General features: G+C 44.7%; 2 protein-coding genes and 1 long non-coding RNA gene across 3 annotated transcripts; all 3 read left to right on the top strand.

The window, feature by feature from the left end:
- Positions 1-47336: 47336 nt before the first annotated feature.
- On the top strand, positions 47337-50807 carry LOC122174850 (uncharacterized). Its single transcript, XR_010600273.1, has 3 exons — positions 47337-47429; positions 48680-48728; positions 49999-50807. It is a non-coding gene; the product is annotated as an uncharacterized LOC122174850 (long non-coding RNA).
- Positions 50808-65331: 14524 nt separating this feature from the next.
- Positions 65332-99989, top strand: TH (tyrosine hydroxylase). The gene is made up of 13 exons (XM_005312379.4): positions 65332-65724; positions 73359-73571; positions 79028-79202; positions 80667-80755; positions 82176-82243; positions 85602-85652; positions 87691-87836; positions 89270-89405; positions 89539-89608; positions 91579-91635; positions 93072-93167; positions 93344-93477; positions 97847-99989. The coding sequence occupies exons 1-13, from the start codon at positions 65635-65637 to the stop codon at positions 98004-98006; spliced, it is 1485 nt and encodes a 494-aa protein (XP_005312436.1). The 5' UTR covers positions 65332-65634; the 3' UTR covers positions 98007-99989.
- Positions 99990-111644: 11655 nt separating this feature from the next.
- Positions 111645-115796, top strand: INS (insulin). The gene is made up of 3 exons (XM_005312381.4): positions 111645-112067; positions 113264-113476; positions 115401-115796. Exons 2-3 carry the CDS (start codon positions 113290-113292, stop codon positions 115535-115537), a joined length of 324 nt encoding a protein of 107 aa, XP_005312438.1. The 5' UTR covers positions 111645-112067; positions 113264-113289; the 3' UTR covers positions 115538-115796.
- The last annotated feature ends 28383 nt before the right edge of the window (positions 115797-144179 follow it).

Here is a 144179-nt window from a genome sequence, read left to right as displayed (position 1 = left end):
AGCATGTTGCAGCTTGTGCCACTTCAGCTCGCAGCCTTGTGATTTAGACACTCAGGGATGCAGTTGGCTTATTTCTGGAATGACAAATGAATTTCACTTGTTACAAAACAAAAAGGCACAATTGATACCAGGTTTATGGCCAGGACCACTCACTCGTTTATGGGAAATGTAGGGTGACCAGACAGCAAATGTGAAAAATCGGGACAGGGGGTGGGGGGTAATAGGAGCCTATATAAGAAAAAGACCCAAAAATCGGGACTGTCACTATAAAATCGGGACATCTGGTCACCCTAGGGAAATGCCTCTATTTCTCTGCCTCTGACTCTGCCCCACTGCTCCTGCACTGCAGGAAGTATAGTATCTTTCTCTTTCCTCTGCAGAAGCCCTTATCTGTACAGGACACGGTAGAACCTATTCAGAGAGAAGATGTCTGTTTCAGTCTTTCCTGCCCCTGTGTTTTGCCTATCCTGCTCTGCCTTGTGCTCTTTCCCTTGGTCTCTCACTTCCATCTCTCTATGTCTCTGTATCTCTTTGCTTGTCCCTCTCAGTTATGTCAGTCTGTCTCTCCCCTACCCTCTGTCTCCAATATGTCCCTCCTCCCTGCCTGTTCATTTCAGGTAGCTGTGATATTGAATCCTGTTATGCTAGAGGGCATCCTGCCATGTGGATCTGTGATACTCATTATCATACGCTGCATGGCATTTTAAGAAATGCCTCTTTTTTGGCAAAGGGTCTTTCTCTACCATTACATAAGCCCAGTCAGGTTATGTATTGCCAATGGACGTGAATAATATAGTCTGTTGAACAAGGTGACAGGATGGTGGCGCTGACAAGGTTTGTGGTGTTGATCCTGTGCTAGTGACAGCAAGTAGATGAAATGCCTATAAATAACCACAGACATCAGCTGGCTTTCAGGAACCCTCCCAGTTTGGAGAATTAGGAGGCATATTCCCTCACTGGAATTCAGCCAGAGCATAGAGGAGGGAATCCCCTGCACCAGAAGTCAATCAGAACACCCCATGGGGCCAGCTGTTAGAGGACTCAGAAGAATCGCAGGATATAGAGCTAGCCTGACCTATTGTATGATTCTTTTGTACGATCAGTTAATATGCTAATTAAATATATCTTCTCTGTATTCCGTGTCTTCACAGGGCAACTCGCTGGTCTAGTTAATGGGCCGTGTGACAGTCTACAGCTTGCCTTCAGTGCGCATGGTGTAGAGCAGTTAAGTGATCTGATATTCCAGTTATTTTGAATAACAACATACATTTGCATAATACCTTTCACACTAAACTTGAAAGACAATAGATGGAGAGCAATCACTTTTTCTTGCACACACAATCAGCCATGTTTAGTGGGGAGTGGCAGCCGCTGTGGCACTGCCCTACAGTTGTGGGAGGGGACATCTGGGGCAGGGATAATAGGGCCATTTCTGTCTTTAGTGAAACTTGTCAAGGGCTAAATTACAAAACCAAACAAACCAGACTCTAAATTTGCATATGCATTTTTTCCCTGCATGCTTTGCAGTTACTGTCTTTGAGCTCTCATATTAGGAAGTGAGTCGGGTTGTGCAAAGGATGGAAGTTCTGTCTTACAGAGGATTTAAAGTTTTCAGAATATGTCTTTGAAGTGAAAACCTGAACATTTCAAAATTCTCCACAAAGGAAAATTAAAAAAAAAATAGGTGCCATTCAAAATGTTTCATTTCACTTTGGACTTTTTGTAATTATAATGCAAAAATAACACACTGAAAAGTCATTTCAAAACAAAAAAATCAAAATGTTTTGTGCCAAAAATATCTAAATGGGATATTCTGACAGACTATGGCTCCGTCGAAGTTTCAGGAAGATCTTGGTTCTGGAGATTTCATCTCAAAGGCCCATGCAGGAACTCAGTGTCAACTGCCTTGGAACGATAAAGGGCTGAATCAATCCTGCTGGGATACTGAAGCGGTGGTTACCTGGAATCTAGGTATTTCAAACCTGGCATCATCTCCTCTGCCTAGTAGAATAGCCATAGGACCCTGGGTTCTAATCCTGCCTCAGTCACTGACACTCTTGTGACTTTGGGTATGTCACAGAACTCCCTCGTCCTTTGTTATTGAACACTCATGTGCTCAACTTTGTGCAAGATCCCACAGATGACAAGTCCCTTCTCCCCAGGGCTTGCACTGTAATTAGTTCCTCGGTGCAGGTTCAGTGTCTTCCTTTGTGGCTTATACAGCACCGAGCGCACAAATGGCCAGAGTTGGAATTGTAACAGAACTGCAGTGGGATGTGCTGGCATGAAGTTTTGCCCTCCTCCCTCTCATTGTGACCAACAGTAGTCTGTCCTTGGGCCCTCCTCCCCATCTATCTCCCACTATGCCTTTTCTTCTGCCTCTCCCTCCCAGTCCTACCCTTTCACTGTGACAGGCAGCATGAGGTGCTTCAGTGTGGGTGGAGTGCCAAGACCCATGCTCCTTCGCTAGCCTGCTCCCTGCCTTCAGGAGCCTTTCCTTCTGTGGGTCTCCTTGCACATGTCTGAGGCAGCAGAAAGAGGATCCCCACTAATGGAGGGAACGTAAAGGGAAGGGAGGCACAGATAGCCTCAGAGAGCTGGAAACTGCTGAGGAACTCCCTTGGTCCCAGCAGATTGGATGGTGAGGAGAGTAATAGAAATGGAATGAAATGTAATAGTGCAAAGTGCAGGATAATGCATTCAGGGTCTAACAACAAGAATTTTTGTTATAAGATGGGGACTTACCAGTTGGAAGCAACAGAGGAGGAGAAAGACCTGGATGTATTGGTTGATCACAGGATGACTATGAACCGTTAATGTGATGCCACCGTGAAAAAGGCTAATGGAGTCCTAGGATGCAGCAGGTGAGGAATTTCCAGAAGAGATAGGGAAGTGTTAGTACCATTATACTATAGGTGGTCTTGCCCACATGCTCAGGGTCTAACTGATCGCTATATTTGGCATGAGGAAGGAATTTCCTCCCCAGGTCAGATTGGCAGAGACTTAGGGGTTTTTTCGCCTTCCTCTGCAGCATGGGGTGTGGGTCACTTGCAGGTTTAAACTAGAGTAAATGGTGAATTCTCTGTAACTTGAAGTCTTTAAATCATGATTTGAGGACTGCAGTAACTCAGCCAGAGGTTAGGGGTCTATTACTGGAGTGGGTGGGTGAAGTTCTGTAGCCTGCAATGTGCAGGAGGTCAGACTAGATGATCACAATGGTCCCTTCCGACCTTAGAGTCTATGAGTCTGTGGGAGTCACTTCATAACACCCACCTCCACCTGACTCCACTGAGACAAGTAGGCATGAGACCGGGGGGAAGGTGGAGGGAAGGGAAGTGAAAGTTGCTCAGCAATGTCCCAGACCTCCGTGAGAGGAACTGTTGGGAGGGGGTGTAGAAAAGGAAAAAGGAGACCAGTCCCTTATGGTGAGCTCTGGCAGTCATTCCCCCTTCCGCTTCCATCAGTTATTAATTCATTTAACAATAAATAAGGAACAAGGAAGTTCCTAATCCACTCATCTGAAAATGTGGGGAACAAAAGCAGGAACCTCAGTGAAGTTAGTTCTCCTCGCGAAATAATCTTCTTCCACAGGAAGGACTCTCCTCCTGCTTAACACAGTTGATCTAATAAAGGTGGAGCAGAACTGTACTTGTAATAGGCCCAATTCTACCATCCTTAATCATGTTGACTAGTATCTTACTCATCAAGCAATCCCAGAGTAAGTTACTGCTCAGTGTGAGCAGGGAGGGCCCTAAATTTGGGGATTCTTTGTGGTGGCCTCATAAATTGTCCAGTAAGGGGGTTAGAGTCTCTCAGCAGTCACACTGTATTCGCATTAAGCAGGTTAATGAGTGGAACAATATAGAGAGCTCAGGAGGAGAGAGAGAGACCAGTCATAGGAGAAAGCCTGCCCTCATTGAAGTCAATGGCAAAACTCCCATTGTGATTCCAATGAAGCCAGGATTTCACCCAGACTCTTACCCTGGTACTTATCTTCTCTGATGGGTAGGTACAGCTGAAGTAGTGGCCACTAAGAAAGGAGAGGGGTGAAGGAGAAACGCAGGCAAATGTCCCCTACATTTTAAGATTCTTGCTTAATGAGCACATTCGCTCAGCGCGGCAACTTGTGCCATATCAGTAATCTTATCAGGCTTGGCCTGCCTTTGCCACCTGCAATCAAAGATATCGGGCGGGTCATAAACTAGTTTGTTTTAAGTTCCTCAGCACTAAAGAAGAGAACAAGTTTCAAAGTGAACTTATTGTTTTATTTTTGTCATAAAAAAGGACTAAAACATGACCGGCTCTCTTTATGATTCAGTGATTATGCACGTTTCCTGTTGGGAAGCAGTGGTGCCCTGCTCTCTGCTGCAAAGGCTGAAGCAGTCGGCGCCAGCACTGCTCTGGGCATGTGTCTAGTGACTTCTGAGTCACTGATGCTTCCATGAAGCCTCTTGGGGAGAATTCACCTTGCTTTCATTCACTCGTGAGGAGGTGAAATGGATTTTCATATCTGCACATGGGCTGCAGGGGCTAAGAAGGGTTTCCAAAGAGTCACAGCAGCTGCTAGAAAAAGTAAGCACAAGTTCTACGCAGTAGCACCCACCTTTTCAAGTGTGTTTTATATTCTATATATTGGTTAACTGCCCTCTGCTCTGATTCATAGCAAGGTAGGGCCAGGTTTGGATACTCATACTCAGAGTGAATGTACCTACTCCAAAATGGTTTCGTAGGGTAGCAGACTCTGGCCCGCACTGCACATCTAAAAATTCCAAAGCATAACCATGCCTAGTCACACACTGCTTAAAGCATAGCACACTGTAGTGTGTCTAGGCACCAGGGACCAGATACAAAATACTAAACGGGTACAATTTTCATTATTTAAAAAAACCCAAACAGATGTGAGTCTTGTTTTTTTAAAAAACATACCAACTAAGATATCCTGTATTCTAAAGTAACCTCAGCCAATTTTGTAATACTTTATATAGATACAGAGTTTGTTTCTTAAAGGGGCTTTGAGCTAACCTCTTTTTGGTGGGTTCATTTTTTTTAACAGTGGATGCCTGAAGTGGCTCAGAGGTCTGAAATATTATAAATTGCAGGGAAGATGGATTAGTGGGCAGAGCACATATGACATGATCAGAGCTATATGATACATGCAATTTATCACATGTTTCTGCTATTTAACCCATCCCTATTACCTCCACCTATCCATGTATATGAGTGTATATTTACACACACACACACACACACACACACACACACACATACACACACACACACACACACAGAGTATATATTTTCCAATGGATTTTAAATATGTGCAAAATATATTTTATACAACAAAGCAGCAATTAACAAAATAATATAGATAGTTTCATTACACCTCCCCCAAACCAAATTTTGGCCCAGGTGGCATGAAATCTGTAATCGTACTTCTCAATGTCTAATCTTTCCCATCACACTAAATGCCAAACTATACTTCTTAGGCTTAGTTTGAAGATACTCCTATTTCATTCCTGTTGGGGAAGCTAGCTTTATCAGGGATCACCCTCTTTCAAAGGACTCTCTTTTGCCATTGGAAAGGATAAGAACCTCTCCCCCTTTAAAGGGGATGGAAGCAGGAGATTGTCCCTTCTGTCATCATGACTAAGATCACCCTTTCAGGGAACAAGAACCTGGAGGAATTATTTCTCTCCAAGGAGCTGCCAAACCAAAATCCAGGATCTGGATTGGAACATTGTGATTGGTGACCTATTTCTGTAATGGACTGAACCTAACACTTGCGGGAGTATAGGAGGAGCATGGTCACTGAGACACTCTGTGGAGGTTCAGCATTTCTGGACAAAATAACTCCAAAATAAGATGGTTGAGTTCAGAGCTTCATCCTGCTCCTATCCATCCACTCTAGAGGGGGGTCTAGTATGGGCAGCAGCACTAGCTTGTGTAGATCTCATTCTATGCAGTCACTCTACAGAGCCACAAGAGGAAGGGGCAGCTCCTTGCCTGATTTTCTACACTAGTACAAGACAGAGCCCAGTCTGGCTTTTCACTTTCTATTATACTGACAGCTCTGTTTTGCTCAGGCTCATGGTGTTCTTTATCCTTCCAGTATGCCAGTGAATTCTTTGCTTGCTTTGCAATCAACTTTTACGACGACATGTGTACTCATTTCAGAGCTAAGGATCCCTGCACTTGACTTCAGCTGTCATGCTGTGCTAGGCTGAGAAAGAGATGAGGACTGAAATGTCCCTGCACAAGAGCACACCTCAGCAAGCCTTTTACCACTTGGGATAATACTGCATGAGGGGTTGTAGGGTTTGGATTCTCTCTAGAAGAGGAATGGGCGTCCCTGTGATGGGATCAACACTGTTCATTGTGGGGGGTGGGGAGAAGGAAGGAACTATGAGGAGTTGCATGTACCACTCATGTGTAGGGAGGGGAGAGGAAGGCTGTTGAGTGCACACTCAAATGGTTATTTTAGTTTTACACTCAGGCAAGTAGCTGGACACATAGGGATACTCTACAGATATACCCAGAACAAATGTGCAGAATACAGTACACACACATATATTCATATGCACAGTGTATCTATCTAGCTATGGTACTTACATGCTCTCCATCGCCACACTATCGTGGCACCTCACAATCTTACTTATCCTCACAACGCCCGGGGCAAAAGAGCAGTGCTATAAGCCTCATTTTACAGATGGGGAACAGAGAAACAAAGTTTGTGATGGAGCAAGAACTTGAACCCAGGTCTTCCAAGTTCCAGGCTCGGGACCTCAACTACTGGATCCTGTGTCCTCTTTGTACATGCTGATGTGCTCAGAGTACCGAACATGCATACATGTTCATAGACACGTATGCATACACAGCCAGAGTTTAACACACACTCACACCCATATAACTAACACACACATGCACCAAACAATGAAATGTAAACACAAGTTATGGTCCTGAACCATAACCTCGGATCCAAGTACCTCACACTTTGGAGCTGTGGATAAAAGCTTTGCCTCTCAGGACCATCTGTAACAAGCACTCGTGCATGAAGTTGGAACGTACACAAATATTCATAAGCTCATATACCCACAGCTAACACAAGCACCCACATACAGACAAATGCACACCAACAGCAGCAGCTTCATAGCACCATTTCTGAAGAAAATGAGACACAAAAATGTGAGGCTTTAAGGGTTGTTTTTTTCCCCACTCCCTCGTGGAGCCATAAAGGAGCTGGGTTGCTGCAGGCTTAGCTTATTCAGAATCTGTCACCTCCCCAGCCCTACCCTGCACTTTTAAACAGGACAAACAGGTTATGACATTAAAGTTTCAAAACCTGGGGGGTTCCTAATAGAGGAGAGGTTAATGCAGGGGCACTTTAGGCCTCCAGAGAAGGGGAGTGGATGTTTTCACATTTGATACAGACAGAATTTTTCCAGATCCAGGAAAGCAGCTGGCTCGGAAGGAAGCCTTTTCTCCACCCTCCTCCTCTCCCAAACTTGGAGAAATTTTGTATCTTGGCAGCCACAGGGCTCATTATTCATGGCAACCTGTAGCCAGCTCTGAAGTCTCGTTGCCCCAGGCCATGTTTCTCTGCTACCACAACCTGAATGATTTGGGCTGGGTTTTAATCCAGGTTCAGAATGGATGGCTTTGAGTGAACAAAAATCCTCACATTTGTGCCAGATTTCATACTGAGTGCAACAGAATCCATACAGGCCAGCTTGTCAGTGCCAGGAACCACACCCCCTGCCTCAGAGCACAGTGAAAACCATACATATGAGATCCCAAAGGTCGTGATTTACACTCCTAGCCTGAATGTGCAGTAAGATGAATGCACAGATACACTTTGGTCAGGGCTATGTACCAAATTTCCAGCACCAGCACCATACCATATTAGGATTCACACCTCATGACATTAGTGCCAGGACTCTCCTTCCAACCTAATGGGCACATGCAGGCTGTGCAAACACAATGAAGTGTTGTGTGTGTCTGTGTTGGTGAGAAAGGGGAGAAATCACTGATGCTGAGGCAGAGGTTATGTGGGTGTGGAGGAAGCTGGTCTGCTCTGTGGGGTAGGTAGGAATGTACTCTGTATGATTAACTTCTTCTGTGTGCTACACTTTTACATTTCTAGGAGTCTGCAGTCTGCAGAAGAGTAGCCCTTTTGTTCTTAAGGTAGCTACATCCTATTGCAAGGAGACACACATACACATTGAGAGAGGCCTGTCTTGGAGACTTTACTTTCGTTCTTTCTTGTAATTTTTCCTTACTCTAAAATAAAAATCATTTTAGACTGAAGGCATGAGCACTAAAACCGACACAGAATTTTAAACAAAGAAAGTTTTAAGAGGAAGACAAGCCATGGCAGTATTCAAGAAGCAATATCCTAGTCCCCTCAAACTGTTTCACTGTTCCTGTCCCCAACACTGGGTAGTGGGCATTTCACTGGGCCTGTCCGAAGCACACACTGCACTCTGACAGTCCAAGGCCAGCAGAACAGCCTGGGATGGACCTAAGGATCCGGCTCATGGACATGGAGCAGGCGCAAATGCAATTCAAAATCACTGTCTTCCCTGCTTCTTCTCACGCGTATGCACACCTGCATGTCTCTCACTTACTCTGTTTAGCTATCTCCCAATGAGAATAGCTCTGTCTTCATGAATCAAATTTGATCTCAATGTAGTTCAGGGGCTCTGAACCCAATTGGTTCTGTTATTTGCAGCCAACAATCTTGGGCCTGGCTGGATGAGAGAAACACATGAAGGCGCTCAGTGTCTGAGAACAGGCTGAAGCTGTGAGAGACTGAAAAGTATGAGGAACTTGGAAACTTGACAGCTTGTTTTTCTGGCTCTCCTCAAGAAGTAGAGGCAAGATGCAACTTTATACTACGGAATAATAGAGCTTTAATAGTTACCAGCCCAAACAATCAAGTTGAAGAGGCAAGTGGGGGAAGCCACTTCAGGTGTGTGTTCATGTTTAGTACTTTACATAGCAATACAGAGTGTGTTGAATCCAGTTCAGGCAGGTAAAATAAAGTAAAAGCCATTAAGGGAGTTCTTTGCAATCACTGCTCTACAGTAGGTGAAAAATCATTACCTAAGCATGTCTATATTAGTCTTAACTAGTGTGGCGCAAAACTCAAACTGTTTTCAGTTTGGGTTTGTATAGGACAAATGTAACCTAATGTTGTGCATTGTATTCCACAGCTTCATGTCTGAGCCAGAGGGGGAGTTGACGAATAATGTTCCCTGTTAACTAACTCAATCCTTTAGCTCAAATGATAGCGGTTTGTGCTGATGTTGCCAAGTTCAAACCCAGCTGTCGGCCTACAGTAAGGGATACTCCTAGAGCTAGTCAGAAATGATTTTTTCCCCTTGTGGGAAATTTTGATGAAAGTGGGAAGAAAAAAAAAACCGTTCATGGCAAACTTCAACTATTTGTATTAAAAAAATGATCAAGCCCCCCCAAATGAAGTATTTCTCCTGAAAACAGCAATAATTCCATTCGGAAATGCCACCGCAGTGCCTCATGGTAGTTGTATTTTGTTTAGTTGAAAAACTAATTTTCCATCAAAAAAGAGTTTCAATGGAAATGTTTTTGACTAGCCCTAGCTGCTGTGTAAGCACTCCACATTTTTGATGGTTATCTGACCATGAGCTGTAGCTTTCTAGAGCAGAGGTTCTCAAACGGTGGTCTGCAAGCTCCATTCAGGAGGTCTGCGGATAGTTCCCTCTAAGGTGCGTGCCGGGGCGGCCACACACAAGAGAATGAAGGGCCCCCCACCTAATTAGTGGAGGCGCGCAAGTCATAAACACACTAATTAGGTGCCTGGACCCTGGAGATGATGCACATGTAAGGTGAGGTGGTGACCTTGGAGGGAATAGGGGGTAGATGGGAGGGTGTAGTGGTGGTGTGGGGAATTTGGGACATGCAGTTGTGCAGTGGCCAGAGAAAGAGGCGACTTTCCCCAGCTCCAGGGCAGTGGCTGCCGTGGAGAGTCGGCCCTCCTTCCCAGCCTCAGCTCTGTGGCTGCTGTGGTGGGGGAGAGACCCCCCCCGTCCTTCCCAGCCCCAGCTCGGGGGCTGCCATAGTGGGAGAATGAGGGCACACCCATCGCATTAGAAAGGTAAGACTACTGGTATTAAAATATGAGTTGTGTGGTTTTTTTGTAGAACAAAAAACCTTTAATTATTAAGGTGGTTTTTTTATATAGCGCTTTTATCCAAAGCACTTTACAATAGTTAGCTAACGATACAAACAGCATTTGGAAAGATCATTAAGTGGTCCGCCGAGACCCTCAGCAATGTTCAAGTGATCCGCAGAAAAAAAAGTTTGAGAACCACTGTTCTAAAGGGTCTGTCCGAAGCCCTTCAGGCCCCACTCTGTGCCTACCCCACCAAACCTCAGGAAGCTTCCCCCATCCAAATCCCTCTTAACCCCTGGATATAGGGAGAAAGATTTTCAAACTGAAAATCTAAGAGGCCAGTTGCAGGGGAAGGACGGTTACAAGACAGGGAAAGGATATTGGGGGGTGGGGACCCATGATGTACACAGGGGGAGGGTTTGGCAGCTGGGGGAGTGTACAGAGCAAAGTGTGTTACTCCTCCTACTCTTTGGTCACCCCCTCCTTCGCTCTATGCCCTTCACAGAATGACAGAGTCAGGGCACTTTAAAGACTAATATGGAAGAAAACAGCATTTCCCCCTCTGCATCCCCTGCACTGTTCTCTACCAGCTCTTATAGCCCCTGACAGAACCATCTGCAACTTTTTCATTTTTAGAAATCCATCTCCTCCGTGGGGGCCCTGCCTTAGTTTTTGCTCCTCTGTCTCTATGCTCTGTTGCCCTCCTCCTTTTTCGGGGTGCCCCATTCTTCCCAGATTTCTATGTGTCTGGCTTCCAGCCCAGAACCCAGCCGTGATCCAAACAACCAGGAGACCACTGAATGTGAAACCAGCCAGGAAAGGCCAAAGATTTCTACCTAGCTACTTTACCCAGGCTCCCACAGGGATCAGCTCACTCCTGCTGGGAGGCTTTGCCATGGCTCCTTGTAGTCTCTATTCCCTTTTCAGGGTTGGTATGCTCTCCCTGAATGCATATAAGGGGAACAAGCACTGGGATTCAGGGAACATGGGGTGAAATCCTGGCACCATTGTAGTCAAAGGAACTTTTGCCATTGATGTCAGTGGAATCCGGGAGTCAAATCCTGGTTCTATCCCTGAATCAATGTGCAGTTCTGGGCAAATCATTTTACTTATCTACGCTTTAGTTTTACTGTGTGGCCTGTGGTTCAAATATTAGTTCTTATTGTATTCAGCATCTGTTCAGCCATTCTCATGTCAAAAATCTATCTGCTCCAATTGCTCCCAGGCAACTCGCATAGAGAGGCTAAACTGTCTAGTACAGAATGGGCTCTCCTATGTATTTTAACCATTGATGCTCTACACATAAACCCAGATGACAGCAGCCAGTCATATATACACATGGCACTGGGAACAAAACTCATGACTCTGGGCTGCAAAAACAAGAGGCCTCTCTGTGGTAATCATAACCAGCAACTTTACCTGTTCGGTTAGCAGGTCATAAACACACACTCAGGTCTACATGGCTTTGGGCATGGCATTAACCTTTGTGTGACTCAGTTTCCCTAGCCATATAATACTTCTTCCCTGCCTCACGGCACCAGACAACAAGGACTATACCTCCTGGGTGGTGAGCAGTTTGAGAGTTTCAGAGGAGTCAGGAAAAAAATGTCAGGCAGGCCCAGGAATGGAGGCGAGGTGTTACAATGAGCATGTCTCTGTAGTAGGTTTTATTTGCTTTAGGGCGCAAGGTGTGGACTCATTCTCATGCCAGCTCAGATGCCAGTAAAGGGGCATAAGTCCAAACTTGTACCCAAATGCTAGAATTAAAATGAAAAGTTTCAGCATTGTAAACAGTTGTGCTGCCAAATGGGAAAAAAACCCCAACCCTCTTGCATTTGGAACATTTCATACAAAAGAGACTATCAACTTTATAGGGACCAAAGGGATACAGTGATTGGCAAGCACAGGATTTGTACACACTTGTACATACACAAGACAAAGACTGTGCTCTGAAGGACAGGACTTCCCCAGGCCGATTTTAAATTAAGAGAATAGTTAGCCAATAAGTTGTTTCTCCTGTATTTTATTGCTATTAGTGTTTAAATGAAATCTCTCTAGCTGTTCAGTTGGCTTGATCCAATAGTGTCTGTGATAACTGTGACACCAGTACTGATGTACAATTGATGATGATTTCACAAACTGGGCATTGTGGCATTACTACATCCTGACTCCTCTGAAAACTACTCCCTTGGGGGCGGCGGAGGGGGGGGGGCGGAGTTAGAGATGATAGTCAAATGAGCATACTAAGGATAGCTGAGATAATCGAGACAAAGATAGAGCTATGTAAGTGATTTGAGTGCAATCCAACCCCCCCCATGCCAACCCTGTTCAAATGTGCAACAAACCCATCCGTTTGAGTTCAGGCTTGCCAGGCAGAACTTTGTGATGTTGCATTTGTGGATAGAGTGAAAGTCCAATCCCCCACTACAAGTCACCAAAGAACTATCTGAAGCAGAATAATTCCACCCTCTTAGAGAGGTTTTAGTTAGTAGTTTAGAAAATACCCCCCCCAAATGACACCGAGATTGGAAGGGCCCGTTTATTTATTTACACAAATAAACCAAAGAATAAGTGAAATTAATCCATAGCGTATTATTATGGCAGTTCCTAAAGACCTCAACTACAACCAGAGTCTCATTGTGTTAGGTTCTGTACAAACACAGACTAAGAAACAGTCCCTGCCCTATTGTGCTTACAATGGAAACAGACAAGACAAAGGAAGGATTATTCTTATTCCCATTTTACAGGTGAAGAACAGAGTTACAGAAAGATTATTAAGTGACTTGCCCAAGGTCACACAATCAAGCTGTAGCAGAACTTGCAACTGAAGCATGACCTCATGAATCCCCATCTAGCTCTTTAACCACAAGTCCACCCTTCTTCAAAAGGACGCCCTTGATTGCTAGGGACTGCCTCCCACAAACTACAGAAGGGAAATGGAGGGAAAGTTAGGGGCTTCCCCCTTTTTATAGGTCCCTTCTGTCACAATGAAGTGTTGATGTCATTAATGAAGCAGGCTCCAGCAGGACTCCGCTGTGCTCGCTTAACTCGCCTGAGACTCTCCACGATGCCCACTGTCTGTCTCATCGTCACTTCCCTTTGTTAGAGACAGCAGGGTGGGGGTGTGACATGACTGTTAGGGCCCCTTTGGGGACATCTACACAGCCCATTGAATCAAGCCTCCTAGCCTGGGCTGACAGAAGCTAGGTTTGCCAGAAGCTGGGAATAAGCAACAGGGGATGGATCACTTGATGATTACCTGTTCTGTTCATTCCCTCTGGGGCACCTGGCATTGGCCACTCTTGGAAGACAGGATACTGGGCTAGATGGACATTTGGTCTGACCCAGTAGGGCCATTCTTATGTTCATATGTTCTTATGACAGGCTCAGGCTAGCACTCTAAGGGTATGTCTACACTACGGGATTAATCTGAATTTATATAATTCGAATTTTGGAAACAGATTGTATAAAGTCAAATGTATGCGGCCACACTAAGCACATTAATTCGGTGGTGTGCGTCCACACAGTGAGATAAAGAACGGATGTTGCTTGAATGCCAGCAAACACCAGGACCATACGCTGCCAGGCTTTGTAATGCAATGATACCAGATTACTTGCTGCAAGCATGGCATGGTCAAATGTGCTACCATGGAGGACGGAATAAGGCTGCACTGCCCAGAAACCTTGTGGCAAGGCTTTTGGAGTACCTCCAGGAGAGCTTCATGGAGATGTCCCTGGAGGATTTCTGCTCCATCCCCAGACACGTTAACAGACTTTTCCAGTAGCTGTACTGGCCGCGAATGCATCCCAAGTCCTCAGGGCAAAGTAATCATTAAAAAACGCTTGCTTTTAAAACAAGTTTTATATTTTAAAAGATAAACTCACCTGAGGTCCCTTCCATGGGGTCATGGTCTTGGATATTGGCTTGGGAGGGTTGGGAGGGTACTTCAGTCAGGCTGAGAAAAAGATCCTGGCTGTTGGGGAGAACGGAGTGCTGGGTGCTCTCCGCAAGCTCGTCCTCCTCCTCCTCCTCTTCCCCGTCCGCAGAATCCTCAGGTGTAGCTGATGAGATTATCCCCGCCTTGGAATCCACGGTCAGAGGTGGGGTAGTGGTGGCCCCCCTAGAACTGCAGGCAGCTCGTCGTAGAAGCGGCATGTCTGCGGCTCTGACCCGGAGCGATCGTTTGCCTCCTTTTATTTGATAGGCTTGTCTGAGCTCCTTGACTTTCACGCGGCACTGATCTGAGTTCCTATTGTGGCCTATCTCCATCATGCCCTTGGAGATTTTTTCAAAAGTTTTGGCATTTCGTCTTTTCGAACGAAGTTCTGCTAGCACTGAATCCTCTCCCCATATAGCGATCAGATCCAGTACCTCCCGTACGGTCCATGCTGCTGCTCTTTTTCGATTATCGGCCTGCATGGTTACCTGTGCTGATGAGCTCTCTGTGGTCAACTGTGGTCTCCACGCTGGGCAAACAGGAAATGAAATTCAAATGTTCGCGGGGCTTTTCCTGTCTACCTGGCCAGTGCATCAGAGTTCAGATTGCTGTCCAGAGCGGTCACAATGGTGCACTGTGGGACAGCTCCCGGAGGCCAATACCATCGAATTGCAGCCACACTAACCCTAATTCGAAATGACAATATCAATTTTGGTGCTACTCCGCTCGTCGGGGTGGAGTACAGAAATCGATTTAAAGAGCCCTTTATTTCGAAATAAATGGCTTTGTTGCATGGACGGGTGCAGGGTTAATTCGATTTAACGCTGCTAAATCCGAATTAAAGTCATAGTGTAGACCAGGCCAAGGGTTTCTCTACACACACAGCACTGATGCAACTGCACCACTGCAGGACGTCTGGTGCAGACGCTCTATGTTGACGGGAGAGAGCTTTCCCGTTGGCATAATAAAGCCACTTCCAAGAGGCAGTAGCTATGTCACTGGTTTATTCACACTCCTGAGCGACATACGTTACACCGACATAAGCTATAGTGTAGGCATAGCCTAAAAATAGCTGCATAGACAATGCAGGGAAGTTGTGGCTTGGGCTGGAGCTCGGGTTCTGAAGCCCGCCCCTCTCCCCAAGCTTCGGTGTGAGCCACAACTTCAGACCACTGTCTACACAGCCATTTTTAGGTACTAGTGCGAGTCCCGCTAGCCCAAGTCTTTCGACCTAGGCTGGGCGGCTTGCTTCCCACTGGCTGGACAGAGTCTGAGCCACGCATCAAAGCCTCTGAATGTGATGACTTTTCCATTGTGACATGTCATGACACCAGCACCAAGAAGCCCTGAGCAAGAGAGATAGGATTGGCCTACAAACAGTGAATTCCAAAGCACCAGGCCCCCTCTGCAAAATGGCAGGAGTAGGAATGTCCAGCCAGGCCCCTGATCCAAACGTCTGTAAGTGCTTCCTGAATAAAGCATTGCAGCCAAGCCAAAGCGTCTGTGTGACTAAAGTGTTTGGAGGAGGATGGAGGCGCTGGAGGCACTTGGCCCTTGATCTTGTGCCCTACACTTCTCTGGCACACTCACTCTTCATAATGACAATCTATTTCCACACCGATGTGCGCCCCGCAATTGTCTGAGAGCCTTGTCATCCTGATTCAGCCTCACTGATGTCCTCCAGCGGGGCTCACACTGGAGGCCATCCAGGAAGAGAGAGAGAGAGAGAGTTCCTATGGATTGAAACATTTAGAGGAATAAGTTAGATAAATGTAAGAATGAAGGAGGAGGTCCCTCACTAAATGCTTATCATTCTAGGCTTGGCTACTCAAGATGGTTTCTTAAGCCAGTGGATGGTGCGGAGGGGAGAGAGGGTCTGGTAGGGGTCTCTCCTTTGATGGGCGTCCTTGGTTCACTGTCAATAACTCTGGGCTTTGAAATGTCAAGTGTGCTCTATAGTGAGTTTCCCTAGAACAGAAGGCTCTCTTACTGAGCGAGAAAGAGCTGTCTCCCTGATTCAGGAACAACCACTGTGCCCCCAGGATTGTCTTAGACCACAGCCATAAAAAGAGCAAGTGGAGGGAAAACTGCACCTCTGTTTCGGCTCCTTCCTTCTGCCTTTCTCCCTGAAGGAGAGAGCTGTGCCTTTAGATGAGGCATGTGCCGGCTGAAGGGTCCGCGAGCACATCAGGGTGACAGGGTGACATGGTGACATTTCCCCCTTCTTTTTTTCTTTCCCTGAGTGTCACTTCTTAGCATAGCCAAGGAGTTGCCAAGCTCCAACTCCCCCTGTGGTATTTAAGTGGGCACCAGTCAGGGTAGCTGCCTCTGAGCCCTGAAGGAGACAGTTTCTCAAATGCAGACATTAGGAATGAGTGTGACGGGGAATGCAACACACACACACACACACACATAACCAGCAAACAAATCACATTTTCATTCTGAGTCACTCTGGGAATGTTTTCTTGGATCTACATTTTTTTCTTTCAGTTCTTCTACATTATGAAGCCCTCGAGTACCAAGCTGTCATTTTGCTAATTTAATCTTATTTTCTGTGTATGCTGCACTCTCAGCAAGTATGTGGGCTCTTTCTGAGGACGCTGAGAATTTAACCATTTAGTGGCACTTTGGTGCAAGATTCAGGGATGGACATCGTCACTGAAATCTCCTCTCTGCTTTCTCGGGGGAGGAAGTAAGAGAAGTCCCTGGCCTCCCAATCCCAAACTCTCAGTGCACATATTCAATTCATGTCTCAGTTAGAATCCTTCTTCCTGGTTTCTTTAGGTCTTAAGTGACAAGGCCAGAGATAATTGGATTGGTGGGCTCTGCGAAATAACCCTCCCCAATCTACAGATTATTAAAACCTTCCCATCGCTCTAGGAAAGAATACTGTATGGTACCCTTCTTTCTTATGAGGAACGGATCCTCATTCCTCAGAATATCTGCTTGGGGAGTCAGTGAGAGCTGGGATTCAGTATTGCAGTTTCATCAAGAAATCCCTGAAGGAGAGAGGAGAGTATGTGAATGTTATCAAGGGAAAGAATTGAGACAGTCCCGAGGGAAACCCTATGGATGCTAAGGAGAAAGGAGTGGGATGGCTGGAGAACATACTGTGGACTAAAAAGGGAGTGACTCCTCATTTAGATCAGGTCTATGGAGAAAGAGAAACAAAAACAAGTCATTTTGGATTAAACCTTAGCTGCACTCATGAACTCAGATCCTGGAACTGCATACATGAATTGGATTACAGCAGGTGGAAGAAAAAACTGAAGGAAACTTATAGACTCAGGAAATGTGCCTTTGACTGAGGTAGTTGTTCTCTTTGCCAAGTCGCAGCTACTAGACACTCTGAAAAGGTATAACCATTTAACAAAGCCACCTCTATTTTTTTGGCTGGACTCACTAATTACACAATGTGTACAACGCCTCAGTTGAAAGTCTTGAAGTCCAAAGGTAAATGGTCTACCAGGTGAACTGTGAGTATGTCTCCCTCTCGTCAAACCAGCAGGGGATGGGTATGTTCTTTTCTTCCATGCAGTGCAGCTGGGGCAATCTACACATGCAGTTTTGCTGCAGTGGCACATTTGCAAGTCCTGAAGGAATCCTCCAGAACAGTGATCCAAAGAGAGCATGTGTGATTTCTGTGTGGAGCAAGGGAGGTCAGTGGGTTTCCTGCAGAGCTCAAATGCATGTGGAAGGCAGTCTGTTGGAAGAACGCTGGCGCAGTGCTGTTCGGAGATGATTTGAAAGCTTTCTTGAAAGCACCGTGCAAGACGTGAGCTTCACAGGACCCTTGGAGGAACCGAACAGATCTGAATTTAAATGAAGATCCTTGTTAGTATCATCAGTGCTGGTGTAACAACCCCCCAGAATAGGAAGAATCCAAGAAAAGTGTCTGTAGTGCTGTAGAGAGATGACAGGTATGGATCACTGATAAACAGAAGACAGAAGAGTCACTGTAGCTAGGGATGTGTCAGCAATTCTGTTCTCAACCTCTTTTTCTAAGGATTCACAGAAGTCCTAACATTCCTTCCTTGACTGATTGTTTCACACACAAGATCTCAGTATGAGGCTTTTCTATATATAAAATGTGTGTGTGTGGTTTATGTGTATGTCTGTCTGTCTGTCCACTTTCAGGTGACGAGAGTGCCGCTTTCACCAAACATAAAAGTAATAAGCCAGATCCTCTGCTCTAGGTCTGGCCCTTTATGCTGTTCCAGTGGTGCAAAATGGGCGAGAATGCTACCCTATGTTGCAGCAGAGGATTCTCCTTGTATGGAGGAATCACGTCATGGCACCTGTGAGGCTCATCATGGTGGAGTGAGTGGGGGCATGGCTAGAGTACAATTCCTACCCAGTGTACCAGCCCCCTCGGCGGCTGTTCAAACTAGCACAAGTTAGAGCAGTTCCAAGTCTGCTTTACTTTGCAATGGAGAGTGAATTAGCCCCCAGGATTGGGGAGCACTAAGATGGCTCCAAGTCACCTTCCCCTAGGAACTCTGACATACCTGATGAGTTGGGCTATTATAACGTAGTGAGCAAGAAAACCCATCTAAAACCCATGAAAAATCCTTTAACAAACTCTCTGAGTAAAACGAAGGTTTACACCAGTGTGTAAGCCAGCAGAAAACAGGATATGAATCTATTACAGGTGCCGGAGTGACCTCACAAGCCACAGGATTCCCACCTTTATGTGATGCCGTGTCTAGACTGAAAGACTCTCATTGACTTCAGTGGGCTTTGGATCAGAGCCTAACATAGGTCATCAGGACTATTGTGGCTGAAAGTAATTCCTCTCTACATTTTAACTGGTGGCTCATGTGAAATGAGGTTGGGTCTCAGCCCAGTCTTTAGTGGTCATGTGTCCATGTCACAAAGACTGCCATCACAAACTGGCAATCTTCTTGGCCGTGTCAACACAGAAACAAAGGACTCATTGGCCATTTACCTTTTCTTATGGATTTATAGTGGGCCCATCACTGTGGTATCTTAACATAGCATGGAGAGTGAACTCTTGGTCCTCTGCAAGTCAGGGTTGAATCACTTTGGGGAGGTGCAGAAATTTCCACCTTATGTGCTGCAGCTGCCCTGAAGTTTAATAAAGGAGTTCATCTGCAGCTGACAATCTGGCACTTTTCCTCAACACAAAACTCTTCTGAAGTTTCTGCTTCTTGTTCCTCATCCATCCAAGCCCAAGTGCAAATTCTGAAACATGTACACAGACCCTTACTTTGGCTTCTGCCTTCAGACAGGCTACCTCCAGTACTTTGACTAGCAATAGAGATGTGAGGCGCTCACTCACTGGTCCCATGGAGAGCGCTGAAACGTTTGTTAAGAGCAGAGGGGGTGTGTCTGTTCTGATGATGCTGTGCTGCTGCTAACAGCCAGTCCGGACCTTCTGTTCTCTATTTGTTGGTTGCTAAGCAAACCTTGGCCTCACTGGGAGCCTGGAAGCTGGACAATAGATCAAGGCCCAGTGCTTTGTGTGGCCTGCTAAGGCCTGTCATTTAAGGCAAGCCTCCCATTGATCCCTAAAGGTCACTGAGTTTACCTTCAACTCCTCCTGCTTACAAGAGGCTGAGGGGAGGGGGCTTCAAAAAGGGGTTTCTCCTATTGCCTCCTAGAGTAACGTCACCTTCTTCCTTAGCCAGTCCAACTGCCCATACAGGCCTCATGGAGCAGAGCTCAGTCAGTATAGCTTTCTATAAATAGGGCAATGAAGCATGGATTCTGAGAATTTCTGTATCAGTCCATTAGGAATGCCTCCCTCCACTGCTTCCTTTCCTTCATGCCAAATATACTTAGAGGGGATAGGGTCGCTGTGACTTGAGTCAAAATGAAATAATAATAAAAAAAATAGTACGAGGGAGGCAAGGAAAACCTGTTTTTGTTTTGAACAGAGCTTCTTCGTGCATTTATTATCTTCATTAACTCCCTTTCTCCCTCCTCTGGTGACGAGATTTGTATATTAATCACGTCCCACCTTCTCACACCCCAGCCTCCTATTGAGACTCCAGGGAGTTTATAGCATTCCTTCTTTCAGCTGCATTTCCACTCTGAAAAAGTGCCTGTGAGAAAATGGAACCTTCTTACTCAACAGATCTTGCTTCCAGTGTTTGTCAGAGTCAGAGTTGTTTACTTTAGTGACAAATCATTCTTTATAACATTTTATTCCTCTTCGTCCTTCAGAGACAACACAAGTTAGGTTCTATTCCTTCTCGCACACCAACAAGAACAAAGAGGATAGGTGATTTGTAACTGGGTGCAAAATTTGAGGACAATTGCATTGCCTAGGGCATAAGTGAAGGCAGCACTTGAAGACATTGGGGTAGCAAAAATGCAATGGAGGACTTAATATGGCCTGTTGCTATTGCTGGAGTTGTAAATAACCCATCTTAACCTTCAGATCCTAGGCTGAGTTTGCAGGGCTATTGGATAGATAAATAATCTTGTTACTAATAACGTGGGGTAACTTGTTACTAATAGTAACTTGTTACTAATAACGTTTGATCTGAAATTCATTGTGACTCAGTAAATGTGGGTTCCCATATTATATTCACTCTCCATAGCAGATCCACACTTTAAGTTACAAAGTTCTTAATGTATTTCACTGAACATCTGCCCTCAGTTTAAGGATTCCTGATGTACCTCTATCCTGACCAAAAGGGGGCACTCTGCTGCTAGGGTGAGCATGGATTTCAATCTCTCTAGTCATTCATTCCTCCATTTCATTTTCCCACACTGCTCCAGAACATGACCAGTTTTGAAACATTCTACCTTTGCTCCTACCATCCAGATCATCTGTCCACATGCATCACTCTTCCTCACGCCTTTCATTTTTCTTTTCTTAGTATGTTTGGGTCAATATATTGCTCATGTAAGTAAAAGTCTAACAGCAAGATCCAAGCAAAGTTGGGACAGCTGTCAGCCAAGCTTTCTGCACACAGTTCTTCAAGGTACCTCAATCCTGACAGTCCTGGAGAATTCCAGGCTTGCTTGTCTCGTGAGCAAAAAACCTGCCATTTTTGTGGCATGAATTTGTGAAGTGGGCATATGGGGACTGGGAGGAGACAGCCAAACTCATTCTATTTATGATCTAAATAGAATTTGGATCCAGATATCCAGAGATGAAAAACTGGGGCCTGATTCAAAGCTCGCTGTAGTCAGTGGGAGTCTTTCCTTTGATTTAAATAGACTTTGGATCAAGCTCTTGATGCCTTGCACTGTTTCCCATGCGACATGCATTCTGGCTTTGTGGGACTGAAAACCTCATCTTCCCTCAGACTCCAGTATCCCATTTATTCCTTTGGTTAATCATGATTATTAACACGAATATTTATTTTTACTACAGTAGCACCTAGACACCTCTTTCAAGAAGCAGGGATCCATTGTGTCACCTGATGTATTAAGTCATATGATGACATGGTCTCTGCCCGAGTCTAGAAAAAGAAAAGGTGGTGATTTGTACCTCTCTTCATTTCCAAATGCAGCTTTTTGAGGCTACATGTTTTTGGAGGCCCCCTTTGCAATGTGTTCCACATGTATGACTCCTTTACCCCAGCCCAGAATTCTCACCATGAGTCATGAGTACACTGGGGAATAAAGAAATTATCCCTAGAAACCAAGGATTTCCAAATCTATGTAATTTTAATCTGGCTCTTCTCCAGCTGTCCCCCAGGAAGGTACTAATGGTATTTATGCAGATTGCTGCAGCAGAAGGACTAAGGCAATAGCCATCTTTTGAACCCACCACTCTTCTATTCTGTTCCAAGCAAACCAAAGTGCCACAGCCAATAGTATAATTCACTGACTTCTGCCATGGCTCCCCAAACCCCAGTCAATAAAGCTTGTCAGCAGTACTTGAGTTCTTTGTTCTCCAATGAGTTTTGGTCCAATGTCTGAGAGAAAGAAAAGTGAGTTTGAGGGGAGCATGCAAGGAAGGCACTGGGTCTGCATCATCATCCTCAGAACAGGAGCAGCTGGATGTGGCAGGCATGAAATCCCAGCAAGAACTTCATCATCTAAGCAGATAGGGGAAAGACTGCATTGAAGTGGGAGGGAGGAGGAAGAGGAGGAAAAAGCTAGGAAGCCCGTACCCTGCCTTTCCCTGCACACTCTTGAAGCAGATGCATTGTAATTTCCTCCTATTGTCAGTGACCCGAATGGTTATGGTGTAGTGGGGACCCCTGGCTTCGCCTCCCCAAGGAACGGAACATTTATCAGCCAGAGTCAATGCCGAGCTGTGACCATTTATCACCCCTCCTCGGCATGTGATAATGGAGCTGCATGCTTCCCAGCAGGCCCTTTGGTCTGCATAAAAGACCGTGACACTGTTGCATTCATGGCAAACTTTAAGTAGTTTTTCCCTTCCTTGCTTCCCCTCCCACTCCCAACTCCTTTTACTTTCTTTCCCCTTTGTTCCTTTCTTCAGGGTTTTTGTTGTTGTTGTTGTCTGCTGCTGCTGTGGCTACATTCAACTCCCTGCTTCTTTTCATTCTCCTCAATTGGAAGAATTTCTCTTTGAGAATCTCCCCTCTTTCCCTTTCTCGGGATTTCAGAAGAAAGGAGTTGTGGAAGGCAGAGGACTTGTTTTAAAGGAACTCAAAATTTGGTCTCTGGTTTAGATTTTGTAAAAACAATCCATCATAAACCCAAAGATTTTAGAAATGTGACCACGCCTGAAAATAATGGCAGTCAAAAAAATCCCCGTGGGAGTGGTTGCTTTTTAAGCAAATAAATATTCTCCCTGGAATGTTTGAAACCCAGATTTTGCAGCACTGAAATTATAAATGAAACAAACTGACTTTGCTGATCTTCATAAAGTGAGAGAAATGCAAAGTAAAGAAACATCCTAACAGTGAAAAGCCAATGGGATTTCTATGGTGTTAGTAGTAATGTAGGCTGAAATTCACCGTGGCATTCAGTTCCCAGTTGGTAACATGGGGATATATAGCACTTCCCTACCTTGTAGAAATGTGAAGATAAATACACCAATGAGAGTAAGGTGCTCAGATATTATAGTAATGAGAGCCAAATAGATAGATTTTCAAAACTGCCTACTGGATTTGGACGCCCCGGTTCCCATCCAACACTTCTTGACAGCTTTGAACATCTCAACCACAGACAAACATGTTTGTTTATGACACCATTGAAATGAGTTTGTTTAAGCAGAAAGTTCCCCTCATGCCTCTGCCTGCATCAATGAAAACATGCTCCTTGGGTTTGGATTGATGCATTTCCATGGCATAGACAGTTGTATGTATCTCTGTTTTAGTGGAGGGGAGAGCTTCCAAAAGGTGTGACACTGGCTTCTTACCATCCTATTTAGCCAAAGGAGGGAACAATACAAGAATGTCTGTATACCACATAGACCTTGCAAATGGCTATGCCCTCCCCATGACAAGGCAGTTTGGAATAATGAGATAGATTTGACTATGGGTAAAGGACTATAAGCCTGGACAGTGGAATAGGCAGCTACAGCTTTATCTTCCAGTTAAAGGGCAGGCAGGGGTAGAAGAGAGACAAGAAAGGAGCCCACTCCTAAACTATAGGTTTAACCAAACCATAGGCCAGGAGTCGGCAACCTTGCAGAAGTGGTGTGCTGAGTCTTCATTTATTTAAGGTTTCATGTGCCAGTAATACATTTTAACGTTTTTAGAAGGTCTCTTTCTATAAGTCTATCATATATAACTAAACTATTGTTGTATGTAAAGTAAATAAGGTTTTAAAAATGTTTAAGAAGCTTCATTTAAAATTAATTAAAACGCAAAGCCCCCCAGACCGGTGGCCAAGACCTGGGCAGTGGGAGTGCCACTGCAAATCAACTCACGTGCCGCCTTTGGCACGCATGCCATAGGTTGCCTACCCCTGCCATAGGCCATTCTGTTGTTCCAAGGCAGAATGACCTTGCAGCATCCACTCTCTGAAGGCTGGAAGTGGAGTGCCTGATATTAACAAGGGGGATGATTAGGCTGGCATGTTTAGTAGAGACCCAGGAGAGGTCCCGAGTGGTGATTCTCCACCTGCTAGTGGATCTGGTCATGTGGTGCTTGGATCCAGTGGGAGCAGTGCACAGCCTGCTAGGCAAGAGGGAGCTTGGTCATGATGCAGGACCTTTGTTAGTGAGGAGTAAAGCAGGGAAATGTGATTTCAAGAGGAGTTGGAAGGATCACCAGTGTGTGGGAGAAGGTGACTGTGATGAGATGACAGGTGTGGTGGAAATCACCCCTCTTTCCATGTGCGTCTCTCAAGTATGTGACCATATCACTATTGCACATGATGAGACAGGCTCAGGATGGTCACTTCAGTAGCTGACTTAAATGAAAGTGCACCTTCAGTGTGCAGCCGAAAGCATTAACCTTTGCAGTAGGGGTATGTCTACCCTGGAATAAAAGACCGTGGCAGGGTTGTGTCTGGCCTGGGTCACCTGCCTTGGGCTCACAGGGCTCGGGAGTAAAAATTGTTGTGTAGGTGTTCAGGTTTGCACAGGAGTGCTGGACCCTCTCCACACTTGCAAGGTCCCAGCGCTCAGGCTCCAGCCCAAGTCCAAATGTGTACACAGCAATTTTACAGTCCCACAGCCCAAGCATGAGTCAGCTGACCCAGACCAGCCACACATGTTTAATTGATGTACCCTAGAAGTCCCTGGGTCAAGAGAACTTTGGCATGTTACTGATTGGGCCAGACTAAGAGAGGAGTTTTAGACTGAGGATCTGGGCCCCCTGGTTTAAAGAGGCTTGACACAGTAGTGAGAATGAGGGAAAACGGAGTCCATTGTGAGGGAGGGAAGATGTGTCTGTGGGAGCCAGGGAGAAGAGTCCCTTTCGGGTGGAAACCTGAGAAAGGCAAATCAAAGCATCCAGAAGGTAGCCCACTGGTTTTGCCTCCCCCATTGCCCCTGAGCTTTTGGCAGATCCATTTTGATTTAGTCTTTACCCACCCCTGGGAAGAAGGGAGATAACATGGAAACACCTGTATCATCCTGACTGGTTGGGCCAGCAACCTTTCAGGAGGTGGCTGCCAGCCCTGGGTCTCAGAATGACCGTGCAGATTCCAAGGCGAGACGGCATGTTGGGCGGGGGGGCGGGAGGGAAGGCGTCCTCCTCCACCCTCTGTTTAACACTTGCCCCCTGCTGGGAGACCATCTGCTGACTGTCATGCTGTCACTGCCTCCGACTGGCTCCTCAAAGACAACTAGGGAGAGAGGGAGGGAAGTGAGGCAGCCGCTTTGGGAGACTTTGAGTTATGAAAAGAACATCTTCCCTTTCAGAGCTAATTTAGGGGTCACGGAGTGTGTGGGGGAAGGGAAGTTAAAGACCCTGACAATGTACGTCCCTGATAAATCTCCACCACAAACATGTCTGTCCTGATGGCTCAGAGAAACCTATACACATCGTCTCTCTCTACGGCTTTCTGAGTGAACCCACAGCCAATTCAATGGGGGAGTATTGGCTAAACTTTGTGGCATGTTTGGTTAAATTTAATTCAAATCCAGTTTTTTCCATTGCTCTGGTGTAGACACAATGAGTAGAGTGGCCCTGGGGTACCAGAAGAGCTAGGTAGAACGCTTTCCTTTCCTTGTACTGTCTACACAGGTGTCTTCAGATGAGAAACTGTGGCTACAGAAAGCAGCCCTCAAGGTACACAATATTCTATGCAGTGTTTGTACCATTGTGGTTAAAGACAAAAGGTGATGATCTCATATCTCAATTAAAGAATTATCTTCCAATAATATAAGTTTGTGTGGCAACTACCACAGTGGGCCCCTTGTCATGCTTGGGGTCCCTGAGCCCTACTGTAATACAAACAACAGCAGTAATAATAATAATAATAATAATTCCAATATCCTGGTCCTAATGCTCTCCAAACTTTGGGGGTAATTTAGACCCACACTTCATGACTCAGGCTCATCTCTAATTCGATGGAGTATCATCCTTTTACGGAGGGATGTTCCTTCCCTGTGTATTATTACTAAGCCTTTGTGCATGAAAACAGAATCTTTGTTGCTTAGGAGTTTATCTGCCACTGCTGTTGATTCCTCACCAGTAGTTATATCTCTTCCTACGTTTGTGGTGTCGCAGATTTTGCTGTGGAGAGGATGATGTCACATGTTTATCAGATCTTGTCCTAACAGATAAAGAGGAACTGGTCACAGAACTTAACGTTACTGGTAGCTTAGGTACAGGTGATCATGACTTGTTCACATGTATAATGTACAAGCAGAATAAAGATCAGACCAGTAAAATATATATTTGGTGCTTTAATGGGTCCAATTTCACAAAGCTGAAAATAATTATGAGCCAGATCACCTGGGAGGAAGAATTTAATCAGAAAATGTGAATGATAATTGGGAATAATTTAAGAACACCTTACTGAATGCCCCAACAGCCATTATCCCACAATTGAGGACGAAGGCCATGCTAGTTAAAAAACTAACCAGTTTTAGAGGAGAAGTGAAGGCAGCTATAAAAAATAATATGTATAACTGATGGAAAAAAGGGGAAAGTGATAGTAATGAATATGAATCAGAAGTTAGGAACTGTTGAAAATTGACAGGGGAAGCAAAGGTACACAAGGCCAGCTGAGGAAAGGACCCTAAAAGGAGTTTTTAAAATATATTAGGACCAATGGTATTGGTTCATTAATAGATGGAAATGGTAGAATTTTTGATAATAATGCAGACAAGGCACAAGTGTTCAATATGAGCACCACAACCAGGGCTGGCTCCAGTGTTTTTGCCGCCCCAAGCGGCAAAAAACAAAAGCAAAAAAAAAGCCGCGATCGGTGGCACTTCGGCGGCAGCTCTACTGTGTCGCTTTATTCTTTGACAGCAATTCAGTGGCAGGTCCTCCCCTCCGAGAGGGACTGAGGGATCCGCCGCCGAATTGCTGCCGAAGAGCTAGACGTGCCGCCCCCTTTCTGTTGGCCGCCCCAAGCACCTGCTTGGTGCGCTGGTGCCTGGAGTTGGCCCTGACCACAACACAAGTCCAATGAACATGATGCTCAATAATTGTAACTCCTTAGAAAGTGTGACATTGTGAAGTATCTTTCTAGAATCTAAAAGCATTTCTGCCTCAGTTTCCTTGCTGACAACAGCATTCCACAAGTTAGTAGATAGCTGGCCACAACAAAAAGTCTTAAACCAATTAAATAAACCTTTACACACCTGGATTCTGGGGTTACGATTAGGCTTTTCTTTCCTTACCCACAGTGGTGTCTGCTCCACACCTTCAGGTGGTACAGCTGAAGAGTAATGAATCCATGATGAGATACACAATATACAAGCATGAAATTGGCCTTGTTGGTTAGATGGGTGTAGTCCCATGGAAGTTATTATTCAGCTATCAGAACCTGGCCTGAGGTCATGCTTTTGGTGTTTTAGGACTCATTTCCACTAGACAGCTACCTAAGTTCATATCTCTCCATATTTAACACATTAAACTTTGCTCCCCTTATGCTTTTTAGCAACACTGTTGTTAGCTCCATATTTATTACCCCTTTCTCCCTATTCTTTTCTCCCTATTTGATTTTGCTCTATCTGACCTCTCCTTCCCTGAGATGTTGTATTTTGTTGACATTTTAAGATGGAGGGGGTTTTATTTTACTTTTCATGTGATGTTTTAGGGTTTTTGTTGGGATTACTGAACAGTGCGACAGAGTGGGGCAAGTAATACATTAAATAACTAAGAACTATCATTACTTTGGAAATTATTGTTATCACAGAGGCTGTAAACTCTTTGGAGCAGGCACTCATCCATGGCCAATGGGAGATTATCCAGTAGTACCTCCACCACCATCTCTGGCAGTTTCCAGCCTGAAGCCTGATTGGGAAGGGATCAGGATATCGGCAGCGTCTAGGTAGAGTTGGAGGGAATGCTTAGTGAACTTCCCTATTTGGTCACTCAGGAATGGGAGATGAGGAATCGGGAGGTAGATGGAAAAGTCAGTTGCACAGAGTGACAGTTTCTTAAGTATTGGCTGGAATATGGCATGCTTTAATCATAATAACCGTAGCCCTTCTAAAGCACTTTCTTTCCCTGGTCTCAGAGTGCTCTACAGAGGAAGGTAAGGTGCTCTACAGAGGAAGGTAAGGTGCAACCTGCCCTTACCTACCCATAATGAGCTTCACGGTGCCATAGTCCTTGCCTTTTACGGTGCATTTCCTGACTCTTTCTGTGTGTTTCAGCTTCTGGACAGCAATCTCCTACCCTTCTTCCAAGGGCATTTTTGGTTACTGAAAACTGGGAGAGGATTGGGGCAGAAAGAGGATCTTGATGGAGAGACAGATGTAATAAAGGAAGAGCAGGTTGGGCTTAGCTCTTCTATACTTCAATATTAGTGGGATGTGTTTCCTTGCTCCCTATGCCACTTCTATTACCCCCGACTTTGCTTCCCTCTTGCAGATTTATAATTTTTTCATAAGGTACATTTCTTTGTCCTATTGTGGTCTCTGCAGTGCCTGATAACTTGTTTTAGTTTTTTTTTTAATCTTTATCCCAGATGCATTTCTCTATAATGCTGAGTATTTAGTGGTTAGAGCAGGGAACTGGTAGTCAAGACTCCTGGGTTTCTATTCCTGGCTCACCTACTGGCTCACTGTGGGACGTTGGATAAATCGCTTACCCAGTCTGTGCCTCAGTTTCCCCATCTGTAAACAGGGACATTAACATTTATCTACCTCATAGGAATGTGATGAGTCTTAATTCATGTTGTGAGGCACTTGCAGTTCCTCAGAGGAAAAGAACCGCAAAGGCCAAAGCAACTAGGGCCTGATCCAAAGCCAACTGACTTCAGTGGATCAGGCCCTTAGCTTTTATTATTAAAGCAGATAATGGGGGGAAATTTTTTTTAAATTTTGCTTCAAAATCACATAGAGTTTTTTTTAAGGGCTCTCCTCAGCCTGTCTTCGCTGGCACAGCAAAGGAGAAAGAGCAGGGTCAAAGGAGAATTAAAAAGGTACCAAGTTTGTGGTAGATTCCCATCAGTCTGGGCTTCAGAACAAGCAATTTCAAAGCAGTATTGGCCTGGACAGCCCTGAACTTTTGTTGAGTAAAAACTGTCCTAACAGCTCCATCGTGTGGCAGTTTGTCTTCATTGCCCCTGTGGTTTTGGAAATTTGCTATCCTTGCTTGTGCCATCAGCCAAATTTAGATACCCGGGGTGAAATGCTGGCCCTATGGAAGTCAATAAGAATTTTTCCGTTGACTTTGATGGGACCAAGATTTCACTCAAACTGTCAGTTTTAAAATGTTTAAGTTCAGGGACAAGGCAACATTTGCCAGATTTCTGATGAGCAGCCTAGGCTTTTAAAATCTTGTTCTTTCTCAGTATATCCTGTAACATCTACATTATTTTCATTTCTAACTTTTCCAACGTAGCTATTCTGAGATGCTGGGCTCTTTGGCCCAGATCTTCCATGGTATTTAGAAACTGAACCCCTATGGCATCTAAATACCTTTGAGGATCTGGGCCTTTGTTTCCTATAGAGATGGCCCCAGGCTGCAAAATTCAGATCTGAGTCTGGATCCGAATGATTCTGAAGTGTTTAGATGTTTGGTCTGGTCTGGGTTGGATCTAAGAAGTGGTTAAACAAGACAGGGGCTCTTATCACACGAGCATGGAGGAGATCTCTGTGTACTTTTAGAAGCACCAGGCAAAGAGGAATGGGGCTTTTCCTTGATCTAAAGTCCCTTGCACATATTGCTGCCAATTTCAAAGCAGGTACTTCAGTGACATTTTTGTGGGTTGTGAGCGCAGCTCACAGTTTTTTCTGTTTCAGCCCGACTTCTCCTATCTAGTCACAATAAATAAATGCCAACCCTTTAGTCAGAGGACCTTAAGGTTCTTTCACATCACTGCAAGGTAGGTCAGCATTACAGAGAGAGAAATTGAGGTATGGAGCAGTGACATGATTTCCCCAGGGTCCCGCTGCAAGTCAGTGGCAAAGCTAGGAATGGAACCCAGGAGTCCCGACTCCCAGTCCTGCGTGGTAGCCACAGCAGCGTCCTTCCCCTATTTGCCCCTGTGGCATTTCTTTCCCTCTTATTCTCTCTCTCTCAGAATCTCCGGGCATAATCTCTAGTAGCTGGAGGAAGAGCTGAAGGGGATCCCTTGCTCACTGCCTGCATCCCTGCTCGTCATGAGTGACACTTCAGCTGCCATGAGCTAGAGAGGAACCGCAGAGGCAAGTATGTGACTCACTCCACCCCAGAGCACTGCAAAGCATGAAAGGGCTGAGCACAAACCTCACAGAGACCTGTGCTTTCATATCTGCCCAGCAAGTGAGGGCTGCTAAGGGGTAAAGAAACGGGGAGTGGGTCACCCTCCTCCCCCGGGCTGGTATAAGCAACAGCTCCCCCTCCTCCTAGATTTTCATAGATCCAAAGGCCAGAAGGGACCATTGTAATCATCTGGGCTGACCTCCTGTATCGCACAGGCCATAGAACTTCTCCAAAATAATTCCTAGAGCAGATCTTTGAGAAAAACATCCAATCTGGATTTACAAATGGTCAGTGATGAAGAATCCCCTGGTTAATTACTCTCCCCAGTAGGGTGAGAGCTCCCCCTGCTGCTTAACTACTAGAACTGCTGAGCCAGGAACATTGCAAATACGGCTGTTTGGGCACCCTCCCAGCAGGGCAGATGAGCTGAGACAGACGCTTCACAGTAACACGGGCTTTCACACAAGCCCAGCAAGTTAAAGGTGCTGAGCCAGTGACCTCACAGCAGCCTCTACCTTGACATCATCCCAGCTAAGGCAAAACCACAGACCTCAGAGATATACCTGCCTTCATATCGCAACTACACGCTCAAGGGCTGAGTTGGTGACACTTACAATGGCCTCATTCTTGCTCTCAGCCCAGCCAATTGCAGCAGCTGAGCCAGTCACCCTCAGAGTGGTTTGAGCCTTGACATCAGCCTAGCATAATACAGCTGCTGAGCCAACAACCTCACAGAGACCTGAGTCTTCACATCTGGCTTGCAAACTAGAGATGCTGAGCCAGTGAGCTCACAGAGACCCATGCCTTAACATTGGTCCAGGAAGCAAGAGGTTCAGTCAGTAACCTCAGAGAGTTCTTTACCCTGACCTCAGACTAGCAAGGCAGAGGTACCGAGCTCACAGCAAGCTGAGTCTCTACATCAGACCAGCAAAATGCAGTCGCTTGGCTAGTACCCGCACAGTGGCCTGTGAGTGAACATCAGTGAGCAACCTGGCGTTGCTGACCAGGTGTTAAAGTGTGTGGGAATGAAGTTCATCTTCCTCTCTGTCTCCTGAGATTGGGGGAGCTCCCTAGGACTCCACTTCCTCCTGCCTTATCACAGGCTGGTGACCTGAAGAGACACCACGCAGGAGAATATAGATTCATAGACTGCAAGGTCAAGGAGACCATAATGATCATGTAGCCTGACCTACTGCATAACAGAGACACTAAAATGTCACCCAGTTATGCCTGCATCATGCCTACCACTTCTGGCTGAGCTACAGCATCTGTTTTAGAAAGACACCCAGTCTTGATTTAAAGAGTTCAAGTGATGGAGAAACCACCCCATCCCTCCGTAAACTGTTTCAATTGTTAATTGCAGTCAATATTAATCATTTGTGCCTTATTTCTAGACTGAATTTGTCTAGCTTCATCTTTCCGACATTGAATTATTCCTTTGTCTGATTAATTAAATAACCATTGACTATCAGAAATCTTTTCCCCATGCAGGGGCTTGTAGACAGTGATCTAGTCACCTAGTAACCATTTATTGGCCAAGCTAAATAGAATGAGCTTTTAAAATCTCTCCCTAAAAGCAAATTTGCCAGTCCCTCAATAATTCTTGTAGCTCTTTTCTGAACCCTTTCCAATTTGACATCATTTTTGAAGTGTGGACACCAGAACCGGACACAATTTTCCAGTAATGGTCTCATTAATGCTGTATACAGTGGTAATAACCATCACCACCCCCAACACACACACACTGCTACTAGATAGTTCCCTGTTTATACATCCAAGAATTGCCTTTGTTGTCTTAAGGTATGTCTACACTGAAATGTAAGCCCAGGGTTAGTGGACTCAAGTCAGCTGACCCATGTTAGGGAACCCTGGGCTTGAGCGTCTACATTGTATTTTAACCCTAGGTTAAGAATTTTCTAACCCGTGCTCGAATCTAGGGCTCTGGTGTTCACACTGCAGTGTGCAGACCCTAGTCAAAATAACCATATCCCAGAGTCCATAATGCCCTCCGCCTCCCTGAAATGTGGCCACTCTAGCCCTAAGACCATGGTGTTCCATGGAAAAACTTCACTGCCTGCCCAGCATGTTACCAGGAAGCAGCTCGCTTTGCGAAAGGCTTGATGGGTTCTCTCTCCATTGCACACTCAGGAGGCTCTCTGATAGTATGCTTGCAGATGGGTGATCGGAACAGAATGGGTTAACGCTGATCTGAGCTGCTGCCATTTGCAAAAGGAGGGTGGTTTCCGTTTTCAATAGTATAGATAGCAGATTGTTGGGCTAGAGAGGACTAAGGAATTTGTCCTATGGAATTATGGGATACTTCTGGATGACTCCTGGGACCTGAATCAAGTGGGGCTGCGGCTATACTGCAAAGCAGTAGGACTCAGACCCTGGGTCCAGGCTTGACTTGTACTCGGACCCTCCAGCCCTCCTGGGACCCTGTGTCCAAGCCCTGAGTTACCACAATTGCAATGTAGATGCAAGGGCAGTTAGTCTTGATCCCAGGCTCAAGAATGGGCTAACATTGCAGTGTAGACATACCCTTAGCTACCACATTGCACTAACAGCTCATATTCAATTGGTTATCCACCATGACTACTAAGAACCTTTTGGTGTCATTACCTTCCTATACACTGCCTCCAATCTTGTAAGTTTGACCTACATTCTTTGTTCCTAGATGTAGGACCTTACATTTAGCTGTATTAAAAACACATGTTCTAGTGAGCACAGCTTAACATACAATCCAGATCACTTTGTAGAACTGACCTGTCCTTATAATTATTTATCACCACATCCATTTTTGTGTCGTCTGCAAGCTTCCCCAGCAATGATTTTTAGAATTTTTTCCAAACCATTGATAAAGATATTCAATAGCACTGGGCCAAGCACCTATGGGACCTCACTAAAAATGATGATTCTCCATTTTTCCAGATCTACCTGTTAGCCAGTTTTTAATCAATTTAATATGTGCTACACTGATTTTATATACTGCTATTTTTAATCACTGTTGTGTGATCCTAAGTCAAATGGCTTACAAAAGTCTAAATATATTCTGTCAACAGTCACTATCTATCTATCATACTTATATGGCTCCCATCACTGTAGTATTGGAAAAACCTCACGGTCTTTAATAGATTTATCCTCGCAACACCTTGGTGAGGTAGGGAAGTGCTAGTACCCCCATTTCACAGATAGGAAACGGAGGGACAGAAATTTAAGCATTTTGCCCAAGGTACCCTAGTCAACCAAACTTGTAATCTCATCAGAAAAACAATATCAAATGTGTTTGACAAGACCTATTTTGCATAGATACATGTTGACTGGCATTAATCAAGTTACCATCCTTTAATTCTTTACTGATCCTGTATCAGCTTTTCGGTGATTTTGCTTGGCATCAGTGTCAGGCTAAGCAGCCTATATTTACCCAAGTCATCTTGTTTACCCTTTTAAAATATTGGCACTACATCAGCTTTTTACCAGGTTTATGGACTTTCCCAGTGTCCCAAGATTTGTTAAATATCAACTTCAGTGGCTCAGACAATGCCTCAGCTAATTCTTTTAAAACTCTTGCTCCAAATTATGAAGTGGGGGTATCAAGAAGAGCTATTGTCTGACTGGGTAGCAGCATAAACACCTGATGGGAGAGAAGAAGAATTGTCCATGCTGGGATTCTCCTATCTACAATCTTCTACCAGAAAAAAGGATAAGCCGGAAGAGCCATTCACCTTAGTTTCTCCCTTCACTTCTGTAGACAAAGAAGACTTTAGCACTGGCTTCCTCTTTCCTAGCCAGAATCCTGGGGAAATGGAATGGGTCTTCCAGTTTCCATTCCATTCTCAGCACTCCATAGTGGAGTTTATGGGTGTGGATTGGGCAAAAGAGATATTCACCTACACAGCACCATCTTCTGTGCATATGCACATGTGTGCACACACACATAGAGTGGTTTAGCTGTCTATAGGGCTGCTTATGGACATGAGCTCCTTTCAAGTCCATGTAGTCCCTTGTCCCTGTTCTCTTCGCCATGCCTTGTCCCATTACACAAAATGATGAGATGTCATTTCACCATATGATATGCATTTGTTCTCCCATCCTGTAACTAGTCTACTACTCCTGAAGCAGCTGGATATTTTCTATTGGTTTGAAAAGATGAAGATCATGTTGTTCCTGGGCAGGTTTCAGAGTCCCCGATGGTTCAAAGTGGGGTGATAGCTCTGAGCTTGTGCTCTGTGACAACAGCAGCAATACCGTATTTTTCCTGTAGAGAAATCTCATCCTTCTATTGCTTCTAGGCTGGACAGATTCCAGAAGCCTCCTATGTCGTTACAAAGTACTACCAAAAATCCATACTTCTTCAATGCCATGTGTGCATCACCCACCAAATAGCTAATATGAAATACAGACCACTTGAGAAACAAATCAATAGACCAGCCTGATTTTTGATTGCAGATGCATTGTACAGTGAAGCACTGTCTAAAAGCTCAATTACACTTCCTTCCCCGCTCCTCGCCTCCTGACAATTTCACCAGTTAAGCTCTCTTCAGCATTTCTATGTGGACTGATACCTAATAAAAGACTATAAAGTACCATAGCGTCCCTGGTTCCCTTTGGAAGGTCATTCTTCACTAGGTTCTATTCAGGATAGTTAAAGAGACACTGCCCTAAAATAATAGGTTTTGCAAAAGAAAAAATAGCGATGGTTTTATTGTATATAATAGGAACAGAAAGAATTTCATGGCCTTTTATAAAGAGTTTCTAATTAAAACAGCAGTTGGGGCTTTAGCTCTTCTGAAAATCAGCCACAAGATTTTCAAAACTTGGGTGCTGCAATTGAAACACCTAGTTTAGAGGCCTGATTTTCAAAAATGCTGAGTCAATTATATAGATGCCTAAATATGGACTCCGGAGCCTAATTTTGGGCACCCTATTTTGAATATATAGTCCTAAGGCTTTGGGAGAGAATTCATTGTTTCCAAACATTGCAACTTGTGAGGCAGAAAGTGACACTAACTATAAACCCAAAGGGAAACTGTCTAGTCTAGTTTCACCGTCCAACCGGAGGACAATGCAAAACAAAAAGTAAACATCCAGCATAAATAGTGAAAATCTGGATGAGTTGTTTTCAGTTTTATTCCTCGGAGGACCAGATTTTTAAAAGTGCTCAGCACCCACAATTAGGAGGCCATTCATAATACATTTAAAGAATTCTTTTGTTATTAGAATTTTACCTTTTGAGTGTCTATTTTAAGAAACAGTCAGATTGCAGTTCACGATTTACACATTTTGTTTTACAGTAACTTATTCGTTTTTATCACTAGAAATTGACTCAGGTTCCATTGGTGCTTTCCGTTCTACTGGCATTCCATTTCTAATCATGAATGAAGGCATTGCAGTACATACTATAGTGAGTCCCATGCTATACAGCAGCCTTTACGCTGCCCTAATTTACGCTGGGACTGGCCCAGACCAGCCTCTGGGATCAGGTAGCTGTAATCTGTCCCTTGATCCCCCTCTCCTTCTAAGCCAAGCAGAGTTTGGATGCAGGTGAGAAGGTACTCCCTTATGTCTATTCTATGCCACAGAAGTTAGCATTACTCCCATCCATCTGTTGTCCAATTTGCTGTCACTGGCTGCTTTTAACCCCTAGTACTTATTTTCCAATTTTTTGGTTCAGACAAACAGAGAGAGAGTTTATTTTCTACCCAATCTTTGCCTCCCCAGCCACTGCCTCTCTCCCACCTCCCCCCAGCCTTCCACCATGCTGCAAACAATCACTGGTTTGTTAAAGGGCATGAGTGCAGAAGGCAGCAGGTATTTGAGCTGGTGTGCTGCTTCGTACACACACATACACAATAGGAAAGGTCAGAAGTGCAGAAAATACCATGCCCCAGAGGGACAGATTATAGAGAAAAGGAGAGCGAGAGAGAAGGCTAGAAGGACAGGAACACTGATGAAACAGCCTCTGTCGCTGCACTGGGGGCTGTGTCGGCTGCATTGAACAATACTGATAAGAGGTGATCTGATGGGGAGGGGGCATCAGAGGCACTGCAACAGCCCTGCTATGCCTTAGGGAGGAGGGGGAGGTGAATGGGCACATTTAGACTGTGAGCTGTTGCCCACCACTCTCTGTGACATATTCCAGGGCTGCAGGTGGACGAGATGGAAATGGATAGGGAGAGGCAGGTACTCACTAGCAGAGTTTACAGAGAGCCGCCTGGGGCCAGACAGCAGCCAAATGAAATGGAAAAAGAGAACGTGTTGTCATTAGCAGACAAGGGACAGGATGCCTCGCTGGGCTCAGACTCGGCATCCAGCCTCAGTCAATGTGCTGAATTTCCTGTAAATTTGACGAGGGAACAAGATGACCTTAAAATGGCTACAGCCTCCCCAGCCCCCGCCCCCCCCACCTCTCTCCATTAAGCAAATTATCATTTACTGAAAAGAAAGGGACTGGAGCCAAGCCCCTGTTGCTTCAGGAAGCCATTTCTTTCTTTAGAAACTATCCTGATGTCAATGACTAGTGAAAGAGGTGGCAAACTGAGCCCCTGGTGTGTCTGAACCCACTGAGGAGGAGCCAAACCAGAGGAAGCTAGTATAGCCCAGCAGAAACTGGTATGATCATATGCTGAACATTTGCACACAACCTCATTCTGGTGATTCAAGGAGGCGGAGCTTGGCTTGTAGGGTGGAGCTTATGAAAATGTCACTATTGTTTTCTTCCTCCAATTCAAGTCCCGGTTGAGAGTTAGTTTCAGGTGGTGGGGTAGAGTTAAGATTTCTGAAGGAATGGGAGAGTTGTTGTAAGGATGGTTACCTTTAGGATGAGAGATCTGAAATAACAACATTCTCAAAAGACCTCAGACCTTATGAGCAATGAAATTCTGGAGAGTGGAGTTAATAGCATTGTATGGGTTTCCCTTGCTCACTGATGTATGCCTGTAGCGGGGTGGAGACCTGCTCCAGCCCTAATAGGGTTGGAACCAGCCCTGGGAGAGGGTTGGCAGGCTATGGAAGAAAGTCCTGGGCTGATTGGGGAACCAGCCGCAGCTGGGCCATACCCCAATCAGGGCCCAGCTGGCCCTATAAAGGCTGGGCGCCAGGAGCAAGGACTCGGTCTCTCTCTGTTTGTAGAGGGAGATGGGCCTGCCTGCAGGGAGCTAGAGACAGGGTACCTGAGTGGAGCAGGGCTGGGGAAAGGCAGAGGAGCCGGGGAGCTCCAGCCTGGAAAGCTCCAGGCTGCGGCCTAGCATTGGGCTAAAAGGTACTGGGGGTTGCAGAGGGCAACCCAGGGGTAGGCAAAGGCAGCAGGTCCAAACCCAACCTTGCCAATGATGAGTGGCTTTTACACTGAAGTCTGCCCCAGGGCGTGGGGGCTAGTTGGTGACTGGCAGTAGCCCACGACTGAGGCAAGGTGGGGATAGAGGGTTGTGGGTTCCCCTAGGTAGGGAGACCCTGAGAGAAAGAGGGGTTACTGCCAGGGGGCAGCACCCCAGAGAACAGGGCACCGGCGTCCAGGGAGGGACACGGGGGCCAAGCGGTAGCGGGACACTGGCCTGCAGAGGGCGCTCCAACGGCTGGAGAGCTAATTCCCGGAGACGACCAGCAGGAGGAGCCGCAGGGATGAGTCCCACACTGCTACAATGCCTGATTGGATTCTTTTAAATTGGGCAGCAATCTTTGATACCGTAGACCACATGGTTCTATGGACTTGACTGTGGACCCTGGTACTTTAAATCTAATTTATGCCTGGTTGAAGGCATGGCAGTTTTCTGATTAGCTACAGGAGCCTATTAGAAGGCATGCTGGCCCTTTAAGGAAGGTTTCAGGTCCAGTACTGCCTGTTCCTGGTTTTTCACCAAGAACAGAGGCCTCCCGGGGCTAGTAGTTCCCAGAGCACATGAGAACTGTAAGCCTTGCAGTGATGCATGCAGGGAAAGGGGGCAGGGACAAAATCATCCTCCTTTGGTTAGTGTGGGGAAAGATTTTGAGGGAGCAAGAGCTGTTTGTTCATCTCTCTAGTGAGGATAAGAGATTGGGGAAGGAGTTGGGCTATGGCAGTCTCTATAGAGAGTTTGGAACGACCAGTGGGGCAAGCCTGAGGGGGAAGCTTGGATGTCAAGGGGTTTCTTGTTCAGAAACTATTCTGTGTGAGACTTATTAAACAAAACTCATCGAGGGGCTAGTGGGAGACTCTGCCTGTTTTGTTTGCATGGAGCCAGACTCCTAAAGGGGAAACAATTCTTTGGAAAAGGATGGGGCAGTAGCACTTGCATATGGGGCCATAAGATTCTTTTTACCATTGCTATTGTCAGGGGCCCCAGGTATTATAATAAATAAATATTAGCACTAACAGTAATACTGAGCACTTATGTAGCTTTCCAGCCTTAGATTTCAAGGCTCATTACAATGATGGATAAATATAATTACCCACATTTTACAGACCCTTGAATGAGAGACCTGCACCAGGTCACACAGTAAGTCAGCGATAGACTTAGCACCTGACTCCCAACCTCATACTCCTTCCTTTATACCAGTGGTTCTCAAATTTTTGATCGCGCCCCTCATCTGTGGGTCTGTAGTAGTTTACAACACCCTCCCCCCACCATACAAGTACATATATCGATATATACAGCGACAGTGCTTCACTGGAATCAGTTTCACCTTCGTTGTTTTTTCCCCCTGGTGCACGAATGAGCCGATGATCCATTGTAATAAGAGTAAAAACAAAACTGTGATTGTGGTCAATGCTTCCAATTAAATGTAAGTTTTTTATTTCCTAAAGCTTCTCTCGCTCCCCCGTCCCGCCCGAATAGATTCTGTGCCCCCCGCCCCCTCCAGTTTGAAACCTCTGCTCTATACCATAGCTTCATCCAAGCCAGGGCCGGCTCTGGCTAGGGCGGCAAAAAAGCCACCCGCCGCCTCCCCCCCCAGAGCGGCAGGGGAGGGCGCCGAGCAATCCCCCACCGGCCGGAGCGCCGGGGGGAGGGTGGCAAGCCCGCTGCGGCTCTGCTCTCCCCGGCGGCCAGAGCGCCGGGAGCAGGGCGGAGAGCCCGACTGGGGCTCTCCGCTCTCCCCGGCGGCCAGAGCGCCGGGAGCAGGGCGGAGAGCCCGGCTGGGGCTCTCCTCTCTCCCTGGCGGCCAGGGTGCCGGGGGGAAGGCGGAGAGCCCCCGGCGGCCAGAGCGCTGGGAGGAGGGCGGAGAGCCCAGCCGGGGCTCTCCACTCTCCCCGGCGGCCAGAGCACCGGGGAGAGGGCGGCGAGCCCGGCTGGGGCTCTCCGCTCTCCCCGGCGGCCAGAGCGCCGGGAGCAGGGCAGAGAGCCCGGCTGGGGCTCTCCGCTCTCCCCGGCGGCCAGAGCGCCGGGAGCAGGGCGGAGAGCCTGCCGTGGCTCTCCGCTCTCCCCTGCGGCCAGAGTGCTGGGGGGAGGGCGGAGAGCCCCCGGCGGCAGGAGCTCCGCGGGGAGGGCATCAGGAGCTCCGCGGGGAGGGCGGCGAGCCCAGTCGCGGCCCCGCTCTCGGACCGGAGCGCCCCGCCGCGCCGCCCCCCTCCAGGCGCCGCCCCAAGCACATGCTTGGTGGGTTGGTGCCTGGAGCCGGCCCTGATCCTGGAGCTTGGATTGCTTAGTTTTTCTTCTATTCCCCACCAGGTTGTGTCTGGCCTTCTCTAGATATGGACATTTCCTGCAGAGGATTGTCAAGTGTTTCATGTCACAGAAATAAATACCTGCGTGGCAGAAGCAAGAAGGGGAAATTACAGAGCTCAGTGAGAGCCCATTTGTGGAGAGCCATAATTGCTGATCCATTAACAGCACTAGTGACTAACGGCAATTAAAAAAAGGAGAGAGAAGTTGTGTTATCGGCAATAGCAACAACATGGTCTTTGTTTAAAGATTCAGTACACAAAAAAGTGCATCAACAGGCTACTGACTGTGGTCAGGGTTGTGTGTGTGTGTGTGTGTGAGACATTTTCAAGATGATCCTTTAAAAAAACTAGAACTGTTGTTATTAATATTACTGTAATTCACCTTTTAGAATTCATACCACTTTGCACTTAGAATGAACATTGGAAGGAGGATAAAAACTAAAGCCTGGTTTCAGAAAATAAGTTAAGGATTCTTTTTATAGAGAGATGGGCAAAGCCAGCTGGCTAAGACCTGGTTCACAATATGACTGGATGGGGAGGGTTGGCTGATGGGGAGCTACGCCAAACTCTGACTCTGGACTGGTGGGCCCATCTGGTGATAACCCATTCTAGATTCTGAATGTAGGCTAGGGATTGACAGCAAACTGGCCTTGGGATTACATGGACAGTTCATGATGAAGGGCTGGATTTTGACTCTGGCATTGGGGGGCAGGTGATGTGGACTGGATTCTGGCTGTGCATGTACAAGATAGCTGGAGGTGGCCTGGTCTGGATTCTACTTTAGACTGGTAAAGTGGCTCTGAATTCCAGTCCTAGAGATCATTCTTCATTCTCAGCCATGCCAAACTCAAGCCCAGTAGAGCCCTGAGAATGAGGAGGAGGCAAAGGGCATTCCAAGCCAGCTCTCTACCTCCCCGATCCTAAGGCTGGTCATGGGCTGAACTGTCCCTTGGCACAAGTTAGAGCAGCTACAGGACTATTATAATTTATGCCAGCTATAATAGTCCCTTAGGGACTATTCTGCTGGCCCAGAATTTCTGGCGTAGAATGTGTTTCTGCTGCATACCTTGCTGTTCCTGGCCTGTCCCTTTCATTGAAGTGATGGGGAGTGGATAGCGTAAAGGTGCGTGCAGTGCCATTCTTATGGACACAGAAGATATCTAACAGGAAACAAACTAGAGAGAGACAGGAAGACAGACTGAGTCTAGGGATTCTCTCAGCAAGAGTCTGACTCACGTTTCATTTGTTATGGAATTGATGCAGTAGTGAAAGAATAGAATTTAATGGAAACCTGAGGCCCCTTGCTTCTTCGAGAGTGCAGGGGGAGTCCCCAGCTACTCTATCAAGGGCAGCTTTAAGAGCAGTGCAATGGGGGACTTAGTTTGGGCTCAGGATCTGGCCCTAGTGTTTTACACAAAAGCTCAAGTTTTTTCCAGTGGGGGGTTAGAACTTCCAATGTTAATAGAGGATGGTGACTAGATTTTTATTTTTCCATTGCTCACTTTAGGATAGTCTATTTTGTGCGCCATGGTGATGGGAATGTGTGCTTACGAGAGCAAGATAACTAACTGAACACTGTTGCCTAATGTAAGCACAATCTATTGATCAGGGAGAAGGTATCGCAAATAGAATATTCTTATTCTCTACAGTATATTTTATTCTCTCCCTATTTTCCTTAGAAGGCGCAATGATCTCCTATAGCCACTGCTTGAATCTCTAATGATATGTAGTGTGGAACATGGGCTCACCTTACAGGAGCTGCGATTTTGGCCACATGATCATGGAGAAATGAGGAAGTAGTAAGAAAGGCAAGCTCTAAAGGGAAAGCCCACTTTTAATTATATGCTTGTACCACTCTCGTTTGACTGTATTTTTGATGCCTCCTAGATTCAACAACGAGTGGTTCTCTAAATAGCAATGGTAGATTATATCGCACTTACACCAGGACAGTTTACGCTCCCAGCCTTTGCCTCTGGTAAGATGTGTTATGAATCAATAATACTCTTTCTTTTTCCTTTTTTTAACGGACCAAACTCTGAATAGTGTTTCGTGTTTTGTTCTCAGCCGCTCATGTTTCTGGGTTTTGCACTGCAGAAGGAGAGCATAGATGCTGAGTTGGAAAAAGCAAGATCTGCAAGAGGGGTCCCATGGTTTCAGAACACAGGAGTCAGCGGCGTGAGTGGGAGCAGGAGAGTCACTATTTCATTGCATAGACAGGAAAAATCCAGTCTTAGATTGTGTATGTGACTGCAGCCCATGTATCCTGGAACATTTCCGGGGCTTGCCTCTTTGGCCCTCCATGCTCCCCCGAATTGTACTTTTATGACTGTAACAAGATGGGGAACATGGCAAGAGTAATGAGAAGGGAGGCAGGGCTACACCAGCTGGTGCTTGTTAATCTGAGGCGACCTTCGCTGCTGGCCTCATTGGCCCTTTCCTTTTATGCCTCGGTTATAATGCAGTCCAAATAACACTGATTCTGATCAAACAGGGGCTTAATTGAGACCTTCTCCACTCATTGCCCAGGCTGAAAGGAGGGACTGCGTCACGGGTGGCAGGGAACAACAGGCAGCTGTCTCTGCATTTGCCCTGAGCTGCTTATCTGCAGAGCAGCAAGAGCTTCTCCATTTAGGGCAGTGTTTGCTTTGCCCAACTGTGGAAGTGTGATAGGGGCTGTGATGAGACACATGTTCCCCTCCAGCCCCTTACGTCAGAGCTGTGTGCGTGTGCACTTGACTCTGCACAGACAGAACCTGGTCTGCGTGCCATGTAAGATGGGGGCTCTAAGAATCATCTCATTCTTGCTGCCTGAGCATGGGTTTTCTTAAAGTCAGCAAAGCAACGTGTACCATAAAAACAAATGCCAACGTGTCTTGTGTGCATGTAGGCTCCCTTGTTAGCCGGGACCTTGCTGTCTAGCGATTCTTGTATGTGCCCTAGCGTGGAATGGCATCAGCCTGACAGAAGAGCAATCTGAAAGAAAGAAAGAAAGAAAGAAAATTCCACCTCTGAAACATCAGGCCAGCACAGAAACCCATCTGTGAATGCCACCCCAAACCAGATCTAATCAGTCTTTTCTCTGCTTCTAGGGGGGTTGGCTTCCAGGGAGTTGCACCACTGTAATGGAGAGGAGAACCCAGGAGGTTCTGCTGTGCCTTGTCTGTTGCACAACACACAATGCCCTTTTCACAGAGGTAGTACACAGCTGGCACTCATCGACAAACCCCTGCATTCCTCCCCCCATCTCTTTCTTTGCACATGCACACACACATACAGACATACTTAGCCTGTCCCTTCTTGTGTCTCATCATAGATAGGAACCCCCCCTTCTTGCATCCTAATCCCTTCATTTCCTTTGAAAAACCAAGAGGAATGATTGGATTTCACTTGGTAATTTGCAAAAAAACAAGCGCCAGGCACGGATGCTGATATTGTTGATGGTGCTGCAATTACACCACGTTCCTGTCAGGAACGCCCCACTCATCACCCCTGCGAGGTTATTTCTCAGCCAATTTCAGGAATAAATGGCTCCCATTCTCTCCCTAATGGAAGACCACTTGAAGGGATGATTTGGTAGGCAGAGAAGGAGGCAACTTAGTGGGTGTCCTAATGACAGGTTATCAGGCACAACAATCCCTCTCACATTACTAAGCATTAGTGAAAAAACTACGCAAAGAAGTGCTAATTCTCCAGCATTTCAAAGGGACCAGCATGCTCTGGGGTAACAACCCTTTCGGAGCATGCACTGGACAGGTGTAAAGATAATTTGGGAAGAGGTGAGCCTAGAATTTGTGCTGATTATTATTGTTTGTATTGCAGTAGCACTTTGGAGACATCATCCTGGACTTGAACCCCACTGTGCTAGGTGCTGTACAAACACAGAACAAAAAGACAGACTTTTTCCCAAAGAGCTTCCAATGTAAGCTCTTCTGCCTCAAGAACATTCTTATTAACATGTATATTGCAGTGGGGCCTACTAGTTGCAACCAGATTGGCCGGCATTGTGCTAAGAAATGTGCAAACACATAATAAAGGACAATCCTTGCCCGCAAAAGCTGACATCTGCTGGCAATAATTTTAATTAAGTTAAACTATGAGGTTATAAAGAAGGTGAAAAATGAAAAAAAAAAAGCAACCCATGTCTTCCAAAATATGACAGATCTTGAAAATCTTAAGCTATAGGCAAAGCAGCTGGCTAATGCAAGAACCAAACCTTAGTCCCAAACTTGATATTGGGCCCATCACTAGATCTTTATGGTTCATAAAAGTCTGGCTAACTGTTGGGTGCTTATTTGAACCAAACCAACAAGGTCTGAGATTTCCCAAAAGTGACTGGTGATTTTAGATGTCCAACTTCAGACCCTCAAACGGGTCTGATTTTCAGAAAGAATTAAGCACTCACCTTCTGAGAAGCAGACTCCTACAGTGTGTCTAACATTGAGCATCCAGAAATTCAGGCACCCAAAAATCACTGGTAGGGCTGTCCAGAAAACGAGATTAATGTTTGGTGAAAAATGTGAAGGTTTAGACATTTATTTTCTTTGTGCTTTGGAAGAAAAACTAGACCTTTCAAAACATTTATTGAAAAAAACAAGAAAGAGAGATCCCAGAATAAACTATTTCCAGTGGGAAGGGTGTTCACTTGGGATGTGGAAGACACAAATTCAAATCCCTGCTCTGTCTGATTCAGAGCAGAAACTTTCACCTGGGTCTCCTACATCCCAGGCAAGTGCCCTAATCACTTAGCTATTCTGGGGTAGGCCTCTCTCTGCCTGACCAGAAATTCCATCCTGGACCCAAGGAAATCTTTTCAATGAAGCAGCATTTTTTAATGAAAAACCACTTCATTGAAAATTTCCTGACCAATTTTAATCACTAGTCACTTAAGGTGGAGGTGGTTATGTGAGAAACTGACAATGTCAGACTTTTCTTCTGTTTCTCTATCTCTGGATAGATTGCCTACGACTGGAATCCAGAGCCAATTTACCAGTCTAAAGTAGAATCTCCCCTCAACACCTTCTTGTGGGAGACCTGGAACTGGCTGGTCCTTGAGGTAGGGAAAACATTAACTAATCAGACCTGCCTTGCTCAGAGTGGGGGAGGAAGTGAAGGGCATCTGCTGCCCCTCCCCCAGGGTGCTTTAGCCTATTTTTATTTCCCCATCTGTTCTTGCTTGCATGTCTCAAGTTGAGTCAACTTGCCCCTTTACTCAGAGGATCACAGGGAGATTGACAGTGCCACTTCCAACACTGAGCCCAGGAAGGACAGAACTGCCTTGTTGCCTCTAGCAAATGATCAGCTCTTTTATGTTTATTGTAAAGATAGTGGTTTAGGATGATAAAAAGCAAAGCCACTGATAGCATTTAAGCTCTAGAAAAGTTTCATAGGGGGAAAAAAAGAGTGGGAGTGGTTAGACAGGGGAGGGTCCCCACCAAAGGAATCGTGGTCATTAGAAGCTGCTCCTGCCTAGTGAAGGGAATAGAGGACCCCAGGGGCTGTTCCTTAGCTGCTCCACCCTTTTCCCCTAATCTCACTCAGGCAGTCATAATTTTGAGGTGTTTGGTGTCAGGGCGACAGTGACATTTGCCAGGTTTTTAGAGCAATGTAAAAGAACATATTAAAGCTTTGGTTAGTCTATGTATCTCCCTAATCCTGATCCACTTCTGACTCTCGCAAGGATTAAAAACCATCCTGAGCTTTCTTTCTCTTCAGGGAGGTCCTATGCTTCATCCCCATGACACAAAATCCATTTTTATTATCGAGTGGAGTGCCCCAGACTGAATGGGCCAGGTCCTCAGCTATTAGAAATCACTCAGCTCTGGTGAAAACAATGGAGCTATGTCAGTTTACACTAGAGAGATGCATGTCTCATTACAGCTTCACCGAGCATTGGGGGAGGATTCTGCAAGAAAATATACAGGGTCTCAGGGAAAGGATCCCTAGTTTTTACTTTGGGAGCCCATCCCATCCCCCTCATACCAGATGAGTGACTTGGGAAGTCAGAGTTTGGGCAGGGGGCCTGAAATCAGCTGCATCTGCAACAGCAAAATACATCATAGGAAAGTGTTAAACTAAGCTTCCGCCATTCTATTATCGAAAAGAAAAGAATCAAAAAGGAGATAATCCTTGTTTAAATATCACAAGCGGCAGCTGAGTCAGTGGGAGCCTTAGGCTGGAAATGTCAGGGAGGAATTTAGATTTTCGGAGCAGTTGCTAGCCTGCAATTATCATAAGTCACTTATGACGACCCCTTGACCTTCATTGCCCCCACCTGCACATCCATAGCAGTGGGAAGAGGAAGTGGAGACAAAACACATGGCCCTAGCAGTGGCTGATAAGGCAAATTGAACAGGATCCCAGTTTAGGTACAAGACAATTCCCTTCAGGCTACTGCAAGGTTGGTGCGTGTGTGTGTGTGTGCGCGCGTGTGAGACGGACAGCGAAAAAGATGGGGGAGGGAGGAAGCACAAAGAAGGCAGGAGAATAGGGGAAGAAGAGAGAGAAATGGAGGCAGGGAAGGAGACAAAGGAAGAAAGTGGGAAAGAGATGGCAGATGAGGGAGATCATGGGCTAACTCCAGATAAAGGAGGGATGGACTAGCGGAGGCTGCTTCCAGCATCCGATTGCTTTTAGAGTTATTTTAAAGGTGGGGGTTGAGGGAAAGGAAGAGAGTTTCAACAAAGCCAATTTTTCTTCTGCATCATCTCTTTCTCTGGTACTCCTAATGTCCTTCTCTGACAACAGAGACACTCTCAGATTGCAATTTAGCATGGTACTGTGTTAAGTAGGTGGGAGCATCTCTACTAACTCCTCTTGCTGGAGGTTGGGGTGTCAAAAATCTCAAGACTGCCCATTCCTGTTAAACATACCCATGGAGGGCTGGGGTTGATTGTCACCAAATCAAACTCCCAAGGCCAGCTCTCAGCAAGATGAGAAGACATTGCTAGGCACTGTGAGGAAGGTATTTATTTACTACCTGGGCTCTTTTCACTCCTGGGCATAGCCAGCTGGTACACAGCTGAATGAATCATTTAAGGGTAATGGTCTTCTTGTGTTAAGACCTCTGAGATGGCTCCTGCTTGGTGGTTTTGTAGCAATGGGGCACACATACTGGATCAAACTACATTGCCTAGTCACTTTGAAATAGCCCCAAAGTGCAGTCACCCCAAAAACTTCCTATAAGGCACCATGGAGAATTCAGGAAGCTGATAACTGAAAACAAAGTCCCACTTCAATGGCCACCCAAATCATCCTTTGTTTTATTTTTATTTGTCTGCATGTTTGGTAATATTGCTTGGGGAGGGTCTCTCTTATTAAAGAGGTACCTTTCTTTTGGCGTTGAGCGATAATGGGTCTCAATCTTGATCTTGCTTCCACTTGTTTTACGCAGGGGAATCTGTTAATTTCAGTGGAGTTACTCCTATTTTGCATCAGTGTGGATGAGACCAGAATTGGATCCCATTTTTACCTAAGGCTCCCAGGTAGGTTTTGGGGACAGCTGAAATTGAAAGGGGAGGGAGGAACATGAAATCATAGTGAGTTCTGGAGAATGTTTTGTACAAACGCACCTTCGTCCTTCCAAAAGACCCTGATGGCTGAGCCATCACACATACCACAAGGCAGGAAGTATTTCAAAATATAGGTTGTAGGTGTCTCTCTGCATTCTGTAGCTGCATTACATGTGGCGATGTTCCTAGTTCTACAGCTTCCTTGGACCTACTGGTATATCCATTCTGTTTCTACACTGACTCATTACTAGATTGGACAAAGTACTGTAGAGTCATAGATTTTGAGGCCCAAAAGAGCCATTAGATCATCTAGTCTGACCCCCTGTATGACACACAGCATAGAATTTTTTCCAGTTATTCCCATATTGAGCCCAGTAACTTATGTTATATCTCCCAGAAAGGCATTCAGTCTTTAGTTGAAGACTTCAAGAAATAGGGATCCCACCACTTGCGTTGGTGGCTTGTTCCAAAGGTTAATCAACCTCACTATTAAACATTTGTGTCTTATTTCTAATCTGAATTTATCTGGCTTTAACTACTAGCCATTGGTTCTTGTTAATGCCTTTCTCTGTTCGTGTAGGGAGCACTCCTGTAACAGCAAAGGTTATAGAACATATACCCTAATAAGAATCAGATTCACCATTGTGTTACTCCAATTTTACATTGATATAAGTCCACTGAAATCAACCATCATACACCAGTATAAAACTGCAGTAATGCAATGGTGAACAATGCCCAAGTCTTTTTGGTCCTTAACGCCCAGGAACTTGGATCAGCAAATCACTTTTAATATATCCCAAAGGCACAAAAAATGGGCCCAAAGTTTGGATTAAAAATGAACTATCCCTAACCCTGAGTGGGTTGAATGAGGCTTGTCACTGGTAGACAGATGTCCCTCTTTTTACAGATAAAGAGGAACACAATAATGTTTTCTCATGCTCTTTCCCTTTTATTTAACTCATGAAAATAACTCATGATTCAGCTGGTGTGAATCAATGTAGCTTGCATGGACTTCATTGTGAAATACCGTTGGCAAATTCTGATTCAGAATTAGTTGAGTCTACATAATAAATCTCATCCATTCAATGCTGTATGTAAACCATCTTTCTATTACCATATAAACAAACATCTGTATGAAGTCAATATGGTGCTATTTCCATATGATCTGGGACTCCTAGCGTAGCCTTTGATCCTAAAATTATATCAGACCTTTTGTTTGACAGATGGATCATTTTCATTCTCTGACGCCTGAGGAGAGACCTATCAAAGCGGGTAAGAGTGGGTTATTTTCTGTGCACTCAGAAGTAGTACTGAGCTGCATTTTACTGTCATCTGCTCCTATTGTCTTCTTGGCTGACATGGAGCTGCCATTCAAAAAAAATGAGAAAAAGGGGTGGAAGGATTGAGGGGGAGGGAACATATATATTTAACAGAAATTACATGTTACTGACAAGGAAGAGCATTCAGCAAACACTGACAAAAACACTGCCAGTGATGGAAACCCATGGCTTTTTCCGTGGTTGCCACTTTCCATTTGCATCTGCAGTCAGATCCCAAAATGAGTTGCTGGGAAGCTCTGAGGGAAAGGGCATCTATAAATGAAGGGGTGAAATCCTGGCCCCCTTGAAGTGCATGGGATTTTGGCATCAACTTCGATGGGGCAAGGATTTCACCCGAAATCGTTTGCTGTAAATAGTGAACGGTGAAAGGGAGATGGAAACGGGTTTGTGAGCTTTGTTACTGGCTTTCCACTCCCCCTTCTGCTGCTGGCACAAATTATATAAATTATTTCCTGCTATAGAAGGCTCGGAAACAGTGGCCAAGGGTAAAAATTTCAGAAGTGCCCAAATGATTTAGGTGCCTGCACTAGGTGACTTATGCACTAAATACAAGAGCCTAAGTCTCATTGAAAGACAATGATTTTCAGAGGGTGAGGGCTCAGCACTTTCTGAAAATCAGGCCACTCTAAGGTGTCACATGCTGGGTTCCCAAACTCACTAGTCCTTTTTGGAAATCTTAGCCACTGCTTTGTATCAAAAATTACTCATTTTCTCCAGACACAAATGCATAGTCCATGTAGTGTAAGGTTTGCCACATCTGGTGGATCCTGAGGGGTTCCTGTGCAGAGGGAAATTCCCTGCTTTCTTTAAATGTACTGTTCATTGCACCATCCATTCTTGCACTTTTTGCCTACCCTGAAGAAAAGTGTTGGAAACTCAGTCTACTCTAGTTTCAGCCCAGAGCTGATTTCACATTTAGCGCATAAAGAATTACTTTCACCCTTTTTGAAAGTCCACTGCAGCACATTCAGTTTATGCCTGGTAGCAGGTAAGAACCTCTCAACTTTTCCTTTTTATCTATAGGCGGAGCCAGAGAGCTTAATATGCTAATGAATCTGGCAGCATTTAGGAACACACACTCAAATTTCAACTATAGATGGGGCCAGAGAGCATCTGTTCCCTGCAAACCTCCTAGTTCTGAGGCTTACAGCTAGAATAGGTACAAAATAAAGTGAAATGTGATTTTTTTTGCTTGCACACAGTATTAGGGAACAGTCTGCTGCGAGTGCCACAGGAGAAAGAGCGGAGATGCATTTGCAAAGCACTGTGAGGATGCACTACTTTTGAGTTTGTCTCCCTTTCATGACCAAGAGGATTTGCCCCTCGGTAGAAGCCTTGTGGGAGAAGAATCCAGCCAAATACTAAAGTGCTTATGTTGCTTTCTTCATTTACAAAGCTCTGGAGAGACATTAACCAATTATTCCTTACAACAGCACTAAGAAGTAAGAAGCCATGAAAACTATTAACCTAATCTGCAGAGGGGGGATATTAAGGCAGAGGGTTATATGACTTGCCCAAGGCCCCATAGTGAGGCAGTTGAGAAAGGCAGCCCCATGTTTGCTCCACTTGTTCATGTAGCTGCTCTGTAGATGTAATCAGCCCTGGACAATTGATTTCTTTTTTATTTCAGATTGCTTCTGATGTTTTGCCCTCTCAGCTTTTGGTATAAGGATAACCGTGTAACTGTTTTTACAGATGAGAGATAGTATTGCCAACTCCAAACGTTTAAAAATCCTGAGTCAAGCTACCCAAATTCATCAGTTGGGCTTAAAAATCATGAGATTTACAAATAAAATAAAATAATAATAGTAATTTGGGCTCTTCTTATTTGCCTTCTGGTTTCCTTTTGGCTATACTTGGATCACATTTTCAGGCTTTGCTCCACAGCCATTAGAGCTAGAAACTTGAAAGCTGAGGTTTTCATGCAATCACCTACAAAGAGTCCTGTGGCACATTATAGACTAACAGATGTATTGGAGCATAAGCTTTTGTGGGTGAATACCCACTTCGTCAGATGCAATCAACTGACTCCAGGAGCTGGAGCTTGCAGTAAAACATTAGCTATCATGAGACTCATCTTAGAATCATAGAGGAGCTGATCTCTATAAGGGGAATTAAGAGGTGCATAGGCCTTGTGCTGACTCTACACTGGGTTGAATTTTACTCTGTCTGAAATACCTGCTGTCCTACACAGGTGACAAATCAGAATCAACTAAGAATTTGGTGTTTATAGATGTGCGTTTTTTGTTAATGGCTCCTATGTGGTGGACTATCACAGGACACTGGAAGGCATCAGAGAGGATTGATGGAAATATGGGCAAACTTATGAACTCTCCAGAGATCTCACAGCATTTTGATGTCATCAGGGAGCAAAACTATCTCCTCTACTATTTAGTTATTTAATTATTTTTTTTGCTGTATCAGTGCTCTTACAAGCGGCATTTTGGGGAAATATCTACATTTGCTGTGTGGGGGTGAGAACGTGACCAATTAGCTTTACAATTCTGAAAGGTTCCAAGGGAAGGTACGCTTTATTTTGCCTCCTGCCAGCTGCCTGTCTGTTCGCTGCCCATATTTCCAAAGACCAAATGACACTTAAGTGCTTCCCCATTGATCCAAGAGGAAAGCGTTGTTTTGGATTCTGCAGTGACGGTAGAATCATCAATATGATGTTTCTGAATTCTCGCTCAGATGCTCCTTGGCCATTTCCTGGCTCTTGTTAATGTTAATTGCTGCAGCATTTCTCCCTCTGAGGCAGAAAGTGAGAGATTGTTGGGTTTTTTCTGAGACATCAAGACTGAGTTCTAAGCTACGGGGTCATGTGAAAACACTGATTTTGCATGTGTTCTTGGGGGGAAAAGTTCACCCTTTTGCTCAGAGCCATGTTATTATCCTCCCAACAGTTGACTGGTGTGAAATTTTCACAAAATGGCAATTGCCCATTGAACCATGTGTGGTTTCAATATTTGGCTTGTTTCATTGCAAAAACTAAGCTTTATGAGAACAAAATTTTGAATTTTAATACCATCAAGAGCTGTGCTTGAAAACAGGATCATACATGAGTAAAACCAGGCCCATTTTCATTCCAAAATGTCCCATCTTTGAGAAGGGGAAAATTTGTAGAAATTTATCATAAAATTGAATCAGTTTCACAAATTGTAAAACCTCAAATTATGAGGTTTTCAGATACTGGTCTACACTACAGGGTTATGTCAAATTTAGCCGCGCTAGGTCAATTTAAAAATGACTGCGTCCACACAACCAACCCCGTTCCGTCGACCTAAAGGGCTCTTAAAATCGACTTCTGTACTCCTTCCTGGCGAAGGGAGTAGCGCTAAAATCGACATTGCTGGGTCGAATTTGGGGTAGTGTGGACGCAAATCAACGGTATTGGCCTCAAGGAGCTATCCCAGAGTGCTCCATTGTGATCACTCTGGACAGCACTTTGAACTCCAATGCACTAGCCAGGTACACAGGAAAAGCCCCGGGAACTTTTTTATTTCATTTCCTATTTGGTCAGCGTGGCAAATTCAGCAGCACAAGGGACCATGCAGTCCCCCCAGAATCATAGAGCGTAGAATGCTCCCCCTATCATCTCCATCCCTGAGGTTATTGCAGATTAGAAAGTGAAAAAAGTTGGGACGAATGGAGGAGGCCCAAAGCAGCATTTAAAAGGTGGTGAAAGAAGGTCAGATAGCCAGTAGCACGGAAGGAGGATAAAGAGTACATGGGAGCATTACAAAGCCAAGAAGTATGCAAAAAGACCCTTTCTTTCTCCCTTCTGTGTACTACACATCTAGCATGTGGCCAACATCCTTGCCTCTCTGGCAGTATATGAATTGTGAATCTGTTTCCCTGCCAGAGCCTTGTACGTTTAATGAGTTCCCAGTCTTTGAACACAGTATGATCCATTGACAGCAAAGCTCTAGGGCCAAATTCCACCTCCCCACCTCTGAGCATGGTAAGATCTGCCCATCAGCATCCTAGTGACCTAGTGCACAGGAGAGCAGCTCTCCATGTTGGATTCACACACCATGCCAACTGCCTGTCAAAACCAACTTGTCCAGGGTACAGTGGTTTGGCCTCAGAGGAGCCTCAGAAGTTAGAAAAGCTTTGCTTCTAACAAAACCACCCTGAGCACAAGGGGACAAATGCTAAAAGTCATGGTTTGCTAAATAATAGGTGGCAGTAAAGTCAATGTAGATGTGGATTTTAATTATATTCTTTTCCTGTTCCTCCAGTCCCAGGGAGGTTGCCAATGACGCTGAGCTGTGAGGTATCATTATGTGCTATTAAACTCTTTTGTGGCATTCAGTGAAGTTGAATGGAGCTGTGAATGGAAAAAGCACGATTTGATAGAGCTGGCTAAACTCTGTTGTAATTGCTTAAAGTGGCAGACTATAATTATTCAAGACTATGGAAGGAGGGGGGAGAGAGAGAACCACATGGGGAACTGAACTCCAAACATGGTCATCAGTAGAACACTGTATTGTGCACTGTTGGTCATATGAGATTTCATCCCATTGAATGATCAGTAGGTACTGGTCACTTTCACAGTAGTATATATCAGCTCTTTAAAGCATATAGGGCTAGTTCCTTGGATCTCGTTGGGCTGCACGCAACGTAGGAGCTGAGGCTGGGGGAAAGGTGGTGCCAAGAGCTTAAATGAGTGCTGCTGTGTTCCCAGTGCTCTGCCTCTCCCATGACAAGGGCACTCAAGGTTGCCAAGAGAATTTTTATTAGGAGAATGTGACACACCGTATCTCAAAGTAGCATCATTCATATATAGGTGTGCTATTTCATACAAAGTATGCCATGGAAGATATCATATGAAAGGTCATGATCTCCTGAAATTCATTATTCTGTCAAAATATGTATATCGTTAGTGTGTATGAAGTTATGACATGTTGCTGTATTGTTACTGAAATACGTTATCAGTTTGGGAGTCGTCCACTGCTAGTTCTCCAGTGACAACAAAGGAGGTGATCCACACCCAGGCAGGTGTTAAACAACCATTAATCAGCAGGGGTATTGTAAATAAGAGGTTTATAGTTCTGTAAGAGAGTTGCGCAAGCACCACAATGGGGATTACCCAACTCAGGGACTCAGCAAAGCCCACCAGGACATGTCTGGGATAGTATGTTCCATTTTTCAGGTACATGGACTGAGGGTATAAAATAAGAGACAGTGGCATCATGTGATTATCTTTCTCCTCGCTAACCTATGGTGGAAGCAACAAGAACAATGGGAAGACAGACTTGAACTGAGGAGACTGGTCCCAGGCTTAAAGGGAAAGCCTATGTATTGAGGACTGTAACCTACCTGCAACATCCAGTGAGGTGAGAAAAACTGCTTGATCTAAATACTGCCTAGTTTAATAAGGTTTAGGATTAAGACTGCATGCTTACCTTTTATTTTCTTTGGTAACCATCTCTGACCTTTTGTGCCTTTCACTTATAATAATATAAAATCCCTCTTTCTGTAGTTAATAAATCTGTTTTATATTTTACCTAAAACAGTGTGTTTTGGTTAAAGTGCTCAGTTTACAAAGGCTAGTGTGGGTCCTCTCCACATTGAGGGAGGGGTGGACTGGGTAATGAACTTACACTGGTCAGGCTTCTGATCAGGACAAGACGGTACAGTTCTGGGGTACAAGGCTGGGGGCTTGGGAGATTTGCTGGGGACTTTTTCTGGGTGCTTCATGAGTGGTGCAGGGAGCTTTCATGCAATTTAGCTGGCTGTGGGGCTCCATGTGCTGTTGTACTGAGTGATTCAGTGCTTGGAGAGGTTTGCTGCTTGTCACTAGCAACCAGTTCCAGGTTGTACCCCAGGATGAGGGTGTCTGATTTATTTTTGACTTCCAAGAATGGCAAACATCCTGCCTGAATCCTTTTGGGGAATGGGACTTTGTGATATTTGAGCGGGAAGCAGAGCTTTGGTTTACATGTGGGCTCCTAACACAATGCCAACTGCTTTATTAGAGGACAGACGACAACATTTTCCTAGGAGGGACAGCTTTCCCAACTCCCATGCTCTCCAGGCTTCTCTACACATATAAGCAGGTTCCCACTGTTCAGCATATTAACACTAATAGACTCAGCAACATGTCATCCTAATGATGCATCAAGGAAGGCCAAATCCAGTCCCCTTCAGGTGGACACACCTTTTCCAAAAAGAAAAACAGAATGATCTGTGGCTTGCTCTGATGCCACAGCAACTCCCAAAGAGGCGGAGGGGCGCCAGTGAAACTCCAGTGTAGGGACTATGCCACAGAACTAGAGGGACAGTGTGGTCTAAGGGATATGGCACTGGATTGGGACTCAGGTGACCTGATTCTATTCCCAGCTCTGCCACTGATCCGCTGTGTGATCTTGGGCAAATCACTTCACCTCTGTTTCCCCTGTGTCTATGTTCTCTATTTAGACTGCATGCTCTTTTTGGCAAGGACTGTTTCTCCCTCATGTGTATGCAAAGAACCTAGCAAAATTTGGCTCTGATATCAGTTGGGGCCTCGAGGTGCTACTGTAATACAAATAATTAAAAACACCACCACTGCAAAGGAATAGTCAGTCAGAGGTGCTGGTCTCAAGCAGAGGACACACAGCCTCTTCAACGGATGGTTTAAATGGCTTCTGTTGGAATGGAAGTATTTCCCCCCTCCCCTTTTTTTTCTTGCTTTGGTGTCTTGAGAGCATTTGTTTTTCAGTGAAGGGGCCATGTAATCCCACATTCAGTCTGTGGTATAGTGAGGAGGAATGTACCAGTTACTAATAGTTTGGATATTCTACAGTCATGTTTAGACCAGTTGGTGAATGGTAACACCAACAAAAGTGCACTCCCTACCATCCCGCTTCTGAAATATCAAATGAGTTCTGCCTTTGAGGTCAATTCCTGAGTCTTTACGTTATGCGTCTGGCCCCACTGAGCCAGCACGCCCTTTCGGGCACTGACAGGAGGTGCTCTTTCACAGGGGCTCTGATTCAGCTAGGAGCCTGGGTGGTTAGTGATGAGCAACCTAATGGTGCTACCAGTAGCTATAGGAGAATGTGATGCATTTGAGACCTGATCCAAAGCCCACTGAAGTCAGTCGGAATCTCTCCATCCACTTCAATTAACAGTGGCTTAGGCCGCTGGTGCTTTAGTAGTACCTTGGGCCTTTGCACGTGCTGCCTAAGGCCATGGGCATAAAAGTTCTTCCGCTACTGGGTGGGGTTTCTAAGAAGGCTTGATGGGCTGTAGAAGAAGTAATATAGCTATGCTGTTATATACATGATTTGGGGGGCATTAAGAGATACCAAGTAAAACACTAACTGCTTGCATGACTCTCAGGGCACTGCCCAGAAGGTAAGCTCTTTGGATAGGTGTGATGCTGGAGACTTAGGCCAATTCTAGGCCTATGTATCAGCTGAAAGCATCAGGCAAAACGCTGGTGGAATGTTATTAAAATTAAGTTGTTAAAATTGAAGTAAAGTAAAATATGTAGTGTTTGGACTTTCCTAAATGCTGATGATCTGATAACTGTAATATGCATATGTTAATCTCTGTATTTCTCATGTGAAGAGTAACATCTGTGCATGCGTTTTACATAACTCTCACACGGCTGGGACACACCGCACGAGAACAAGAGCCATTAATCATTGCAGAGTTTCACCCATAGAAACGACTATACCTCTTAGGGGAAGAATGGTCAATTGATACCCATTAAAAAGCAACATGTTCTCAATACACTAGGTAGAAACCAGTGTACAGGACAACAGAGAAGAGGAAACTCCCACCCAGGGATGAGTCATTCAGGATGACTTCACTGAAGAATTACCTCATGGACTCCTCCCCATCACCTTGTTCATCTGTAAGCCTAGGTTCCGAATAGGCACATGGCAGGGTTTTCAGATAAAAGCTGCCTAGGAGAAGGAAATCAGATTCTTTTTACCAGACTGGATCTTAAGAGGGAAAGACTTTGTGTGCCAGATAAAGGACCCCTAGCTTCCACAGCTGGGATAAGCCTCAGAAGCTGAACCTATGAGATTGTTACTTTGAACAGAAGTTTTATAAGATAATAACCTAAGTTTGGCTTGGTCTGTCTGACTGTTTAGTATTCTTAGCATTGTGCAAATATCTCTTGCTTCATTTTCATTTAATTAATAAAGCCTAAATAAGTTTATTACAGGATCAGACTGAGCATTGCCTTATTGGATAAAGGAGGGAAATCTAACGAAGAACTGACCCGTGACATGTTTCTAGTCCTTTGGGAACAGAGGAAATTGGATTTTCTGCTATATTACAGTGAAAGGGGCCTAATATCACAGGGGTCCACTTACTTAGAGCCAAGAGGGACTGGGGTTTCCAAGGGGACTGTTTAAATTCTATATGAAGGCTGGCAAAAAGTCTACAGAGTTAACAACCAGTGTGGTTAGCTAGTGTGTTTGAAGAGTCAAAGTCACAGCTGGCACTGGGCTATCTTCCTTGTTATTGAACAGTCTGCCCTGAAGTGGAACCCACAGTCTTCAGATACCAAGTGGCATGTCAGTAGGGACTGCCTTTTTGTACTATGTTTGTACAGCGCCTAGCACAATGGGATCCTGCTCCATGGTTGGGGCTCCCAGGTGCTATGGCAATACAAATAAATACATACTAATATCCTTGCTCAGCTAGGGCCCGATCCAAAGTCAATGGGTGTCTTTCCATCGACCATCATGTGCTTTAGATTAGGGCCATAAAGTATTAGGAGTGTGGTCTTTTCAGCTGAGTGCCCCCTGGGCAGTTTAGACAAGCATACACTAGACAAGCAGATTTGTCCCTGCATCCAGGATACTTAATAAGGGCATTTATTACAAACATTTATTTAAGATGTATGAACAACCAAATTAATCCACCCAAAATGCCTGAAGTAACAGACACTTTCCTGCTATTTCTTCTGTATCATCAGCACTAGGATCCAACAGCAGGTGAAATGAACATCCAAAAGACAGACCAACAGTGTTGTGTATGATAATGCCATTTCCTTAATCTCTCTCAGCTCTGGCTTACCCTTTAGTAAGGCACAGTCAGAGTTGCTTTCCCTTTTTCGGACCAGTTCAGATAAGCTGCCTCCAAGGGTGTTAGCAGTTTCCACTTCTGCTTCAGGAATAAGATCCAATAAATCCCTTTATACACATGCACCATCCCTGTATGAACATGATGCCTATACACACGGAGAGAAATCTGTGGCCTGAACATCAGAAACATAGCGCTAGAGAACGAGCGCTCTTGCTTCATCTTGAATCCCTTTCAAATGCTTTCTAAAGAAGTGCTCTTCTTTCTTCCCGAACAGGTTCATTATTTAGTCAAATAGTGGTGGAAACCGCAGGCAGGCATGGTTCTGGTGGGGCCAATGTTTAGCTAGGCACACACACAAAAATTACATTTGACATTAGCACTAATTGTACACCCAATGGAATAGATGATTAACTGAGACACAGAGACACCAAGGGATGGAAATGTCAGAGCCGTAGGCGGTCTCCTAGCAGGTGGGGGTTGGTTTTCATTAGTGCACTTCTTGTTTGAATGGGCTGTCCCGCTCCTCTCTGAACTGGAGAGGGGTCTGACCCACCCTGAGAGAATGGATGGTAGAAGAAGCTGATCTTGTGATTAAGAAACTCACCTGAGGCTTGGGAGCTCCAGCTTCAATTCCCAGCTCTTCGTGTGACTTTGGTAAGTCGCTGAATGTCTCTGTGCCTCAGTTTCCCATGTCTGATAATGGGGTAGTGATTCTTTTGTCTGTCTTGTCCATTTATATTGTAAGCTGTTTGGTTCAGGGACTGATGCTCACTGTATGCTTGTGCAGCACCTAGCACCAGGGGGCCTTGGTCTCAGCTGCAGCTTCTAGGCAGTACTGTAATGCAAATAATAAATGCTAGATGAAGCCATACTTAGACTCCTGCTCATCTCTAGTCCAAACTTGAACTAAGGTTGAGGCATCAGTAATAACTGCTTAAGAAGCACAATTTGGGAAGCAGGGGAGCTGGACTGATGGGCCATAGCGACTGTGCAACCCACCACTATGGCGGGAAGCCCAACTGGGGAATTCAGCTCCATGAGGCAGGGGCTGGGTGTGCTGCAGAAAGCGTGCACCAGATCTTGCCAGGAAGCTATAACTTGTGTTGCAGTGCAGCCATGACCCACTCCTCCTGGCAGATGCACTGAACAGTACTAACTGTCTCCAAAAGGAGCTGCACCCAACCCTCCTTGTCCAGAAGGAGACTCACTCATGGTGAAATCTTCATCAACTTTCCCCTCCTACAAGCTGTGTCTCCAGCTCTTCCCATGGCATTACTAAGAAGATGATGAGGTACCAAAAGGCAGCACCACCCCAATACATTTTTATTGCATGGAGGCACAAATAAGAGGGTTTCAGCTGAATGCCAGAGGAAAGGTGGGTGTTAAAGAACTTGCCATTTTGTCTCCATCCCCAAGTAGCACGTCCCTGAAACGTCTCTCTCTCCCAGGCAGCTGCCTGTATGCATTGCCTTTAGAAACACCCATTCAGCACTAGAAGGAGTGGAAGACTCCTGGGGAGTGGTGGCAGAGACTTTTAGAAAGGATATAGTTAAAAAAAAAAAAGGCCAAATTGTGGTCAATTGAAAAGGGGATAGAAGAAACAAAGGAGAAAGGAAGAGGTGAGTCACTTCAGTTTGAGGGACTGGCCTCTCCTGGACAGAAATTTTAAATTCCATCTCCATGAGCATTCAGACCTGGAAATCTTTTTATTGACTATGGGAGAAATCCTGATCTATATTGAAGTTGATGGGAATTTTGCCACTGATTTCAATGGGTCCCAGATTTTACCCTAGTTTCACTCTATTTCTCCCAGCAGATGCCTCTAAGGAAATCCTAGATAACTTTTTCACAAAATGAATAATTAGTCTGTGGAACTCATTGCCACAAGATAACATGGAGGTTAAGAGCTTAGAGTTCAAAAAAGGATTGTTTTTTTCATATGGCTAAGAATATCATCCTGTGATGGGGAATGTATTCCATACTGTCATGAAACAGATAACTAGAACTACTGAGCTCAGGGTACCTGGCCTCAGCTGGTGGGTGGGCCAGCCACAATTATTGATCAATCCAAGCTGTGGGTTAATATAAAGAAAGGAACTTGACAGTAGTGAAGGATCTGTAGGGAAAGAGACAGGAACTCTGCAGTCACCCTCTGGGACCAGAAAGAGCCCGAGGAGGGTTGTGGGGTGTTTAAGGTTATACTGTTAGCTTGGGATTTTGTTGGAGATTCCAGGGGAAAGCCTTATGAATCTTGGCCCTGATAGAAGGGTGAGCCTAGAGAGGTTGTGAGGGAGAAGGCCAGAGTAAGGTGAAGGTAGGAAGAAGCAAGTAGTTTGAAGTAGCAGACCTTGGCTGCTGGTTATAGGATCTCTGGGCTGGAACCCAGTATAGTAGGACAGCCCAGATCCTGTCACTGGGAAAGGTGGTTTGAAGGCTCTAAGAAGCAGACATGGATGACAGAGAGCCCTGAGAAATGGGAGTGAGGACCCCAAAGCCCAGAGTTGGGGGTGAAGATCTGCTACAAGGTCTTGGACTTTGTTTGTTGGACTTTTCTGGTAACCTGAAAGGAGTGGACTTAAATTGTGATCTGGCCAGAGGGCCAAGTTATGGGTCTGCAGGGTCGGAGCAATGGTCAGCAGGGGGTACCAACTGGGGAGAGAGCTGCTATGCCACAGCTGGCCACATGGAAGCGCTCTAGCAGTGAGTGACCTCCTTTATGCATCCCCATAGCAGGAAGGATTGGACTTTGAAAGGGATAGTGGAACAAGTAGGAAGAATGGATGAACTTCAGTGAAGTCTTTGTTTGCACGTGGATGCAAGTGATCAAGAATGAGGCAAAAGGAATACAGAAAATATAACCCAACAGGTTCATTTGATCAGTACAATATTCTTGAAAGCTTTTCTGGTGGGGTCATCTGGTTTTAAAGCCAGTACTTTTCAGAGCATTCTTTATATATAATCTTTGATTGCTTTACATTTGTCTGCTAGAGAGACATTTAAATGACACTTTGTGCTCCCAGTTAATTTATTAAAAGCAAAGTACTTTGCCAATATCCTCTGTCCACTTGAACTGGTAGTTTAAAAATATACCGTCAACTGGAGTTGGTTTTGGTGGCTGGTTTATGCCCACCATCCCCTACTAAAAGCTACTCCAAGAAAAGCTCTGCTTTTCCAAGTGTGTGGTAGTGCTAAGTTGCCAACATGAAAGTGGGTTAAGTCTTCCTTATTTAAAGGCAGATATTAGACTTGTGTGGGGGATGGAAATCCCCTTTTCCACAAAGAATTTGGGTTTTTTCAAAATTTGGCTTCATTCCAAATCTGAGTGAAACCCTAAAATTACAAAATTCTCCATATGCAGGAGAGTTTTTAAAAGGATGTTTGGTTCATTCACAGTAGTACACATTGTAATGTATAATATAATGCAGAATAAAAATATCTAAATTGAAAGATGTTTCCAAACAAAAAAACTGAAATATTTCATTCCAAAAATGAAACTGGATGTTTTGACATTGTCAAGTCTTCCCGCCCCACCATTTCTTCCTAAATGAAATTCCAGCAAAATGAATCCAATTTCATGAAACATTTCAATTTTGACCGAACTGCATATTCTGTCAGAATATGGTTCAAAGTTTCTCCAGTCAGCTCTAATTACAGATACCTCTCCAGTTCTCAATCTAACTATGGCTTCCTTAGTTAAACTTCTCTAGAAATAAGAGTCATACCATGGTATCATTATAAGAATGCATACGATAAGTTGGTCAGAAAAAGAATCTCAGAATTGTTACAGCTGAAAGAGACATATAGTCCATTCTCTTGTGCTGTCATTTAGCAGTATCCTAATACATCTAGACCATATCCCGTATTGGTTCAACAAATTATAACGTGAAGGATTCAAGTGACTTTTGATTCCATCACCTCTTTAAAAAGTTGATTCCATTCAATGGCTGTTCTTACCACAGGTCCTCATGGGTTATATTAAGATAATTGATCTCAATTCTCCGACTTTCTTTTAACTTACAATTCACCATCACAAAGTTCTACTGCACCAAGCTGGTAAGTTCAGGAAGCATTTATAGAAGGGAGTGTTAATTCCTCCTTAGGGGCTGCTCATATTCAGTTCTCTGACCGGTGTTGATGGAATCGTTTCTTAATACTGACAATGTACCTCGATATTTCCCTGTAATTGAATCTGTCCAGACAACTCAGAGGCACCATTCCTATCCTAGAGATTCTTTTTAGACATAATCAATAAGGATTGACTTCAATGGAAGTTGCACTGGGCCCTAAATGAATAATTTCAACAAAATGTTTCTTCCCCTTAGCTTGTGATAAATCCATGGGGCGGGTGGGTATGCGCACACTCTTAGAAAAAAGGGTGAAGGACTGTAGGAATCTCCCTTCATTTTTCAAGTTAAATGTTTTCTTGGTCAGAACTTTAACCAAAGTGGGGGTCAAGCAAATTTATATTCAGTGCAAATGCTGGAAAAGTTTATACTTAGACAATAACTCAAATACTGAGCTCAACCCGCAGGACTGCGCATCCTGTGTTCAGTGCTTGATCCAGTGAGGAAAGAAACGAGCAAAGGTATCTCTAAGCCGCCTGACAGACACTGCTCCCCTTCCTCCTCAAACCCCAGTCCAGCTGCTCACCAGGGGTCACTTCAGCCATTGGCACAAACTAAATCAGCCTCGGGGATACTCTAATTTGTTTCTCACTCCCAGTAGCCCCAAAGTGCCATTCCAGCAGCCAAAGGTCACCAGAGCTCAGGAGCACTTTGGCCACACACCACTCCCTGCTTCTTTTTCCAAAATATTTTATGGCGTCTATAGCGTATATCTCAGTCTGCTCTCCCCTTCATACACTGCCTAGAACTATCAATGGGAGTAGCACATAGGCACTGAGCGGGACAGCGGACTGCTTTGGTTCTATGATAAACACAATCGGACTTCAGGAAGGTGATGTAGGAAGGTTCAGAGTGCTGTCCTGCACTTCAGTTTGGTAAGTGAGACTATTTTTCATCTCACATTTCAAGCAGCCAGCATTTAGCAGAGGGAGAACAGTAGGTTTGAGAGGCACAGAGGGGATTAGGGATGAAATTAAAGGCATGGAAAGAACTCGGTGTTCAAAACGTGAGAGAAGGGGCACGTGAAAATCAGGGAGGCAGAGGTGGCAGAGAGCTGAGGAGAGCTGGGATAGCAGACTCCCTGGCTGGTACTTTGCACATTGCTTCAGTTTTTTTTACCTCTAAAGAATGGCTGTTTTGAGGCAGCCCCTTCTATTGCCACTCTCCTGCAGCAGGCCATGGCATAACCATACGTCTTCCTCAGTTTCCCTTTTCTCCACACATTCAAAGGAATATTGTCTTTCTAAAAGGCAAATTCAAACCCTTTTATTCATATAAAGTGCCCCAGTCCACAGATCCCTCATAGTAAAACCAGTTCCTCTCAAAACCGCTTAAGTAAAACAAGGGTTACCACGCAGCAGCTCTCCAATCCCATACAAAAGGTCACTATTCCCAGGTCACCCACTCAAGAGTCATTAACTAGTCTACCCTAGTTCCTTTGTCCTGAGCCAAGGCCCCACTCTCCAGGCCTCCTACCTGAGAGTTCCAAGACCCACTTGTCTCCCACAAGTCTTTTCCCATATCCCCAAGTCAGGTCTGCTGAAAGAGGGTCTCCTCAGAGTGTTTCATTGCCCCAGGACTTCTCACCTTTGATTCCTATCCCTGCTCAGAAGAACCTCCCTCCAGGACCAACCCCTGGTTCTCAGGTTCTTCCTACAGCACTCCACTCAGGTCTCTCTGCAGTGTTACGCTCCCCAGGCTTCCTTGCTGTGAGTCCTACCTCTGCTCCCTGGGACCTCCCTCTAGGATCAACTGCTTGCTTCTGGGGCCAGCTTACAGTGACCATACTGGTTCTTTCACTCTACCCTGGGACCACTTCACAAGCCTTCCTGCAGGGTTCCTCAGCTCTAGCTTCATACTCATCATCATCAGCTCATGGTTATTGCTCTCCTCCTGGTTTCCTAGTACTCTTTCCCCTCAGACAACTAGCTGTCTCTGTCTCCTCTACACCCAGGCAGCTGTCATCTATCCCTTCCTCACTTCTCTGGCCCAGGTGTGTTTATTTAAACCCAATTGAGAGGCAGCTATTGAGTCACAGGTGCACTGGACCCTGCTCCCCCATAAAGGGGCCAATTCACCCTCTAACAATGGTATTTGCATGTGTTTAGTGCTGGCAGGTGAAATCCAAAATGACCAAATTCAGCTGAAATGTATTTGTATTCAGTATTGTGACAGATCCTCAGCTGGTGTAAATTGGTATAACTGATGTCAAGGAAGCTAAGCTGCCGTACACCCGCCGATGTGCTGGTCAAAAATATCTTTGTGCACTGATACAGTTTTGTCATGCTGTTTGTACTTTCCAATTTAACTATGGTAGATGACAAACAACAAAACTGTAACAGTCAAGAGACATCAAGCACTTTACAAACGGGGCTTATTAAGTCTAGATCTCAGTGAGGGAGTACCCACAACACAGCAAACACCAGTGCCATTGAAACCAGCTTGGTAGTTTAGTAGAGAGGCTAAGGACCGGATAGGCCATCAAGACTAGACTATCATCTCTCCACTGAAGACGATCCCTCCCAGCCAGAGTTGGGAGCCCGTTAGGGAGATAACATGAGTCTTACATTGCTGTGGCCCATGTAATTAACAAGAGAGGGTTTCTGGGACACATCCTCAGCTAATGCAAATTGACATAACGCCATTGACTTCAATGGTGCTATGACCATTCACACTAGCTGGCCCTCAATCTTAAGGCTTGCAAGCCAGCACACAACATTAACACCATTTTTTAAAATGATCAGAAGTTGTTTCCAATAAGTCTTGCCCAAGAGAAAAAGGCAGTTGTAGCAGCACCAAATCCCTGAGGCAGCCCCTCAGCTGGCGTGAATCATCATAGCTCCATGGATCTTCAAGTCATTGGGTTTGGACTAATTACAGCAAACGGAGCAAAACCCTGAATCCTTCTCATATTGTTCCAATTAGATTTCTTAATTTAAAATCTTCCCACTTTCCTCCCAAGGATTCTAGTCTTATTTATGCTGATTTTATGCCAGTCTGACCCCTTTGGGCCAGATCTTCAGCTGGTATTAATCAGTGCTGAAGTCAAGAGAGCGGTGCCTATTTACTGCATCTGGAGATCTGACCCTTTTGACTTCAGCAGAATTATTCCTGATTTACACCAGCGGGGGTGGATGTGAGCTCAGAATCAGGTCCAAAGTGGGCATGCCACATCCTATTTCATTTCTATTATTCATTATTATTTTGTTGTCTACATTATTGTACGGCTGCAGACTAAAAAGGATAGAATGGTCTGTCTCTCTCTCTCCCTTGGTTTTATTCTTTTATAGCATTAAAGCACTTCAGCTCAGCGTAGCCCAAACTGGAGAAGAAAGTGGGGGAGAATAAAACACACAGGACCAAGGCGTGAACTCCATTGCAAGGAGGGAGAGAAAGAGAAACAGAGAGCGAAAGCTTTTGGGTGCAGGAGGAGATGGGCTGATGGCTAGTTTGCAGAGGCAGGGTGTCTGCAATCTTTGTAGCAATTAGATTTAATGGGACAGAAGCGTTTTTCTCCTCCACATCCCCTCCTCCTCCTCTTCTCTCCCCCTCAGGCTAAAGGGAGGGAGGTGGGTAAGGGGAGGGGGGGATGTGAAAGGGTCTTTGACGTCAGACCTGCCCTATAAAAGCCTGGCAAGGAGAGGCAAAGCTGAGAGCAGAGCCAGTACGACAGCAAGGATGCCAACCCCCAACTCCTCCACTTCTTCAGCCAAAGGCTTCCGCAGGGCGGTGTCAGAGCTGGACTCCAAGCAAGCCGAGGCTATCATGGTAAGAACCCTCCCACCCCACCACCACCCCCAGTAATCTCCAGAACGGCTAACGCTGCACAAGGGACTGCAACTATAGCTAGATGGACTAACAATGATAACTTTATTTCTAAAGCATCACTGCACCCTGGTATCTAGGCACTCAGGGTTGGCAAATCATAAATAAAATCCAGCCTAAATAATTCATGCACACAAACTAATATACAATAAATATAAATATTAGAAAACAAATAATCCTAACTAATAATATAATAAAACCGCCCTCTTAAACTGGAATAACTAATAGAGCGAAAACAAGACTAACAAGGAATCCCCAGGGTAAAAATGCACTTTGAAAATCTAAACACTCTCTAGGTTTTATTAATTTCACGGCACTAAGCCAAAGAGCATTCTTCTTTGCCAACTGAATGAAAACGCATGTCTGTCTTTTTTCCAGTGAAGCTACAAGGTGGTGGGAATTCAGGCAAACTTGCTAACTGTTACTATGTAATTATTGCAGGGTCTGCTTCCACCCACAGAGATTTAGGACCCTGCATGCAATATAACTATAAATGAGGGGAAAATAATACTTCATGCTGAGTCTTAAACTACCTTTAAAATTTGAATCCAGGTGAGTTTCAGATACACTGATTCAGTTGGCCTGGCACTAGGGACATGCAGGGCGTTTTAGTTAAAAACAGTTTTGTCATCTAGCGCCAACTGATGTCTCTAGGTGACATTATAGCCAATGAAACAATAAGGCATGCAGCATCTTGTAAGATCAAACCTTTAATGCATAGTCTGTCCCTTTTTGTGGTAGTCTCCCTCTGTGCTAGATGGCTGACTGTTACAGTGGGCAATCAACTGTATGGAACAACTTCCAAATGCCCCACAGTTAGGGCACTATAGAATCTCAAGTGATAGCTTTGATTAGCACCTGCATTTGGCAAACTCAATTTAGTGCCTTCTATGGTTTGTCCCTAATACCAGTAGGTAGGAGATTGTAAAGGGTTTTTTTAAATGGATCTTACTGGGTGCAAAGAGAATGTATTGAAAATCTGGATTTCAGATAAGTTTAGAGTTTGTCTATACCGTAGAGTATATATGTGTTTTAATATCCCTTGGCTTTTCCTAGCAGTGACTGTACCATCTTTTCCATAGCCGAGTCACATGAGAGCTTCCCCACATAAACTTCACCCCCCAAATTAAAGCTCCCCTCTTTCCTACCACTTTCCAGAACCACAGATATTAGACATGGATAGAAAAGACATTTCTAGAATCACCGATATTTGACATGGAAAGAAAAGAAAGAGAGATGAGGTCATCTATCCAATACAAAATTGTTGTTTAATATTGTGTGTAAAACTGGATTTGACTTCTGATATGTTATTTGCAGGGGATGGAGCTTTCCATTCTCTGCTCTCAGTATTTTGCTGACCCACTCTTGCCTCCGCTCTATGCAATGCTATGTATTTTGTAAAATCAACTACTGTGCAAACAACAAAAAAGTTTCCTAGACACTGTAGCATGCTAGGAAAGAAAGGAAGGAGAGTTAGGAAATGAAGAGGTAAGCATGATTTCTGTAATACACAATCATAGAAAACCATGGGAGTTTCCACATCTCACTTTGGCATTTTCCAACTGGCACATAGGGAACTACAAGGTAGTTAACTCTTAGAACCCTTTTAGAAGAGATGCAACTTGTACCAGCAAAAGAGTGCTTTGGCTGGCGTAGTAGTGAACTCTTAGAACACTGGCACTTTCCAGATTGCCAGTCAAATGAATGCTTAGAAGAACACCCCTCTGTCTATGGTAACAGCAGGAGCTGACAATGAAGGGGCGTTTATTTGGTGCTATAATACAATTCATGTGGGTATTTAGTCTTTAAATGACAAACGTGACATTGAATGGTCTTGTTTATCAGGTGTATTAGTGATAGCAATACTGTCTCCTTCATGCACCCTGGGAAGGGAGCATAGAAAAGCTCACAATGAAATTGTGTTAGATTGTCTCCTTTTGTCCCTTTTAGTGACTCTCTCCCTCCGCCCAAATGGCTAATTTAAAAATTGAGCCGGACTGCTGAGGGGAGCACTTTAAGTACTGTTTTACCAAAGTTGCTGCTCCTGGATTATGATAGACCCCCTCCCCCCCACACACACCTTTTTCACTCCACTTTCAGCACTGAAAAGCTTATATCATACTTCAAGTTATTTCAAAACACTGTTGCCTTTGAAGGGAAGGGGACTTGGAAAAGCTCAGAACGAAATTGTTAAGCTTTAATAACAGATGGCAAATCTGAAATGCACATTTAAGACTCTGTCTTTTCTTTTTTAGTTTATCCTTTTTACTGCACCTTTAGCAGAAGGTTTCCACATTCACATTATTCATTAATCAGATTTATATCAACTGAGGCTCTGCCCCTGCATTTTTGCTATTTATTGAGTGGGCCCAGATTTTTAAAGCTATTTCGATGTTGCTGTGCTTAGCATCGCAACATCTAACTGATTTAGGAATCTAAATCCCTTTTGAAAAAGAGATTTAGGCACTTAAGAGTCTAAATCTCAGAGGCAACTGATGGATTTAGACTCCTATGTGCCTAAATCCCTTTTGAAAGTGAGATTTAGATTCCTGAATCATTTAGGTGTTGTGATGCTGACCACAGCAACATCTATATAGTTTTAAAAATCTGGACCTGTATATCTGGGACAAGCTGTCATCTTGTTTCAGTGTTTTAACATCCTGTCAGTGATCTGTTCCCTGTCCCACATACGCACTCTGTTCTAAAGGAGCTGTTGCATTTCCTTTATTATGATGATGATCATGCAACAGGACCCTACTGTGCTTGGCGCTGTACAAAAACAGAACGAAAAGAGAGTGCTTGTCTCAAAACATTGAGGATCTAAGCCTTGTCTACACTAAAAAGGGTTTGACGATATAACTGTACCGTCAAACTCTCTTACAGGAGATGCAGCTTATACCAGCAAAAAAGTGCTTTTGCTAGTATCGTTTATATCAGTTCCTGAACAAAATAAGCTATACTGGCAAAAGGAAATAATGACACAATAAAGATCAGTATGCTAGGCTATAGTAAATGTTCTTAACAAGTAAAATCCTCTCTGTTTCCTAGATTCTTGAAAATTATAAGCAGGGAGAAAGCTAAGTTGCTGTGGTTACTCAAACTCAGAAGGCCATACTCTGGCATCTTTACTCACACCAAGTTGCCACAATTTCAAAGGGGTTGTTGGAGGAGTAAAGTACCACAAAATGTCAATCATGGATTCACAATCTAGTCCAGAATAAGCAACCTGATGCTTAACAGAACAAAAGTAATGTTTTTACTGTAGTAAGAATTCTAAAATACATGAGATGAACTAATCTGCAAGCTGATTCAAAACACACCTTTCAACAATGACTTCTAAAAAAACCAAGCATTACTGGGAGAACAGTCAGTGTGGAAAGAGGAATCAATTTTGTTTGTGTGTATCTAATTTGCAGTTGGTAATGAAAACCCTCTGCAACTGTATTGAGTTACAACTTAACCTCTTTGGGAGTAAATAACATTCTAAAAAATAGCAAAAAGGAGGGTAAAGAGTGAGAGAGAGAGAGAGACCAGTGTGATGGAAAGCTAGCAAACAGACGGACTAGAGTAAGCCATGGAGATAAGCAGGCAAATATTACCTCCCCCAGACCCTTCCAAACAAAATCTAGTATCTTGTTAACTTACCCAGACATACTAGGTGAACGTTCAGGTGACTGCCTGCCAGCTGCTAGGATGATTCTACAGTTCTTTCTAGTAGACAGATGTAGAGGAGGAAGGGAAACAAAACGGATTCCCTTTCGATCCAGTGCAGTTTGCTGCACACCCGTGAAGCCAGCCTTAATCATGCAGAGGAGGAGGTGTCATGTAGTAAGTTTTAGCAAAGCTGCAGTGTCAATGTCTGATTATGTTGGGGACTGAACGCCAGCATAACTCACCGAATGGAAGCAACTTGTGTCAAGTGGATGTTTATCAATGATCTGATCTGCTTATTCTAGTCTGATTTTCATACAACACATGATCATGCTTTCAGAGCCCTTTCCAGTTATCCATTAGACTCTGATTTATATCTGTCTCGTGTGTGGTTCTTTCCTTCTTTCTCTTTTTCTCTACTCAGCCAAAGCTATAGTTTGTTGAACTTCAGGGCACAGGGCAAGATGCAGCTTTTTGTTAAAGCATTGCTTGACTTGGACCATTGAGGAGGTGATTTGTTACAGATGGCGGGTGTTGCACAGGGGTGTTTGTTCCATCTATCGTGGGAAATTTAAATTAATTTGATTAACTTTAAACACTTCTGATGGGATTTAAACTGGTGCTTAACTGCTTCCAAAATGGGGATGCTTTCTTCAATTGAGACGTAATATATTTGTTAGATGAGTTTTCTGTTTGGACATGAACACATACCCAGTCCTTCATACCCATTGTGGACCTGATCATGCAGATAACCTGTGATGATTTGTTCAAATGTGTGTGTTTTATACTGCAAGGAACAAACGTGTGACAAGCTTCAAATATCATCATATAAGGGAATCTATAATAAAAAGTACTGGGGGTAGGTGCATGGGTTGATGTATAAAAATATGCGGCACAGAAAACTATATAAGTGCTTGTGTTTAAAATATCAGAGGGGTAATTGTGTTAGTCTGGATCTGTAAAAAGCAACAAAGAGTCCTGTGGCACCTTCTAGACTAACAGACATATTGGAGCATAAGCTTTCGTGGGTGAATACTCACTTCATCAGATGAATGTGTTTAAAATGTGAGAGGAAAGCTTTGAGACTGGCTGCATAAAAGATGCATGCATGATTTTAAAAGAAAATACACCTGGGTAAGTGGAGGAAATTAAAAATACAAAAAAAGGCTAAGTGGTAGAGCTGGTTTAAATTTTGCAAAATTTTTTTTTTTTTAATTTTCCCCCAAAACCTTTTGGGAGAGTTATGGACATTTTTGAAATATTTTCAATGGAAACTAACTGAAAAATGTAGCCATCTGGGTTTTAGTCTCTTGGTGTTAGTCTTCTTTGTGTTTCTTCATAAGTCGTGTCTTCTTTTTGTCATGCTCAGTTGTCATCATTCATCATCAGGTTTGGGGGAGTGGTTAGGATGAGTTATATGGTAGGATTCTTTTGACAGTTTAAAGGGTTTTTTTTATTTTGAAACCTTCCGATTGTGATGTAGAAAATGTTCAATTTTTTGAAGGAAAAAACACAAATTATCAACGAGAGAGAAAATTTCTCTATTATGAAAATAAATGGAAGGTAAATGCTTTCAAATTTGTTAAGAACTCTTTTTTCAACAGGTGAGTGAGGTTTGCACCTAGCTCTACTAATTAAATGAAGGCACTTGAGTAGGTGGGGAGAAAAAGGAAGTGAGAGATTTTATAAAGCTTTAAAACCAGACTTTAGTGTATTACCACCCACCTAAGGAAGCTCACATATACCCATCTGTAGGGGAGCAAAATATTCAGTGACTGTTTATTGTATGCAGGATTAATCTTTACTAGTCCTCCTGTTGGCATATTCAACACATCTGGAGAACTATGGGGGGGGGGGGCAAACCTCAAAAAGTTCAGAGATTTTTCAATACAAGAGGAAAGAAGGGCTTGTGTTTGAGGTCCTGAATTGGGATTCAGAAGAACTGGCTTCAGTTCCTGCTCTGTGACAGATTTCCTGTGCAAACTTGGGCAAGCTACTTAAGCTCGCTGTGCTTCAGTTCCGGATCTCTAAAATGGGGATAATATTTCACTTCTCCCAATCTTTGTCTGCCTTGTCCATCTAGATTGGAAGCTTTTTTAGGGTAGGGACTTTCTTACTGTGCTTGTAAAATGGCTAGCTAAATTGGGTCCTGAGCTGAGTTGGAGCCTCTAGGTGCTACAGTCATACAAATAAAAGTTTCCATTTGGAAAAACACCCAAACATTTGGGTTATTGTCACCATCTTATCCGAACTAGACAAACCTGTTATGCCTGCAAACATGGGCTGGGAACAGGTTTTCTCAGGAGCTCACAATGCTTCCTGTTTCCAGCCTGGCCAGAATAGCTGAAATAACTTTTCTTCTTCTACTCTTCCCTGCAATCAGGGAGCTCAGAAATAAAGAGCATTTCAAATGTGGGGTGAAGATTCAGTTTGGTTTTATTTTATTGCTTAGCCTATTTGTACTCTGTTGCTAAGTCTTGCCCTGGGAAGGAGGTATATTACCAGCAGTGTGCTGAGGCCAGGCTGACTAGTCGTGGCTGGGATGGATTTACAGCTTTTCTGGTCAGACCAAACAAAATATCATGAATGTATGATCCCATAATGAGCAGTAGACACAAGCAGGGCCGGCTCCAGGCACCAGCCTGGCAAGCAGGTGCTTGGGGTGGCCACTCCGGAAAGGGGCGGCAGGTCCAGCTATTAGGTGGCAATTCGGCGGACGGTCCCTCACTCCTGCTCGGAGCGAAGGACCTCCCGCCGAATTGCCGCAGCAGATCGCGATCGCGGCTTTTTTTTTTTTTTTTTTTTTTTTGGCTGCGTGGGGCGGCCAAAACCCTGGAGCCGGCCCTGGACACAAGCCTGGTAGGAGTTTACAGATGGACCATCTCGCTCTCTTATAATCCAATTAGGGCCATTTCAGATGGATTTTAAACTATTATCTCTGATAAGAGTGGTGTTTAAAAAAAAAAAAAAAGACAACCAAGGGAGCCTATAAAAGATGCTATTTGCAGGCCAAAAAACTACACAGACATACCCCTGCCTCAGTGTTTGGGAATGCGCATAAGACACACACACAAAAAACAGATCAATTTCTCTACTGGTGTAAATGGATCTAGCCCAATTACATCAACAGAGAATGGAGCCCAAGATCTGTTTTTGGTGGCAGTGAATAAGAGGATCATAAGTAAAAAGTGGCTGGGTTGGCATATTCGCTCTGCACTGGAACCTACCACAGCATGAGAGGACTAACCCAGTAAGGCATTGGGAACCTGTGATTCCCATTGAAAGCAATGTGAGTTGAAGGTAGGCACTTGCGAGATCCGGACTCCTGCCTCCTGTAGAGGCCAGGGTTTAAATCAGTGTGTCTCAAAGCTCTAGAAGAAGCTTCTTTATCATGAAACAACATACGAAAACAATAGAATCCATAGTGCCCATAGCAAAAATCCAGGCTTAACCTTAGTAATACAAGAAATACCCTCTTTTGGTTAGCTACGGTAGGGAGTCTAAACTGGGGAATCTGAACTGCAAAGGTGACGTGCCTCAATCTGCATCCAGAAGAAAAGGAGTGTCTCACTAGGGGCTTGATTCAGTCAATGGGCGACTTTCCATTGACATCAATGGGCAAGAGATCAGGCCCTACTTACAAAAATGTCTATGACTGCTCTGCCACCTGAATTATTTGGATCACGTTTTGCAGTGGAACTGTTCCAGTACCTGACTACACTTACTGCCAAATTCAGAACCTTGAAAAGAACGTGGACCCAGACTGAGGTTTGCAGAGCCAGATTGCTCTAGTTGTCTCCAATAAGAGCTGCTCTCTGCTAGTCCTTCAAGGAATGTTACAATGGGGATCAGGTGGTGGGAGTCCCATTGTTCCTCGGTTGTCTTAAGGAAAAGATTGCTGCTTTTTAACTCTGCTCTCCTTCCAGTCTCCACGGTTCATCGGTAGACGGCAGAGCCTCATCGAAGACGCCAGGAAGGAGAGAGAAGCTGCTGCAGCAGCAGCAGCTGCCACTGATGCTGCAGAGTCCACAGAAACAATTGTTTTTGAGGAGAAGGATGGGAAGGCCATGTTGAACCTTTTCTTCATGCTTAAGGGAGCGAAGACTTCATCGCTATCCCATGCACTTAAAGTGTTTGAGGTGAGCGGCTAACCTCCTGTACTGCACTCAATGAAAACTGCATTTGATGTGGGTGGAAGGTCTGTTACTGTAGCATGGGGGAACACTGCCAACTCACCAAAATTCAATTGGATAAGGGTCTAGTTTAAAGCCTCCCTAGTATGACTTATTGATTTAATTCTTCAGGGCTTAACTGGATGAATTCAAATATTGATGGTTACATTAACTTAGTAGTACACTCTATTCATTTACTGGTGTCTCTATCACACTCTTTCCCAGGGAGACTAATACGAATGAGACAGACCCTTTGCCTGACAATGCTGTGGTTGTAATTCCAGGCTCTGGAATTGCCTTTGATTGAACATTGCCCAGAGTGAGCCCGTACCCAGCACAACTAAACAAAGAGGATTTGTATTCACCTCTGATTCTCATGGTGCCCTCTAATGACCTGCACTCTGCACTGTTGTCCACCTTTATGGCAATCCCTGAAACACTTCAGAGACTGCAGAGTTTGGACAGATTGCAGATGAACCATGCAGCTCCCTCACATAGTCACCCCCTCACTCAAAGCTCTGCCCATCTCTGAATCATATCCCCACTGAACTTCAGCCAAAGTGACTGGACCAGTTTCAGCATAGTGCCCATTAATGTCAATGATACCTACTTACCCCAGGGATGAGTTTGGTCCATAAACTTTCAAAAGTTGCATTGATTTCCTTCATTACTGCATCCTGAATATGCCCGTGACAAGAAGCAGTTCTTACCACTGTATACAATTGCATAGGGAGATGATAAATAATTGGGCTTTCCCAGTCAAAAGTAGCATTATCTATGATATTGGTACCATGGATGGAAGCTCACCTAGGAAAGTGCTGCTTATTTAGCCAGTCATCAAAGATAATGACTTGAATTTATATAGTACTTTTCATGCAGAAATTTTCAAAAGCAGATTACAAATCATGAGCCTGAGTCTCTTCATTTATATTGGTTTAATTCCATCGTCTTCTGTGTTGTGAATGAGAGGAGAATTCGGTCGTATGTGCATGTATGTGTGTGCGTAACACCTTAGTCCCCAGTGAAATGCAGCCACTTCTGGGGGTGAAACCTGACCACCATTAACAATACACAGCAACACTGCAAAACAGCTGAAGACAGGTAGAAAAGAAAAAATATTCAGTTGAATTTGTGTGTATGTGTGAGGGGGGAGTTTAGTTAGTAATTACCCAAACTGAAATTTGATCAGGACACCTCCTCTAATCTTATGGAAAGCCACTTGGGATCTTTAAGGACCGCAAGTGGCCTTGTATCTCTTGTGAAAGGATGGGTGGAAGTAGGATAGAAATGTACCAATTTACAATATTTAACACTGTGTTCCTGTAGCATATTGCCTTTGCAGTGGGATCTGTGGACCAGAAGTGCTCCATAAGGCAAGCATTTGAGAGCCCTGCTGGTCTTGGTCACAGTTGCTGTCTCTTTCCAGGAAGTTTGCGGCTGTCAGAAAAGACTCAGAAGCGCATCAACAACAGATTTCAAATGCAATTTACTACTTCTCTGGTGTGAGATGCAAAATGATTCTCATCCCATGAATTTTACAGGGTCCTGCACTTAGTAGATGTGGGTGATATTTCTTTTATACTCTGTGTGTGTGTGTGTGTGTGTGTGTGTGTGTATGTATAAAATATATTCCAAGGCAGCAGAGAACAATTTAAAAAGTCAAGCAAGAACTCAGGGTGGCTTTTATTCAAATGGCACCTGATTCCTCTTGGGGCAATTTACTCACTGCATGAGGAGCTCTCTCAGCGGAAGCGCTCTCTCAGCTTGACACAGAGAAGTTTTTTTTTTTTTTTAAAAAGCCACAAGCGTGTCAAGTTATAACAGGGGAAGATTCATTTCTCAGATCCCTCTGGCAATGCAGGTACAAGATATGAAAACAGATGGGTGTAATGACATTTGCCTCATCATGAAACAGGCTGCAGGGAGGCTGGTTTCACTCTGCTGTATGCGTTGCATGCAGCCAACACATAGGTAATGCAATCAGACCTGTCAGATTAATGCTAAGGTATTGATTATTGGGGGACAATGTAATAGAGAGGTGGGTAGGTACATTTAAAAACATGGTCCTAAATTGAATTTATCCAGACATTGCCTCTGTTCCTTCTTCTCATTCTGCCTCTGATTAACTAAAAATCACACCCTTTCCTCTACTGAAGAACTCAGAGATTCAGAAAAGACTGGGTCATCACCCAGAGAAATGGGTTTGCAAGGGCCAGATTTCCCTGTACCAGGGAAAATATCCAGGAAGCAGTCAGAACCCTCCTGTGGATGCAAAGAGCCAATCCCCCTTCTCCACTCTTTATCTCTGAGTGAATTAAGTGCTGGTGAAAGATGCCAAATCGATATCCCTGAAGACCAAGCAGTGCTCAGGTACAGCATGGGCAGCTGCAGAGCAAGCTTGCCATAGCATCCCTCTATCCTTTCCCTTTGCCCTAGCTGGAGGGACCACCTGTAGGACTGATATAATTTCAGTAGTCATTCCCCACTGAGATGCCAGTTGTGGAAGTGAGCTTGATGACATCAACGTCTGTCCCCAGGACTGAGGCCACCAAACTCATTTCACATAGGTCATTCAACAGCAATCAGATTTACTCTCAGTTGACTCAATCCTGTGACCTAGAGGTGAAATCTTGCTCATGGCACCAGCCTCCCCATCTGCTTCCAGATTTTGTTATGGAGTGGGACATAGGCATATCTATTTCTCCCTCCTTTTTCCTTCTGTCTAATCAGAGACTGGTTTAGCTGGTCCAACTTGGTCTTTTTTGTGCCACTGCTGTAAGCTTGTGATCAGAAAGGCAGCTAAAAGCAATGCCTTGGACAGCCGATGTTGGTATAAGTTTCCCAGGTCTTGAAGTGGCTAATAAGACCATGTGCTGTGCTTGTGGTTTTTTTTTTTTTTTAAACTCAGAGAGGACACAAGTAAGATTAAACACCAGAGATAGAAGCTGCATTTTCTATCTTTGCTGTTCTTTTTTCTCCCCCCCTTTTACTTGCGTTCATTTTGTTTTGTCTGAAAGGAAGCAGGATCAGACTTTGACAACCGAAGCAATAACAGCTAGAACCCAACCAACTTCTGCTCTTTTCCTCAGAAGGACAGATACTGCCACCTATAATAGCATCTAAACGACTGTCACAGAAGGCTTTTTCCCCCCTTCTAAAGACTCCCTACTTCTAAAGGGAAATGGAACAATGAATGTTAGACTAAAAGCTTTACTTAACACTTAAAATTTCTGATGGTTTATCTCTCTCTTTCTTTTCTGTATCTTTAATAAAATGTTTTTTAAAATTAATAAAGTGTTTGTCATGATGAGGTCTCTGTATACCAAACTGTTTTAAACTGTTTAATGTTGGAGAGTTCCAGGGTCATGTTAACACCTTTAACTCTTTGGGCTCCTTTATTCCATCTAAATCAATCATTTCAGCTCATGTGCTAAAATGAAGCCTGTTTTCCTATAGCCAAATGCCTGGGGAATAAGCAAAAAATGTGATAGCTTGAGTTAAAAGTCTAGCTTGCACCTGCATGCAGTTAGTCTGGAGACAGCAGAGAAAATGGGCCACTCGAGTGCTGCTAGTGAGAAACAGACTAATTTATAAGCTAGTTAAACTCTATTAAGATGTCTGACTTTTGGGGTCTCTCTTTCATGTTTAATAAAAGAATTAGAATGATGGGACAGATCCGCACCTAGTGTAACTCATCTTAGTTCCATTTAGCTTCAGTGGAGTTATGCCAGTTTATACCTGTTGTTGGGGATCTCGTAGAGGGTGCTTTGGGATTCTCCAATACACTAAAAGATGTTCCCAGCAGCACACCTAGCTCTGTCACTGAGATTGGAGGGTAGGGCATGAGGCCAAGTTCCAATTCTTCTCAAGAAGCAAGATGTTCCAATGGCAGCGTGAACACTGGCTGATCTCCCATGATGCCGCTGCCTTCCCTTTGTTGGGTAATAAAGATAACAGGAGACAAAGGAGGAACCTTTCCAGTTATTTATGCTTTCATAAGTGTCTAGTAATTAATTCCAAATGGAGCTGAAGGAAGTTACTTATTAGTTCTACCATGTATCAGGAGTCAAGGTATTGGAAGGGAAGCTAAACCAATCACAATGCTCTCTGAGCCAGCCCAATGGCCAAGCAGTATCACAACCTGTTAACATGCTGGAGATTAGAGTGAGAATATTGCTTCCAGGCTAAGAGGGGATGGGAAGACAGTGGAAGTAGCATGCAGACCTGCTGGTTCATATGGCTGGTAAGAAAGGACAGAGGTGGTGGATCTTAATATTACTTTTTAGAGATGCCGATAGCTTTTTTGACAAGAGTCTGTGAAGGAATTTCCTTGACTGAGAAATAGTAGCTGTGGTATAAGATCCTTAAGGAATTCAGAGGAGATGGATGTAATGCATGAAAAACTGTCTGTGTGTTGGAAAGAGAGAGGAACTCTGCGTGTTTGATCCTGTAGCTCCTTCAGAGAGAAAAGACGACTCATAAATGATGTATAGCATTGACAGTTTCTTCACTGTCTTTATTTCAGCACCTTGGCCAGTGCACAGGACTGACACTGCCTGGTAGATGAAAGCTAGCTCCTCACTTCTCGTTTTGCTTCCTTTGGGGTAATAGTGGCTGAAATCCACACCCATAATAGGCATTTGAGAGATATTAAGTGTATTGGTGGAATGTCACTTCCTTGTGTGTACTGCAGCTGTTCAACATAAGTGATAAGGTTCTGCAGCTACAACAAATTGCAGCCATTTGTTTGCACACTCTGAGCTGAGAGCTGGTGCCTCATCACTTCGATAACAATTAGAACAGTTTGAGGAGGGCAATATTCCATGTACAGAAAAGGCCGCCATTTAGAAATTACTTTTTACCTGAGTCAGAGTGAAAAGCCAAAATAGAGAAAAAGTTAATTTAAAAAATTCTGAAAATTTCAAATAGGAAATGATCATTTTTGACATTTTAAATTGAAGCAAAAATTTTTCAAATCACCATTTCAAAATGAGACATTTTGTTTCAAAATAATGTCTCATTTTGATTTTCCCAATTGAAGAATTGAAAAATATGTCACCATGGTTCACATTTTCTTGCGCAAAATTTTGACATTACAAAATGTGGTTTAATCTTGCAGAAAATGTCCATTATGATTTAGTGGCATTTTGTAATGGGAAAATGTTTCAGTCATAGAATTTCAACCTACTCACGTTACAGTATACGAAAGGGAAGGAATTAACAGGAAAGTGTCCTGTTCTGATTTCAGGCGTTCCTAGCTTAGCATCAGAAATACCCATGCTCCTACCCTGCAGACATCCTGGAAAGAGTTTGTGTTTCTGGACTTTCTCCACTTTAATTTCACTTGTTGGAAAGTTTGCAATGCAATGTTATCAGAGCCTGTATTTTTATATTATATCTTTCCCCTCTTCCACCCTCTAAAGACATTCGAAGCTAAAATTCACCACCTGGAGACAAGGCCCAGCAGGAAACCTCGGGCAGGAACCACTGAGCTGGAATATTTTGTACGGTGTGAAGTCCATAGCTCCGATGTCAGCACTCTCATGAGCTCCATCAGAAGGGTGTCAGAAGATGTGAGGAGCACTAAGGAAGACAAGTGTAAGGAACTTGCAGCTGTTTTTTTTTTCCCCAAGTCTAACATGAAGATTGAACTTTAGAAACTGTGGCACAGGGATTTCAGCACTCACATGCCAGGAATCTGAATAGACTAGACTAGACTAGACTAGAATACTCCTCCCAGTAAGCTCCTCAGATCCCATCTTTTCTCTCTCACCTTCTCCCCTTTCAAGAGGTGTCGGATTCCTTCTTCCAGGTCCAAATAGCAACAGGATTAGAAATGTAATGCCCAATACCTAGTACTGTACAGCTTCCACCCTGCTTATTCTAGCCAGTTGTCTGTTTTGCATTGACCTTTCTACCCATGTGTCAGTAACCCCACGTGTGTTTGGAGGGTGCTCTTTCTACACCAGTGAGATACTAGTGACCAATTGCTTGTCTCTACGGATTAATAAAATGAATCCTTTCTAGTTGAGCCAGAATTCTACTTTGATACATCACTAAGGTCAGAGGATTTCTCTCTTCCTCCCACTTTAATTCCTGGAGCAGCCATTAGGTGGGTGGTAAGGGTAAGGTAGCCCTGGAGGTTCATCAGAAAAAGTCAATAAGAGCTTTAATTTTTTCCTGGTGAGATGCCAGCACTCCAAGAATTGGCAAGTGATTTAAACATGATATAAAAGCTGAGGCAATATTTGGGCTAGATAGGGAACAACTCTGGCTAAACGTGCCCAACAGATAAAAACAGAAAGGAGAGCAGAAGATGGGGATGATGGGAAAGTGATCAGTCATGGGGGCTTTCCTTACTATACCTGGCATCAGAAGATCATGTGCCTGGGGTCCTGGGTATCACTCTGCTAATCTGGGGCCATTATTATCTCCCTGCATTCCTTGTAATTCTGTCCCTTCAGTGTTAGCTGATCAGTGCTGCATCATCTCTCTCTGACCTAGGGATGCAGGTGAATAGCCTGGTCCAAGTCATTGGATGATGGTTCTCTATGTACATACAAGCCTGGGAAGGCTGGTAAAATGGATTTGTTCCCTTACTACCTAATCCTTGATGTACTTAAGCTTCATCAACAGAAGCAGTGAGAGGTGTGTGGGGGTCATGCAGGATCCTAGGTGTCTTACAGTGACCATGTATTATTTTACCCTGGGGAGGGTGAAACTGCTATGAGTGAAAGACATTTTTTTTCCTAGTGGTTTCCTAGTATCAGAAAATGTCATTGTGCTGGGAGTTTGAAAGGGAAGTCATGTTTGCTCATGTGATGGAGGTCACTTTATTATGTCTGGCTGTGGGATAGGTGTACCATAGGAAGGGATCATAGGCAGTCATGGAGCATAGCCATTGAAGCACAGTGGTATCATGTGCAATTAAATCATTTGGAATTGAGGTGGTCATGTGTTTATGCATGTGCCACATCAGGTCATGTGTGTGCTATGACCTTATCTCCTCCACTTGACATGTTAGTTCAATATTCATGTCTATGGTCTTATTTCTCTTTACAGTTTACTGGTTTCCAAGAAAAATCTCTGAACTGGACAAGTGTCACCACTTGGTCACCAAGTTTGACCCAGACTTGGATTTGGATCATCCGGTGAGTTGGTGTGTTCAGACATATCCTCACTTTCCAGTCACGTGTCTTCCAACAGAAACAGAGAAATGGAAAGCACCGGTGATTGGAACTGGTTGGGAATTTTTTGACAAAATGTTTTTCCATCAGAAAATGTTGATTCTGCAAAACCATAACTGTTTTCAGGAAAGGGTCCATTTGGACTAATTTTTCATTTAAAAAAATGTTAAAATACAAAAAGATCAAAATCAAAAGGAACTGTTTTGATAGACTTGAACCAAAACTTTCGTGGGATAGTCAGTTCATGAATATTTTTGAGATTCTGACTTTTCATCCAAATTGGGAAAGGAAAGCTTTTTAAAATGTCAAACATTTTCCTAGGATGGGAAAACCATTTCTGGCCTAGCTCTACCTGTAATCCCACTTTGTCTATCGCCCTGTAGCCAGTACAGGTTTAGCTCCTGCAGGATACTGTATTCCTCGGTGCTTTGTCTAGTCTAGTTTGATCAAGAGATGGGGCTTCTACTACATTCCTAAGGAGATTATTCCTCAGTCCAAAAGATCTCACTTCTGAGGAAATTTTCATGGCTATCCAGCCTAAATTTTAACTGGTTCTGTTTCAGAATTGGTTTCCCAGAGACGGAGTAGAGACAGGGCCTTCTCTAACTTTTTTGCCACCCCAAGCAAAAAAAAAAAGAGTGCTGCCCTCCATAATGCCGCCATAACACACCCCCTCAGCACCGCGCTGCCACACCCCCTGCACGGAGCGCCCGTACCGCCGAACCCCCCCAGCGCCGCGCCGCCAACCCTCCCCGCGGAGTGCTGCACCGCCGAACATGCCAGCCCCCCCGCAGAGCACCGCCGAAGCCCCCTGCCGAAGCCCCCAGCCTCCCGCGGAGCGCCGCCGAACATCGCCCCCCCCGGTGGAGCGCCGCGCCGCCAAACCCTCCCGCCGCCACACACACCTCCCGCAGAGCGCCGCCGAACCTCCGAGCGCCGCTGAACCTCCCAGCCCCCGCCCCCCCCCAAAAAACAAAAACCCTGAGCGCCCCCCAGTGGCCGCCCCAAGCACGTGCTTGGTCGGCTGGTGCCTGGAGCCAGCCCTGAGTAGAGATGTCTTGTGTTTGGCTTGATGGACCTGGCTTCTCAGAAAATGAATAGACAGGACATACACTGGATTGGGGCAGGGCCCAATTCCTTCACCTAGAAGGAGAATAGAAAGCTCTCACTTTGAGATGGGGAATGGAGTTACCTATGGGTATGAAAGGAGGGACCTCTGTTGTAATGAGGGGCAGTTGCTAACTGTTAATGTGTGGGTGTGTACATCTCTCCCACCATAGGGCCTATATTAAGTGTGTGTGTGGTGGTGCGGGAAATGAGAGAACTTTCCTGTATGAAATGTTAACGAATTTAAACACTTGTTCTCTGTTCCCTTTTGTCACAGGGATTCTCTGACCAAGCATACCGGCAGCGAAGGAAAATGATAGCAGAAATTGCCTTCCACTATAAGCAGTAAGACACTTTCCAAATGTATGTGCAGGAGCAATTTCATAGCACAGTGCCACCTGCTGGGAACTCATTATGCTACTTCCATAAATCTGTCGTCTATCAACTTTTCTTCTCTGTTCATTATTTTGCCCTTCCATTCTCCCTTTCCAATTTCTTTTCTCAGGTCCTCTGCTCCCTGCACTCATTTCAGCTTCCTCCCATGTTTAAAAATCTGCATGTTCATTAATTCTTAGATGTTAAGGCCAGAACAGACTTGCTGCATAATACAGGCCATAGAACTTCATGCAGTAATTTCTGCACCGAGCCCATAACATTAGTCTGAGCTAGAGCATCTCTTTTAGAAAGATAACCAGTCTTGTTTTAAAGACTTCAAGTAATGGAGAAACCACCCCATCCCTAGGTAAATTGATCCAATGGTTAATTACTCTCACTGTTAAAAATGTGTATTTAAAGCTAGACAAATTCAATCTAGAAATAAGCTTTCAACCACTAGATCTTGTTACACCTTTTTCTGCTAGATTAAAGAACCATCTACTATCAGAACTCCCTTCCCCATAAAGGTACTTGTAAACTGCGAACAGATCACCTCTAAACTCTCTCTTGGATAAGATAAATAGATTGAGCTTCTTAATTAGTTCGTTATAAGGTATGTTTTCCAGACCTCAAATCACTCTTGTAGTTCTTTTCTAAACCTTTTCCAATTTTTCAACATTCTTTTTGAAATATGAATACCAGGATTAGACACAGTTTTCCAGTAATGGTCTCACTAATGCTGGATACAGATGTAATACCACCTTCTCTGTCTCTACTTAATATTCCTCTGCTTATGCATCCAAGGAATGCATTCCCTTTCCCACCCCACCCCGCCCACTTAGTTATAGTATTACACTTGGAGCTCATCTTACCAAGCAATCCAGATTGGTCTTTAGAACTGACTTGACCACATCATTATTTTTTAATCACTCCTCCAATTTTTGTGTCAGCTACAAATTTTATCAACAATAATTTTGTATTTTCTTCAAATTATTGACAAAGATATTGAATACCATGGGGCAAAGAACAGATCCCTTGGGAATCCCACTTCCCCTAACAAGATGATGATTCCCCATTTACAATTACTTTTAGATCCATCGGTTAACCATTTAGCTTTAATAATTGCTGTTTAACATCCTCCCTAGTTACTGATGGAATAGAAAGTATTTCATTATCTCTGTAAGGCATGAATGCATCATCTTGCTTCTTTCCAAATACAAAGCAAAGTTATTTATGGAATACTTCTACCTTTTCTACATCATAATTGACAATTTTATCATCCTTCTCTATCACCAGGTCTATCCCAATGTTAGGATTTTGTTTGTTTTAGTATATTTAAGGACAATTAGAAGTAAATATTTACCTCTACTGGCCATACATTTTTCATTGATACCTTGAGCTTCCCTTATCAATCATCTGCATTTCCTAACTATCCATTTGTATTCATTGCTATCAACTTTTCCATTGTCCGTGTGTGTGTGTGTGTGTGTGTGTGTGTGTGTGTGTGTGTGTGTGTGTATATATATATATAAAAATAAAAGAAAAGTAGCCATATATACATATCTACATACATATATATATGGCTACTTTTCTTTTTCCTTTTTACCAAGGTGTTTTTTGTAATAAAAAAGACTTCTTGTGGAATTGTGGGTTTGTTGGGGTCATTGAATAAAGCATTATTAAACATATGTCAATGATCACTCACATTTTGATATTTAAATTTTTCCTTCCCTCCCACTCAGTTTTACTCAATTGTCAGCTTTGGGGAACTGTCAGTCTTAAAGCACCAAGTGTGTGTGTGTGTGTGTGTGTGTGTGTGTGTGTGTTTGTCTGTCTGTCTATGTATATAATTCTTGTGATTTATCACTTAGAACATTGATCCATAATCATTCCTGTTCCTGTCCTTCTGAGTTGTCAGTAACTCTAAAGTAGGCAATAGTATCTTTAATGTAGTGTGTCACCCCCTTCCCTTCTTGCTAAGCCTACCCTATGAGCTACGGTTGTGATTCCCAGCTCACATACACATACTCACACTAGCTTGATGAACATTAGCATGAGTATAAATAGCAATGTAGCTGTGGGAACATAGGCAGTGACAGTGGAGGCACACCCTAGCTATGCCAAGATCAAACCCACCTGAGCCCTGTGGGCATGTACTCAGCACAGCTTAGCCATGCTGCCATTGTCCATATTACCACAGCTACAATAGTATTTATACTCTAGCTCTCATGGAGCTAGTGTGAGTATGTGTCTACAAGCTGGGAATCACACCCCTAGCTCAAAGTGTAGACATATACCCTATCAAGGAAATATAGGCTATCCAGTGATTTTAACATTCTAGTCATGTGACTCCTCCCACCAGGTTTCAGTAATACCAGTCATCACTTTTTTTCTATAAAATGAGCATTCTAATTCCTCCTGTTTATTTCCCAGCTTTCTAGCATTGGTGTACAGGCAATAGAAGAATTGCTTCTCCTTACGGCCCTTGATGCCTTGATTCTTTACCTTCAAGCTACGTTGAGTCTCAGTTACATGTTTTGAGCATATGTGCAGGGTTTGACTGTTTAGCACTCACCCCAGTAGCTGCTAGTTTAAAGCCCTCCTAACCCTATGTTCAGTTCTAAGCTCTATGTCTCCAGTTAGACCCATGCTAGCCCCATCTTCATATACTAGCTGTCTCTCTAATTAGCCTTATGACCAGAGCTGGGCAACTAATAGCGTTTTCAGTTTTCGCTGGCAACTGTGAAAAATTAAAGAAAAAAATAATTTCTGGTGGGGACAAAAATGAAGGTTTTTTTTTGACCGGTTCAGTGAATCAAAATATTTGTAAAATGTTGTTTTGTTGGGCGCACCATAAAACCTTTTGTTTTGATTTTGAGCATTTTTAATATATTACAAAAATGATAAATAAAATGAAAGGAACCTTTGAAACAAAGTTTTCATTTTTCTAGATTTTTTTTTTAAGCTTTCATTTTGACCCAAACAACTGAACAATCTTGACAGAAATTCACTAAAAGTTTTGGTGTCACTGAATCTGCATTTTTGGCCGAAAAGAAGTTTTGATCAAAAAATTTGGCCCAACTCTATTTATGACCCATATGTTTCCTACTAGACCTGTGCTAACCCTGTGCCCCATATGCTAGCCATGTGTTAGGTTTAAAGTTGTCTGATCCATATTATACTGTGCAGATATGGTGCATCGTAAACGTAGTGCTCTTTTCTTAAAGGATGGGGGAGCTTTCTTAAGGTTGGGGCCCCAGAGTGTATAGCATGTTGTTACTGTGTTTTCCCATCTCCTATCGTCCCTAACCCCATATTTGCCTTGCAGCGGGGAGCCAATCCCTAGAGTGGAGTACAGGGCAGATGAGATAGCTACATGGTGAGTGTTGATTTAATGCAAAATCCTTTCTGACTCCATTCAGCTGAATTAGGAACCATGAAAGAAATAAAATATTTTGTCCCATTGACCAGCTATGGGGGAGTGTGCCTTGGGCAAATACAGAAATCAGAAAACAGTAGCGGGTTTATACTGGGGCCAATACTGGAAGTTGAGAACTGAATGGTTGTGGTGAAGTGTCTTAAAAAATGTATCATGAAGGTGTGGATGTTGCCTAATTGCCTCTCTGTAAAGAGTTCTGACTGTTTGCAAGGGTTTCCTTGGGGACTAAGTTTCAGAGTGGTAGCTGCGTTAGTCTGTATCCTCAAAAAGAATGAGGAGTACTTGTGGCACCTTAGAGACTAAAATTTGTTAGTCTCTAAGGTGCCACAAGTACTCCTCGTTCTTTTTGGGAGCTAAGGGAATTCTAAGGGTATGTCTACACCCAGCCGCTAATTCGGCGGCTGGCAATCGAAGTTCTGGGTTCGACTTATCGCGTCTTATCGCGATAAGTCGAACCAGGAAGTGCTCGCCGTCAACTGCGGTACTCCAGCTAGACGAGAGGAGTACCGCGGAGTCGACGGGGGAGCCTGCCTGCCGCGTGTGGACCGAGGTAAGTTCGAACTAAGGTACTTCGAACTTCAGCTACGTTATTCACGTAGCTGAAGTTGCGTACCTTAATTCGATTTGGGGGTTTAGTGTAGACCAAGCCTAAGTGGGAGGGTCCAGGAGACCCATCCCTAAAGAACAAGCACGTCAGATGATGCTAATATTCGTAACTCCGAGAAAGAGATGCAGCATGTGAGGAAATCTGACCCTGTACTGCCATTCTACTTGCTAACTGCTCAGCCACCTATAAGGTCTAAGGCAGATCCAAGACTCTTTGGTACCATAAATCAATTTCTGCTGCTCCTCCTCGCTTAGGGTGACCAGATGTCCTGATTTTATAGGGACAGTCCCAATTTTTGGGTCTTTTTCTTATATAGGCTCCTATTACCCCCCCACCCCCGTCCCGATTTTTCACACTTGCTGTCTGGTCACCCTATAAGGGCTGTACCTAAAGTCCATTACAGTTCCACTTCTTATGGTCTCCAGAGGCTCCTCTTAGGGTACGTCTAAACTGTTTTAAAACCCACAGCAGCGAGCCTCCGAGCCTAGGGACAGGGTCGGGCTTCAGAGCCTGAGCCATGATGTGAGCCCCATGAGCCTGAGTGTGTAGACCTGGGCTCTGAGACTCACACCTGCAGGTCTCTGTTTGCCATGTAGACTTACCTTTGGTGGGTAGGACCACTAATGAGAAGATGACTTATCAGGGGAGCTGCTGAGGTGTATTTCTGGATTATCCATCTGCTGTCTTTCTTAATTTATCTCTCACTAGTGTGACTTTTTTAACAGATAAAGCCACTGGGACTGGATTTTTATTCCCAGTTAGAATGAACTCTCTTGATGCACCTTGACCTTGAGTCTTCACTACGGGGAGGAGGAATCGATTTAAGATATGCAAATTCAGCTACGCGAATAGCGTAGCTGAATTCGACGTATCGGAGCCGACTTACCCCGCTGTGAGGATGGCGGCAAAATCGACCTCCGCGGCTCTCCGTCGACAGCGCTTACTCCTACCTCTGCTGGTGGAGTAAGCGCGTCGATTCAGGGATTGATTGTCGTGTCCCGACGAGACGCGATAATTCGATCCCCGAGAAATCGATTTCTACCCGCCGATTCAGGCGGGTAGTGTAGACCTAGCCTTAGTTATCTCCAGATACACGAATTGTCCCTGTGAAGGTGGCCTCTGAATTCTCCACTCTCACAGTCAGCAAGAAGCACTTGGGTGGAGAGTGTGTGTATGCACATGTGCTCGAGCATGTATGTGTAAACAGATCGAAAATCAATGGTTTAAAAAATAAAATAAAATAAAAAAAACAGGGAGAGGAATTCCAGCAGGATGCGTACTGGGTGTTGTCTGTCCTGATAAGAGGCACAACAAAGGCCGGCAGGGCTAGATCCTGAATTCACACCCTCTCTCCTATCTGTCACTCTGAAGGAGGGAGGTTTACACCACACTGAAGAGTCTGTACCCGACTCATGCCTGCAAAGAGCACCTGGAGGCCTTTCACCTGCTAGAGAGATTCTGCGGCTACAGCGAGAACAACATTCCTCAACTGGAGGATGTCTCCTGCTTCCTGAAAGGTGGGTGTGGGCACATTCCAGGGCCAGGAGTGGGATTACTGGGTCGTGGGTATCAGCATGTAGACATGTGAATCCGTGAAATGGCTGGGGTGCATTGCAAGGCAGAATGTGAATCTGCAGGAGGGAACTGGAGGTTAGGGTAAAGAAGTGCTTGCTATGGAGGCAGACAGCATGAACTGTATTGTAAGGTAGTACAAACAAGGGAGAGGTCTAGTGTGCTCCAGGAGGGAAGTGGGCAGGGGGGAGGGGCGCATGCAACAGTGTGTACTCCTCTGGGGAGTCAGAGTGACTATAGAGAAAGGGAGGGAGCCAGCGAGCATTCTGGGCCCAGTCTGAGAATTCAGGGTGGTGGCAGAAGTCAGTGCATTGAAGCATGGGCTTCCAGGTCGGAAGTGCAAAGAAGGATTGGGGGGGGGGGGGCAGTCTAGAGTGGAAATGTGTGTTCCAAGCACAGGAGTGAGAATCAACTCCAGGAATGTAGGGGCTAGTGTGGAGGGTGTGTCGGAGAGCCCAAGCACTGAAATATTCGTGTATGGACCCCATTGTACCTAGTGGTGAATTTCAGCATTTGCCCAGTCACCATGTCCTCTTGGCTTGCAGGGAATTTATTGTCTATTGCAAGTAGAGATGCTAGGTCTGCCAAGGTAAAACTGAAGACATTCACTTACAGTACTATAGCTTTTGCTGTAAGTGCTGATAATACTATCATGACTAATGAACACCCCACCCTGAGACTCGGCTCAAAGGACTTTCACTATATAAGTAGGGCCCTACCAAATTCATGGTCAATTTCACCGTCATAGGATTTTAAAAATAGTAAATTTCATGATTTCAGTTATTTAAATCTGAAATTTCATGGCATTGTAATTGTAGGGGTTCTGACCCAAAAAAGAGTGTTGTGTGTGGAGGGGGGTCACAAGATTATTAGGGGGTGGGGGTACTGTTACCCTTACTTCTGCACTGCTGCAGGAGGTGGCACTGCCTTCAGAGCTGGGCAGCTGGAGAGTAGCAGCTGTTGGCCGGGAGCACAGCTCTGAAGGCAGAGCTGCCACCAGCAGCAGCGTAGAAGTAAGGATGGCATGGTATGGTATTGCCACCCTTACTTCTGCGCTGCTGCCTTCAGAGCTGGGTGCCCAGCCAACAGTCGCTGCTCTCCAGCCACCCAGCTCTGAAGGCAGCGCAGAAGTAAGGGTGGCAATACCGCAACCCCCCTCAAATAACCTTGTGATCCCACCCTGCAACTCCCTTTTGGGTTGGGACCCCCAGTTTGAGATATGCTGGTCTCCCCCATGAAATCTGTATAATATAGGGTAAAAGCACAAGAAAGACCAGATTTCATGGTGGGAGACCAGATTTCACAGTCTGTGACGTGTTTTTCATGGCCATGAATTTGGTAGGGCCCTATAAATAAGTGGTTGTTTGGATTATTTCAGAGAGAACTGGGTTCCAGCTCAGACCTGTGGCTGGCCTGCTGTCTGCACGTGACTTCCTATCCAGCTTGGCCTTCAGGGTATTCCAGTGCACGCAGTACATCCGCCATGCATCCTCACCCATGCACTCCCCAGAGCCGTGAGTATGGCCGGGTACAATGCAGAATCCTCTCTGTCCTCACACTGCTCCTGACACAGTGTAAAACCAGGAAATGGAATTAAACCCTCTAGCAGTGACTAATCCATCCTTCCTCTTTTCTTTCCAATGGAAGGGACTGTTGTCACGAACTTCTGGGGCACGTACCAATGCTGGCCGACAGGACGTTCGCACAGTTCTCCCAGGTAATTAGGGCAGATTGGTCCTTGCACTGAAAGCCCAGCAATGGGTCCTGATGCTCAGAAGCCATTTTAGGGAATGGTGTGAGAACTCAAATTCCAATCCCAATTTATCCCACCAGGGATTACTTAGGGATCTGCATTGTTATGTTGACTATAGGGGAGCGACTTCACTTCCAATTTTCCCCAGCAGTATGGTTGGGAATGGCATGGAAATAGTAGCTGTGTGGGAGCTTACTCCTAGCACTGCCCTAGCAGGAGTTATTGTAGGGCAGGGGTAGGCAACCTATGGCATGCATGCTGAAAGCGGCACGTGAGCTGATTTTCAGTGGCACTCACACTGCCCAGGTCCTGGCCACCGGTCCAGGGGGCTCTGCATTTTAATTTAAATTTTAAATGAAGCTTCCTAAATATTTAAAAAACCTTATTTAATCTACATTCAACAATAGTTTAGTTATATATTATAGACTTATAGAAAGAGACCTTCCCGGCACGCCAAACCTTAAATTAGAGTGAATAAATGAAGACTCGGCACAGCACTTCTGAAAGGTTGCTGACCCCTGTTGTACGGCATGCTATAGGATCATGGACTAGAGCGGAACAGAGTATCAACCACAGCAAATAATTTATCCAATGGATTTAGGCCTTTCCTTCCTCCCTCCCCCCAAATTATCCACAGATCAAACTTTGCATTTTATGAACGTAGTCATTCTTAGTAACTGTTCCTCAAATACATGGTGTGTATGTATTTCAGACCACAGGTTGTTTGTGCCCTCTCTACTTCGAGCTGTGCTTTTTACTCTTTGTTCATTTCTGATGGGTGACTGCCCACCTACATCATTAGTAGTACACCTCTACCCCGATAGAACGCTGTCCTCGGGAGCCAAAAAATCTTACCGCGGATTATAGGTGAAACCGCGTTATATCGAACTTGCTTTGATCCACCAGAGTGCGCAGCCCCGCCCCCTCGGAGCGCTGCCTTATCATGTTATATCCGAATTCATGTTATATCGGGGTAGAGGTATAGTAGTATTTTTATTACTATTGACATGACTGTTGTCATGGACCAGGACCCTGTTGTGCTCATTGCTATGCAAAACACAGAACACGAGAATGTCCCTGCCCCAAAGAGGTTACAGTCTAAATATGTTAACAGAAGGATACAGACAGCTGGGGGAGTACAAGGAAACGAGACAGTATTGGTCAGCATGATAGGCTGTGTTCTCAGTGCACCAGTAGCCAAACTGTTTTCAAGTTTCTGGTAGGCATCATGGAAAAGGAAAATTCTAAAGAGGGATTTCAAGGAAAATAATGAGGCAGCTTTATGGATGTTTATGGGGAGCTCTTCCCGAGCAGGAGGGTAAGCTTAGAAGAAAGCATGAAGGTCCTTGTTTGAAAATATAACAGACCAGTGACACAGGCTGACATTTGCTGATTGGAGGCAGAAATTGACATCTTGATACTGAATGAGAGATGATAGGGAGGTGGAGATAGGCCATCAAGGGCCTTAAATGTGAGGTGTGGTATTATTTCTTTGTTTATAGACTGAATGGACAAGACAGAGAGAGAGGAAGTAGTATCCCTCTTTTACAGATAGGGGACCGAGGACCAAAAGATTAAGTGACTTGCCCAAGGAGTCTGTGGCAAACTAAGCAATAGAACCAGATCTCCTGAATCCCAGCCTGGTGATTTAACCACAAGATCATCCTTCTTCCTCCTGCACTCTCAGCCTCCGTGGCACAAGGTGTTAGAGGAAATGATACCGAAGCAGCTGCTACACACCAAGCTCAGAATTAGCGTAGTGCCCCCTGGCTGCTGGTTTCTGGGATGCTAACTAGGGGGTGGTGTGAGAAGTCCATAAAATGAGTGACATCTGAGCAGGCTAGAAGCCAAACCCATTAGCAAAACTGACTGGATTGAAATGGCTCTGGGTGCAACCCGTGTTTATGCGTTAACCTTCTTCTTTCTCTTCCTAGGATATTGGACTGGCATCGTTGGGAGCTACTGAGGAAGAGATTGAGAAACTTGCAACGGTAAGTTTTCCTTTACTCTGAAGGGATCCCTGTTACCCTAGCAGAACTGGTGAGCTCCTTCTCCTCCTTGGGTATTAGTGGCTGAGATGATTCAGGAGGATGTGGTTTAGTTAGGAAATGGGGCAGTTTTTCCTGAGTTACATACATACAGGTTCAGTAGAGGCATTAAGATCAGTCACTAATGTCCTGTCTCCAAATAAAACAGGAGTACTTGTGGCACCTTAGAGACTAACAAATTTATTAGAGCATAAGCTTTCGTGGATGCATCCGAAGAAGTGGGCTGTAGTCCACGAAAGCTTATGCTCTAATAAATTTGTTAGTCTCTAAGGTGCCACAAGTATTCCTGTTCTTTTTGCAGATACAGACTAACACAGCTGCTACTCTGAAACCTGTTTCCAAATGTCTTCATTGTCTCTCCCCTCACGTTCTCTCTGTCCAATCAGCAGATGTGTCACTGGGGAGCCTCTGTTGGCTTGTTTCCCACACAGCATGCTGCATTACACCACTGGAGCATGTGAGTGGAGAACACAGAGTTCTGGTTCCCTTCTTAGGTGGCCTTCTCCAGAGCGTCACATACCACCAATGAAACACAGGGCCTCATCATGGGGCTCTGCAGCATTGAAGTGCATGCTGGGAACACAGTCTACCTCACTCACAGGGATAGAGGTCAATTACAAAAGACTAAGGTTGAGCAGAGCTCACCCGGCCACACATTAAGTTTCATGGACAATGGCGCTCACAGTTCTTTATCATCTGGCATCACGCTGTCAAAGATGTGGGATTTACTGCATAGTCTTGAATGGAATCTTTGGAGCTGGATTAAGTTATATCCCTTTCCTTTAAGTCTGCCTAACCAAGTTCAGCTTCAAGGCCCATTCACAAAGGTATTTTGTTGACACTGAATACTCAGTGATATAACCAGATTATTTAGTACATTATCCAGAGAAATGTGTGAACCACACTGGGACTAGCTGGCCTTGAGCACCTGCAACACAAGCAAATGCTTCGAGCCCCATGCTATTGGGGACCCCAATAAAACTACTAACTTGCTGTCTGTCTCACTCCTTCCAGCAGTGAAACCAGACAGCACCATGCTCCCAGATCTTCCAAAGGGGGGAGGGAGGGAAGAGGCAGCTCATCACCAGCTACGAAGGAGGGATTTATTCTCGAAGGTTTCAATTAGTCAATGCAAGTCAGATATGACAGTGATGGGCACAGTATAGGCAGACAGGCTAGAGAGATGCAAGTTGTTCCAAAGCGTATGAGTGATCTGATCTGGGTTTGTGGCCAGTGACCTCTCTGGTTCCTTTCAAGCCCATCTAACAGCCCCGGGAAGGCTGTTCTCTGATCTGAACGGTCTGCGGGGAGGTGAAAGGAAAATGAAGAGGAGAAGGAGGAGGAGTGACTCCTTGCTTGTTTTTCTCTTCCCTTCGCAGCTTTATTGGTTTACAGTGGAGTTTGGGCTCTGCAAACAGAATGGAATAATCAAAGCTTATGGAGCTGGGCTCCTATCCTCCTATGGGGAGCTAATAGTAAGTCTCGACCTACCTTGTTCTTCTCTGCTCAGACACATTGCGCCAAAGGGCCCCTTTCCCCTCTGCACACCTTCAGTCTCTTTAGCGAATCCACTTTCCACATTTCTCTCTCTCATGCACACAAACTTCCTTCCCCTCCTTTAAGTATTGGCTTTTATGCGTACTTTCCTCAGCACTCCTTGTCGGACGAGCCGGAGGTCCGGAACTTTGACCCAGATGCTGCCGCTGTTCAGCCCTACCAGGATCAGAACTATCAGCCAGTGTATTTTGTATCCGAAAGCTTCAATGATGCCAAAGACAAACTCAGGTAGGATCCAGAATGGAAGTGCCACCAGGGCAACTAAATACATACAGTTAATTATACCATGGCCTGCCTTCCTCCTTGCATCATTCAAAACAATACTTGGTACCGTATATACTCTATCATAAGCCGGTTCATTTATAAGCCAAGATGGATAAGTAAAAATGGAAAATGTTTATGACCCATTCATAAGCCGACCCTATAATTCAGAGGTCGGCAAACTTTTGGCCATCAGGATAAGTCGCTGACGGGCCGAGATGGTTTGTTTACCTTGAGCATCCGCGGGCACGGAGATAAACCTAAGTAAATAAAGTGTCCCGGCAGCCAACTGCTTACCCTGATGGGCCGAGACAGCAACTGGTGGGGAAATTTTTGGGGGGGGGGAGAGAAGCTGGAGGTCAGGGGAGTAACCCCTGTGACCACCCCCCACATGACCCCACCCCTAGCCCGGGACCCCCACACTCTCCCCATCCCATACCTTCCCACCTTATCTGGGGCGGGCCAGGGGAGGATGTCTCTGGCCTGGCTGGAGCTGCTCCGGCAGGCTGGGCAGTGCGGCCACAGCCTGCTCCGGCGGGCCAGACCGGGCAGTGCGTCCGCAGCATGTTCCGGTGGGCCAGGTGACGTGGCCACAGCCTGCTCTGGTGGGCAGGGCTGAGTGGCGTGGCCGCAGCGTGCTCCGGCAGGCGGGGCTGAGTGGCGTGGCCACAGCATGCTCTGGCGGGCAGGGCTGGGCGGCGCAGCTGCAGCATGCTCCGGCGGGCGGGCGGGGCCGGGGCCGCAGCCTGCCAGCCCCGGAGCTGCAGCTGCTTTGGAGACTGGAGAAGTGGAGAAACTCTGGCCTCGCCTCTTCCCTTCTGTCTCTGCTGGCTGTGCTGCCTCTCCTTGCCCCCTTTGTTGGGGGGAGGGGCTGTGTCCCACCTCTCCCTGTCTATACCCGTTCATAAGCTGACCCCCTTTTCTGGTGCTTCCCTTTTTTACTAAAAAAATTCGGCTTATGGACGAGTATATACGGCACTTTAGCTGAAAGTCCCCATTTATGACCTCAAAGCACATTAGAAACCATAATTAATTAGGCCTCACAAGGCCCTACAGGATTAGCCTCAGTTTTAGGTAGGAAAACTAAGGCACAATGAGGTTAAAGCAACTCTGCAAAGCTCACACAACAGGGCCAAGATCAACCCCCAGGAATTCTCACTCCTAAACCTCTGCTCTAAGCACTAGGCCACAGTGCCCACCCGTCCAACCCTTAATCATTCATAGGCGTTAGACCTGTCAATTGCAGTGAGCTGGAGGGCAGACTGAATGAGCTCAAGGAATGGATACTTCTATCTCTACTACTGGACTCCTATCAGAAGGGTCACAGAGTGGAGCCCCAGCTCCACACTTAGTGGTGACATGGCACATCTGCCAGACATGCCATTATTGCAGAGTATGGCAGAGACCAGACTCATGGCTGGTTGGGGATCCCAAGGTCTGTGGCCCAATTTTCCCCTTGATCTCCAGGCTCATGTCCCCTGTCCCTACCACACTGTTGGCCGGCAGCTCTAACATACAACTGTGTGAGTAGTGAGCATTCATGATGGGCAGGAGAATATGGCTGCAGGACTTGTTGTTTACTTTATACCTTTCTCTGTAGGGGACTGCTCTGATTAGTCTATTGGACCATGCAAAAAACAGTGCCCAGGAGAACACACTTATACTCAATCATTTTACTCTCTAGTGTCAGGGGGAAATAATGTATGCTTCCTTTAGCCATTAGCAAAGAAAAGGTGGTTTTTTTAATATCACACAATGTACAGGCCCAGGGCATCTTGACGGTGGAATGCTCCATTTTCAATAATGTGCTAAGAACCTGCAATGTTTAAACCAGAATATTTAGGGAACCCCTGAATATGTTAAAATTCACTAGCATCACTTCCAGGCCTTTGGGACTCGGTTACCAAGATGTAAGCACTCTCAGGCTGCCCTCCTTAAGAAATGAGGCTTCTTTTCTTACTGACAGATAATTAATTAGCCATCTGCAGTTTTGAGAAACCCACTGTGCTGCATGTGTGGACAGAGGATTGCTTAGAATGTCTCTCACTGATGGAAGATACCCCAAGGCCTGATCCTATTTAAAGGCCATTTAGGAATTACACAAGAGTTGAACATGAGGTTACTTCACTAGTATTATTATTAGCTTAGCATCTAGGAGCCTCACTTGTGGTGCTCAGGGATCGCTCAAGCTCAGGTCCACAAAGGTTTTTAGGAGCCTAAGCGTCAGGTTTGCAAGAAATTTGCTTTATTGTGTGCCGGTTCCAACTAGCCTTGCATAACAAGAGCTTCACAGTGCCCCGTCCATACTGTCTGGGAAGCTCAGCCCTGAAATGCACTCCCCAGCACCACACCAGTTATGGAGTAGGACCCCATTGTGGTAGGTGCTGAACTAAAAGTTAGTTCCTGCCCCCAGGAGCTTACAATCTGGCACTTATTTAGTTATCCATGAAGCTACCTACATAGGGGATGTTGTGTTCCTATGCACCAAGAGAAGCAAGATCTCCAAGGAGTTCTGAGATATGGATCCTCAAAGGGCCCACATTTCTAATTATTAATGTTTTCCCCCAGGATTCTCCACATCCCAATTTGCAGCAGACCACTGCAGTTCCAATAAGTCCACCATTGTCAGTAATGTAAACTCTTTCAGTGCCCTGTCAGAGCTTCTTTTATCTTTTGAGCCACCATTCAAAGAGCTATTCATTCTAATCCGAGTAACAATGAAAAATAGTCATCAATAGACAGTAACGGGGTAGCTGTGTTAGTCTGTATCCACAAAAACAACAAGGAGTCCGGTGGCACCTTAAAGACTAACAGATTTATTTGGGCATAAGCTTTCATGGGTAAAAAACCCACTTCTTCACTCCATGCATCTGAAGAAGTAGGTTTTTTATCCACGAAATCTTATGCCCAAATAAATCTGTTAGTCTTTAAGGTGTCACTGGACTCCTTGTGGTTTTAGTGATAAATAGAGGCATAGTTAAGAGAGAAAGGAAGGCAATACATCTGGCCAGAAAACAAGAACTCCATTTCATGAAAAATTTCAACAAATGGTTGCATTCCACGTTGGAACAAAACTAGAACTTTGAGAAAAAATATTTTTGTGAAAAGAAAAAAAAAACCCAAGAGAGACCATCCATGCCAGTGTAACCAATAGCTTAGTGATTATGGCAGTCACTGGGAGGGTGAGACACCCAGGTTCAAGTCACTGTTCTGATTCAGGCAGATATTTCTTGTTGGAAAATACGGATTTGTAGAAAAATTTTCAACCAGGTCTGGAAGATCGTACATTTCCCTATTTTAACTGTAAGTGAATGGCATTTTAAAGACCACAAGGGGGTGCCAGAACATAAGGAAAGACAAATATTACTTGATAACTATAAAGACTATCAGTAAAGGATGCAGGTGAACCAGGTATTACAGCAAGGTGAAATGTGCAGGATATTGTTTAACACTGTTGGTTATTCTAGTTCTCTTATGCTTTGGGTGATCATCATCCTACTCAGTCATTCCCCTGTCCACCTCTATCCACGTGAACCTGCTGTTAGCTGTTTACTAGTATCAATTATTGCCATCAGAAATAATGACTTATGTAACTGGGGTTCATCAAAAATACTCTCTTTAGTAGAACAAACTTGTTCCCCCATCTTTGTAAGCTTTTTTTGGTTTTCAAATATGGATGTCTAATGTCAGGATCCTAAGTCCATATTTATTCAGTAGTGGAAAATCATGTCACTTACTTAGGTGCTTAATATTGTCATAGGAACCTAATGTCAGACACCCAGTTCTGACAATCTTGGCCTTTGTTTTTTAACTTATCCTGTGATCTTTATCCCAAATGGCTATGGTCCTGATTTTTGAGAGGTGCTGAGTGTTTACACCTACAACTGAAGTCAATGGGTTAATGCTGAGTCAGGTGCAGGGTTACTAATTGAGAGTGAAGTACTGACTTGAGTTAGGACACTGTACAGAGAAGCCATGCAAACTTCCCCTTTGTCCGCAGAGCTCTGAGAACAAAGCCTCTCCGCCCCCATGGTCCACAAATGGTCCACAGGAACAAATTCATCCCAGGTGTGACTCCAATACATGGAAATACACTAGGGATATATCGAGACTACATCTCTGCCACTGTCATTGGGGATAAACTTGATGTTGGGACAAGCGCAGATTTTTATTTTTTTTTTAAGTTGATAAAATGTTAAAATGGAAAGTGAGTGAAAGCAGAGAGAGCGTTTTGAAGATATTTCATGGCAGCATACGCGCACCCCCCCCCCATTGTTTTCAACCCACTCACAGCCCCTTTCTACTCATTACATTTGCTTCTACCCTCTCCCTACAGAAGCTATGCTGCACGCATCAAGCGACCCTTCTCGGTGAAATACGATCCGTACACCCACAGCATTGAGCTTCTGGACAACTCGCAGAAGATCCACCACTCTCTGGAGAATGTGAGGGACGAGCTTCACTCCTTAATTGATGCGCTGAATGTTATCAGTTAATATGAAAACCATGTTCCTTCTCTCCCCTCTGCCACCGGGTGCTTCCTCCTTCCACCATCACAGAGATGACCCCTGCTCTGGTACTTTGCCACTGTGCTTTCAGCCAGGTCCTGGGCAATAGCTTCAACCCATTCTCTCTTAGGGTTTGTATTGCTGCCCACCACCATTGTATCTCCACAGTCATTTAAAGATGGATGTTTGTATTTTGAGATGATCCAGTTTGAATGGAAGATGGACGGGTTAAGGGCCTGATCCAAAGCCTACTGAAGTCACTGGGAGTCTTCTTATTGCCTACCATGGGCTTTGGGTCAGTCCCCAATATAGTGTCACACTACAGTCATTATACGTGAGCTGTGGGTCATAGACTCAAGTGCAATTAATGGAATTAAGAACACAAGAAGTCAAGAGTCCATTACAAATACTGGACACAAAGGATTTTTCATTTAAGATCCCACAGGAAATATTTCATTTAATTAAAAAAAAAAATCCCAATAGCAGCTTCATGAAGAAGCAACCACCCTGTATTAAATCCCCTTTGAGGGCAAAAAGGCTTCTAAGTGAATCCTACCAGCTCTAGGTCCTAGTTTGAGCTGAACTCCTAACCCAAATTAAACTTCTGAAACGGGGCTGGGCTCTCTGGGCTGGAGTAAACTCCAAAAGCTAAAACAAGCCCCTGAGCTAAACTTCCAGGCTGGAACAAACATTTGAGCCACACCAAACTTCCAAGTTGGAATGAGCTTTTGAGTGCTGTCAGACTCCCGGGTAGAAGTGAACTCCCGAGCTATATTAACCACAACCATCACCCACAACTGGAGCAGCTTTCTGACTAGACTGAACTCCCAATGTGGAGTGACCTTCTTGGGCTAGTAGCTAGTTTTATAAATCCTTAGCCCCACCCCTAATGGAATCTGGCCAATCAGCCCTCTCTATTTTACCAAAAATGGAGTCTCACAGCTAGTAGCAAACAGCCTTTTCTAGCTCCAAGGAAAACTGCACCAACATGTTAGCCCAAGCTATAAATACTTAAAATATATTTTCCCTAGGATAAAGACAATTAGGAGGAGGGCAGGAGAAACCAACCCTTCAGTGGAGCTCTGTTTTCCTACCTCCCATTGGGACTCATTAAGGAGTTTTAATGCAAACACCACACATCACTCATTTAACCCATTCTCAGATGTACTCTGAGGGGGCCTCCATGCTCTGCCTCCTCAGTTACAGAGAGATAATAACCCAAAAGGCTACGCTAGTCTGCATTCTGCCATTCTACCAGTGAGGGTGCTCATTCCGAAAGGGAGGATTTTAATTATTTTACATTGTTCAAATACAAGAAACTAAATATGTATAGTTACTGGGGCTCCATTGTCCCATTTCTCTCCCCTCCCAGCAAGCAAGCAGGCTGGGTAAAGAGAACATCGAGGGGTCGAAGGTGCCTTAGCAGGAGTGTCTTATGCTTTGATTCAGCAAAGCACTTAAGCACGTGCTTAACATTAAGCACGTAGGTGATCCCATCAGTGGTAATCTTTGTATTGACTTCAGTTGTGTTGGATAACACCCATCATGAGATTGCTCAGGTGCTTAAAGTGAAGCATGTTCCTACGTGCTCTGTGGGGCCAGACCTGGAAGCTACAGTGCCATTTCCCCAGGCCTCATGACATGTGGAGTCAGTTTGTATAAAAATGACCTGGAGAATGAACGAGCAACTGGTCACTGTTTTAACTCTCCTTTAAATGAAGCATGCTGGGAGGAGGAGTTCTGGGGCCGGGAGGAGGAGGAAGATACAAAGCCTTCATCTGATTCAGCCTTTAGTTTATTCACTGATATTTGTGTATACTAATGCCTTGATGAATGGTTCTCTCACTGTTGTTGCTGCTGCTGTGGATGGATCTGTCTGTCTGTGTAAAGAAAAACAATTTATTTTTCAGTTCAAAGTCATGCTGCTGCTCACATATTATTAATAATAAAGATTATATTTCTGGTCTAGCATCCTGGGTTTGGTTTCTGTGTCTTTTCTCATTTCCAAACTGAGACCAGGCCCCATATCTGCAGGCAGGACACAAACATAACAAGGATCTGAGAAGGCAAAAGATCTCCGACTTGTCCCTTATACACAGGGTTTTTGCCGCACCAAGCGGCGAAACCCCCCCCCCAAAGCCTGCGATCACGATCGGCGGCAGCTCCACCGCGCCGCTTTCTTCTTCGGGGGCAAATCCTTCCCTCGGAGAGGGACACAGACCCTCCGCCGAATTGCTGCCGAAGAGCCCGACGTGCCGCCCCTTCCCCTTGGCCGCCCCAAGCACCGGTTTGCTCAGCTGGTGCCTGGAGCCGGCCCTGCTTATACAGAACATTGATTTAGTGAGCCATTGTATCCTAGGGAACAGGCTTATTTGTTGCCTTCACAAGGTGTTATTAATTGCACAGTTACTCATATTGCATTAGTGGAGATGTCTTTTTTCTTAGTAGTAAACACCAAACAGAAGCTTGCTTCAGCCTTGCCTTCACTATCCTTTTCCCCTTCTTAAATTCCCCACTATTACTACCACAAGTTCAGCCCTAGTGGTGTTAGTAACGGTAGGAGTGCTAGCTTAGCCACTGTGTCTCTTTGTCCATCTCTAGGGGCTAAACCACATGGAGTATGTCTATACAGCCAATGGCAGCAAGCCTCCCAATCCGGGTCAGCAGACTTGGGCTTGTGCTACCACTCTAAAAAATAGCTGTATAGACAGACAGCATTTTGAAGTTGCAGCTTACCCTGGAGCTCGGGCTTTGAAGCCCACTCCACTTCCAGAGCTAGCCCAAGCCACAACTTCAAAATGCCATCTACACAGCTATTTTTAGAACACTAGCATGAGCCCAGGAGAGGTTTGTGAGTCTATTACTGTCTCAGCACTAATGGGGTTGGTATTCTGGCTCAAACATTGGTGGCTTCTACTTTTAGATCCAGAAGTCCAGGGTTCAATCCTCACAGATGACTTAGGGATTATCTAGGGATGACCATGAACAGCCTAGGGACGTCATTACAAGTGCACTTGTATAGGAACCAACAAATGTTACAGATAATAACACAAAGTGATTTTGATGGGGATGCTGCTGCAGTTTTACTCTCTATGTCTAGACCTGCTCTGAGCAGAGATACAGACAAGCCGGTGGTTAACACAGCAACAGCTATCTACAGCACTGTGTACTTTAGTGCGCTCACCAGAGGAGCCACACCAACGGTAGTATAAGTGGGAAATTATATATAGAGAAAAGAGGCATGTACCTTGTTGAATCAGTTTGTTGAGTATGACAAACTTTGGATCAGACTCAAATCACTGCACAAATCAGTGCAGTTATATGTTTCGGGTTTTTATTAAAGAGGATTTTGTCCTGAAAATATCTAAAGTATTTCCTAGGAAATACTTGTTTTTAGCAAACAAAAAATGGTCCAAGTACTATTTTTTCTTAATAATTGTGTATTATTCTTCAATGACAGCTTTAGAAAAAATGGTGACAGCTGGCTTTGCTGTTTCACAATGGCAGTCTGAACTGAAGCTCTGCCTAATGTGTGTCACACTGTTGGTGTGGGTATGTTTGTGTTTTCACATAAGCACCTGTGAATTGATTTGGATAAAATAAGAACAGACCTGAACCATCACCCAAAATTCGAATCAAGCGCAAATCAACCTCTTTTGGGGGAGGGGGGAAGTGGGGGGGAAGGGAAGGGGAGAGAGGCAAAAAAAAATGTTCTGTACTTTTCTTTATTAGTTTTCAATAGTCCAGCTCCTTTGCAGCTGCACATTATTATGTTTGGGACTGAAAGCAAAAGTCCTATAGAAAAGCTGGTCTTGTGCTATTTCAGGCTTGGCCAAAAGCAGGAAGTATCAAATATCTCATGAAAATGCCTGATTGAGAGATTTTGAGCCCCATTTTGCTGACTAACTAGGTTTGGCGAGATCACATAAGGATTCATGGTTAAAAATATATAAACACTGACTACAAAACAGAAGTCATACTGATATGGCGTTGTTGAGTTCTCAACATACAACTTCCATTACAAACTAAGCAAACACATTACAATTATTACACTGCCGGTTTCGTAGACTTAGATTAATAAAATGAGCGGTTGGGGGCCGAATGTTCAAACCTGCACACCCTTTTTATATATGCCTGCCTTGCATAGATACAAATCAGGATTTGTGCATGACCACGTCAATATGTGCACACAAATCCTGGCTTACATATACTCATTGGGTATTGTACATGCACAAGTCATGTTTGTGCTCCACTGTGAATGGAGGAGTTTTGCATGGGCAGCTTTCAAAACCTAACTAGAGATGGATCCATCTCCCCCCACCATCCAAAAAAACAAACCCTGGCACTGAACAACCCAGAATTTTGAAGAGCTTGGATCCAGATCTAAATTCCCAGTGTCAAACCCTGGATCTAACCCTAACCCAACCTCCAAACCTTTAGAGGTTTGCCCCGCATTGACAAAGAGAGAGATGTGTACATACATTACTATATAACACACTAAAGATTCAGCCAGAGGGATGCTGGCAGTGCTAATTAGGAATGAAACACAGGTGCTTTTTGAGATGTGAGCCAAAGGGATGGCAGATTGGTGACTCAGAGTTAAGCAGGAACCATCTTAATTGGTCTTGTTGGAGAAACAATGACGTAAGATCCATTTTTATCCTTGCTGTTAAACGCTCTTACCCTTTTATTATTTACGGTGATTTACTATGTCTACACACTTGGTAACTGAGCAATGAAATGATTTCAAAAATAATCTTATGGCCTGGGAAGTATTAGATATCCTGCTCTGATGATCTGATGTAACAAACAATAACCCGAGAGAGAGAAAAATAGTGAGAAAGGCGAGTTGTTCATTCTTATTCCACTGAGGTCAGCCCTAAATAACTTCTGCCTCCCTTTGGGGGCACAGACAAGATAACAAGGACAACAATGTCAAAGCAAAGTACCGGGCCCCTCGATTTATAGCTAAGGCCAAACCACTAACGAACAGATTGGAGCTTTCTTTCTAAACATTGATAAGAACTGAGAGGAGGTAACTTTGAACTAATAGGAGCAGATCCTAGGTTGGAGCAAGTCGGGAGAGCCCCCACTGGTAGTGATAACCCAATGCCTCGCGTCACTTCCACACCACAGTGCGAGCAAGAGGGATTCTGAAGCACCAGATGCAGGCTGCACAGCTGACAGCCCCTGTGAGAGGGACAGCAGAGAACCAGCTCTCCACTAATTAGCTCCCCTAAGAACCTAGAGATTCATGTGCCTGTCTCCAACCAAACCACTCTCCAGCCTATCACTGGCTTAGTTTCTGTGGACCCTGTAATACTAAGGGTGCTTATCAGTGGGATTTACACCTCGTTGTCTAGGTACCCAATAAACCAGTAGCCAAAATCTACCCACCAGTTACTGCTGTGCCTCTAAGCCTTAAGTGCTCAAAACAATCCACTTATCCAGTGATTATTATTGGTATCTAACCCCCAAGGGATTTGATAGATTTCCAGAATAATTGGGAATGTCTTAAAGACCCGGGTCTCTCTCTCTCTGGGTGTACACACATGAGAGAATTAACTCTTCTGTAACCTCATAGTGCTTCACAGGGCCAGGGGCTATTCAAGAGTTAAGTGTAACTGATGATAAAGAAAGTTATGGATAAAATAAACTAATTCCAGGCACAAGCCTCAAAACAGCAGCCACCCCTCCCTGGCTCAATTTCCCAATCTGTAAAATGGGAATAAATAATGTCCCTGACCCTTCTTTGTAAAGTGCTTTGAGATCTGCTGATGAAAAATGAACAGAACTAGGTTTTATTAAGAAATCCAGTCGGCACAATGGCCTTTAAAGTCATGCTGAAGGGCAAACTGACTTATTTTCAATAAGAAATACTACATTTGACCTTAAGCTTAACTTAAACTACAAGCCTCCTAGATGATCCAATCTTCCATCACAAACAACACAATCTTCTACTTTATTACTTTAGAAAGAAGCACATGTGGAGAAGCTTAACCAAAGAGGGAAGTGTGGATGGAAAGTAGAATCATCTGAGCTCCCAGGGATGTGAAAAGGGATGAAGGAATTGGGCCAATTGTTTCCTCCCTGCTACAATGTCACCATTGGATGAAGGAATCGTAGTAAGAGCTGGAGTCAAAAAGCCATGTGCTGTGTATAGCAACTACTTTATTGAACCTTCTGCCTTATGAACAATGCAATGTATTCTTAGGTACCAGTATATGGTACTCCTTATGTTCATTAGCTACCTATTGATATACACAGATATATCTCCTTTCTCTAGCAATCTTGTAACAGATCAGATCTGATGGTAGAATCGGATACAAAACCCAGGGGAAAGTCTAGTTGACTGTACTGAGTTTTGAATCAGGCTCTCGATTTTATACTATGGCACCATTGCTGTGGATGGCACCCTACAAACAAAGAACAAGACAAAGTTCCCTACCCGGAGGAGCTTGGAAAGTTGTGAAATCCAACCCGGTAGCAACATTGCTCCTCTGGCCTCATAGCTGGAGGGAAGATCAGGTCAGCCCATAAGAGGTGTGCCTGGCTGACAGCCTGGATTAGTTTCTAGAAACAAGCTGGATTGCTTTTATCCCAGATAGTGGAGTGAAGTCCTTGTTAGCTTGCACAATGTCCCTTTGGACGCAATGCTCTCTCTCATTGTACAGTTCCAGATAAGCCTTTATAGCTCGCCACCACTGCTCTTCAGCTCTCTGCCTCCATATCTCCCACACAGACAGAGATTCCCTGCCACACCTGCAGGCTGAAGCTACATCCCTCTTCGGATACCACGGGCCTTTAATCCTGGATTTACATCTCCTTCTTGCTCTCAATTCACCCTGCGTTTCCACAGCAGATCCCTCATTTCCTGATCTGTTTGTTATTGTGTGTAATGCAGTAGCACACTGCGGCCCCATTGTATGACGTGCTGAGGATTTAATATGAGCTATAGGGAGCTAATCAAACTCATGGTGAGAAACAGCCCTGGAGCTTCCAGTCTAATGGAACACAGGATTGGAGGGGATAAAGGTGAAACAACTTCCCCTCTGTCTTGTGTGACCTTGGGAACAGACCTCCTGACTCCTAGGCCAGTGCCCTACCCTCTAGACTACATTACATCCTCATCTCCTCTTTTGATTATGCTGAGCATAAGGATTTAGTATGAGAGAGCAGCACATGCAGAATGACACAGAATATGGGTGCTGGGTGGCACTGTGAATTGATGGACTGGCCTTTCGTTGTTGGACTCCCGGAAGCTCTATTTTCCCACCACAGATACAAAGCAGCTGCCACTGACAGCAAGGGGATTTACTTGCATACTGCAGCTAGAGAAACAGACCCCTGGCTTCAGATCCAGATTAGATCTCGGTTATGAGTTGGCTTGTTATTTCCTTTGCTAAGTGGATATCATAAAAGCTGCTACACAACACTTCTGATCTTTATGAACATCTTGAGAGGCCCTGTTGCTGCTGGCTCAGTAAGAAGATGCAGTGGCAGAAAGGTCTGGGGAAAGTTCAAAAACAGTGCTCGCATGCATTATGCCTAGCTCAGCTACTATGGGTTTCATAGGCAATGAATTCGTCCACAATTGAAAAGAAAAAAGATGACAACAATAACAGATGATCCCTAGAGAGAATGAGTCCATGGTCTTTGCCCCATTTCCAATAAGAAAGGTGTCCATATTACAGAAACCATAATCACAGCTGACAGAGCAACTGACTAATCAGCCTGCCAAGGACTGAACTTCTGTACCTGTTTAATGGAGAAAGGGCTTCCGTTTTTACTGCTGATCCATATCCTTCACAATCACTGACCCATCTGCTCTCAGTTTGGATTTCTCAGTGGTTTGAGCAGAGGCCTGCTAAACCCAGGGTTGTGAGTTCAATCCTTGAGGGGACCACTTAGGGATCTGGGGCAAAATCAGTACTTGGTCCTGCTAGTGAAGGCAGGGGGCTGGACTCGATAACCTTTCAAGGTCCCTTCCAGTTCTAGGAGATAGGATATCTCCATTTAAAACAAAAAACAGTTGGACATGGTTAAACAGCAGCGTGATAAGATCAGGCTGGTGAGAGAGCTGGCAGTGGCATGGGGACAGGGCAGCCCAAACAGTGAACACAATACAAGTGAAGCAGCTAAAGCAATGGGTGTGACTTGTGGTACCGATTGGTTTACTCACTGAGAACTTGTTCATCCCTGAATCTGACCTTTGGTTTCAGTAGAACTTGCACAAACTTGTAATCGTTAACCAGTTCCCCCATAATAGTCCTGTTATTTTTCAGGACAGCGTTCGAAAATGCTAGACATCTACTGTAGTAAAGGATTTATTGTACTGGCAACAGACTGTAAAACCTGATTACACGACACTGAGGATTGCCTAAGCCAAGCTCCCATTGATATAAGCACTTAGGGTTGGGGGAGGCACAAGTCTTGCTGGAAGATATCAGCTCTGGACGTGACTTGAAACTATGTCACACAGGGCAGAAGTCATGAGCAGTTCAACAACCCTTCTCAACCCCCCACAGCATGTTCTTCTGTCCAAATGACCAGAGGATGGGGCGGTGCAGGGGGTTTGAACACACTGTTCAAATCTGGCCTAAAAATCAAAGAAATGTTTATGACATTGGCCCGTTTCCATCTAATTAAGTGATGATCCAGGGGTAGGTTCACCCCACAATGAAACTGACTGAGCTGGTCGAGATTTTTCAGACATCTTTCATTGAAAGATGGCCTTCTTTCAAACTCTCAACTTTTTGCAAAAATTTGTCTTCACTGACACTGTCCTTCTTGCACAAATTTTTTCAGAATATTTTTATCAACATTTTATTGAAATTTATATCAGAATCATTGTTGATATTTTTCATTCACTGAAAGCCCATGTTTGAAATGCAATAGAATTGATAATGATTTTTTGGGCAAAAAAAATCATAGAAAGTTTTCGCATGAAGTGGAAAATGGGTCTATTTTGAACTCCAAAACAACTTCAAAATTTTGAATTTTCCCCCAAATCATTTCCCCCCCATCTGTAAAAACAGAGCTGCCATGGGGAGGGGGCGCCTCAGGGCGGAGGAGGGGCGGGGAGCTGCCGCAGGGCTGGGCGGGTGGGTGCAAGGTGGAAGTTTCGCCAAGGGCGTAAAACTTCCTTGCACCGTCCCTGAGTAAGATATGATCCAAGTTGTGGTTTTGGAAATACATAGGGGGTTTCTGCTGATGTCTGGTAGCTTTCCTGCATCTGAGCTGGTTGCACTTGAACCTATAACTCCTTCCGGGATTTCCCTATGATGTTCCTTCAGTCTCTCTTTTGCTCATTCTTACCCACCTCTTGCATTCAGACTTTTCTGGGAAGGATCAGGATGCTGAAAGGGTCCTGCTTATCAAAGCTCATTTTAAAACCTCCAGAGTTTGCCATATGTGTGAGGATGGAGGCTTTAAACAAAGAGATCCGGGTCTCTTCTCTGCAGCAATCCGTCACAGGCACCCAGAGAGTTTACAGTCTGGCTTGCCTACCGTGATGCTTTTGATGCTTAATAGCTGTCACTAGTGATTAAACTGACAAAGAGCAGGGTTGAGAGCAGACAGCCTTGCACGGTGCCTCTGCTCAAGGCACACTGTTCTAAGGTGTGGAAAAGACAAGGGGATAGGAGATATAAACAAAAATCTAAGCAAATATTTAATGGCATAGCGGAGACTCATTCCCAATCATACAAGAACAAGGGAGCACTAAGACAACAGATAAACAGGAAACACTTTTCTAAAATGGCACCTCTTGTCATTAACCTATGGAACTCATTGCTATAGGATATTATTGAGGCAATCAGTTTAGTGAACTATTGTTCTTCAAGAGCCTAAGATGTGCAGTATATTGATAGGGTACACCTAACCACATTGCAGGAGGGGGAACTATAAACATCTAACTTGTAACAGGACTTGCGCTCCTAAGTCATTTATATATTTTTGCCAATGCCACCCATAATGTCAGAAGCTTAACAGGCTGTGGGATTCATTACTTTGGATCAGTATATTGGGGGAGATAGCCAAAGACACAGAGATGTGGTAGGCACCCAGTTTCTATTTGTGGTTTTGAAAATCTCCTGAACATTGGATTTACTCTAGGAAGCAGGTAATACCCTATCATAGCCCAGTGGAAAGCAGGCCTGATTAAGTGAATTTACTCTACTCAGATCTTCCTGGCACCCAAGCCCCTATGCCTGAATATGCTGCCAAGTCACTCAGTAGTGCATCAAAAGGCTTTTGGGGGGACCGTGGGAGGGGGTTGATGGGGATAATGTTACATATTGTGCAGAGATGCTATTAACTTGTTTGAATGTCATGGCAGCATGAGAAAGAGAGAGAGAGAGAGTATCTATAGCAGAGGACATGACTGATAACCTTGTCTTAGATCTATGTGGGTAAATAAATCCCCTCTCCATCCATGTATCAGAGGGTTGCCACTTTTCACAAGACTTTCTGCTCCCAGAGTCATTTAGCAAACACATGATACTGTATTCCCTAAAAACATGAAAATGCCAAACAGGAGTTATTACTACAGAGCACTGATAGCAGAGGAAGAGATGATCCCTTACCTAAGGACTTTAGGCCATTAATTTAGGTAATTTAGACTGATTCAGCTCTCATCATTTTTTACATTGGTCTGACTCCACTCATTTCAAAGGAATTTTGATTTATACAGGTGTAAGAAGACAATCAGGCCCTTAATTTCGAGATTAAACAGGTGAGAGAATTAAGAGATATAAGGTCCTGAATTTCAGAGATGCTGAGCGTCTGTAACTCCAGTGAATAGTGTAACAGGGTACCAGAAGATGGTCCAATCAAAGGAGTCCAGATTTTTTAAATGCATTTCTTTTACTGTGGGTCTTTGCAGAAAAAGTGTGTTTTGAAGAGGGTGGCACAAGTGGATTGGCGGCAGCAGGCACGGGAGCAGGAGGAAGTGAGCTCAGATGATGTACAGTAGCTGGAGCCATATTGTGAGGGTGAGGCAAGAAGCTGCAACCTGCTGTGGTAGGCTACAGCAGTGTTTGAAAGTTGAGCTTACTTTCAGGAAAATGAAACTAATGCCCCCTGCCCCTTTGCTGGTTAGTCCTTTTGACCTCACATACTTTGTGTAATGATGGTGTGGATCTACATAGTATGATGCTTTCTTTCCTTTCTTTGATGAGCAGTGAAATAATTAAATGTGTTGACATTTAAAGTATCATCATTGGCATCTGGTTAGCACCCATTGACATGAACAGAGCATCTCACACCTCAGAGCTATTGTTTCAGGCTCTCTGCAAACTCAGGTGCAAACATCTCTATAGCGGTTCAACTCACTTCATGTTCTGAAGGTTTTCTTCTCAACCATACCAGCTAGAGACTGGAGAACAACAGGGAGTTCCACCCACGCCCAACACTTTGGGAAACAATGGGCAAGAGCAAATCAATAAAGTGGTCAGTGACAAGGCGTGTGTTGTGATCAGATAATTAGAAAGAAGGGTGATTGTAGCAGCATAATTCTGTATCGAGTGGAGGGGAGTAAGATGAGTTTCAGGAAGGCCAGAAGAAGAGGAAGCTACTGAAGACAAAAGTAAGATCAGGGCCCGTGCTACCATTAAGGCAAACTAGGCGGTTGCCTAGAGCGCCAAGATTTGGGGGCGCCAAAAAGTGGTGCTCCCAATTTTTTTTTTACGGCATTCCTACGCCCCCTCCCCGAACGCGTGGTCGCCGCTCCACTTCTCCTGCCTCCCAGGCTTGCAGCGCCTATCAGCTGTTTGGTGCTGCAAGCCTGGGAGGGAAGGAGAATTAGAGCGGGGGCGGAGTGCTCGGGGAGGAGGCGGAGCAGAGGTGAGCGGGGGTGGGGAGCTGCCGCACGGCTCCCCGGGGAGCTGCCATGGGGGTGCCTCAGGGCGGGGGGGGAGCTGCCGCAGGGGTCCCCACCCCAGCTCACCTCTGCTACGCTCCCTCCCCGAGCACGCCGTTGCTGCTCCACTTCTCCCACCTCCCAGGTTTGCGGTGCCAATCAGCTGTTTGGCACTGCAAGCCTGGGAGGGGAGGAGAATTAGAGTGGGGGCAGCGTGCTTGGGGAGGAGGCGGAGCAGAGGTGAGCGGGGGTGGGAGCTGCCGCACAGCTCCCCAGAGGTGGGAGCTGCTGCGGGGAGGGGGCGCCTCAGGGCGGAGGGGGGGCGGGGAGCTGCCGCAGGGCTGGGGGGGTGGGTGCAAGGTGGAAGTTTCTCCAAGGGCGCGAAACTTCCTTGCACCGTCCCTGAGTAAGATATGATCCAAGTTGTGGTTTTGGAAATACATAGGGGGGTTCTGCTGATGTCTGGTAACTTTCCTGCATCTGAGCTGGTTGCACTTGAACCTATAACTCCTTCTGGGATTTCCCTATGATGTTCCTTCAGTCTCTCTTTTGCTCATTCTCACCCACCCTGTATTCTACCATGAACCAAACAACTACTCCTCATGCTTTTTATCTTCCATAATTCCCTTTATTGCTGTGCGATAGAGACATAAAGGTAATAAACCTCTTAAGAGGAGCGGAGATGTCCACCGGTTTTATTTTCCCTATTGATTTTGTATCATTTGGATACCAGTACGGAAGTACAGAATAATAATAATAAAAAAAAAACCCACGCCCTGTCTGCAGTGTGTAGTTTTATATAGCACCTTTTTATGCTACAAGTGCTTTCCAGAGTAACGTAGCATCTGGACAGGCAAATGTAGCAGCCATTATGCATTCAATATGAACTCCTAAGAAACCTAGAATGACAGCAACCTCCTGACTCCCATATATTCTGAGGAGAGAGAAACATAAATTCTGCACTTAGCTCCCTACGTTCTGGAGCATTCTAGTAGAAATTCTGTATCATCTTATGGTGAATTCGTTTTATTTTTGTTTTTATGACTATGAATAATGTAGTCAATACAATAGCCCCTCCATTATTCATTCTGATATTAAATTCTATTTATTTTAATTTCTCCTCACATTATAATATGCTAAATGTTATCATTAGGATTCAGAATTAACAAGCTAATAATATAAATGGGGTAGCTCCCACCTCTCCAAGCTATTCCTTCAGGTTTTCTGCAGACAACAGTGCATTGGTTTACATTTGGGTCACAGTTTTAAGTTTTCCATTGGAACCCTGAAGGCAAGAAACCTGATTCGTTAAAAAAAAAAAAAAAAAAAAAAAAGGAGGTTCATAGATTCCAAGGCCAGAAAAGACCATTGGGATAATCTGGTTTGACCTCCTGTAGAACACAGGCCATAGAATTTCCCCAAAATAATTCCTAGAGCATCTTTCAGAAAAACATCCAATCTTGATTTAAAAATTGCCAGCAATGGAGTAGAATTCTACAGAAAATCACATGGCAGCAGAAATTTTCATCAGAAATGTTTTCCGGGTCCAAGATCCAATTTCTGGTATTTTATATATACATGTGTGTGAGTGAGTGAGAGACAGATATCCTTCCCTCTAATGAAGTGTTTTCTTTCCTCTTTAACACCTAGCTCTAGCACAGTCTCATCAACAGCTTGGCCTATCGTCAGTTACTCAGTGGGCTGAAATTAACCTAACATATTAACATGTTTGCTTTTGTCTAATTTTACACTTCAGAAACAGCTGTTGAGACTGGCAGCCACTTGGCCCCCTCAATCCCGGCAGTGCCTATTGCCCAGCATTAGTGTAATCGTTAGAGCTTTAATAGCAGCATTATCTCCTGCTAAAAGGGTCACCACAACTCCAGGCAGAGCTTCTGCAAAGCGAAAACAGGCTACAGGTGAAATGAGATGGAAACTGCAAACTGTTGCTTCTATCTTAACCCTCCTAAAGACGTGTTGACACTGTGCAGAGAGGACTTAATGTGCCTAGGCAGCAAAAATTTTGGCCAGGGCATCGCTGAGAAGGTGGAGCTCTGATTAATTTCTATGTTGTTCGGACAAATGCAAAAGGATATAAATACAGTGAAAGGAGGATAGGGAAGTCACTATAAAGCAACTCTTGCCTCTCCAAGCAGACCTCATTTCTTCTCCTGCTGCCACCTAGTTAGGTAAGTCCATTTTCCTCTCTATCACCATCATCTCAGCCTCTAACTGTGTTTTTTTCCCAAGCCCTTTTCTTAGGAGAATGTAGTGCCAGTGAAAGGTGTTGGCTTGTGATGTTCATAGCACAGGTGGGCAAGTGGGAAGAGGTGACCGCGGAGGCTCAACAGTGAAAGTCCATCTTGAGTGTTTTCCCCACAAAATATTCATTGCCAGGGGCAACCTGCTAGAAGGGGGAGAAACCCACATCTAAATGCAGGCTGAAATAATAATAATAAAAAAACCCAGCTCCTTATAATTGGGCGTTGTGGACTGCCTCCTTATCCAGGCCCTGGCTGAAATGCGTTGGTAGGATGGGTAGGGAAGCTGGCACCGCTATGGCACATGTTGTACCTGTTCTATGGATAAGCAGAAGCTGCCTGATCAGGTCTGTTTCACCCATTTGTGTGCACCTAGGGATTAACATGGCAGAAGACTGCAGCATTCCGTTCAAAAGACTATGCCCCAGATCCTGGTGTGTGCAGTAGCCATCCCCTAACTAGCACCACATGACTAACATAACTAGCCATAGAAGGGTCATCCTGCTGTAGGAGGGTCCTCTGCTGCTGCAGAGGTGCTGTTGTGGCTCCTACAGTACAAGCCCTCTCCCCACCAGCGCTGGTGTAGGGAATATGACTGGGGTTTCCATATGCCCCACTGAGCCCTGACTGCTTTGCTGCCCCAGGATTTAGGGAGATCATAGGCTATCTTCGCATTCTTCCCCGAGGCTCCAAGCTGTGGCTGATGTGCAGGAGTTAAGAGCAGTTCTCTGTTATTTCATACTCAGGCACTTAGGGTCCAGTCAAGTTCTTTGGGGGAAGAGGCCAGGGGGCGATAAATTAGATATGAGCCATTTTCTACTTGACTGGGTTCCATTCGTACTGGGTACGAGCTGTTTTTTAAAATGTATTATTATTAATGTAATATCACATGGGAGGCACCAAAGTTTCCCTGTGGCTGGGATTCATAAAGCACCCTCTCACCCATGCTTCTGTGGGATTGTTAGAGGGGCCCTTCCATCACCTTGCGTTGACTCTCTTGCCAAAAGAATTAAAGGCTTTAAGATGCACGACGACTAAGTCTCATATTAAACGCTCTCCTACCCACCCTCCCTGTCTCTAGCTCATTCTCCCCCTCACTCTTTGCCTCATTTTCCCCCTCCTAGCTTTCCTAGGTCTCGCCCTTCTCGTCATGGCTCTCTGGATCCGATCACTGCCTCTCCTGGCCCTCCTTGCTCTTTCTGGCCCCCCTATCAGCCATGCTGCTGCCAACCAGCACCTCTGCGGCTCACACCTAGTGGAGGCCCTCTATCTGGTGTGTGGAGAACGGGGCTTCTTCTACTCTCCCAAAGCCCGACGGGACCTCGAGCAGCCCCTAGGTAAGTCAGTTCTTTCCAGCAGTCCCACTTGCCTCCCCTGCAGCTCACATCAGCTTCTTTCCCTTTGCAAACCACTTCTCTTTATGCAGGAACTCGCAGGCTATGTATACATGTGTATGAAGCATGTTGCTGAATCATAGTGAGAAGATGCTTCTCCATCACAGGGTGGCTGGTGAGGAAAGGGGAAGTCTGTATTGCAAGTGTTGGCAGGGAGAAAACTAGGGCACAGCATGTCTTAATAGTTCCATCTGTCCGTCAGGGCACACTGTTGAAATGTTAGCAGCCCTCTTCTCTTCAATGGAGCAAAAATGTATGAAGCAAAGAAATGATGCTAATTATTATTATTATTAATGTGTATTGTTGTAGAGCCTAGCGATCCTAGGCCTGGATCTGGACCCCATTGTACAAATACTGGAAAATCAAATTTCAAATGAAGCTTTTAAAAAAAAAAAAAAAAAAAAAACGCAAAGGCTGGCTGGGTGGTCCTGCAGTAAAGCAACATGCTGTAGGAATTATCACTGAAGGCTCACACTTGTCTCCTCCCTTGGAAAGCAGGGGCTGGGAACAGTGCCATTCCCAGCTCCTGATGGGCTCATAAAGTGCTTCATGCTGCCAAATGGCTGACATGAAAGTGGTATTGACAGGCACCACGGCTCTTCTCAGCCAGTTGGCTGAGCACAAACCATCTGAAGGAAGGACAAGGCTTGTCTACATGGTAGCCCAAGATTTCAGGTGCATTCCAAGGGGAAGAGAGGCTCCTCCATTCAAAAATGTCATGGTGTCGAAATCAGGAGCTCACTTGGGTGCCAGTGGCCCTGTAGCATCTGCCTGACTGAGGTGCAGAGTGAATGGGCTTGTTTCCAAGCTATTCTGTTTGACAGTAAAAGGACTGGCTGGAAAATTTGAATTGAACAGGAAGCCCCTTTGTGCTAGGAGATTTCCAAACATAAAACAGAGAGCCCCAGAGAACTACTAAACAAAGACAAACAAAGAGCCAGGAGAAAGTGATGCAATAATGGAAACGGTCACAATTTTTCCATGTAAACTTTTGTAGTTGTACAATTGCTTTTTTTTTCTTCCAAGCAAAAATTTTCATTTCATTTGAAGTTTTCCACGTTTTTCATTGAAAAGCCAAATATTTCTATTGAAAAAATTTCAGTTAATCAAAAATTTGGAATTTTTTTTGTAAAAGTCCTCCATTTCCCCCAAAAAACTTTTCACCAAACATAAATATGTACCATGTTCCAGTCATCCCTAGGCTACATGCAGCCAGTGAAGACGAAAAGGCTATTCAAGATTCAAGAGGCAACACATCCAACCTCACAACTAACATTTGCCCACAATCCCTTGGGCAGTGTAGTTGTTTGCTCAGGCTCACAAGATGAGGACCTTCTGAGATATTTGCAATTCCAGCCTAACTCATCTCTATGTAACAGAGCAGCACATTTTTACAATAGTCTATTACCAGCCAGGCACCTCATTTAGCTCAGAAGATCTTTCTCCATCTCTACAAGTCCCCCACAATAATTCCACACCCTCTTCCTTTTAGTATTGCCAATACCCATCAGGCATGGCCCCTCTAATGAATTACAGAACCTGGTTGGAACATGAAATACAGGTAGCATGACCAGATTGCAAGTGTGAAAAATCAGAACACTTTTTTTTTCTTTCCGGGGAGCAGGGTATAGTTGTGTATATAAGACAAAGCCCCTAATATTGGGAGAGTCCTGAGAATATCGGGACATCTGATCACCTTAAATACAGGGTCTCTAATAAAGGGAAAATAAATTCAGTTTCCCCCTATTTTCCAATCAGCTCTATACAGGAAATGCTGATCACTATAAAGAGGTACCCCAGCTGAGATAAAACAGTCAAAGGTAATTCTATATATAATTCCACAAGGTTTTCTTCTTTTTCCTGGTAGTGAATGGCCATCTGCAGAATTCAGTGGAAGAACTGCCATTCCAACAACAGGAATACCAGCAAGACAAGAGGGGAATCGTTGAGCAATGCTGCCATAACACCTGCTCCCTGTACCAGCTGGAAAACTACTGCAATTAGAGGAGACAAATATGGAGGGGAGTGTGTGTCTGTGTGTGTGAGAGAGAAAGGCACTTTTGGTATTGCACCTTTAAAGCAATTGAATAAAAATGCTGTGAATCTACTCAAGGAGCTATGTAATTCATTATATGTTTGCCTCTGGAGCCTACTCTAGGTTTGTTTCAGGAATCCAGAGTCTGAAAAGTCCTTTGCAGTCTGATAGGTCTGTATCAAAGGGATCAGAAAGGAGTGGAGTCACCCATCATGTAATAATGCCTTTACCCAACTCAGAAGACTTCTTGGGAATCTAAAAAGCCCTAAAAGCAGAGAACGCAATGCTGAACTGGGCATGTCAGGGTTAGTAGTAGAAAACTACCATCAGTGACTTAGCGATGGGTGGTAAAAGGGGGTTTAAGATGAAGCATGTCTTGCCAGCAGCTTATTCTCATACCATCTCCATCAACACTTGATACTGACCAACTTTCTGTAGGTCCATGGTCCAAATATAGAAGGACTGCTGGGAATATGGAACTCAGATAGCAGAAGATAGCAGGGCTCAGGCTGCTATAAGCAAAGAGTGGAGTCATCTCTTAACTATAACTGGTTAAATTAATCATTATGAACAATTGATTAAGTGAATCCAGCCCTCTTCCTGTATGCAAATTGCCCACAAGTAGCTCATGGATATTAAAAATGTGTTTGTTTTTCAACAGCCTTTAACCAATAGTTGATATAAAGCTAATTTCAGTGAAAGGAGTTTCCCCAAGCCATTTGTAGTGAATACTCAGTGTTCAAAATGTGCTGTTTGAGCTGTGCTCCATGTGGAACATGGAATTGTTTCTGTTCCTTGCTGGGATTTCCCTGACCCTTATAACATACTGCCCCTTCCACTCAAAATAAGTTGTTGCCTCACAACATGAATTTCATTTCTTGATTAATCTGATCTCAGCTGCAGCCCTGAAAGGCACCTACACCAAACTGCCTCAGTTCAATAAAACAAACAAGGTTACCGAGATTCAAATGCTGTATGAGTGGGAGACCATTTTCATCTTATTTTTGCACTCAGGGTGTTTAACTTTATTGTTTCTTTTTATGGGGTGACACTGCATTCCCCCCTCTGCTCTGCACTAAACATCCAGCTCTTATCCAGAGAAACAAGTGGGTGAGGTAATTTCTTTTATTGGATCAACTTCTGTTGGTGAGAAAGACACGCTTTGTAAAGGACATTTAAGTCCACTCAGTGAAAAGCAAGCACCTCAAGGTGGCTGCATCCATTTTATTCCTTCCTGTATCTTCACTGAACTGTTTGTTCATTTGTTTGCAGGAAAAGAAACCCAATTCTTTCCTTTCAGAGACAAATTTTGATAATTTCACTTGGAGCTCAGTAGATGAGGGAGGCTACTGAGACATATTAGGACAGGTCTTCACTATGGGGGGGGTGTCGATTTAAGATACGCAAATTCAGCTACGCAAATAGCGTAGCTGAATTCGATGTATTGGGGCCGACTTACCCCGCTGTGAGGACAGCGGCAAAATTTACCTCCGCGGCTCCCCGTCGACGGCACTTACTCCCACCTCCGCTGGTGGAGTAAGAGCGTCAATTCGGGGATTGATTGTCACGTCCCGACGAGACGCAATAATTCGATCCCCGAGAGATCGATTTCTACCTGCCGATTCAGGGGGGTAGTGTAGACCTAGCCCTTCCCTGAAACAAAACAATCAATGGTCAATTTTAAATTGCTGATAAGCAGCTGTTTTATAGAGCATCCTCACTGGTCTGCAGGCTCACAAGCATAACTTGCACTACTTGGGTTCTACCTGTACATGCCTCCCAGAGATTCAGATGCCCCATTCCTCACCCTGTCCCCAAGTCCTCTTCATAGAACCTGGCCCAAAAGATGTCAGAACTGCTGTCTCCCAGCAAGGGATCACAGTAGCCCATGTTCCTAGAGTACAGCTCCTAGTTCCACCACAATCTCCTAGTTTGCCAGATTCCACCACAATCTGGCAAAAGTGGTGACAAGTTCAAGGACTGGAATAGTGTGGGCTTGTGTGGGTCACCTTGGCAGAAGTGCAGGTGGGAAGCACACCTGCACAAAATGGAAAATCAAACAGCATGAGACTTTCCGTCCAGTTGACCTCTTCCTAGCTAGGTACTTATACGGTCCCTATCATTGTCATATCTGACCGCCTCAGACATTGATTCATTTATCCTCACCATACCCTGGGAGGTAAAGCAATGTTGTTATCCCCATTCTACTGATGGGGAACTGAGCCACAAAGGATTCAAGCCCAGTTCTAGTGAAAATCCCTTCACAGGGACAGGATTTCACCCAAAGAAATTCAATGATTTGCCTAAGGTTATGCAGGATGGGGGGTTAATCCAGTGCCTTAACCACAGGACCACTCTTGTCTCAGCATCTCACTCCTACAGCTGCCACCATCCTGGGCTAGAAACAAATCTCTTTGGCCTCTATTCTATAGAGCTGTGGTGCCTGTGGTTGTGCTTGGGAGACTCAGGCCACAAGCCCCAGGCTGGGGAGATCTGACGAGATCTTTGCATGGCTGTTCCACTGAAAGCAGCAATTAGCTCCAAGCCAGGTTGAGTATCATTTCATTTGTTTGTAGGGAAGACTCTGGAGAAGCACTTATCATAGCTATGCTAATGCCGAGTGAGCTCACCAGGATTCAGATTATTGCAATAAAAATACCAAGAGCAATTACTAATGATAAGGCTGTTATTTAATTAAATTCAGGCATTTAGCTTAAGTTCCAGCAATCGCACACTTTCCATCATGCCAGAAGAGCAGCGCTAAACGGAGCCACAGAGACAGAAGAGGGATTCTGATGCTGACTCCACTCGCAAATGTGGAAGGCCAAACAGCCCAAAGGAGGAAAACTTCATGAACAGAGAGCCTTGTGAGGCAGATGTTCCTCTCCTCAGTGACTGGATTTAGAGGTGCCAGAGTAGTTCTTTCCTTAGAGAGAAACACAAATTGGGGTCCCCTTAGAAACAGCTGAGGAAGAGGCCTGCTTAAGTGAGTCTTGTCCAAGGTCAGTCAATTGTGACCCGGAGCACAACACAGTGTCACTTTTCACCATGAACCTGTAGGATCTGTTGTGCTTTAGAGGGAAGAGCTCAAGTAGTGCACACTTGCTGCAGAAAGCGGCATTGGTAATTCAGCAGGTGGCACTCTTCCTTTGAAATCGGAACCGAGCCAGTGCCCTCATGTGTCACTCTGCTGCTGAATGTACCGTCTCTTGTACGAAGCATAAAGCTGTGCAGTTGGCCATTCACTCTCCTTAGCACAGGCAAAGTCAGACAATGTTGCCAGATTTGCAGCAATAGATTCCCTGGGATCATGGGGCCCACTAATACAGGTAGATTATACCATTATTTACTGCTCTTGCTCCAGTGCTGCTTCGTGAGATGGAGCTTGGGGGTGGGGTGGGGGATGTCTCAAGCCCCCACAGGGAAGCAGGATGTCTCCCCATTTATCTTGGCCCACAAGCATGGAGTACAATGCAGATTCTTTTTCTTCCTTCTCAGCAAGAATCCTCCATCCCCCTAACTCCTCCTGGCCAAGAACATACACCACTTCTTTGGCCAGAACCCACCTCACTGTGGGGCTGAAATCCTACCTCCTTACTCCTTCCTCACCCATAGCTGGCATGAGCTCAGTTCTGGGTGGGTGGGGAAAGTTACTCACTGCTTCATGGGCTTTGCAGGTGAAAGCCTCATCAAAGGGCTTTGCAGGGAGACCCAGATTTACCTACACCAGCCTGGATGCTGTGGATGAGAACGCTCAACCTGGGTGCTCACCCAATAAAAGCACCTTCCCCACTTGGTCCTCTTCACAGAGCATGACCCAAAAGATACCAGAATTCCTCCCTCCTCCTCCCAGAAGAGATTCCCAACCCCCACGTTCTTGTGCTTGCACGTGGGCACCAAGAAAAGGTTTTCTCACCTGCTTCCACTGCCCTCTTTCCTCCTCCCTCCCCTTTCCCTTAGACAGTCTGCTTGCATATAGAGGAGGAGAGGGGATGGGAAAGGCAGCTCCTAGTCAAAATCAGCAACTTTCAGGCACCTGGGATTACATTCCTGTGTATTTAAAGCACTCAAATACCCCAGCAATGAGTGAGATATCAATGCCTGGAGAGAAGGCAGTTTTACAATTTTTGTTACATGCTGTCAGAGATTAACAGTGACTGCCCAGAAAAAAACAATCAAGGCAACTGCACACATTTAAATCCCTGAACATTCCTGGGGTGCTATATATCTCATGCAGGCCCCCTAGACGGGCATTAGGGTCAGAGGGGAAGCTTCGTATATTGCATCATTGCCATTGTACAGGTGCTTATCAAAATTAGAGGAGAAGTGTCTTCATTATCATTAACTCTTTGTATGACAGTAGCACGTAGAAGCCCCAGCTGAGGTCAGGACCCCACTGTGCTAGGTGGTGTCCAGATACGTGTCAAGAGTGTCTCTGCCCAAAAGAGTGCAGTGTCTAATCAGACAGAGGAAGTTATCATCCTTGTTTTACAGAGGGGGAAACTGAAGCACCAGCAGATTAAGTGATTAGTTCAGGGGAGCAGAGGAAGTGTGGGTCAGAGCCAGGAACTGAACACGTATTGCTCAAGTTCTGGTTCGGCACCTTAACCACAAGACCACCCTTCTTCTCTGGTGTGTCTCTTCTGCTTGGTAGCAGTGGACACCCCCCACTAGAGCAAGGGCTTAACCTCATTCCCCCTCCTCTCAATGAACAACATCTACTGAACATCCTACTGAACTGTAGCTACATCTGTCTGCCTCAGACTATGAAAGGCCTGGCTCTCCCACCTCTCCTAGGGAGAGAAAAAAAAGTTGGTATTGTGAAGAGTCTCATGCACTGAGAAACTGTATTTTTAAAGGTGACCCACAACTGGGAAAAATAAATCAGTGACCTTTCATTCTTCTTTGTGCTATATTAAAAAGGCCTGAGGTTTTTGGTATATTCTTATTTTTTCTTAAATGAGGAATTCTTGATCTTATTCATCACCGATGATAGGTACTCTGGTTTTACTGATGTAACTACATTGAGGTAAGTGCAGTTACATCCCATGTTGATTGAAGCCCATCAACGCTTGCCTTCCCTGTTTTTGCTAGAGGACTAATGAACTCAGATTTTCTCCTGACTGTTTATTAGGAGTGTCACTTGATAAGCTCTTAGACAATTTGACTAAAATATAACTTCCTGTCTCCCTTGCTCAAGTTTCAGTCTCCTTGCTTCTGCCCGGGTTTGGAAGTTAGCTTTCAGCCCAGATGCCCCCCTTCTGTCAATTGCTTGTGCTGTGGCTCCTCTCTTTCTCTCCCTGAGGCAGGGTACTTCCTCTTTGTGACTCAGCTCTCCAGTCAGATCACTAGATCATGACCCACTTCTGAGGTTACAAAGTCCCACTAGACAAGTTGTCCATATGCCTTCTCAGGCGGTCCTCTGTTCCAGCGCCAGGTACCACTTTACCAGGAGATGGTAGGGGAACCACTCCTCCCTGTTCCAGCCCAGCAACCCTACAACTAGCCATCTAGATTTGCTTAGCATCAGTCCTCATTGCTGTTTCCCTAGGCAACTCCCCCAGCTCTTTGCCTTTCTGTGAGTTTGCTACCAGAGCTTTCTCCACTCCCCGTAGCTACTTCACCCCTCTAGGTCTCTTGTAAAACACTCTAGTCCAGAGCAGGATCCCACTGCTCTCTCCCCCATATCTCCTTCTTATCCCTAGCCAACTCCCCTTTCTTCTGTAGAGTGACTACCAACCTCCTACCTGCAGCCCCTTCCTGGCTTTATACTCCTATATGCCAGCTCCTTCCCCAGTTGGGTTTCATCTGCCATTAGGCCCTATCAAGCCCTGGTTCCCCTCCAGGTACATCACATAATGTTAATTGGCCCCTCCTGGCCCAGATGAATCCACTCAGGGCTTCTATGGGTTGAACACCCTATTGCACAGCTCTTGTAATGTCTTAGTACCCCTAGATCTCCAGTCCTCCATGGAATTCTCCGGCACAAACTGGGCAGCTCAGACCTGATATTTCTAATGGAGAAAAAAATCCCAAGCAGAAACAACATTTTCAAGCCTTCTTCAGACCTTATAAAACAGTGAAGAGGGTGACACAAGTGCAATTTTTTTCCTTTGTAGGTCACCTCTATGTTGTTATGGCAAACTCCAGTCTGTCTGGAGGAGCTGAACTGAACAGCTGATTCCCCAGGCTGCAAAGTGAGCAAAGATGGAGATCTTGCTTGGCATCAGATCTACACCCAACCTTGTTATCTTAATCTCAGGCAACTGGAGAGTTCCTGAGGCATAACAGGTGCTTCCCCTATTAGGGAGAGAGTGTTTCTCCCTCCCTCTCAATACTAACATAAACAAGAGTGTGTCAGCAGGATAAGACATGGGAGAGCCATCACTGAGAAAGCTCATCCTGCTTGATTCTTAGGGAGAATTAATAACATAGCTTTGCAAACCTGCCCAGAGTCTGAGATGGGGGTGGGGATGGAGAATGCAGAGCTAGCATTTCTGGTAACCAGAGGGATGAGAGAGCGGGCAAGGACCGAAGTCTATTCTCTCTGGTTCAGCTCGTATAACATCAATAACGTTCAGTCACTTCTAACAGTGTCTGAACATTGTCCAGGCTGAAATTGCCTAGTGAGGCCTATTCATTCCATTGCTTCCAATTCTGCTGTATGGAAGGCACAGCTGGAGGATAGGGAAAAAGGGCAAGTTAGCTACCTTTCTTGCCTAACCTTTTTCTGAAAGTGATGTAAGCAATTGCTCAGAACAAGTCATAAGTGCCCTTAGTTGTCTACAAACTACTTGACTGGTTTTTTTAGGAATGGGATCTATGAGTCACACATATTGTAACCTTTCCCAGTAACTATACTTTCCTCTGCTGCTTGTGGAGAGTGAGGGGGTAGGAAGGAGGGAAGGGTATATTTTACATTTGAAATGGTATTTGCTAAAAATTCGCCATTGGAATGAAGGACACCACATTGGGGAAGTGGGGAAGGAAAGGGAGAGGGGGACAAAGGGGAAATGAAAGAAGAAAGTAAACTACACAGGAAAACTTAAAGGCAAGCCGTCATTTTGAAGAATCACAGGCATCTCATCAGACCTTGCCTACGAGTCAAAACTAAGCCATCAACATAAAGAAAGACGTCACTAGGGTTAGCCATACCATGACACTCCTGAATTTGTTAATCTCCCAGATAGACCTGAACTGAGCTTTAGTTTCACAGAAGAGTCGGAATATTTCCCTATTCTGATCAACCAAACATGGACTCTATCTCCACCATATTAATAAAATCAGAGCTGGGGCTCATATTTCTGAGAACTTTTAATTAAGACACCAATGTTTTGTATTAATGTAAACAACTGGCAGCTTTTTCAGGCTAGATGTCTACACAGAACTAAAACTCCTATCCCATCATGCGACAAATCTTGTGTAAATCCTGAGATGGATTTATTGAGGGACTTGAGTTATTCCAAAATCCTGCTCAGGGTTGTGAAGAGAAAATTCCCAGCACTTTACGTTCATTCAGGTCTGAAATTGATTGCTGACATGGAAATGGTAGGTAAAATCAGAGGAAGAACAAGATTATCTCATGTCACATACCCTAGCTCTTCCATGCTAGCTTGATCTCAGAAGGATGTAAGGGGTGGGGGAAAACATGCAAAAGGAAGTTGTGTTCTTTAATATTTTATCATGTAGATAGGAGAAGAAGGAAACTTGAAACAATTGCTCAAGGGGAATGATTGTTTCCCTCCTCTGATAATAAAAAATGGACTCCTTTCCTTCTCTCTCCAGAAATAGTTTTTTCTAAGGTGACAAAGAAAATACAAAATGATAAGCGTCAAACATCAATATACAAGGAACCCAAAAGAGATGCAGCTATTACTCTTGGAGTAACCAGGGAGTGATGGTGAGACTTGATTTTCAGAGCTCAGTGACTAGATATATTCAAATGAATTATATGGGTTATTTTTCCTGGGAATGCTCCCAATGGTCCATCAAATATTTATTTTGCACAACTCAAGAATTAAGGTTAGTAGTTGCTGACATGAAAATCTCACTGAACTAGTTAAAACAGTTACAATTTGTAATTCGCCTGTAGTAACAGTTGTGGGACTCCATTTATTTTACAAGGCTTTCCAACTTCAAGACTGAATCATAGAATATTAGGGTTGGAAGAGACCTCAGGAGGTCATCTAGTCCAATCCCCTGCTCAAAGCAGGACCAGGAATGTCACTATGGCTCAGCTAGTAGTCAACCAACAGTCCTTATTCCATTTTACCAGGAGCTAATCTGAACTGTTGTGTTCGGACATAGTGGATGGGTTTTCTGTTACATCCCAGGGAAATCACCTCCATGTGCTAGAACCTATGGAGGTCTAAAAAGCCTCTGAATTGTAGAAACTCTGATTACTTCTGGATTCTACAATTCAAAACTCCACAAACTTTCAAAGCAGGGTGTGACAAAGTGCTAGGTATGAAACCCTGAGTCAGCACTCTGTTCTCTTCAGAAGCTCCAGTCAGGCATAGCAGATGGGAGCTGATGAGGCAGAGTTGTGCCTAATTTGTGGGTGGGACAGGGCAGAAAGGCTAATGAAGCCATTAGCCAGAGCCCACAAATAGGCACAGGAAGGAAGTGAAAAAGGGAAAAGCAGGCAATGAGAGAGAGAGAGTGATTGATTGCTCTCCCCAGCTTGTAAAGGTGCTAGATATGCTGTCAAAGTGGTGGGACTCAATTATAAATAAACTGCGCAGGGCATTGAACCAGTACAGGGGTCTTTGTGTGGTTTGTTGACCGAGACAGAAGCAGGATGGAGGAGGCCCTGTTACACACGGATTTGGACGATGCTTCATTTCCGCTTCCTAAGTGATGTGGCAAAGTGAAGACCAAAGTGGGACAGGGTGGCGGTTTCTTTTTCAGGTGTTTTGACGGCTTTCTTGAAAAGGAAGCAACACACTAGAAATGAATCTTTGTAACTAACAAATCTTAATAAATGGATCTATTTTAGATGCCTGAGAATGTATTATTAAAATTATTTGTCTTACAATAGCACCTAGTAGCCCTGGTCATGGACCCCATTGTGCAGGACGCTGTTTGAACTGAATATAAGTGTGAGCAAAGCACCTAACACAGATATACTGTGCTCATTAGAATTTCAGTTCCTATTTATACTCTATGCAGCGTCCAAATAAAATCGCCACTGCATCAACCTCAAAACCCCTTTCTAAAGAGCAGAAGCTTTAGTTCTGTTCTCCTTGCTGCCTGCATTATCTGCCATAACTTGCTGTTTCAATGACAGAGCATTACCATCAAGGACAAAAACAACGTGGAGATAGGCTAAGAATTGTGCGGATGGGGGAGAAAAAGTTCCTTTTACTGAGCCAATTGTCAGATGTTGAGGAATGCGGCTTCCCTTTGGCTAGGACAAATTCCACTATGGACAGGGTTAACTTGAGAGAAACTATGGTCAAATGAATCAAGCATAGAACTGGGAGCCAGGAATGCCTGAGTCCTTATCCCAAGTCTGTCGTTGATTCCCCATGTGGCCTTGAGCAAATCAGTTCATTTCTATGTGCCTCTGTTTCCCCCATCTGTAATAAGGGGCTAACATTCTTCCTTAGCTCACAGGGGTTTTTAAGAGCCGTAATTAGCTACCATATTTACAGTGCTATGAGTGCACATCAATAAGAGATCACTGTATCCAGATTCTAGACAGATACAGCTTTAAATAGAATTATTATTATAATTAATTGGACTGTGGAAGTGCCTAGAGGTCCCAGCCCCTTTGTGCTAGGTGCTACACAATTAATTTGCAGAAGTTATGTCAATGCAGTTCCATTTTCAGTGATGGTCTGGTCATGGGAAAGCAGATAAGAATGTTTTCACCCCGAGGGTCTCCTTCAGCCATGGTAATGTTGATTCCCCTCCCCCCCCCCCCCGAAGATGTTTTTGGGAATCACTTTTAGAAGCAAATTTTCAAAACTTGGCACCTAAGTTGCACTTTTAAAATGTATGCTGGCACCCATTTTGTGTGTATATTCCATATTTGTCTGCTCTGACTGGCATTTCCAAGTGCATGATGAGTAATTGCAGGTGCGTGTGTGTCTATTTGTGCCTGCAGTTACCAGCTTTGCTGGTGCGAATGCTTGTTTGCCTACAGTTCTGTGTGAACTGGGGATTCTGTCCACATACACATTTTTGTGGATGCTGTTTAGAAGCCACTAATAGGTCCTCAACTGGTGTATGTTTGAGCAGCAGCACTGAAGTCAATGCCATGCCAGTATATGCCAGCTGAAGAGACGGCTCCTAGTTTGAAATATTTGGCCCTTGATGCTTTTCAAGCCCAGCTACAGTGTAGCATGCAAGACAGCTCTAGATACACATCAGGGAGGTGGACAAGTAACAACCTGAACTCACACATGCCTAGGACAGACAGTGCCCCGGTTTGTAGCTCAGGCAAGATTTACTTATGGAATCCCCTTCAAAGTTCGGCAGGCCCACTGCACTCACATAGGAACAGGACAACTCCCCAGCTCTTATACTCCAATGAAGAGCTGTGAACACTTGTTGTGGATTCCTGAAGGGTAAGTGACTCAGGGTGACAAAATGTGATATCCCATCTACCCCATCATTGTGCTTTGCATCATGATCTTTGCAGGGCGGGGAATATATCCAGAGCAATTTATTCTGACTCAGCACTCCTCGTGAAGTGATTCTGTGGTGGTGGTGAGGCCTCGTGCCTGACTAAAATATCTTGGCTCTGCTATTCTTGCAACAAACATACAAAGGTCTCATGCCAGCAGTGGAGGGCAATTGGAAGAGAATGCAAATAAAGACTTAAGTTCATTCAGATTGTTTGAATAGAGAACTGAAAACTAAGCTGCAGAGCGGATTGCGAAACAATTCTTTTGGGCCATGGTGTTGTTAACATTGCCTAGAAAGAGAGGGATAAAAGTTATCCTCTGTCTCTGTTTGTGAACGTTTACCAAAAAGGACTTGGTCTAGTTACCAGGAAACAGGGTTGAATCACTCTGAAATAAATGATGCACGTATAATTGTGAATCAGAATTACCTCTTTGGAACCAAGGGAGGCGAACCAGCTGCTGGGTGGGTGGCTGAAGTTGTCAATGCAGACAGAGAGTGACAAATGATGCCAACCATGTGACCAGACAGCTCAAGAATGGTATCTGGCTTTATCTAAAAAGGAAGAGAAGCTTCCCAAGTTGCTGAAGCTAATCTCACTGTATTATTTCCCTTTCCTGGAAGGCATGGACAGAGGAATATTATCCATGGCCCGGAGGGCCAATGGATTCATTCTTTCATATGAAATAGCTAAACTGACCCAAGGTATTTTTAAAAGGCCAGGTTTTAGAATATAGACATGTGATGCATTTTAAATCCACCTACAGTCTTTCTTCTGACCTGGGAAGATATTTTGCTAAGGAATCCCAATCTACGATGTAAAGCCTGTCTGCTCTTTAGACTGGCCTCAAGAATGTTGCACCAATTTTCAGCAAAAATCTTTGCTGGGGTGTCCAGCCCTATCTCCTCCTGCTCCACCCCCTCCTTCCAGATTGGGTCCTTGCTGAAAATTGATCTGCATGAACATTCCTAAATAATTATCTCTAGGTGATTTAATTTTGTTTTAAGCCCTGAACAAAAAAGTGCAATTGCTTGTTTGGTCAAAGCTGAATGTCACATTCCAAAGGACCTTCAGCATTCACATTCTGATTCCTCCTGATTAACACTGGCATTAACAGGCCCAGGATGCTAAAGAGAAGTCAACTGAGTTGATAGAGTTTATAAGGAAATGGTTCTGAGTCTTAACGCTTCCTCTCCTTCCCCCACAGTTTTCTGTGAGGATGGCTGGCTCAGAGAACTGGCAATGAGACATGGGGCATTTCACCACTAGGTCATAGGTTTGCAGTTACTGTAGACTGGTAATGACCCCAAGTTACTTGTTCGGGGGAATGCAGTAGGACCCACTGCTTCTGCAGTAGACAGCTGCCTGCAGCACCAAACTGCTAACTCAGCTGACAATGCCCTTGCTGGTGGGGAAAATAACAGTTTTCTTTTTTTTCCCAGGAAACACTGAAAGATTTTTCAGGGGTTATTTTGTTTTCACTGGAATTTCACATGAGAAAATCAATTTTTCAAATGAAAAACTGAAAACAAAAGCAATTGCAGTGTTTGAAACCATTTTCTCTTAAAATGTTAATTTTGGGGGGGAAATTCATTTTCAGAACTGAAATTTTCTATTGAAAATGTAACATTTTTAAACAAAATTTGTTGTTTCCATTTTTTAATAAAAAATGGAAAAATCAGTTGAATTTTTTTTGCTGTGAAAATGTTTTCTTTTGACAAAAAGCCATTTTTCATCAGTTACATTTCAGTTCAGCCATTTGTACTTGCTTGCAATCTCATTAGAAGCACCAATGATTTCATGGGTACAGAACAATCTTCTTGCCCTTAGAAGATCCCCCTATGTCAGGTTGAGGTACATTGCTGGGATAGGATATGGGAAATTTGTACTTCCAATGTGAGTGCTGTACCTGCTTGGTAGACAGAGAACTTCACCTTCTAGGCTTATTATTCAGGCATGTTTCATAAACACTAAAGGTGAGTGTGGCAGGGCAGTTACCCTGCTCTGGTAGAAAAAGGCTAGGCTGATTGGGAAGGCAGCCACAGCTGGGGCCATGCCCCAATCAGACCACATCTGGCCCTGTTTTATAAGGGCTCAGGGAGGAGCTAGGTTAGTCTCTCTCTAGCTGTGGAGAGAGAAGGACCTGGTTGTTGGGGAAGTTGAGGGTACCAGGAGTAGAGCAGTGCTGGGGAAAGACAAGAGGAGCTCTAGCCTGGCAAATCCCTAGGCTGCAGGCCTTGCTAAAGACCAAAGCAGATACTGGGGTTGTAGAGGTGCAGTCTGGGGTTAGGCAGGGGTAGCTGGTCCAACCCCCTTGCCAATGATGACTGGCCTTTACAGACTGCAGTCTGCCCCAGAGAATGGGGTCTAGATGATGACTAGCAGTAGCCACTGAGATGGGGTGGGTTTAGATGAGATGGGTCTTCCCATGGGAGGGGAGACCCAGAGAGTGGGGGTACTGTGGGGGCACAATCCTGAGGTAAAGGGGCACTGGGGTCCAGGAGGGACACGGGGTGTGAGGTACCAGCCAGCAGAGGGTGCTCTGAATGCTGAAAGAGCTAATTCCCAGGATGACCAGCAAGGGGTGCTGCATTTGTGAGTGGCAACCTTGCTACACTGAGATTTTTGTTTTTGCCCTAAACTTTGCTTCTAATGAACTCCCTTTGACTTCAAAGGGAGCAGAGTTAAGCCAAGAGTGAATCCTTTTGAAAAATCTCACTCACATCCACTTCAAGTATTCTCTCTAAATTAGACTCCTAAATGCCTGAGCCATTGACTAACCACACCTTACACCAAAAGTTGGTTTATAGTGACTTATTTAAAATTCTTAAGGCTGCAATTTTTTCACATTTCATGGCAGAGGTGCAGGAAAACCAGGATATGACATGGAAAGGGGGAAAACATAGGGTTTGGGAGGGGGGATGTGGACAGCGAGCCCAGGCCAGTGAGGAGGGGAGGTCCCAGGAGGTTGAGGTGGAAAGGGGCTGGAAACTGAGCTTATTTTGCACTAATCCTGCAGTGGCGTCTCCTGTCCTAGAGCCCTGCTCCAGGTCTTGTGACCTGATCAATATGGTTTCAGTGCCACTCAGCTTAGGTGCAGCTGCCCTTCTGTATATGGAGATGAAGCGGCATTGTGACCTAGAGCAGTAATTTTCAAACTTTTTTTTTCTGGTGACCTAATTGAAGAAAATTGTTGATGCCAGTCACCCAACGGAGCTGAGTATGAGGGATGTAGGAGGGGGCTCTGGGCTGAGGCAGATGGTTGGGGTGTGGGAGGGGGCCAAGGCTCTGGGCTTGGGGTACAAGCTCTGGGGAGGGGCTGGGGATGAGGGGTTTGGGGTGCAAGAAGGGGCTCTGGGTTTGGGGGAGGGCTTAGGGCTGGGGCAGGGAATTGGGGCACAGGCTTATCTGGAGCGGCTCCCGATCAGCGGCATAGCGGGGATCCTAAGGCAGGCTTCCTGCCTGTCCTGGCACTGCAGACCATGCTGTGCCCCGAAATCGGCCAGCAGCAGGTCCAGCTCCTAGGCGGAGGTGCGCAAGCGGCTCTGGAGGCATTGCCCCCAACTCCCATTGCCCTGGGAGCCAATCCTTGGGGCAGAGGCAGTGAAGGGAGCTCCATGGGGGGCCCCCCCCACCCGCCTAGGAGCTGGACCTGCTGCTGGCTGCTTCCAGGGCACAGCATGGTGTTGGAACAGGTAGGGACTAGCCTGCCTTAGCTGGGCAGCACCACAGACGGGACTTTTAATGGCCCTGTAAGTGGTGCTGACCAGAGCTGCGGCGAGACCCGGTGTCTTACATTCCATGACCCGGTACTGGGTCGCAACCCGCAGTTTGAAAACCACTGACCTAGAGCACAGGGTTCCAAAGCCACTTAGGTTTGGTGCGCTGCCCCTCCGTCTCCATCTATGGAGGAGCGGACACACCAAACCCAAGTGGCATTGTGACCATGTGGGCCAGGTTGCAAGGTCAGGAGGGGAGAAGAGCCATCACTGTGGTGGTGGTGGTCATGGACATTGTTCAACTTCTCAGTTACCGTGAACACCAGGACCTCTGTGACAAAACAGTCGCCTTAATAATTATCAGCTACAGCTGGTCAAATGTTTTCAAACGTTGAAATTTCAACACATTTTGTCATGAACATTTTGAATTTCAACCAAAATAAAAAAAATGAAGAAAACAATTTGGATGAAAATTGTCATGCCTTCTTTGACCAGGTCTATGAAAGACAGTTATTCACACTCAGCATATATTAAAAACACAGAACTAAACATATCAGCTTCTCCAGTACATGAGAGATGGGGCAGGGGTTGGGACAGGAACCATTAACTCCTCCTTCCCCAAAGCCTGGGACAAAAGACAAACCTTGGAGAAGGGACGGAAGGTCAACAGACTTGGGCTACTTCAGACCAGGGTATGGGATTGAATTCCAAAGTCTAATGCCCCTCCAGTAGCTACCTCTTTTTGTAAATGATCATTGACCTCACATCAGGGATATTGAACCTGGAGTACTGTGTACAGTTTTGGGCCCCACACCACAAGAAGGATGTTGAAAAATTGGAAAGAGTCCAGCGGAAGGCAACAAATGATTAGGGGGCTGGAGCACATGATTTATTAGGAGAGGCTGAGGGAATTGGGATTGTTTAGTGTGCAGAAGAGAAGAGTCAGGGGGGATTTGATAGCTGCTTTCAACTACCTGAAAGGGGGTTCCAAAGAGGATGGATCTAAATTGTTCTCAGTGGTAGCAGATGACAGAACAAGGAGTAATGGTCTCAAGTTGCAGTGGGGGAGGTTTAGGCTGGATATTAGGAAAATCTTTTTCAATAGGAGGGTGATGAAGCACTGGAATAGGTTACCTAGGGAGGTGATGGAATCTCCTTCCTTAGAGGTTTTTAATGTCAGGCTTGACAAAGCCCTGGCTAGGATGATTTAGTTGGGGATTGGTCCTGCTTTGAGCAGGAGGTTGGACTAGATGACCTCCTGAGGTCCCTTCCAACCCTGATATTCTATGATTCTATGAACATTCAGGTTAATGTCATTCTAATTTTCACTTTGCTGGTTACTTTCTAAATGGCTTTCCAAGGGGGGTCCTGCCACTTGTCATGAGAGATTATCCACATCTAATCGATGTCTCTGTTGTGATTTTTTTCACTGATATTCATCCTAACCTTCCCATTGCATAGGTTTATCCAATTAATCCTATTTATATTCAGTTAATAAACAGTTTCGCTTCCTCCTTTTCATTTGCACCCTTCGTCTGCTTAAAGACTATTAGTATCCTACTTCCCCCCTCCCCCCCCCCCCCCCCCCCCAGTTCTCATTTAACCTGCCTGCCTTTTCAGTTCCTGGAATCTTTCCTCATAAATTAATCATTTTTGTTGTACTTAAAATAGTTGGAATCTGTAAAATGTCATTAGATTTAAAATATCTGTTTAAGAACAACAAATAATCCACTGATCTGTTCCCAAAAAATAATAGAACAGCCCCAACACATAAAAGCTGCTTACAGGTTTTTTTTCTCCTGCCGTCCCAGACACAACCAGCAGATGGAGCACAGGTTAACTAAAGAAATCCTATTCCCAGAGCTGCCCTGACACCATGGTTGACCTAGGGAATGAAGCTTACCACAAAGAAGTAGAACATGCCCTGGAATTCTGATCCATCAAAACTGGCTCATGTGTGTGTCTTCAAGTGTTTACCCAAGGGAAATAAAATCCAGGTAGGGATTTTTAAGCTTCAGAAAGCTAGGCGCTGCATTGGTTAGAGCAAGAGACTGAAATCTGGGGGTTGGGGCTAACTTCTGGTCTAATTTCTTCTTGTGTAAATCCAGAGTAGCTCTGCTGAAACCTATGAAGTTCAACCAGGATAACAGACATCAAAGTAAAAAGAACAGGAGTACTTGTGGCACCTTGGAGACTAACAAATTTATTAGAGCATAAGCTTTCGTGGACTACAGCCCACTTCTTCGGCTGCATCCGAAGAAGTGGGCTGTAGTCCATGAAAGCTTATGCTCTAATAAATTTGTTAGTCTCCAAGGTGCCACAAGTACTCCTGTTCTTTTTGCGGATACAGACTAACACGGCTGCTACTCTGAAACCAGACATCAAAGTCTGACTTGTGGTTTCTGTTCCTGAGTCTGTCCCCAATTTACTATGAGATCCTGGGTATGTCAGCTACTGTCTCTTTCCACATCTGTATAGACAGGACTAATACTACTCGCCCTTGTAAGTATGGACAGGGGTATGGATGTTTAGGTGCTTATCCCAGCTGAACCGGGGCATGTTATGTTAATGTCCACTTGTTACTATTATCAAATATTTATTGAGCACCAATGGTACGTTCACTAGAGTACAAAGAACAAGAGGCATGGTTACTTCCCCTGCTCCCAGGGATGAGGAGAATCAATCAAGGCTGCCACTCAGGAAAGGTGATCAAGCATTTCAAGGCTGTCAGTCACATTTCCATTCTATTCTTTGACATGGTCACCAGTGAAGAAATGCAAACTGAGAGCACATCCTACAGCTGAAAACCTGGCCCCATTCAAGTCAATGCGCATTGGGCCGGTGTGTTTTCCCCTGGATCTACCATCTGAATTGGCCTTCATGGGTCCCTGTAAGCACTGGCACCAGTGCCAGTGTGGGGAGGGTAAGACTGATCCTGAGTCGGATGCAGGACTTCGCTATGTGCCCCATAGTACTCAAATGTTCTTAATTCAATACAGGGAAATCATGCCAAAACATTAGGGTGCAGATGAGTCTCCAGTTCCTTTCCGCCCCCACCCTTTTAAAGGCTTTGTGTTGATCTGATGAGCATGGCAGGGAGAATGCATATAAAGAAGGGAAGAGAGCACAGCATGTTTGACAGCAGGGTGAGCTAGTGAGTAGTTCCCTGGACTGTGAAACAGGACACTTGGCTTCTATTCCCAGCTCTGCCACTGACCTGCTGGGTAATCTTGGGCAAGTCATTTCACCTCCTTGTGCCTTGTCTTGTCTTTTTAGACTGCAAGCTCTTTGGGGCAGGGACCATCTCTCACTAGGACCCACTGTTCTGATTAGGCTTCCCATAGGCCATAACTGTCAAGGGTCCTAATATTTTTTGTCCATGTGCTCCCCTTGTCCTGTAGCAGGAGCTTGTCTACATGGGTGGAGAAACAGCCTTGATAAACTAAGCTCTCAGATATCTATCATACAGACTATTTAGAGTCACTTATTCGTGTTTCTCACTACAGCAATGTGGCCCTAACCTCTAGTTCCCACTATAATACAGTTAATAACAGCACCTGCCTTGCACTGCTTTGCTCATGAACTTGAGTCCTGCCCCGCCACATGCCCTGTTATCTCAGGCTTTGCGCATCTCTTAAGCTGACATTAAATGTTCTAAAACTTTTCCTCTAATTCATAGATAGTGGAGAGCCGAGGCTGTTCTGGGTGAAATTCTATGGCCTGTGCTCTGCAGAAGGTCAGACTAGATGACACAGGTGCCAACTTTCCAAAGTGCTGGGGGATGCTTGACCCCCGGCTCTGCCCCCACTCCACCCCTTCCCCCAAGGCCACACTCTGCCCCCACCCCTCCCAGTTCCACCCCTTCCCCGAGTGTGCTGCATCCTTGCTCCTCCCCCTCACCCAGAGCATCCCGCATATGGTTCGCGGCAGGCGGGAGGCATGGGGTGGGGAGGGGGGGAGGCGCTGATCTGTGGGGCCTGCCGGTGGGCAGGAGGTGCTAGGGGGTGGAAGGGAGCTGCTGGTGGGTGCTCAGCACCCACCATCTTTTTCCCTGTGGGTCCTCCAGCCCCGGAGCACCCATGGAATCGGCGCCTATGCTAGATGATCATGACAGTCCATTCTGGCCTTAAAATCCATAAATCTATTGTGTATAAAGTTGTTGGACATGTTAGGCCGAATAAAACTCAATCAACTCTTTTTGGACTGACCAGCACAAATGGTTACGTACATCCAGTCCTTTGCTGTAACTGCTAGACCAGAAGGCCTCACTTTTATCTATTATGAACAGTAAAACAAAAATGCTATTTGTTTCCCAGAGAGAAAGTAACCTTGTTACTGTACATTGCATATAAGTACCAAAAAAAAAAAAAGTACAGTCAAGGTGTCTGTAAACCAACAATATCTTAGCACGTGACACTGGATCAAGTCCTAGCATCAAGGACAGAGGACCAATGAAAGCAGAACAGTAACTAGAAACAGCCTGAACAATGGAGGGAATGGTGCGTAAATGCATGGAGTGTTTCTGATAAAGATTCCAGCAGATTTGTGGTTTTGGTAAACAGAATGAGGGACACTGCATGGTATCAGTTTGCAGACGCACATTCTGTGACCTCGAAGCACCAGAGAGTTGGGCTTTTGAAGGCAGTATTTCTGTCAATAATAAAGAGAATATTTTGCACCCAACAATCCACTCCCTGCCAGCCAGGCTTTATAGTAATTTTCAGGCAGGTGTAAATTGAGGTATCGATATTACAGGTCTTATTTTGAGAGTTCCTGAGCACCCACAGCTCTAATTAAAGTCAGTGGGAACTACGGATGTTCAGTACCTTTAAAAATCTGGCCTTAAACTGCTTGCCAAAAGTCACACGGTAAGTCAGTGGCAGAGACACAGTGGCAGAACCCCAGCCGATAATCACATCTCCTGATTATTGCTCAGCTTCCCCAATCACTAGACAACACTCCCACAGCAAGTCTTTGGTCTGGGTCAAGTGGGGATACAGAGAGTGTCTCTCTTCACACTCTGTATTCTTGTCTAAATAGAACTGGGTGGGAAACCATTTTCCTGGCTTGCAAAAATTTTGTGATTTTTGGATATTTGCCAATTGGGCATCAGAATGAACTCGAGACCCCTTTTAAAAAAAAATTGAGAGAGAGAGCGACCCATCTGAGCATAGCCAAGTAGTTGGGGCAGTCACGTGTTTGTTTTTATATGTTGTTACCAGTTTCTAGCTGCTTTACTAGAAATTGGGGTTCATGTTTTCGGAACTGGGCCATAGATTTGGGGTGCCCAAATTGAACCCGATTGTCAAAAACTTGACTTTGGTTACAGCGGCTGGTGCTCAACGCTCCTGAAAACCAGGCTTCTTTAAGGAATCTCATGTTGGCCCCCCAAAAACAGGGGCCGTTTCTGAAAATGTTGGTCTGAATCTTTCTGCAGCAGTCGCCTCTTCTTCCACCTTCTCCACCTTAAAGGGAATTTGAAATTCTGAGTTCATGACCTAAATGTAAAGTGGATTAGATGTAACCCCCTTCCTAAGTAAACTGTTTGTGTGTCCAGCCACCATCTTACCTGAGATCTAAAGTTTGCTGATGACCATGTGACACTGGCTAATTCTAGCTGTGGCCACCTAGAAAAACATAAGGCTTCCAAACTGGCTTTTAAGGAACTGCTGCTACTGCAATAGTAAAGGAACTGCCCCAGCTCCTGCTACTAGGCCAGTGTGCCGTTCGTTCCCAAAGAGCCTTGACCTTGGAACAAAACCACCTGCCTGCCCATGCAATAATGAGGAGCTGCCAGAGCCCCCCTCCTTGTGTAGTATATAAATATTGACGTTCAAAACCAAACTGGAACTTATCATCATCTATCCTTTATACTATGCCAGTGCCCAAAGACCCCAGCCACTGGGAAAGTGTCTGAATTCTAGTGTCTTGTTCACAGTCCTGAGTGCATGCCAGCACTTCCATTCTCTCCCAATCACTTCAGCCCGGAAGCAACACTTAACCATGTGTGTCAATTTAAGCACACATGCAGGCTCATCATGGAAGTGGTTAAGTGCTTTGGTGGATCGGGACTTTAGAATTTCATTTGTCTTCGTTGCTGCTGGCATTGCTATGTCTGTAAACTGTTTAGCACTTACACAACCTATTCTTTCATGCCAGTGCCCTTCATCTTGAAGTCCTAGAGATCAGGTGGAATTGTGCTGCTTCTGTACAAGAGAGCTAGGGAACGTGGGGAGTGGAAGGCATGAGACTGAAATATTTTTTTTTCAGTCTCATGCTTTTGAGCTAATCTCATGATTTGTGTGAGTGTCTGACTCATGAGGTCTGACTGTTTGGGATAGGCAACACTATGGGGGCTCTCCTTTTTCTAACACAACTGTTGTTATGCTCTTTAAATGAATGGCTGGACTCTCCAGTACCACCCTGCTCAGGTTGGCTTAACAAAATGGCCTTTGATAAAAGATCTTTTTGATTTGCTCTTGGGTAAGTGTTAAGAATTGGCCTATGTGGTTGGGTGGGGGAAAGGGGCCTGTGGAGAAGGAAGGAGTGGGGGGATGGTGTGACAGAGATTAATGAGGGCTCATTACACATTGGAAGGGGCAATGAACTGTCTCTTGTGTGTGTGGATATGGGTGGAGGGAGTATGACCCTTGTCCTTCGCCACTGTGTATTATATTTTGCTTGTTCAGCATAAAGATTTTTCTAAATACTTTGGTTAAATACAGCAGATTCAGGGATGAGAAAGGATTTGGTGTTTACAAACAGGTATAACATTTTAAATGAAAGCGAGACTGAGTGTTTTTTTGTTTTGTTAACTTAAAAATAACCAATCAGCTTCTCATAAGATTTGAACTCAGTACCTTTGAAACATAAGACTGATGATGTCTGGAGAAAACTCAAGTCTAGAGATAAGAGGCTAGGAATGTGTTATGTTGGCCAGCAGAGGGCACTCACATTGTTCCATCGACAGAACGGAACATATTGGGGACTCAGGAGGAAAATGAATTAAAAAAATGATCACAAGAGTTAGAGACTTGGTCTAAAGGCCGCAAGCCTGCAACGACCTCCTTGCGGGTGGAGATTGCACCCATGTGGCGCTCCACTGAAATCCACGGAGGTCTGTCCATGCAGAAATCATTGCATGGTCAGGGCCAAAGTATATTTCTGGTTCAAACCAGGCTTGATGTGCATTTAAGAATTCAGATTTAAAGTACTGTTAGGCTTTGTTTGGCTAGAAAGCAAAGACATTTTTAAAACGCCATGTGGTTATACATTCCTCTTGTACGTGGAGCTCATCTTAAAACATCCCTCCATATATAAGGTTCAAGTGAGTTAGGAGTCCAAGCCTCCTCACAATAAAGCCAAGGCTCCTAATGATTTCAGTGGAGGAGCACTGGGCCCCTCGACAAAAGAATAAAGGTCCAAAACTTTGTATTGTGGCTGCAACCTAGCATAATTTCTTTGAAATTTGGCCCTGTTATAGGGCCTGATTGAAAATCCATCGAAGTCAATGGAAAGACTCCCATTAACTATAACTCCAGGATTATTTGTTTTCTCAAGTGTCTTCAGGTCACTGTTGCAACTCAGCCATTCAGAGAAAATAACTCCCACATTACTGTTATTATTTCTATTAAAGCATTTCCTCCTAGTTATGTCACCCATAGCACATAATACTGCCCAGTGAAATGGCCTTTCAAGAAGTATTTTAGTTCTTTTGCTTCTACTCTCAGCTGCAACCAGGAAGAACACTAAGATATTTTGAAACCTGCACCAAGTTTAGTTCCAGATTGAGTCAATTCTTGTCACCAGCCTTACATTTTAACTCGAGCTGTGTTCACGTCTAGACCAAACAGAGAAAAATGAGCAACACAAACTTCTGATCGTTTTTCTTTGCCTATTAAGGGTCCAACATTTGTAATTTGCTCTTAACTTGATTCAGTATAAGGGGTCTCATTTATTCTCCACAAAGTCTCACCAAGGTGGGTTGGCTTCTGTTCTCAGATACAATGGTGTAGGTGTGGAGTTAATTACACACATGTGTGGAGAATCTAAATTACTTCAACTCCCCAGGTTTTTAAATGAATCCTTTTCATGAACAAATGGGCAATTTTCAAATGTATTTCTACACAGATCAGAAACTGGAAAGAGATTTAGGCCAGGCCTACACTTAGCACTTATGTCAACAAAACTTTTGTCGCTTAGGGGTGTGAAAAAACACACCACTGAGCGACATAAGTTTTGCTGGCATAAGCACTGGTGTGCACAGCGCTACGTCAGTGAGAGAGATGCTCTTCCACTGACAGAGCTACCACAGCTCATTGAGCTGGTTTTATTATGTCGAGGGCATAATCGGCATAATGTGACTACAGGAGCATTCTTACAATGGCACGGCTGTAGCGGTACAGCTGTGCCGCTGTAAGCTTGTATGTGCATCATGGCCTAATGTAACATGGGTACATTTACATCGCAAAAAAAACATCTGCAGCAGCAAGTTTCAGAGCCCGACTGGGAACATCTGTTCTGCTATTTTCAGACCCATAGCGTGAGCCCGAGTCAGTTGATCCAGGATCTGAAACTCCGTGCTGTGGGGTTTGTTTTGCAGACAAATGTATAACAAGATCCAATGGCTAGAAACTGAAGCTAGATAACTTGAGATTAGAAATAAGGTGCAAATTTTTAACCGTGAGGCTAACTAACCCTTAGGACATTTTATTTAGGGATGGGTGGGTTGTCTATCACTTGCAGTCTTTAAATCAAGATTGGCTCTTTCTGAACATTATGCACTAGCGCACCCAGAAATTATGGGTTTGAGTCCAGAACCACTGGGTGAAATTCTCCGACCCCTAAGTTATGCAGGAGGGTCAGACTAGATGTTCATAATGGTCCCTTCTGGCCTTAAAATCTATTTAGGTACCGAAATAAGTGGCCAGATTTGCAGAAGGGCTTAGCACGCTGGGTGCTGAGATTTTCTGAAAATTTGATTCCAATTCTGGGAGCTGAGCTCTTTGGAAATCTTCTTTTTCCACCCAGTTAGTAAATGTTTTAACTCCTAAGCAGTGAGCTAGTACAACTCCACACTATAACCCAGCAGTGCTACCATCCATTCCAATTCCTATTCTCTAGGAAGAATGATCTAATTTTATATTCTCAGTTGTCAGGATGCTTTTCATTAGCTGTGAGCCTACAAAAAAAGGTCCTTTATCTCCCTCAGGGCTGGCATTTCAGAGCTAGGTTTCTGAACCATTTTGTGGCATGTTCTTTCTCACCCAAGCTAAGGACACGGTGTTTAGGTGTGTCCCATTGTATTGGTTGGTGCTCCCAGTACCCACTCACTAGAGGAGAGTCTGAGGGAGCCATTACTAAGAGCCTGAAAGTCCCATCCAGTGGATGTCTGGTCTGTGGAGGTGTGTGTGTGTGGGTTTCCATTCTCACCCACACCTGGGAAGATATTCAGATTTTTTATTTTGGCTATAAAAGCCCCAAGCTGTCATTGAATCATAGATTTAGAATGTTATATGCAGCAAGCATGCTAGAGAGAAGAGCACCTTGCTAAACGCACGTATCTGTTGGTCCACCCGCTCCTTCTTTCTCATTCCTTTTCTGCACTTTTCCTTCCGTTTCTTGATCTACCTTTTCTTACAGGCATTTTGATTTTTTGACTAGCTTCTCCGCTCCCCCACTCCATTTCAATCCAACCACTCACCCTGCCCAAATCCCTTGCCCCTCTGGGGCACAGAGAGCACCTGTCCTCTTCATCCTCCATTATGTGGATGATGAGAGTGTTTTGGAGGAAGATGAATTAGTTTAGTGTGTCATCTTCCAACTGTGACTGAGCTGACCAGGAGGTGGGCGTCTACAGTTCACTATTCAAGTGGAGCCACTATCCAGGTAAGCCCCAGGACACAATGTCCAGGTTGGGCCTCCTACATCACCATTATCCAGGCTCCCAGTACCCTCTTCTGGATAGGGAATGCTGTGCCCAGTTTTAAGATGGATCCCTAGGACACACTGTTCTTTTAGGCTTCCCATATCCCATAATTCTCGTGGATCCTAGTACTTTTTGTCCATGTGCTCCCCTTGCCCTGTTGTAGGAGCTTGTCTACATGGGTGGAGAAAGGGCCTTGATAAACCAAGCTCTCAGATCTCTATCCATACAGACTCATGAATATCTATAATCACTTATTCATGCCAAATTGCATAACTGATGGTTTGGCTGCTCAAAGGCAATGTTTGAATTCTATCTAAGCTACTTAGTAGCTTCTGCACAGCAATGATTTCGTAGCACAAGTGCCCTTCCCATCCCCAGATTTTGTTATTCCATTCCCTATACACAAGTGGGAACTGAAGAGGGCAAATAGCTGAAGAGAGAGAGAGAAAAGAGCTTTTATTCTGAATCTCATGTCTGTTTGATTTTCCTACAAACACTAAAGGTTTCCAGTCTAGGAAAAACCTTCTTTGATTCACTATCAAGCTTTCTAGTCATATGACCATGCGACATGCCTTCAGCAGCTTTCAGCTTCAAAATGTCACTGATATGGCCCAAGATAGTCTGTACCAACTTGAAACCCCAGGCTAACAAGAAAAACGTAGAGAAGCTTCCTAAGCAGTCATGTGCCATTTGTGAGATAGTCTGTCCATTCAAATCATGCAACCTGTTCTCACGCCAAAGCTGGGCTGCTGGCCTTTTAAAAATGGGCAACAGTTGATTCTAATCATTAGAATGGAAGCAGATGGAACAGAATCCCCCCCAAGGAACTATAAGGTTAAAATGTGACTATGAGTCTAATTTTGGAGCTTTTGAGAGTGAGCTGTAGTTACAGGTAGCACAACTAAGCTGCCACTGTCTCCTTTTTAGGCCTGGAAGGACCTCCAAGCTCCTGCACAGCTCTGTAAAATTCACTTCAGTCTTAACCTATAATCCCCCAAGCTTGCGCTTCTCTTCCACAACCTCACGCTGCTGAATCTGAACCCTTTTGGGATGCTCAGGAGTAGCAAGAGTTCAGTCTGCCTGGTCACAAGATAATCAGAGAGGGCATATTCCAATGGAGTTATATGGTTCTATAACAGCATAAGAGCAAATAATTGCTGTCACCTTTACAGCACCTGCCAGCCAAATATCTCAAAGCGCTTCACACGCATGAGTGAGTTTATCCTCTATACAACTTGTGAAGTAGGTAGGATTTATTACCTCCATTGTACATATGGAGAAATCGAGGCACAGAGTAATTAGGTGACTTGGCCAAGATCACAGAGGGACTATGTTGCAGCGACAATATTAGCTAGGCTCCAGCTCTTGTGATGTAACTGTCAGGCCATTTTTTCTCTCCGTATACAACGCTAACTTGCCTATTTTGATTTTGCTGCTCGACAAAGGTTGGCAGACTACAGGGATGAGGGCTAGCAGAGCCGAGAAGCTGTCCTTGTGAGGAGGCACTGTGTGGCGAATTGGCTCGACTTTAAGGCAAGGAGCTGCACATATTTCAAAGAGGCTTTGGATGAGAAAGCTCATTCTCCAGAGCTTCCTCTAGTAATAAACCCAGACAACAGGCAGGTTAGGAAGCTGTTACCAAACCCAGGCTTTCTGGGTAAATGTGTGACTATTGCTTGCATTTCAAAGAGAAATTTTGCATTCTAAACTAGGAGTCTAAAACCAGGGCCTATTGGGCTGAGACCAGGTGAAACAGAGAGAAGTGTTTGGACCCTGTGACCCATTGTGTGACATTTGACTATGCTTATTAGTAGCAATGAGAGATCTTGAAAAGTAGGGCAGTCCTGAGGGAGACATCTAACCTCTCCCTGGGCCTCAGTTACCCATCTATAAAATGGGAATAATAGTCCTCCTTTTCTCCCACCCTTTGTCTATTTATCCTGTAAACTCACCCACAGGCAGGGACTGTCTCTTACAATGTGTATGTCCAGCACCTAATGACTCAGCTGGAGATCTCCAGGCATTACCGTAATACAAAGGATCAGTGTAGTTCCGGGTAGCAGGGACTACAAGAATAAGTGACCCAGTGCCCTAGGCTTTGTGTTTTTCACCTATACCTGTGAGTGAACACTACCTTCTGGTGAAGACAGTCTTCTGAAAGCACAACATACCAGTGTGATGCCATGGCAACAAAAATGGATGGATACCACTGAAGTTCATAACAGGTACTGTAAGAGGCATCCCTGTTTGGCTGACAGTCAGAGCGGGGTGGGTGTTAATGATGACAGGAAGGATGGTCCAATAGCTAAGGTGCAAGCCTGGGTCTTGGGAGACCTGCATTCAATTCCTCACTCTGCCACAGACTTCCTGTGTGACCTGGAACAAGTCACTTGGGGTGGGAATCACAAAGGTTTTTAGGCACCTAACTCCCACTGAAGTCAGTGCACTCACCTCACCCTTAGCCTCTCTGTGTGTCAGTTCCCTGTCCGTACAAGAGGGATAATACTCCTGCCCCGCCTCCCAGAGGTCTTGTGAGGATAACTACATTAAAGTTTGTGAGGTGCTCAGATGCTATAGTTCCAGTGGCCATGTAATTACCTTAGATTAATTCAGGATCATAGAATCATAGAAGATTAGGATTGGAAGAGACCTCAGGAGGTCATCTAGACCAACACCAACTAAATCATCCCAGCCAGGGCTTTGTCAAGATGGGCCTTAAAAACCTGTAAGGATGGAGATTCCACCACATCCCTAGGTAATCTATTCTAGTGCTTCACTGCCCTCCTAATGAAATAGTTTTTCCTAATATCCAACGTAGACCTCCCCCATTGCAACTTGAGACAATTGCTCCTTGTTCTGTCATCTGCCACCACTGAGAACAGCCGAGCTCCATCCTCTTTGGAACCCCCCTTCAGGTATCAGAGGGGTAGCCGTGTTAGTCTGGATCTGTAAAAAGCAACAGAGAGTCCTGTGGCACCTTTAAGACTAACAGATGTTAGTCTTAAAGGTGCCACAGGACTCTCTGTTGCCCTTCAGGTAGTTGAAGGCTGCTATCAAATCCCCCCCTCACTCTTCTCTTCTGCAGACTAAACAAGCCCAGTTCCCTCAGCCTCTCCTCGTAAGTCACCCCCTGATCATTTTCATTGCTCTCCGCTGTACTCTCTCCAATTTGTCCACACCCTTTCTGTAGTGGGATGATATACTCTCTCCCCATGCCTGCTGCATTCACTGTCGGTCACTTTCCCCTTTCTCAGACAGATCACCGTGGACTAGCTGCTGCCACTTTTATTCATACGAAATAGCACACCAGACTCCATTCAGTGTCATGCTGTGTCTACACTGCAGGGATTAGACTGGCATAGCTACATCAATACAGCTATGTCAGCATAACCCCACAGCATAGAGGCAACCTACAGCAAAGGCGGGGGTTTTCTGGTGGTGTAGCACCAAGACCTATTCTTCCATTGGGGTCGGCATAGCTGTACCACTCTGTGGTGTGAGCTTCTCACACCCCTGAGCACCACAGCTGCGTCAGCCTTACATTTTAAGTGTAGCTCAGGCCACAGGCTAGCAGAAACAGGCCCAGCAATAGGCTTTTTAGACTTACCATCTTCTCAACATCCCAACCCGTTTGATTTTAAAAACCTTTGTTTAGTGAAAACATTCTTCTTATAATAATAAATTCCACCCTCTTCCCTCTGTGTCCCCCATCCCAAATCCTTGAGGTCACCTTCTAAACAGACAAAATCCAGGAAACTCAGAGTTAACCCTGGTGTTCCTCCCCGTCCTGTTGCTGTGAACAGAATAGTGTCCTGGAAGTGCTGCAGTGTCAGCCTTTACCCTGCATTCCCTGACTGGGCTATTACAGCTTCACTGCGAGTCCCCATGGTACCAGAAGGGTGGAGGTGGGTGAGGGAAAGCAGGCTGTAAAACATGTATCATTCACCGAAGGGACTGTGGGCCTCCTGATTAAGTTTCTGTTGACAAGGGGAACCTTCCTGGCAAGCCCCTAGTGAGTAATACCCTGATCCTGCAAGCTGCTTCAAGGTCAGTGGGGCCCCATTTGGGGTCTACCAACTTGCTGAAATGGAGCCTCAGTAGGAATTTAGGATCCAATGAAAGAAAGTTGGTTGGGGACTTTTAAAGCACTGAAGTGATTTAAGAGGATATCCAATGGGATTTGTGCTCCTATATCACTTAGGCCAAAATCCTCAAAGGATCTGGGCCTTCCCGCAGCAGTGCATAGAGCACTGGACAGGGATTCAGGAGACCTGGATTGTATTCAAAGCTCTGCCACTGTCCTGCTGAGTGACCATGAGCAAGTCATTTCC

Source organism: Chrysemys picta, chromosome 4, assembly GCF_011386835.1.
Source record: "Chrysemys picta bellii isolate R12L10 chromosome 4, ASM1138683v2, whole genome shotgun sequence".
Classification (NCBI taxonomy): domain Eukaryota; kingdom Metazoa; phylum Chordata; order Testudines; family Emydidae; genus Chrysemys; species Chrysemys picta.
The sequence above is the reverse complement of the archived record's forward strand: the minus strand, read 5'-3'. Positions and strand labels throughout refer to the sequence as shown.

Excerpts from the sequence above, each read along its gene's own strand:
- TH (XM_005312379.4), top strand. The coding sequence starts at position 65,635 with ATGCCAACCCCCAACTCCTCCACTTCTTCAGCCAAAGGCTTCCGCAGG. Across the intron at positions 87,837-89,269 it reads TGTCTCCTGCTTCCTGAAAG|AGAGAACTGGGTTCCAGCTC; the intron begins GTGGGTGTGGGC and ends GGATTATTTCAG. Across the intron at positions 89,406-89,538 it reads CCCATGCACTCCCCAGAGCC|GGACTGTTGTCACGAACTTC; the intron begins GTGAGTATGGCC and ends TTCCAATGGAAG.
- INS (XM_005312381.4), top strand. The coding sequence starts at position 113,290 with ATGGCTCTCTGGATCCGATCACTGCCTCTCCTGGCCCTCCTTGCTCTT. Across the intron at positions 113,477-115,400 it reads GGACCTCGAGCAGCCCCTAG|TGAATGGCCATCTGCAGAAT; the intron begins GTAAGTCAGTTC and ends TTTTCCTGGTAG.